The sequence below is a fragment of the Enhydra lutris genome, unplaced genomic scaffold (assembly GCF_002288905.1).
Source record: "Enhydra lutris kenyoni isolate GAN:26980312 unplaced genomic scaffold, ASM228890v2 scaffoldscaffold42, whole genome shotgun sequence".
Classification (NCBI taxonomy): Eukaryota; Metazoa; Chordata; class Mammalia; order Carnivora; family Mustelidae; genus Enhydra; species Enhydra lutris.
In genome coordinates this window covers 2,246,473-2,390,651 of record NW_019154126.1, presented here as the reverse complement: position 1 = coordinate 2,390,651, position 144,179 = coordinate 2,246,473, and the positions used below count along the sequence as shown (strand labels likewise).

General features: G+C 39.6%; 1 protein-coding gene across 1 annotated transcript; it reads left to right on the top strand.

Annotated features, from left to right (window-relative positions):
- Positions 1–25,265: 25,265 nt before the first annotated feature.
- On the top strand, positions 25,266–113,708 carry LOC111155576 (armadillo repeat containing 3). The gene is made up of 18 exons (XM_022515824.1): positions 25,266–25,311; positions 36,269–36,386; positions 43,743–43,868; positions 49,350–49,418; positions 49,657–49,832; positions 52,056–52,250; positions 54,796–54,979; positions 65,638–65,790; positions 65,892–65,997; positions 82,500–82,749; positions 86,634–86,770; positions 87,634–87,802; positions 90,486–90,583; positions 91,288–91,389; positions 91,826–91,921; positions 105,129–105,329; positions 107,397–107,559; positions 112,634–113,708. The coding sequence occupies exons 2-18, from the start codon at positions 36,317–36,319 to the stop codon at positions 112,841–112,843; spliced, it is 2,505 nt and encodes an 834-aa protein (XP_022371532.1). The 5' UTR covers positions 25,266–25,311; positions 36,269–36,316; the 3' UTR covers positions 112,844–113,708.
- Positions 113,709–144,179: the final 30,471 nt, after the last annotated feature.

Sequence of the window (144,179 nt, the reverse complement as noted above, 5' to 3'; positions counted from 1 at the left end):
ATTTTTTTTTAAGCCTATCAAAAAATGATTCCAGATACTTTATTTAAAAAAAAAAAACAAAAAAACTCCCAACTAACTGGGCCGGGCTGGTTCAGTCAGCAGATCATGTGACTCTTGATCTTTGGGTCATGAGTTCGAGCCCCATGTTGGATGCAGAGATTACGTAAGAAACAAAACAAAACAAAAGAAACCCCAACCTAATAAAGGATTCTGGTTCATGATAGCAGATTGGGCTCAGACCAAAGCCTTATTCTATACCTTCCAAACCCTAGAAATAAGAGAAAAATAAAAAAATAAACTGATAAAAAACTGGTGGTGGTGGTGAGGGGAAGTTGCAGAACAAAAACTATGAGATGCTTGTAAAATATGGAAAGCAGAGAAGTTCAAATTTTAAAAGTCATGGCTGGAAATGTAAGAGTAATTGCTGGAAGAGAATTTTTTAAAATTAATAGATATATTGCCATGTATCAGTTAGGGAAGTGGGGAAACGGGGCGAGTAGGGGTGTGTGTGTGTGTGTGTGTGTATCTCACACTATCCATAAACTATATACATATGTATATGTTTATATATACTGTGTAAGTACTACATATATATTGTATAAGTGGATATAAATATACCAGTAAGTGGGTAAGCCAATTTCCTGAACAAATCTCTTTGTACATAGGAATATATATAGGAACGTGTATATAATATAGAGGTATTATATATAGGGATTAGTTATAGGGATTATATATTTATATAATTATATTATATAATTATATTATATAAATAAATAAATATATTTATCCCTATATAATATATATAAATAACTATATTTATTATAAATATCCCTATATTCTATATGGATAAGTATATATATAATTGTATATCATATAATTAGTATCATATAATTATATATGATTATAATAATTAATAATAATTAATCACATATAATTAATATTTACTATATAAAATTAATATTTACTATATTAATTATATGTGACATTAATTATTATAATTATATAATTATATATTATATATTAATAATAATTTATCATATATAATTAATATCTACTATATTAATTAAATATATATATAATATATAATTATATAGAAATATATAATTAAATATATCTACTATATTAATTATATATGATTAATTATATTAATTATATGTTATTAATTATTAATTATTATTATTTTATATTATATATATTAATTATATATAATATATAGTAAATATTAATTATATATGATATATATATAATTAATCATATAATCATATATGATTATATATGATATATAATGAATATATATAAGTAACTGTGGGAGCTAAGGATTATATATATATATAGAATATCCTATATAATTGTAGAGGGATATATATTAGATCCCTATGTGATTGTGAGAGCTGGTTAAGCAGATTCTGTGAAACTGTTGTCTCTGCATTTGATACTGAAGCTTGAAATCCACAGGGCTAGCATTTAGCATGGAAAGATCATGAGCAGGATGGAGCCCACAAACACCAACTGGAACCCTTTGAGGAGAGACTGAAATCTGTGCCCATTCTTGTTAATTCTGACATTGGTGACAAAGGTATCTTGCAGAAGCCAGGCCTTGTGTCATGGAACTAAACATGCAAGCCTGGCTTGGGTGCCAGAGAAGTGGAAGGATGATCCAGAGGAAGGTAAAACAATTTCAAGTCTAGCTGCAATTCCTTCCTGCCTGTGGGACACATTAGGAGATCAGTAACAACGTGTGAGAGCAGTCTAACTGGAAACATAAAAGAAAGGGAACTCTGGGAAATGTAGTTCAGCCTAGCCAAGTTGGCACATTACGAAGTCATCATACTCAGAAAGAAGGAAAATATATTGGATCTGAGAATTTATACTTACAAATTTGAAAAATGGTTGCCATTATTTCCTCAAATATGTTTCTGCTCCCTATTCTTTTAGGATTCCAATTACACATATGTAATCTGTCTCATAGATAATTAAGACTCTTTCATTATTTTCCAGCCATTTTTCTCTCCATGTTTCATATTAGAGAGATTCTGTTTGCTGTGTTTTCAAGTTCACTGATCTTTTCTTCTGCAGAGTCCAACCAGCTGTTAAATCTATCTGGTAAATTTTCATTTCAGGTTTTGTATTTTGTAACACTAAAAGTTACTTTTATATGATTTAATTTCTCTCATTATGTTCATGTATTCCTTTAATTCCTTAGTATATTTTTAATAATGAGTTCATAGTCCTTTTCAGCTAACTTTATTATCATTATCATCCTGAGTCTATTTTATTTTTTATTATTTTTATTTTAAGTAAACTCCATGCCCACTGTGGGGTTTGAACTCACGACCCCAAGATCAAGAGTCATGTGCTCTACCATCTAACCCAGCCAGATGCCAGTGATCTATTTTTATTAACAGATTTCTTCTCCTGTATATTAGTTACAGTATTCTGCTTTTTTTTGCCTATCTAGTAATTTTTATTGGATGCTGGACATTGTGAATATTGCATCGTTGGGTGTCTGGATTTTATAAAAACTTCTTTCATTCTTTTATTTTTAAAGGTTTATTTCTTTATTTGAGAGACCGTGCAAGCATGAGTGGGGGGAGGGGCAGAGGGAGAGGGAATGGGAAAGAGGCAGACTCCTTGATGAGCATGAAGCCATCTCAGGACTCCATCTCATGACCTTGAGATCATGACCTGAGCTAAAACAAAGAGTTGGCATCCTACTCCATTGAACTACACAGGCATCCCTATGAAAACTTCTTTCAAAGAGTGCTGAAGTTTGTTATGACTGGAAGGCAAGTTATTTGTGGATCAGTTTGATCCTTTTGGTGCTTCTTTATAAACTTTGTTAAGGTGGGCGTACAGTAGCCTCAGCTTTGGACTACTCTAGCACTAAGTTGTTAAACTTCTGGGGTCTCCACTGGATGCTCTATGTTATCAGTATGGTTTCTCCTTTTTCACTAGTTCGAAAATCAAACATCTCCCAGCCCCATGTGAGCTCTGGGAATTTTTCAGCTTACAGCTCTTTTGCAAGACCTCATGGAGTTCTGCATTGCACATGGGCCATGAAGTATCCAGCAAAAAGCTAAACAGTCTTATGAAGATTTGCACATTTCTTGAACTCTTGTTCTGCACAGTTTCCATTTCCCCCAGCATTCTGCCCTGCAAATTCCATTCACCTAAGCTCCCCCAAACTCCAATCCCAGTCTCTTCAGTTCAGGGACAACACTGTGGTCTGCCTAGTTCCCCCTTATTGTGCTACAGTCTGGAAAATGCCTCTAGGCAGAAGCCAATAGTGATCATCAGTTTCACCTTATTTGTTTCATATCTTTCAAGTATCACAGTCCTGACTGTTTGACAATGTCTAAAAACTGTTGTTTCAGACATTTTGTCCAATTTTCTAGTTGTTTATGATTAGTTCAGTGCCAGTATTCTGTCATGGTTGAAAAAAGAAATCTACATTTTTCTCTTGGTAGTATCATTGAGCGAATGAATCACATGAAAAAGACTCTACCTCTGGACTTTTTAGAGGCATGAGCCAATGTTCCCATTTTATTGTAAGACAGTTTGAATTGGGTTTTTCTGCTTACCTACAACCAAAAGTTACATAGTAAGTGGAACACTATATAAAGACTTGGAGTCTCAGTCAAAAATTAAAATATTTATTTAATATTCTATTATTTCTCTTACATTTTTTCCCCAAATTGGCCTTTAGCAATGCAAGCATTGTTCTTATTTGGTTAAATTGCCATCTATACATTATATATGCCTTTTATACAATAATTTACTGAGATACATCTGTATACATTTACCCAACTATAATTCAGATGCTGTGCTAGACACTAAGAGTTTAAAGGTAAAGTTCCTGTTCTCAAGAAGCTAACAGTCTACTAAGGAAAATTTACATATAAGCAAATAAGGATAACGTAGTTTGTTGTGCATTGAATTACATCTCCCAAAAAGATATGTAGAAGTCCTAACCTCTGATACTTATGATGCCATTTTCTGTGGGAATAGGGTCTTTGCAGAGATAGTCAAGACAAAATAAGTCCATACTAGATTAAAGTGGGCTCTACTCCAATGACGAGTATCCTAATAAAAAAGGAGGAAATTTAGACAGAGCAGAGAGAAGGCCACATGAAGGCAGAAGCGCAGAGAAAAACAGGGGAGAAGTCCACACCAAGATGGAGGCAGAGATTGGAATGATGTATCTACAAGCCAAAGAATGTGAAGAATTGCCAGCAACCACCAGGAGCTAGGAAGCTGAAAAAAGAAGATTCTTCTCTAGAGCCTTCTAGAGAGCTTGGCTCTGCCTACATCTTGATTTTGGACTTCTAGCTTCCAAAACTGTGAACGAATAAATTTTTCTTGTTTTAAGCCACCCCGTTTGTGATACTTGGTTCCAGTAGTCCCAGGAAATTAATACTCAGTTTTATACACACAACAGTGGAAGTGCATGGCAAAGAAGTAGCACAAAGGAAGGAACGATGCATTTCTGGAACCCATATGCACTGTGATGTTATTTACTAGTAGTGACTAGAAGGACCTCTTAGTAGACACTGATCCAGATACTTGGTATCTGTCATAAGCCAGAGGGGGAAGGAGGAGCAAAAAATATTTGAAGAAAAAAAAGCCAACAATTTTCCAAAATAGATGAAAACTATGAATCCACATACCCAAGATCCTCACATTTCAGGAGCTGAAACCAACAAAGATTTCTCACGCACATGACATTCAACGTGTTTCTGGGAGACTCTGCAGGGTGTTTTTCATCCGGGTGATGGCTTAGCAGGATCTTCCTCAGCTTTCAACCAACATCACACAATTCTCGGGGTGGCTTCTAGTCAGTGATGAGCAAGGCAATGGATCAAAGGCTTAGTCATTTCTGCCCAAGGCGGAACTTCTCTGAAGGGCACTCTCTGATCCAGGGTCCTGCCTTTTGGGGGTGGATTCTGCCGGGTCTGCACTGTGGTCTTACAGCTTCCCCTGCCCAGTCTTTTTTCCTCCCCTTTCCCTTTGTAACTTGTGCTCCACAATCCAATGTCTGTACCCCGACTCCACCCCCACAGCTGCTTTCTGGAGGATCTAATCTGTGACCCTCCCCTTCTCCCTCCACCCCTCCAGCATGAGAGGAATTTGGAAATCAAAACAGATGGAGAAAGGTAGCTTTCTCTGTCTGATTCACTAAGAGATCTTTCCTGTAAAACGGAGAGCACTTTTTGTTGTTGTTGTTTGTTTTTGTTTTTTTTTAATGTTTTAATTTTTTAATTAACATATAATGTATTATTAGCCCCAGGGGTACAGGTCTGTGAATCGCCAGATTTACACACTTCACAGCACTCACCATAGCCCATATCCTCCCCAATGTCCATAACCCCACCACCCTCTCCCTCCCCCCTCCCCTGGCCACCCTCAGTTTGTTTTGTGAGATTAAGAGTCTCTTATGGTTTGTCTCCCTCCCGATCCTATCTTGTTTCATTTATTCTTTTCCTATCCCCCAACCCCCCCACATTGCATCTCAACTTCCTCATAACAGGGAGATTATACGATAGTTGTCTTTCTCCAATTGATTTATTTCACTAAGCATAATACCTTCTAGTTAGTACTTGGATGGGAGAGCACGTTTTAATGGAAACATACCCAAGTAGGAGGCAAATGTTCTTTCAGCAGAGTAAGCAGCATTTTTTTGTAAGATAGATGGACTCTGTCACTGTAACAGGAGGACTAGGCTGTCTGTGGTCTCAGAAGAATTCTAATTCCCAGCTGAGTCCGTGGAAGCCAGCTGCAGCCTATCCCTGCAAAGACAGAGAAGCCAAACTGTCTTGCCCAACACCCAAGGAGCCAGAGCCTCTTTTCGTTCTTTTACAACCAGGCCATAGCTGGGCAGACGAAAAGCCATCTACACCCAAGTGACATCTGTGTTGCAGATTTTGTGAGCCTGGAAGGAAGCTGGGGATGAGGTCCTTTATCCTCGGGGCGGGGCGGGGGGTGGGGTGGGGAGTGGTCACTAACTTTCCCCAAAACTGGTGCCGTAAAGGATCTTGGTCAGCGAAATCCCAGCCTGCAGTGGGCTCGTGCCATGCTGCCTGAGGATGTTTCCTGGAAAACTTGAGTAATGACCTTTTGATTTCTAATTTTTGCACAGTCTGCCTTTACTTCCAGGCCAGTTCAATGTGATTTTAATCTGGGAAAAGAGGCACAGCAAAGTTTAGGAAGGAGGGGTTTTCGATCACTTGGCAGGTCACTGTCTGAATTTTTGTACCATCAGGAAGGACAGCTAGTCAACCTAGATTTCTCTTAATGATCCCTCCCCAAAGAAGGTTGCAAGGGACATCCTGTGTGGGATGTTGTTAAAGACAGGTCAACATACTGTTTGTAAAGACATCTATCTGTGTGTAGAATTTCCTGGATACAAATCGGTCTATTTTAGTTTTATGAATCTCAGTAGTTGGTTTATACTATAAAGTGGTTTCCCAAAGTCTGCAGGATAAAACCCAAAATGTTTTATGTCAATGTCTTGGGTGCAAGGTCTCTTTCTACCTCCCAGTTTTACCTCCTGTCCCTTCCCACAGGCTCTGCCGACTCATGTCATGGTAACTTTCTTGCAGTCTGCAAAATGTATCCTGTTTATATTATTTCCTCTATCTGAAATGAGAGCCACCTATTGTCCCTCTGGTGAAAACATAATCATTTCTTGAAATTCAGCTTATATCACCCACTTTTTGGAGCTCTCCTGTATTTTTTCTTCCTTCTCTCCTGAACTTGTCAAATGAACATGTCTCTTGAACAATGTCATCTGTTGCTCTCCCCTGATACTTTTATATCTAATCATGGAGGCCAAGAACTGGGGAGTTACTGACAGCTTTTATAAAAGACAAAGATTTTGTAGTCATTAATTACCTTACCCTTTTTATAGGTATAGTGCAGCTATTTTTAACCTGTTCATGCAATTCAGATGAATCAAAGTAGAAAACATCTGTGTAACAACAATTGTTTTGTTTTGTTTTTGTACCAATGATCAGAATTTATTTAGCCTTACTGTCTAGTCAGGTAAATGGTGATTTTTAAAGAACAATTTGGGAAAAAAATGGAAGTACATACACACGATAGAAGATTCAAAAAGTACAAAAAATATACTGTAAAAACAAGTCTTCCTTTTGCCTCTAGTTCCCCAGTTCTCTCCCTGGAATCACTAATACTACAATTTATTGTGTATTTCTCCAGAGATATTCTAAATATATTTGCAGAAAAATAATTATATATCATAAATGGTAGAAAGAAACAATAATTTTTAAGTGAAAAACCTTATTAAAATAAAGCACTAGTATAAGTACTATAATTACTATATTCTTTACTATATGTTCCTGAGGAAGAGGGTCTTATATTTAGTAAATTAAATACACAATAAGCCAAATTCTGGAAAGAGGAGTGAGGCAGAAATTTAAGTAATCAAAGGTAATTTTTCAATAGATTCTTCTTGGTGTTATAGTTTTGCTTCTGAAACTAGTAGTCTAATTAAAGACTAATTTCCTAGTTCCAGAGATGGAGTATGAGTAAAACGCAAGTGAGTTTTGTTGCCTCTTCCCATCCTCCTGAGATGCAGAGAGAAAAACAAGAAAGATCTTCGTTGACTTGGGAGGTGGGCATTCGAGTTTCTTACCATTTCAGATATGGTGAGCGCTCGCTGTCAGAAGAGAGGTGGGGACAGATTTGTTTCCGAAATGCACGGGTTTCTAAGGAACTAAATTCTTTTTCCACTGTTCGGGGCAGGAGAACACTGGGTTTGGTGGTCTCAGCAACAGTGGAATGGGCTGGCTGTTCATCCTGTCACCTCAGACTGTCCCATAATTGAGGACCTTGAATTCTGGCTTACGGAGCCAACTGGGGGCACCTGGCTGGCTCAGTGGGTAGATCATGTGACTCTTGATCTCAAGGTTGTGAGTTCAAGACCCATGCTGGTTATAGGGATTACTTGAAAATAAAGTCTTAAAAAACAAAAAAGGAGCCAACTGGATACACCCATGGCTTTATAAGCCCGGTAGGGCATTCTGGGTAGGGCTGCCCAGATCCAAGTTTCTTCTTCCACCTCTCCTTCTTATTTTTGCTTTAATTCTCTATTTATAAATGATCTTTTTTATATTTAAATCAGCAATGTAATCCCATGTTACACAAAAGATATTGAATGTTATACCACTGAGAATAAGTCTCGTTCTGGCTCTCTAGCCATTCAGTTCTGCCCCAGATGTGACAATTATCAATAGCTTGTATGTCTTCCAGAGCTTTCTCTCTGCAAACAGTAGAATGATATTCACAGTGGTCTGCACCCTACTTAGTCACTTAATATCTTTTTGAGACTATTCCAAGTCAATACATATATGCTATTCTCTTTTTTTAGCAACTGCATATAATTTCATTGGTAAATAAACTCTCATTTATTGCACGAGTCCTTTCTTAAGGGACATTTATGTTGATTTCATCCCCTTGCAAGTAGTGCTAGAATGAATATTTTTTTCAGCTTTTTTGAATATAATTGACAAACAAGATTGTGATATATCAAGGGTATACAATGTTATTTGATATTTGTATTTATTGATATTTATTGAGATTTGATATTATTTGATATTTGTATACATAGTGTGTGGATTCTCACATCCACTGCCTCTCATATTTACCTTTGTGTGTCTGAGTGTGTGTGCGTGTGTGTGTGCACTGAAGTTCTACTCTCTCAGCAAATTTCAACTCTACAGTACAGTTGTATCAACTCTGGTTACCATGTTATACATTAAATCCTCAGACCTTACTCATCAGGAATTTTGTACCCTTTTATCAACTTTTCTTCCTCAATTTCTCTTTTTCTCTTCTCTTCTTTTATTGATTTTTATTTCTCCCAGCACCCAGCCCCAGGCAACTAGTTTTCTACCCTCTGTATCTATGATTTTTGACTTTTTATTTATTTTATTATTTATTTATTTTTATTTATTATTTTCAAATTATTATTTTTTAGTAATCTCTATACCCAATGTGGGGCTTGAATTCATGACCCTGAGATCAAAAGTCACATGCTCTTCCAACTGAGCCAGCCAGATGCCCCTATGAGTTTGACTGTTTAAAAACAATTCCACAATATAAATGATACCATGTAGTATTTGTCTTTTTCTATGTGGCTTATTTCACTTAGCATGGTGTTCTCCAGGTTCATTCATGGTGTGACAAATGGCAGGATTGTTGTGTTGTTGTTTTTTCTTAAGGCTGAATAATATTCCATTGTGTGTGTGTGTGTGTGTGTGTGTGTGTATCATATTTACTTTATCCATTCATCTGTAAACACTTAGTTTGTTTCCATGTCTTGGCTTTTGTGAATAATGCTGTAATGAACATGGGAATACAAATATCTTTTTGAGATTATGATTTCATTTCCTTTGGATAAATACCCAGAAGTTGGATTGCTAGGTCATATGGTAACTATATTTTTATTTTTTAATTTAAAAAAATTTTTTTAAAGATTTTATTTATTTATTTGACAGACGGAGATCACAAGTAGGCAGAGAAGTAGGTAGAGAGAGAGGAAGGGAAGCAGGCTCCCTGCTGAGCAGAGAGCCCGATGTGGGGCTCGATCCCAGGACCCCGAGATCATGACCTGAGCCGAAGGCAGAGGCTTTAACCCACTGAGCGACCCAGGCACCCCAAGTAACTGTATTTTTAATCTTTTGATGAACTCCCATACTGTTTCCCATAGTGGCTATACCAGTTTACATCCCACCAAGTGTACAAGAGTTCCCGTTTCTCCAAATCCTCTCCAGCATTTGTTATCTCTTGTTTTATTGATAATAGATGTCCTCTAACAGTATGAGGTGATATCTCATTGTGGTTTTGACTTGCATTTCCGTGATGATGAGTGATGTTGAGCATCTTTTTATGTACCTGTTGGTCATTTGTGTGTCTTCTTTAGAAAAATGTCTTTTCAGGTATTTTGCCCATTTTTATTGGGTTATTTTTATCAATTGACTGATCGCTATTGAGGTATATGAATTTCTTGTATATTTTGGATGTTAACCTCTTAATGGATATTTGATTTGCCAATATTTTCTCCCATTCTGTAGGTTGTTTTTCCAGTTTGTTCATGGTTTCTTTTGCTGTGCAGAAGCTTTTTAGTTTGATGTGGTTTTACTTTTTGCTTTTGTTATGTTTGCTTTTGGTGTCAAATCTAAGAAATCATTACCAAGACCAGTGTCAAGAAGCTTACTCCCTGTGTATTCTTCTGAGAATTTCAGGTCTTACATTCAAGTCTTAATCCATTTTGAATTGATTTTTGTGTATGGTGCATTGTATGTCTAGTTTCCCCAACACCATTTATTAAAGAGATTGTCCTTAACCCATTGTATATTCTTGGCACTGTTGTCAAATTTAATTGACTATATAGGTATGCATCTGTTTATTTCTGGGCTCTTCATTCTGTTTCATTAATCTACTTGTTTTTATGCCAATACAATATTGTTTTGATTACTGTAACTTAAAAATATAGTTCAAAGTCAGGAAGTGTGATACCTCCAGCTTTGTTCTTCATTCTCAAAATTGCTTTGGCTATTTGGGGTCTTTTGTAGATTGGTTATTCTATTTACGTGAAAAATGTCATTGGAATTTTAATAAGATTGCATTGACTCTGTGGATTGCTTTGGGTAGTATGGATACTTAAATAATATTAATTTTCCCAATTCATAAACATGGAATATCTTTCTATTTAGTTGTGTCTTTTTCAATTTCTTTCATCAGTGTTTTATAGTTTTCAGTGTACACATTTTTCACTTCCTTGATTAAATTTCTTTCTAAGGGGGCACCTGGGTGGCTCAGTGGGTTAAAGCCTCTGCCTTCGGCTCAGGTCATGATCCCAGGGTCCTGGGATCGAGCCCCGCATTGGGCTCTCTGCTCAGCGGAACCTGCTTCCTCCTCTCCCTCTCTCTCTGCCTGCCTCTGCCTACTTGTGATCTCTATCTGTCAAATAAATAAATAAAATCTTTAAAACCAAAATTTTTTCTAAGTATTTTATTCTTTTTGAAACTATTGTAAATGGGATTATTTTCTTAATTTCTCTTTTTGAAACTATTGTAAATGGGATTATTTTCTTAATTTCTCTTTCTGATGGTTCATTGTTAGTGTATAGAAACACACCTAATTTTTGTACCTAAAACTTTACTGAATTTGTTTGTTTTAATAGTTTTTAGTGGTGTCTTTAGAGTTTTCGATGTATGACACATTGTCTGTGAACAGAGATAATTTTACTTCCTCCTTTCTAATTTGTATGCTCTTTCCTTCTTTCTATCTTGGCTTAATTATTCTGTCTCATAATGTTGCTGGTACTGCACAATAGTGCTCTATAAAGTAGTTTTGGCCATCCAATAATTTTTTCTCAGTAGTCACAATACTGACAAATCCATATTCATAATTAAATATGTGCCTAATATTTGAATCGGTTACATATCCCCAAAACACTACACATTTTACTTATATCATAGGGCAAATTGTCATGGAAATAGAATCCAGTAGCCTTGCATTTAAGGCCAAAGTAACAATTATTTTAGGAGATATAGATTATTTTCTTGATTTTGGCTTTTAAGATGAGTTTTTTCTTGATTGAAGCCACTCCAAGGACAACCTTAGAACCTTCAAATCATAAAATGTAGTATTCAGAACTAGCGGAAGGTAGAACTTCTGGTATGATCTGCTATTTTTAATTCTGGTGAACCAATTAATTAAACATTTTATAGTAAGAGAATAGAAATTGCAAATATTTCTCATCACAAAAACTGTAACATTCTATAAAAACACTTTTGAATAAATATAAAGCATACTAACTTTAAAAAAATATTTATTTATTTGAGAGAGAGAGAGAGAGAGAGCAAGCGCATGGGGGGAGGGGCAGAGGGAGAGTGAGAGAAAGAATCCCAAGCAGACTCCCTGCCAAGGCCAGAGCCCAGTGCAGGGCTCAATCCCATGACCCTGAGATCATGACCTTAGCCAAACCCCAAGAGTCAGACCCTCAACCAGTTGAGCCACCCAGGCGCCCCAAGCATGGCAACTTTCTATTTGAACCAATTAATTTCCAATTAGTAATGCCAAACTTAGAAGGATATTTTTGGACTTCGATTGTATTTATAAAGATGTTCAAAAATGTAATGAGCATAATCCAAAATTGCAAGATCTACATGAAATATAATGTATGTGGTCAACATTAATGTATTAAAAGAAAAAAGTCACTAGTGTTTAATTCCTGTTATAATTTGAATGCTAAGTAAGAACAGTAGAGTAACACTAGTTTATGCTTAATTTCTCAAGTATAAGGACCAAGTAGTATGTTATGACTACAATGAAAACAAATTGCATAAGAAGTGGATTATATGTAGAACTACATTTTCTTTTCTGCAAGGTAGGAATGTGCTTACAAGAGTTAGAGACTAAATTTGAAATAAAGAATTTGTCCTATTTTGAAGGGAAGAAAAGTAAATCTCTTTATTTTGATATCATTTTCTTTTTGGATTTTTTCCTTCTTTTAATATATATCAGCTCCATGGTGAAAAATTAAATTAGACTAATGTGATAGAGAAAATCTCTTGTATTTACGAGTTTGTTTTGTTGCTTAATCTTTGTGTGAGCATGATCTCGGTCTTCCATTAAGTACAGATTTCAGAATATTTTATCCCTCTTTAAGTTTTTGATTCTTACAGAAGAGTCATATTTAAAATCAGTGCTATACTCCTGCAATCAACTGCTCAAAAAATCAGTAGCTCCTTCAGGGTTTTCTGAAGTTGGGGCTTTAGTCAAAATTAAAGATACATTTTAGATAATGCTGATTGATAATTTTGTCCTAAATTATGATTTTCTCAAATTTATAAAATTTCACTTATCATAGATTATACTCTGTTCGAAACTAATAATTATTTCTTTAAATATTTAATAATTAAGACGGTCACTGGTAGATATATCTATCCATTATAATTTTTTTAAATTTTAATTTTTTGCTTTTTATTAACATGTAATGTATTATTTGTTTCAGGAGCACAAGTCTGTGAATCATCAGTCTTACACAATTCACAGCACTTACCATAGCACATACCCTCCCAATGTCCATCACCCAGCCACCCTGCCCCTCCCACCCCTCTTTCCCCCTCTTCCAGCAACCCTCAGTTTGTTTCCTGACATTAAGAGTCTCTTATGGTTTGGCTCCCTCCCTGGTTCTATCTTGTTTCATTTTTCCCTCCCTTCCCCCTACAACTCCCTGCCTTGCCTCTCAAATTCCTCATATTAGAGAGATTGTATGATATCTGTCTTTCTCTGATTAACTTATTTCACTTAATTTTTAAAAACACAAACAAACAGTGGGAACCTTTCCTCTCTACTTATTTCAAAATATACTATAGTTGGTTATTATCATCTTTTGCTTATTGTTTCTATTGTTTGAGAAGTTAGGTCAAATTTTAATTAATTTTAAGTATGAATTTTCATTTTTAAAAAAATATTTCATTTATTTATTTATTTGTCAGAGAGAGAGAGAGCGAGCACAAGTCGGGGGGGCAGCAGGCAGAGGGAGAAGCCGGCTCCCTGCTGAGCAAGGAGCACAACGTGGGGCTCAATCCCAGGACCCTGGGATCATGACCTGAGCCAAACAAAGGCAGACACTTAACTGACTGAGCCACCCAAGTGTCCCAATTTTGTTTTTAAAGCTTATTTTACTTGGCATTTTTTGAAATAAATGATGGAAAATGAAATAATTTGGAAATGAAAGATTGATAATTTTGTCCTAAATTAGACACAACCCTCCAATAATTTGTAGAAACTAAACTAACTATACCTAAAATGATCTTGCCTTGGAACCAGATCCATGTGGGGTGGCCTAGCCCTTCAAATAAGGAGGGGCCAAAGGACCCTCCATAGTCAGGATCCAGGATGATAGTCAGCACCTGCTCCTGGAAAGGCTTGTGCTCAGACTCCTTTTCTGGCAATGATCACTTATCAGTCATGATCCAACCAAAATATTTGGCCCATTTTGGTTAAGAAAGCCAACGTGAGATCTGACCTAGCATCCTGGCCTACAATTTGCTATTGGATTACCTTACCACTCACCATAACAGGCAAAGAGAAGGGCTTGGAGAACCATTCTTTCTACCACCAACACACTGGTTTTCTTGGGGAGTCCCAGGTTATTCAATAGAGTTTATTTTGGTGCTTCTGATCTGGGTTGTATTTTTGATCAACCCACTTATTTTCAGTGCCAGGGGTCCTTAAGCTGAGATTGTTAAATAGACCGAGTTGTTCAGCTGCTGCTGCTGCTGTTTCTTCTTCTTCTTCTCCTTCTTCTTCTTCTTCTCCTTCTCCTTCTTCTTGCCCTTCTTCTTTCTTAAAGCACGCTGAATGCCAGAAGCCAAACTAAAAGAATCTTCATGTCAAGGGATTGCTGAGACCATAGTTTCTACTGTTCTTCCAAAAGCATAGGTTCACGTTTCATGTAGGTAGTTGGCTAGTGGGAGAAGAAGTCATTCTAAGTCTTCCTTCATGGCATGAGATGTCCTCGCAAAAGAATATATTGTCTGAGACACCTGTTATCAATCTTTTTCTTTAAGTGGAATACATCCTGTTTTCTCTTCAACCCCACACCCTCTAGCAAACAAGCTGGTATTTCCCAAATTACAGAAACTGGGTTCAGAGTCCAAGGAATGTAAAATCAAGTCTAAGAGCTAAATGAGTCCTACTTACGGACCCAGTCCACTAAGTTAGGCTGATTTTCAAGGCCTGGAGTCAAATAAACAATGAGTATTGCTTATTTGGAAACTCTTTCTCTCAGGCTTTTAAATGATCTTTTTTAGGATGTGGCTTCATTTCGTGTGAGGAGATCTCATTTTCACAGTGGGTACTCAGTGATGTTACCCTTTTGAAAAGCCAACGGGGCTCCCCACTGATACGTGGCCATTTGCAGAACATTGTCAGTCTCTGGGGCCCTTAATTTTTTTCTCCCCTGGTTCAATGAGACAAATGCACTGAAACTCTGCCAAGGTTTTGCTTCAACCATAGCATGAGATAAAGAGGATTTACAGGCAAAGAACTCTCTTGAACAGCAGCCAAAAAAGCAGATAACTTTTAAATAACACACTGTGGTAGAAGAAACTGCCTTGCGGCTATCTACTTTTGAGAAAAATAGCAACTATTTATAGTACATGTTGGCAAACATGTATGCTTAGGCTCTAGGAAAGGTGGAAGGTTACCATACTGTATGGTTTTTCTTACATGGCTAACACTGAATTGAATGTTACAGACAGAAGTTACATTTTTATTACTTATCTTCAATCAAGTTCAATTGATTTACAACAATCAGCCATATGACTAATTCAATTTGAATGGAAATGAGTTCAAAGAATACATTAAAAGAAACATACAATGATAAATTATCTAAATTATACAAAGGTACCCCCTCACTTTAACAAATTTAGATTTGTAAAGTAGATAAATAATAGATAATTGTTTTCTTTTATTGAAGGGCTCTTTTCTTTTTCAGTATAAGGTGATTCATCTCCAGATTTCCCTAAATAGTGAACTCTCTTAATGTTCTTAAAGTATAATTAGATTCCAAAACTCCTTTTCAAAAACATGTTTTCTGGAACACATCTACTGCATGTGAGCCGGGGAAGGGGCAGAGGGAGAGGGAGGAAACTCTCCCACGGAGTGCAAAGGCAGGACTCGATCCTAAGACCCTGAGATCATGACCTGAGCCGAAACCAAGAGTGGCTGCTTAACCAACTGAGCTACCCAGGCACCCCTTGTTGACACATTTTTTTTTTTTTTTGAACCAATAAACCAACCTTTATCTGCAAAGTAAGAATCATTTATACCCACAGTTATACTCACAATTTCATTTCCTCTTTTAGCTCAGAAACTCTTGAGAAAATTTTCTTTGGTCTTCCTCTTTGGTAGGAACTGGTAGTATATTTTTCTGATCTTAATTCTGTGCATAAACTTCTAAACAAGTATGACTCTAGTGGCTTAGATTCACCATTCTGAGAATATCATTTAATGTGGAAAACAGGTCCATGGTAAATTTTTACACCAACATTTCTCTGTAATTAACAGTGAGTTCATTCATCGATGGCATTTTGGAAACCAACTATTGATTTACGTCCTTTGACTTAGAATTAAAGTATCAGTGTACACATCTTAAGCATTTTACCTAATTTATATTATTTGTTTCAACATATTCATTTAGCACTTTAAATATCTTATCTCAAAAAGTTGGTTTTGGTACGTTTCTGCAGAACAAATAATGGTCTTTTTTGAAGCTTTTCTCTTTAGGTAGTCTAACTAGATTTATTAACTGGGTATACTTTGTATTGCCTACAGATTGATCAATGTTTGATTTCTAGATTAGGGCTATCTCTATGGCAACTCACATGCCGTAAATGCATCTACTTGTGATACTGCTCAAAAATTACATCTTTTCCATGCTCTTATCTTGCTCACTCCAAACATGGGCAATTTTAACATAGGCTGTTAAATTGAGTGATTCTATAATTATGTATGCGAGTTGGCTATTGCTATGAAATTAAACTTCATCTCATACAGGTGTAACTGGTTTCATAAAAAATTTATTCTTTTTAAAATTTTAAGCTCACAAATGCTTTAAGAAGTTCAAATCTTTTTGGAGGGGAGATTGCCTGATTTGCTAGGCACTGTTGCTTCACTTCATAACTTTTCCATGACAAAAAAAAAAAAAATGCTGAGGATTAAATGAATTACTGGAGAGCATACATGTGAATTTCAGGTAATCCTCATTATTCTGCATTATTTAAGGTTTCTGATTGCTTGGCTTTGTTGGTTGCCCACTTTTGCCCCTACATTTAAGATATATTGAGATATATTTATTTGTATATTTGTTATATATAAATATTTAAATACTGATATATATTTCTGTATTTATTAATATATATTAGTATATTTATTTTGCTCCCAGATTTATTGAGATGTAATTGATATACATTGTATAAGTTTAAGGTGTACAATGTGATGATTTAACACACATATATATTGTAAAATGACTACCACAATAAGGTTAGCTGACATATCCTTCACCTCACATAATTACTGTTTTATTGTGGTTGTGGTGGTGGTGAGAATATTAAAGCTTTACCTGCATAACAATTTTCAAGTATATAATACAGTTATTGTTAACTACAGTCACCATGCTCTATCTTAGATCTCTGGAGTTTATTCATCTAATAACAAATGTCTCTCCATTTTTCCCGACCTCTTGATTCCTGACAACGACGATTCTACTCTGTTTCTATGAGTTCAATGTTTTTAGATTCCAAACCTAAGTGCGATCATACAATATTTGTCTTTCTCTGTCAGACCTATCTCAGCAAAATGCTCTCAAGGTCCATCCATGTTGTCACAAATGGCAGAATTTCCTTCTTTATGGCTGAATAGTATTCCATTGTATATAGATACACATTTTCTTTATCCATTCATCTGTCAATGGACATTTAGTTTGTTTCCATATCTTGGCTATTGTGGATAATGCTTTGCAGTCCTGTTTTTGAAAATCATCTCTGAAAGTCTAGCATCTGTTCCTCTAGCCCTTGCAACAATGCTATAAATCTCGAATTCCCTGTCAACTAGAATAGATTTTGTTGTCTACAGTGGAACTTCAAATGATACAGTAATTGGTACCAGAAGTGGCTGCTGACCTTAGAAATCCAAAGATGTAAATCTGGAAGTGGTTGTTGAACATGAGTGAGTTTGAAATCAGTGAAGAGATAGATCTGTTTACTTTGAGAGGATTTCCGATGGGAGTCACCTGTGGTCTCCTAGAAGGAAGTACCTTTTGGAGAGAGTTTTGACAGGACCAAAGTGGCTATGCTGTAGCAGAGTGTAGTGAACAAAAGCACCATAATGGATGCAGACTGGGCAAATTACTTCTAATTATATTTAGTAGTTCTGAGACAGAAAATGACAGGCTTGAGTTTTAAGTTTAAGTGATTGCTAGAGAACCAGAGAGTTCCAATGACTGCCACGCAATACCTTGTCTCTTGTAATCACAGTCTGGATCTATAAATTTCTGATTTATAATGTGTGCTGAATTCGTAGCCTCACCAGGTTTCTGAGAAGACCTAGAAACAGTGACCAACCCAGTAGCAATGAGCAACCCACATGTTTAAATTATGCTCTCTAAATTTAATTTTCCACTATGATGAACCTGGGCAGAAAATATTTCCAAGTTATATACTACAAATGACTTGTATCCAGAATATATAGAGAATTATTATGAGGCAATAGTAATAAGGCAAACATCAGTTAAAAGTAGGACAAATATTTGAACAGATACTTCACAAAAGAAGATATAGACATGGTTAACAAAACGTAGAAAGAGCTGATCATTAGTCATGAAGAAAAAGCAAATTAAAACCAGAGGAGACACTACTACACACCAATAGAATGGCTAAAATTTGAAGGTCTGGTAATATCAAGTGTTGTAGAGCATAGGAAGCAACTGGATCAATCACTCATTGGTAGTGGGTATGCAAATATAGTATAGATCCTCTGGAAAAACAGTTTGGCAAGTTCTCATAACATCAAGCGTACACATGGCATAAGACCCAGAAATTCCATTTTTGGGTATTTTCCCAAGGAAGGGGAAACATATGTTCACACAAAAACCTGTGTATAAATGTTTAGAGCAGATTTATTTATAACAGTCCGAAATTGGAAAGCACCCAAATGTCCATCAACCAGTGATCGGATGTTGTATATCCATGTAGTGCAATACTACTCAGCAACAGAAAGAGACAAGCTATTGATACATGCAAATTATGAACAAATCTCAAAAGCATTATGCTAAATTAAGAAGCCAGACACAAGAGGCAGCATATTGCATGGTACAATTTATCAGATATTCTAAAAATCCAAAATTATAGAGAGAGAAAACAGATCAGTTTTCCTGGAGAAGAAGGCTGGAGGGAAAAGTCTGACTTCAAAGGGGCATGAAAGAAATTTGGAATGATGGAAATGCGCTACATCTTCATTGTAGTAATGGTTACACAACTGTAAACATTTGTCAAAAATTATCCAGTTCTATATGTTAAAATAAAAAGGACCCCAAAATAAAGACATGCGCAGTAAAGACTAAGAGCCTGGGGAAAACAATTAAGAGAGTAGCTTAAATTGCTTTATGAAAACTCTACAATTTGTCTCTACAACTTAACACTGTTAAGTGTATTTTCAGGATGGGCTAGTATGATGCATTGGTTCTGAACAAGGCTATAAAATTCAAGTTGACTTCAGTTCAAGTTCTGGCTCTGCCATTTATGAGTAGAGTGACCTTATACTAATTATTTCATTTCCACCTGAAAGGCTTATGGTGGGGATTTAATGATGCAATTAACTGCTTCATCACTGCTTGGCTCATATGGGCATTCAACAAATGTTAGTTATTTACGAACATTTAGAAAGAGCCTAAGGTGGGGAGACACACACATAAACAAATAAATTACAGTATCTTGTGAAAGGAGCAGAAATAGAGCAAGTGTAAGGCGCAGTGATGGCAAAAAATGAGAAATGTTTCACCATGTTTGGAGAAGCCAATGAAGACTTCGTGGAGGAAATCATGACTAAGATAAAATTTGAAAGACAAATAGATGGTTTTCATCCTGATTAGGAGAGTGAAGGGCATAAAATGTCATAGTGTACTTGGAGAATTATGCCTGCAGTTTGCCATTTCTTTCCTTTTCTTTCTTGAGTGATTAGAGAAGTTATTGCAGTATGAAGGAGTCAGCCAGAATAAGCTCTGGAATGCTAATTTAAGAATCTTGTTGTATCTCATCCTGCATGTGGTGGAGTGGTTGGGAGCCAGCAAAGAGGGAAACAAATTACAAGATTACTTTGGTCATCTTGGAGAAGGTGGATTGAAGCTAGGATGAAGCTAGAGGGAGATAGACCTGTCAGAAGTCTTGTTAGATGAAATCAGGTAAAGGATGGTGACATTCAGTGCTTTAGCTATGGGAATGGAAAGGTGAGAATAAATTCAACACAGTTTTAGGGGAATTCACATAACTGAATATGAAGGAAAATGGTTCCGAAATGACATTCACAATTCATGCTTGGGTATCTAGGTGGGTAGTGGTACCTCTTGATAAATAGAAAAAACCATATTCCTAAAGGGAAATAATGAGTCCAGGTGGGTAGTGTTGATATTTGAGATGCCTGTGGACATCCAGTTAGAGCTTTCCAGTAAGAAGAAGGATATGTGAACCTAGAGCTCAGTATTGAAGTCTGCTGGGAGCTATATATATGGCAGTTGAAGTCACAAAAATAAAGATCACCCTGGAAAAGTATATAGTATGGGAAGGGACCAGGGACCAGGGACAGGACCCTGGGAAATATCAACACTTAAGTCTATATAGAAAAGACCTTAAATGGTGGTCATAAAAGAAGGAAGATCAAGAACAAGTAGTATCAAGGAAACCAAGGAAGGTGTTTCAAGAATGAGGTATTATCAAGAGAGTTGTACGCAGCAGTGATGTCAGGGAGAATGAAAACTAAGAAACAGGCAAGGGATAGGAGTAGTTTTAGCAGTGGGATTAAACCAGATCACTGTGGTTTGAAGAATGAATGGAAGTTAATACATGTGGAAATATCAAATGTAGGCTACTGTTTTGGAAACTCATAGTCAAGAAGAGAAAGAGAAAAACGGAATGAAGGAAATACAGGTTGAAAGGAGGTTTTTGTTTTTTTCTGCTTTTTGTATGAGGCAAAGGAGAGACTTCACAGTATTTCTATATCGAAGGGGAAAAGGCTGAAGACCCAGGAGTGTATTTTTTAACGCCCAATTCCAACCAGGAGACAGAAATCACAAGTTAGTTGATAGAAAATTTAATATAAAAATTCTTAAATATGTATAAAGCTGTTTATCAGGTAATTTAAAAGGTGATATAAGGACCTAAAGGGATATGAAAGAAGCAACTATAAGAAACATCTAACACTCCTAGGGCTGGGGGACCAGCAGAGGCAGGCAATGGATGGAGTTTTAAAAAGTGTGATAGGAATTCAGGAGAGGGAGATATTTTTGTTTGTTTGTTGCTAAGGTCCAATCAAAGAGTATTTTATGAAGACGGCATTTGAGCTGGGCTTAACTAAATAGAAATGAAAGAATGTTCCAAGAATTACACAAGTTGCACATGACCTGGCAAATAGTAGATGCTTAATAAGTATTTTTGAATGAATACAAGGCAAAATGAAGAGGACCAGTTGCCTTAACTGCTGATTGGAGGGGAGGGTGGAAGACGAAGAAGGGAAACGTAGGTCTAGGCCATTGGGAAGAATGGCATAAAGAGGAAAGAAAGGCGGAAGGGGAGATTTTGAAGGGCCAAGATAAGTTCTGGGAGGGCAGACTAGACACCCTAATGCACGCAGGGGGTGTGGGCCCTGCAGGTCTGCGGCTTCGTGGAGTCCGGACAGAAAGTAGAGATTTGTAAGTCATCCCAGGATTCTTGCCAGCCCTGTCCTGGGGAGAAAGCGGTAGCATCTCCGAGTTTGTGAATCCAGAACCAGTCCGCAGGCGAGAAGCTGAGGCCGCATGCCTGCTGATTTACAGTTTGCACCTGCGCTCGCCGGCAACTACTAGGAAGTGGAGGATTCTCCCGTCTATCCTGCCTCAAAGCAGTGGACTCTGGGAGCAGAGGACGCCCGAGCTCCTTCCATACGGACCGCTTTCTTAAGGCGGGACAATGAGTTCCTCTGGCTGCCGAGCGCGAGCTTCCTGGGCGGAGGCGCGCGCTCGGCTGCGCGCGCAGCCGCGGCCCGGTGTCGCCTAGCAACCAAGAACAACAGTGGCCTAGGAGGCGCGCGCTAGCCGCGGCGGTTGCAGTTCTCCAGGTCCGAGGAGCCTCGGCTTTGAGGGATCTCCTGGCAGGTAAACGCAGGAGTGCGGCTGAGCAGCTACTCCCGCGGTTTGGAGAGGCCCAGGGCCAAGGTCCCAGCAGAACTTGGGCAAGGAGAAGGTGCCCCGCGGGTGGGGACATCTGCGCCACCTGTGGGAATGAACGGACACCTTGCGGCGGGGGGGGGGTTGTCGGTCCCTGCTCAATGCCCGCAGTATTAGACGGGGGTCGGGGTGGGCTTCCTAAGCATCCCGCTGTCTGCCATTTAACAGGTGACAAAACTGAGGCCCGGAGAGGGCATCTGAGGGTCTAAGATTCCGCTACTTGACTCTCAGCTAATCAAGAAGCGAGTCCCCATTTGTTCTAGCCTTCCTCCTTCCCGTAAGTTTTCTCAAAAAAAAAAAAATCTCCCCATAGGCTAAAATTTAAAGTCGTGTAGTCTGAAAGTTCACCAAGAAGTACAAATGATTGGTACATTTGCGGGGGGAAATGTGGCGCCTCTCTAATAATCGGGAAGATGCACATTTAAAGCAGATTTGTTTTCGTACCCAAGGCCGTGAAGTTCATGCCTTTTCATCCAGTTATTTTCCTTTATCTTAGAGAAACAGTTGCAGAATGTGGATGAACATTTTAGGTTTAAAGATGTTCATTGCAGACTTACCCATAATTTCAGGAAGTTGGAAACAAGTGCTCAGCAATAGGGGACTGTCCAGATAAATAGTGGACTTTACAGTATTATTTTAAATGACATGATATGCTGATTCATTGGAGATGATTGGAGCAATAAATGGAGAATGAACTCTCTTAAACTTGTCCATCAGTTTAATATAGTAGGAAAATGGTTCCATTTTCCTACTATATTAGGAAGTTGAGAATAAGGGCTAGAAATCCAGGTAGGCTGGTAAAATCACTGTAGAAAACACACGGAAAAAGGAACTATATTGAAATAGTGCTGATCTCCCTGAGTTTTTTCCTGAGTGATTTTTTTTTTTTAAATCCAAGTGCCCTTCCTTGTTTTCCAAATTTTCTGTAATGAAATGTATTACCTTTTAAAGTAGACAGTAGACACAGAGCTATACACTTAAACATGATTAAAATCGCAAATTTTATAGTATGTTTATTTTAGCACAATAAAAGTCATCAGTGGGCAGGTGGTAAAATAGTCAAGGAAAGCAGGTTTGCTTCAGTAGAAAGGATTTATTTTCTTAATTTGACATCTCTGAAGCTTTAAAGGAAAACAGATTTTTAAAGAATAAAATAATAGAAGGTAATTTGGTTGTAGCATGTTGATTTTAAGTGAAATGTTGAATTTACAAAGTTAAAAAAAAACACCTTAGGATTATCTTTGAGGCTTATTGCCTCTGGCTCTGTGTCAGTATACCTCCTCCTGCATTAACTGTTATGCTCAAGATGGCAATAAAAACACACACTAAATGCTTCCTACTTCATGGTATTGCGTAGGAACAGCTCCATTGCTATAATCCTGTGTTAAGGCCATTCCAACCTCTACACTCTTCAATATGCAATTATTCAAAGCCACTATCTTAAAATGGGAGAAAGACTTCCTGAGTGAAAAATCAGATGACCTACAGTAATTTTGCACAGGTGTAATTCAGTTCTCAAACATTATTCAGAAGCAGTTCTTATGTAAATCAAAGGCTGCTGTATCTTGGAATTGGTTGCAAAGAGCTGTGAAGTCTCTTTTTCCTAGAGATTAGTCGTAGGATAGATTTTCATTTGCCCAGAATAGTTTCTGTGCATCTGCTTGGAATAGTATAGACACAAAGCCTAGGGTCTTTGTGCTTGTTAAGCATCTATGAAAGATGTTTGAATTTTGAAAAAAAATATTGCCTCTAAAATCTGAAAAGAAAATTGAAAAACTAATGTTAAATTTTTTTATTAAGTTACATTTGAAAAGTTTTCTCATTTTGTAAGAATTTCCAGGTGCACAAACTGCTGAATAATTTCAAATGCTAATTTCAAAACTTTTTAAGACAAAAATTGTATTTAATGGAGAATGTGGGTGCATTTTAATGTTCAATATATTGGATATAATGTGAGGTAGTGCATCACAGCACAAACTTGCCCAGACCCTCAAAGATCTTGAAATTTATGTGACCTGAGCTTAGGGATGTCTTTCAGAAGTCCCTAGGAGTTTTTTTAGGAACACATGGCTTTTTAAAATATGTGATAAATTAGGGTCAGTGTCCCTAATGCTAGGAGTTGCAGTTGTATCTTGATAGACTATCTGAACTAACTCTGACATTGTAGATTCTCTCCAAGGATTTTTCACTTCCCAGAATTTCTCTGGAAACTATAGTAATTTCCTCAAGACTAGTTTATACCATCTGCGATTGCACAAATGCCAAGCATAACCCCACAAACTCTCATGGGAGAAGATTCAAAAGATTTCTGGGGTTATTCCGGCAGTCATCAACATCGGGAAAGTCCTCTGTACCCAAGTGGAGTTACTCCTCTGTGGTGTATCAACTGTGACTAACAATGCTCTTGACGTTTTTCCTGCACAGTCAAGGACATGCGAGGTGGAAAAGGGTCTTGCAAGCAGTAGTCCCAATTTCCCTAGTATACAACTCTTCACATTCTCAGTTACTTTTTTTATTGCACTATGGGTTATATTAGAGAAAACTTCTGGTTATCTGGGAAAATGACACCAATGTTAGTTTAGTATTGGTATGTCTTGGGTATCATACATAAAATCATACTCCCAGGAAAAACAGTTAATGATTTTTATAAATATCGAATGCCTCGTGTGCACCAGATACTCTCGGGATAGATCAGTGTGAGAAAGCAGACCAAAATCCATCCTTTTGTGGCGAAACATTCTTGCAGATCTCAAAAGTAACTTGGATTTAGTCTCCCAAGCCCTCTAAGTGAACTGTAAGCATGGTAAACTATTCCCAGTTATGTAAGTAAAAGTTATGTCTCTAATGAATTGTCTTCCTTACGACCTGGAAGCCAGGACTAATGCTCAAAAAATTCCAAAAACACTGAGAATTTGAAGTAAGAATGTAGGTAACATATTTGTCCATGTACAATAATTTCTACATATATTAGTAGAAATAACATATTAGCATAGTCTCTTTTCATGTACAGTTAAAATGAGGAAATAAATCTCTTTCTAAGGGCATAGGTGACATAGATTTGTACATTGTATAAACAATGTACAAATGACACTTTTTTTTTTAAAGCAGGCTCCACTCCCAGCCTAGAGCCCAACATGGGGCCTGAATTCACAACCCTGAGATCAAGACCTGAGCTGAGATCAAGAGTCAGATGCTTAATCAATTGACCCACCCAGGTGCTCCTATTTAACTATTTATGGCATCTTTTTTCCAGAATGGGTAAAAAGATAAAGAAGGAAGCAGAACCACCTCCTAAGGATGTGGTAAGTTTCTGATTTGAATATTATAGTAGCACATTAACAACCAGTTTTAAAAATAAATTATTCAAACAGTTTGGCACATACCAGTATATACATGAGTACACAGTGGCAGAAGTCCAAAGTCTGACTAATGATAAGATTAGTTAGAGAAATCTAACATTATATAAACAAACATTTATAATGTTGTCATTACATAATTAGTACAATTAGAGAGTAATTATTAGCTTTTCCAGTATGTGGATGGCATGTTTATAAGCCTAGTTAATGAGCAAATAGTTTTGGTTCGTTCTTTTAAATATTTTAAATTTATATTTGCCTGTCTCTCATTAATGTTAATCATCCAAGTGCGTTTTCAAAGATAACTAGAGTTTATGCTATAGCTATTAGATGGGGGTAGAAGGTTGTCTGAAGACCACCATTTGGACATCAGAAGTCTTGTGTTTTCCAGTTCTATGGAGAGAAAAGTGTGGGTTTATGCTCTTTTTCTATTCCCAATATTTGAGTAATGCATTTCCTACAACACGAAACCCTGTCTCTCTTTTTTAATTTTTTTTAAAGATTTCTATTTATTTATTTGACAGACAGAGATCACAAGTAGGCAGAGAGTCAGGCAGAGAGAGAGGAAGGGAAGCAGGCTTCCCACGGAGGAGAGAGCCCAATGTGGGGCTCAATCCCAGCATCCTGGGATCATGACCTGAGCCGAAGGCAGAGGCTTTAACCCACTGAGCCACCCAGGTGCCCCCCCCCGCCGTCTCTCTTTTAAAAGCATGGTTTTATCTTATTTCTTTAAGGTTTATCAATTACTGAAAGATTGTGTTAAAAATAGAAAATGAACTTGGACAGTTTTCAGTGTGGGAACTTCTTTTGAAACAGACATTTGGTATCATTTTCTTCAAATAAAATGCAAATAAAAAAGTGCTTATAGTCAGTCAGTAGACTCACAGGATTTTATAGTTTGAGGGAAGCTGAGCTTAGCGCAAGACCTTCCCAACAACACTGGAGTTTTGTGGTTACAAACGTGAGCTACATCCCAGCTCTGCCTCTCATGAGCTGTGTTATTTGGCACAGTTGCCAAATGCGGCTGAGTTATTTCAGCTTTTCAAAAAAAAATTTCTTCAGTGCGAATTATAATGTCCAATTCATTTTGGTTGTTGTAGGAATTAAAATGAAATAAAGCACATCAAATTTTCAGTACCTGGCACATAGTTAACACTAGTAAATAAGACCTGTTATTATGGGACTCCTTCAGACTCTGACACGGGCGCACACACACACACACACACACACACACACTCTATGTAACTCCTTATGGATGATCCTTCAGTACAGTTGGGAACAAAGACAGCAGAAGCATCTGTCTGCCCAGGTCTAGGAAAGCTTTGCAGAGATAGACGGTCATTGTGGTTCATGATACATTTTCATCATTCTAGTTGTTCTGCCTTTGGACATACTCCTAAAACATTCCAAATTCTCTTGTTTTTGCCTTACCACTTTTTATTGCAAGATAGCATTTTTTAAAAGATTTTATTTTATTTTTTTGAAAGATTTTGTTTATCTGTCTATCTAACTGAGGGGGGAGAGACAGAGAGAACACTCGGGGGGGGGCAGAAGGGGGAGGGAAAGAGGCTCACGCAGACTCCCTGCTAAGTGTTGGGCTCCACACCAGGACCTGAGATCATGACCTGAGCCTAAGTCAACAGTCAGATGCTTAACCGACTGAGCCACCCAGGTGCCCCAAGATTTTATTTTTAAGTGATCTCTACACCCAGTGTGGGGCTCAAGCTCACAATCCCAAGATCAAGAGTTGCATGCTTCACTGACTGAGCCAGTCAGGTGCCCCACAAAATAGCGTTATTGACATCTTATTACCGGAAAGTGGACTAATGAACACAGTAGTGTTCGAACACTGTTTGATTAAAATTGGAATTAAGAGACTATTAGACAATAGATATATTTGTCTAGTACACTTTCTATAATTTTGCAGTGTCTTTCCTCTGTATTGCAGTCCTTTCAGGACACAGTCAAGGACTTGAGAAACAGTTTTAATCCTAGCATTACCAGAAATCTAGCTCTTGTTTCCTCATGAGGTTCACAACAGCCTTAGGGACAGCCAAAGCGTGTGCAATGGCCAATGTCAAAGAAATTACTGCCTGTGTTTTCTTTGGGAGTTTTATGGTTTCAGGTCTCATATTTAAGTCTTTAATCCACTTGAGTTTATTTGTATGTGTGGTATAAGACAGTTGTCTGGTTTCATTCTTTTCCCTACACCATTTGTTGAAGAGACTGCCTTTTCCCCATTGTATATTCTTGCCTCCTATGATGAAGATTAATTGACCATATAAGCATGGGTTTATCTCTGGGCTCTGATTCTGTTCCATTGATCTATGTGTCTTATTTTTGTGCCAATACCTTGCTGTTTTGATGACTATAGCTTTTGTAGCACATCTTGAAATCTTGTATTGTTATAACTCCAGCTTTGTTCTTCTTTCTCAAGATTACTTTGGCTATTTGGGCTATTTTGTGGTTCCGTACACATTTTAGTATTATTTGTTCTAGTTCTGTGAAAAATATTGTTAGTATTTTTGATAGGAATTGCATCAAGTATCCCTTCATAGATGAATGGATAGAGAAGATATGAGATTATATATATATATATCATGTATATATACATACATACAATGGAATATTACTCAGCTATAAAAATAATGCAACAACATGGAAGGACCTAGAGGGTATAATGCTAAGTGAAGTAAATCAAAGACAGACAAATACCTAATGATTTCAGTCATACATGGAATTTAAGAAAAAACCAAATGAACAAATAAAACAAGAGACAAACGGAAAAAACAGACTTTAAATTCAGAGAACAAACTGGTGGTTGCCAGAGGGAAGGTAGGTGGGAGATGAATGAGATAAAGGGGATTTAAGAATACACTTATCTTGATGTGAACTGAGAAATGTACAGAATTTTTGAATCATATTGTACACCTGAAACTAATATAACATCCTATGTTAATTATACTTAAAAAAAAATAAGAGTGAGAACAACAACAACAAAAAAAGGCATGTTACAGTTACCAATGGTCCTTGACTATTGCCTTTCCTCAAGGTCCTTCCATCCTTCCCCTACTCTGACTTTATGTTAATAAAGCTAATAGATTAGTGTGAAAGTATGTAATCACTTTCTATCTTGAAAATTCAAATACTTCAAAACAGTATGCCATAGTTTAAGCTATCTGAACTTGGAATTTTTTCCGAGGTGTACTTCTTCAAAGTCTACAAATTTTTCTTGTACAAATTTTAAAGGAAAACCAAATTTAAAAGATAGATATATAGCTGCTTAAGAAAATAAACTTTCCTGTGTCAACAAATAACAACTTCCTTATAGAGTTCCTAAAAACATTATTTCCAAAGATTTGTATTTTTATTAGTCTTTCATCTACTATTTAAAATGGGCTATGGGGACAGAAAGAAGAATGTTCAGTTATATGGTTAAAACAAAAAGCTCCCTTTGCTTTTCTTATTTTCTCATTGTCAAAGCATACATCTAATATATGCCTGTATGGTTTATTGACCTCCATTCTTTTTCATGAAATTGACCACTACCTAAGAAGATGCTTGGATGTGGGGAAGATACAGCTTGAGTGAGCAGTGCAAGATTCTGCCTTCCCACATCATTTCCATGTCTAGCTGAAAGGTTGTTTGTGATGCTTTAAATAAAAGGCAAACTTCTTATAGAGTGATTGCATAAGAGAGTTACTAACAAAGGACCTTAGTAGGCAATATTTAATATAAGGCAAGATAATCAGTGACTGAGAACATAGGCTGCAGAGTTATACTGCCAGAACCTGAATCCTCACTCCATCATCCATCATTTGATCCGGGGCAAAGTTTCCAACCTCTGTCCACTCCAGTGAGGATGTAATGATAGCCACCTCATATCTACTCACAGCAACGAGACAACATAGATAAATAGAAGATGCTTAGAACAGTGCTTGGCACTAGATAAGAACTTAGTAAAAGTGGTTATTTTGAATCATGTAGTTGAGAGGGTACTCTTCATTACTCTCTAAAACTTTAGAGTTTTTATGAATTGTCTAAGGAGGCAGGGAGATCAGCTGTGGAAGACCTGCTGGCCACTGAAGTTCCCAGTGGCCTGGGTGTGGCCATTATGATTCATGGTCAGGTCTTCAAGTCTATGAGCATGGAACTTTCATTTGCTTAATACTTCAGAGGAAATCGAGTTTCAGTGGATAAATCCACAGCATCTAAACTCACAAGGGACGATGGTTCTGGAATCTCACTAAGTACCAAGTTAAAGAACGTTTATGTTCATGGGTCAGCACCTTTTCTCTATAGTTCAGTGCCATATGGGGGAGGAGTATTGAGTCAGAGCAACAGGCAATAACAGAACTTGCTCCCTCACCTGGGCAACCAAACCCAGTTCCTTGCAAGAGTGGGATGGCTCCAGGGTCCTTTTTCTCCAGGACGCTTTCATCAACCTCAGAATGCAACCCTTAATGCTCTGTCACCGATTGCCAAAATGGACTTATTTCAGAAATGAAGCTTCATGGGACTTTATTTTCCTGTCTTTTGCTCTCATCACAGATAAATAAAATGTCATAGTTTAGGGGTGCCTGGGTGGCTCAGTGGGTTAAAGCCTCTGCCTTCGGCTCAGGTCATGATCCCAGGATCCTGGGATCCAGCCCTGCATGGGGCTCTCTGCTCAGCAGGGAGCCTGCTTCCTCCTCTCTCTCTGCCTGCCTCTCTGCCTACTTGTGATCTCTGTCTGTCAAATAAATAAATAAAATAAATCTTTAAAAAGTCATAGCTTAATAAAAATTATTATAAATTAATAAACATATACAAAACTGTATTAAAAAAATATCAGCTTGCTTACCTAGCTCTAAACCTTTAATTTGGGTCCTAGAGAAAACCAGAGACCATTTTAGCTGTTTTCATTTTCATTTTTACACTTTTTAGCAGATTTTAACTGATGTTTAGATGTTCTTTACTAAAAGTTCATACTAGAGTGGTAGTCTGCTTCCTTCTGTTTATCTGTCTCTCTTTTTCTGCATAATTGGTTCCTCGTGACCTGAGACCACTGATGTAGTAAACACATTCCAGTCGACATCAAAAAAGCCTTTTATTTGCCCGTATTGGTACCATAAAAGTCACTAAACTGTCATGATGTATATACTTTCACTGAGTTCAACTTTATAATTTTGTATTCTTTTATACCTGTGCTCATGCAGTAGTCACTGGCCACATGTGGTTATTTAAATTTAAATTTACAATAATTAAAGTAAAATCAATCAAAATTAACAACTAAAACTTAAATGAAAAATTCAGTTCCTCCATCACATTACACTTCAAGTGCCCAAAAGCCCCACGTGGCTTGTGACTTCTCTATTGGACGATGAAGAATCAGAACATTCCCATCATTGAAATTCCACTGGGCAGCACCGTTCTAGACAATCTTGTTTCCTTACCAGAGATATAAAAATATCTCTATGAGTCTATGGCTTCTCTAATTAACTGAGCTTAAAATTTCAAGTTTAGCCAAAATGCTTCCCCTTTATTGCACTCTTTCTATAAATAACTTTTGTTCATCATTTATTTTGTACAGAGCGTGAAATTATAATTTCACAACCAGCTTGCTGGTGACTGACTGTGAGTTCCTCACAGGAAAGCAGATGGGATATGTAATTACAGCACAGTATTATTTATTTAGTTGTGTGGCATTCTGTTATAGCTAGCATTTTATTCTCAGCACCTATTTTAATAAAAAATTACTATAATGCTGTAGACTCTGTAGGAGAAACAAATGTCATGCCAAGTTTCTCCACTCTCTGCCAAATATTGGTATTTTTCCTCCTTTAATAGCCCTTTAGATTGTGGCTCTCACAGTTTGAATCTTCCCTTTAAGCTTCTTGTAACCCATATCACCTTTTTCTTAAGGATGACCAGAAGACATGGCAAAATACTAAAGTGTTTTCTCAACCATTAAAGAAGGATTAAAGATATTTATGATAGTTTTAGTTTAAATATATTTTCATGTACTCCTTTGACAATTGTAGTCATTGTGTCATGACATAGCCTTGTTTTAACATGGCATATTTATTCACATGCTTATAAAGTCAGCTTTAAAAATATTGAAATACCAGAATAGCAAATATTCTAGTTGGAGGAAACAGTCACTTAACAAATAATAATATAATTCAGACAGCAAAGATCAATGAGGAAAAACAAAGTAGTCTATAGGGATGGAGAGTGATCAGGCTACTTTAAATAAAATCCATGTCAGGACAAGCTTTCCCAGTGGGGTCACACTTAAGAAAGACCAATGGAATGAGGAAGTATGCTATGCAAATATCTGGGGAGAGCACCCCAGCCAGAGAATAATAACTAAGGCCTTACTTAGTATGTGCAGGAAATGCCAAGAAAGTTGGTATGACTGGAAATTACGAAGCAGGGAGTACAAGGTGGGTGCCAAAGGTGGTGGGATGGTGGTGATGATTGGTTTTTTTCCTAATGTGCAAAAAGGGGAATCCAGTGATAAGCTATAAGTAGAGGATTAGCAGCATCTCATTTATATTTAAAACAAAAAGCACAAGAGCATTCTAGCTCCACTGTGAAAGAAAAGTGAAAACTGGAAGACCGATTTGGAGGCTGTTAACAGTGGAGCCATAAACTATGCAGCTAGCTCCAGATGGTAACTGTGAAGGCAAGAAGTGGCCATAGTCAGGATCCATGTTGAGGGTAGAGTTGACAGAATTTGCTGATGGTTTGCATGTGTTGTGTGAGAAGAAGAGGAGTTGGGGGATGTTTCAAGGTTTGGCTTGAACAACTGAGCAAATGATGGTAAACTTACTGAAGAAGACGCATACACCAAAGAAACAATGCAATGTCTTGAGTGCTATTATAGAGAAGCTCAGAGGAATATAGCTGTGAAAAAAACAAAACAAAGCAACTCCCTCAAACAACAACAAAAACCAAGGATTTTCAATATCAAAAAAGCAAAAAACATTATCCAGAAAGATGGAGGCCTGGTAATTAAAGTCAGCCTTAAGCTTCTACAGTTTCAAGTATTGTTTATTATTTTAATTCTCTAGAAGTGAGATAAAAATGTCAAGTGATAGGTAACATGGTGATCACTGATGATGGTCTTAGTACTATTTTGGTGAACTGATGAAGATGAAAGTCAGTTTAGAGATGTTCAGCAGGAAGTGTGAGAAGGAGCAAATGGAGAAAAATCAATAGTTCATAAAATTTTTGACCAAAAGGGAAGGAGAGATAGGATAGCATCTGGAAGGTGATTAACATCTAGGAAAAGATTATTTTGGTTTTAAAATAAGAGAGTTTTGAGAAGCCAGAGTTTAGAGAGACTAAGATGGCTGGAATTTGCAGGGCCGAGTGCCAGAGAGGAGGGAAATACATAGAAAAATAGCTCCAGAAATTTGGTTAATGGTCCCCTTGATTCTTTGAAGTCTAAGCAGCACAGGGTGAAACTCATGCTCTTGACAAAGAACAGGCATGAACAACTATCAGGGAGATGTAAGCTGCATAATTTTTAGACTCATACAGGTCTGGAAGACATTCTGATTTTGACCCAAAAGATTGGAGAGATCTTATTGAACATCTGGGGTATTAAATGGAGCCCCCAGCAAGGTCGTGCCTTAGTAGCAGAATGGTTAATCCAGCCCTAGAGCAAACGCTTCCCCAGGCTTGCTGTAATAAGGCTTTAAAACAGACCTTAAATAGATCAAGCTGAACCATAAAAAAACAACTGTCAAGCAGAACAAAATTCAACATCCTTTAAGAGAACCCCCCCAAAAGAATCCAGACACTCAACAACGTAATTTTCACAATGTTTAGCTGCCAATAAAAATTATTATATATGCAAAGAAATATGTGATCTAGTCAGAAGAAACTCAGTTGTTAAGCCAATAGAAGAGATAAAATTGGATACTAAAAAAATTCAACTCTCCAAAAGAAGATAGGAAAAAAGGAACCAGGGACCAAATCAGAGAAAGAGAAAACAACTAACAGAATGGTCCATTAAAACCCAATTATATCTATAACTGTATTAAATGTAAATGATTTAATAATCCAATTAAAAGTGAGAGATTGTCACACTGAATAAAAAAACAAGATCCAAAATATAAGCTGTCTATAAGAAATCTCCTTTCAGTATAAAGATAATGGATAGGTTAAAAGTAAAAATAAGGAAAAAGATACACTGAATTAATCATAAGAGAGCTGGAGTGTCTATATTAATACTAGATAAATTATATTACAGGGCAAATAATATTACCAGAGAAAAAGAGATATATATCATCATAATGAAAAGGTTCATTTGGAAAAATGGTCCTAAATGTTGTTCACCTAATAACACTTGTTTAAAATACATGAAGAAAAAAATGATACCATTTGTCCTTAGCATCAAAAATAATGAAATATTTAGAGATAAGTTTAACAAAATAAATGTAATGCTTATATGCTGAAAAACTATAAAACATTGCTGAGACAAATTAAAGAAGACAAATAAGTGAAGAGATATACTTGTTGGATACAGATACATTGCTGGTGGGAACACAAGACAGTAAAACAATTTTGGAAAAAAAAATTATTATTATTATTTTTAATTTCTTTTTGTAAAACTAAACATGCAGTACCAGACAAGCCAGAAATTCTACTGCTAGGTATTTATTCAAGAGAAATGAAAGCATATTTCTACAAGAAGACTTATATGAAAATGCCCATTGCAGCTTTATTCATAATGGTCCCAAATGGAAACAACCCAAAGGTCCATCAGCTGAGTGGATAAATAAATAGTGTTGTATTCATACAATGAGATACCACTCATTGTTAAAAAGGAATGAATCACTGATACATGGAACAATCTGAATGAATCTCATAAGCATTCTGCCAAATGAAAGGAGCCATACATAAAAGGTACCTATGTAATAATTTTATATTAAATAGTCAAAATTAATCTATAGCAAAAGGAGGCAGATCAGTGGTTGCCTAGAGTGGATATGGGAAAGGGAGTCAACTGGAGAGAGAGGCAGGAGCAAGTATTTTAGGGTAATGGAAAGTTCCACATATCATTGGTTATACATATGAGTTTAATAAAACTCATCATACTTACACTTAGGTGGATTTTGTCAAATCTAAGCTGGCCCTCTGTAAAGTAGACTCAAACAAAGTAATGGGAATAATTTGTTAGGTGGAAGGTGATTACTCAAGAGAAAAGAAGGATGATTAATGTATGACATAACTGGGAATATGTATGTTCTATGAGAGTGGGGGAATTGGTTATCTTGTTTAATGTGTGCTCTTCTCAGTGAAATGCATTTATTTAGGGGTTGAACGAGTGTTTATTGAATGAATGAGTGAATTAAAGATGAATAGGTTAAAAATCCAAAACACACATTAGATATTGGGCTTAGGTAGTAGGAGAAGCATTTCCTTTAATATAATACAGGGATATGTGTAGAGGCTCTTGTGAATATGTGAGGCTGTTGTGAATTTGTTGATCATGAATTTATAGTAATACTGTTTTTCCCTATAGTTTAATATTCTCTAAGAATGCTCAGATGCTTGAGCACAAAGGCAAAGAGAGAAATTCTTACTGTCTGTTCATGGTTTGGATATTCTAAAATTGATTTGGTGAGAAGACAGAAGGACACAAAGGTTTATTTAGGGTGTGGCAGGAGTGTTATTAAAATAATAGATCTTTAAATCTAAGCAGGATAAGAAATAAAGTGCAATAAGAGTAAGACACTTAGAGTAAGACATACACAAACAACAGCTTTAATTTGGATGTTAGATGATGCTCTCCTGACATCCAACAGCCATTTCCCCTACAAGGGGGATTTTTATTCCAGCTGTGCCCTTTTAAGTCATTGCTTACTGCTGTCTTCTCTGCTCTCCCAACCTCACACAATTATGCTTCCTTACTCAGAGTAATCTGTCCCTCCATTCTTAGCTTGAAACTGAACATCAATTTTTGTTATATACCCAGACATAGTAAGATGTCCATTTAGGAAGGGCCAACACAAAGAGCCAGCTAAAACTTTGAAATTTATTTTTTTTCCCCTTTAACATAAACAGAACACCCTCCTTCTCCAGTCTCTGGAAATGGAAGAAAAATGGTGTGATAATTTGTTTTCACCTTGACTGAAGAAAACCCATAGGAGCCATGAATTTGTTATTGTGCATCATGGCTACCCATGAATTCTCAAGATCTCATAACACAATAGAGATTTTCCTAGAGCTCTATACTTTTTCTTTACACTGTATTACCATTTGCCCTGTTTCAGATTTTATCCAAATGGGTTTTACATTTTCTTATATGTGGTTATCTATTGCTTTTTAGTTATTTTTCATACGTGATTTCTGCTTTCTCATAAAGAGTAGTGATTAGAAGCAAGTACTGATTATTAGAACTGTCAGGGTATCTAATATATACCGGTACTCAAGGATTCTTGTGTATCAACTTAGAATTATGCTAGTATATGTTATTTAATGATCATCTATTATGTGCCAGACAATGTGCTAAGTGCTTTACATATATGATCTCTAATCTTCTCCTTGATCCTTCAGGGAGAATATGTATCATTATGCCCATTATACAGAAAAGGAAAACTGAAATTCTAGCAGCAGAAGTAACTTGCTTGATTCCACATAGCTAAGTTGAGAGACTAGATCCGTTAGATTCCAAAATGCTTTGCTCTTCCTGCGATTACTCCAGGAATTCCAAAGCCACCAATACTGGCACTATCTCTCTATCAGTGATGTTTTTTAAATGAAAACTTTATGGTGCACTTCGTGGTCAGTGACCACATCCTTTTTGTATGATTACATTCTCTTCAAGTTTCTAGACACCGTTCATTTTTTATGTGTTTTTTAAAGCTCATATATGAACCTGACATTTTTTCTCTCTACATTTCAGTTTGACCCCTTAACAATTGAAAGCAAAAAAGCAGCAACTGTGGTGTTAATGCTTAATTCTCCAGAAGAAGAAATTTTGGCTAAAGCATGTGAAGCCATTTATAGATTTGCTTTAAAAGGTTTGGTTTTTTTCAGTTTATTTTTCCATTTCATTAGTTTCTTAAAATATTTACTACATAATGGGCCCTTTCTTCCTAGTCTTTAATTCACTTCTTGTCAGATGAATTCTTTCAGACAACCAGAATATCATTTAATGCATTACCTGAAAGTAATATATCTCCCTAAGTGCCTATCTTAATCTTAAGGAGTAATTTAGTCACTGCATAGAATAGTCATCTTGAAGGTTTTATTGTAGTTTAAAAAATTGTAAGTCACAGGAGCTACAAGAACTCCCAGTGGTCAAAGCTGGAACAATTTGAGCAACAAAATAAAGTAGTATTGAATTATAACTCAAAGTATAAATAAGTATTTATGAGCCTGTACTGATAAAAATAAATAATTGAATAAGTAAATAAATGAGAGAGAAAATAAAAAACTCCCATGCAGAAGAATTCCAAATAATTTATGTACTCTGACCTCAAAGAGGCAGAATGTAACTTTTCACTCTGTGGGTGTGGGCTTTGCATAGGGACTTCTTTTCAAAGATTACAATATGGAAATAGGGAAAAAAGAGTAAGTTCATAGTGGAGAAACCTGACAAGCACTACTGAGTCAGGTGATCAAAATCAGCATCAATAGTGATAAGTCATAGTGATAATATGTGAACTTGACATGATGTAATGAAAAATGGCACTTCTGTTACTTTTCCCCAAAACTTATAACCCTGAAATCAGACAAGTTCCAAGTCAGGGACATTCTACAAATACGTCTAACCAGTACTCCTCAAAACTGTCATTGCTATCAAAAACAAGAAAAGTCTGAGAAACTCATAGCCAAGAGGAGTTGAGGATAGGATATATGACTAATGTCACAGGGGACCCTGGATAGGATCCTGGAACAGAGAAGGAACATTAGGCTAAAAGTAAAGAAATCTGAATAAACATACTTTAATTAATAGTAACATATTAATATTGGTTTATTAATTATAACAAATGTATCTACTAATACAAAATGTTAATAGTGGGAACATGGGTTTAGGATGTGTGGTAACTCTGTTCTATCCTAGCAATTTTTCTGTAAAACTAAAACCATTATAAAAATTAGAATTTATTAAAACACTATACATGTTACAAGTTAGGTTCTATCTCAAGGATTATTCATAGAGGGTTTATAATCATAAATGATAATTGTATTCTAATTCATTCCAAGTGATGATAAAAGTAGACTTTTATTATACTGTATAACATTTTAATTGAGAATACTGAAGAGTTTAGTATAACTTTGTATTTTTAACAAACCATTTAAACTAAGAAGGGAGCAATTTGAATTTTAAGGAAATGATACTTACATTTAAGGAAATGATACTAAACATTGTTTTGGGACTTGTATGAGAGAACAACAAATCACTCAAGTAGCAAATGGTGAAATACTCACCTTGCTATATTTCACTCTAGTTATTGGGAATCCAGATAAAAACCAGAATCATTGCTTCTGGCAGGTATGGATCATGAGTAATTGTGTAGAATTCTGGGCTGGATTTCAGGGAGACATTGGATCATGAAGTTAGGGCAACTTGAGTCTCACTCAGCCATACAGAATCATCAAATGCCATCTTTTTTTTATATGACATGAGGTAAAGAAATAGATATATATTTTATGTGAAATCAATACAGAAATTACTGTAAGTTTGGTGTTCTATACTAGCAGTATTTTCTGATTGTGTTTTTAAGATAAATGATAAGACATTACCTCCTGGCCATGATGGACCAAGGGGTCAAATTTACTTTCCTGATTGAAACAACTAAGAAAATAAGAATCTATGAAATAACAGTTGGCAAAACACTGGATATTAGGCAATGAATGACAGACCATTGAGAGATAGGAAATGAAAGAAATAAACTTTGATTACCTCACCTTATTGATTTCAGAGAATTTCCAGGACCACATCACAGGAAGGGGTATCCTATACAGAGCCTTGTAGACTCTGAGAAGACAGATCTAAGAGTTCAGGGAGACAAAGGCAGCAAGAGTTTTCAGTAACAGAGAGGAAAGAGAAGTCGGGAGATTGGCAAAGGGTCTGATTCAAGTGTTCAGCTGAGTACTGATAAGGAGGTATGTATGTGGGAACTACTTGAAGTCAGACAAAGCACTTAACAGGATCAGATTTAACAGCGCCTGGTGCTCACACAAGTTGTGCCTATTTCCATCAGCCAGACTAGAAAACTTCAAGATTCATGGAGAATTATATAGAATACACCGAAGGGTCTTGCTTCAAGAGTTAGAAATTATTAGCCCTAGATAGAACCTTGCTCTAGTACCACCTAATAAATATTTTAAAAAGCAAGACCTAAAGTGATCAAATTGTTTCTGGATAATTATTTCCCAAAACAAATTTGAAGAATACAAAAATTACCATTTACCAACTAGGTAAAATTTATAATGTCTGGCATCCAATAAAAAATTAACAGGCCTGAAAAGAAGCAGGAAAATATAACCCATAATGAGGATAAGTCATCAGTAAATAAAAACTGACACAATGTATGTGTAAGTGTAAAGAAGAGAAGAAGGACAAAAAAAAATGTTAGAAGAAATAATGGCTCTGAATTCCCCCAACATGACAAAAACTCTAAGCTTCTGGATCCAAGAAGATCATAAAAAACCAAGCACAATAAATATGAAGAAAACTACACCAAGGTTCAACAAAATCAAATTGCTTGAAAAGAGTGATAAAGAGAAAATCTTAAAAAGCAGCCAGGGGAGAAGCACATTACATTCAGAGGAACAAAAATAAGGATGACGGTAGATTTATCATCACAAATGATGCAAACAAGAAGTCAGTGGAGCAGCATCTTTCAAATACTGAAAGAAAATAAACTTTAATCCTAGAATTTTATTCCCAGCAAAAATATCTTTCAAAAAACACAAGTGAGGGCGCCTGGGTGGCTCAGTGGGTTAAAGCCTCTGCCTTCGGCTCAGGTCATGATCTCAGGGTCGGGCTCTCTGCTCAGCGGGGAGCCTGCTTCCCCCTCTCTCTCTGCCTGCTTGTGATCTCTCTCTCTGTCAAATAAATAAATAAAATCTTAAAAAAAAAAAAACAAACACACAAGTGAGATAATGTCTCAGACATTCAAAAGCTGAAGTAGTTTATTGCAAGCAGACCCACACTACTAATTGTAGTAAAGTAGGTCCTTCAGGAAGAAGGAAAATTGACACTAGATGGAAATGTGGATCTACACAAAATAATAAAGAGAGAACACTAGAAATGGTAACACACAAAGTTTTTTCTCATTATTTAGATCACTTAAAATTGGTAATTTTAAACAAAAAGAGTAACCATTTCCTGTGCAGAAACACTTATAAAAATAAGATAAATGACAACAACAGAACCAAGGTAGAAAGGGGAAAAATGGAAGTATACTACTGTAAGTTTCTTGCACTATATGTGAAGTGGTCTATCATGACTGGAAAGTAGACTGTGATAAGGATATTTACTACAGAATTTAATACAACCACTAAAATGACAAAGAATAATATCAAATAAGCCACAAAGGAAATGAAATGGAATCATCAAAATAATATTCAATTCATACAAAGAAGGCAAAGATGAAAAAAGGAAAACAAAGAATAATGAGATGCATAAAAAACAAATAACAAGATGGTAGGCTTAAACCTAATGATATCAACTATCAAACTAAATGTAAATGGTCTGAGTAGTCAATTAACAGGGAGATAGTGCTATAGTCTATAAAAAGCAAGGCCAAACTACATGCTACATCCAAGAAATGCACTTAGAATGTAATGACACAAATAACTTGAAAGTAAAAGGATAAAAAAAGGTATCCTATATCAATACTAATCAAAAGAAAGCTGGAGTGACTATATTAATATCAGAATAATAAAAGAGCAGTATCAGATAAAAAACATCATTTTATAATAATAAAAGAGTCAATTAATCAAAAATCTATGAAAAATAAAATAAGATGAAAACAGAGAGGGAGGCAAACCATAAGTGATTCGTAACTATAAGAAATGAACTTAGGATTGTTGGAGGGGAATTGGGTGGGGGAATGGGGTAGTTGGGTGATGGGCATTAAGGAGGACACTTGATGTAACGAGAACTGGGTATTATATGAAACTAATGAATCATGAATTCTACCCCTGAAACTAATATTACAGTTTGTGTTAACTACATTGAATTTAAATAAAGGAAAAAAAAGAAGCTATGAAAAAACCTAAACAATTATTAATGTCAGACCTTCAAAATACATGAAGTTAGAGATGCAGGGAGAAATAAACACCCACAATTACTGCTGAGGACTTTAATAACCTTCTATTAATAAATGAAAGAACAAATGGATAGCAAGTCTATAAGAATATAAAAGATTTGAACAGCAATATAAATGAATTTAACCTAATTGATATTTATAGAACACTCCAAGCAGAATAACATTCTTTTCAATGCATACAGGACATTTATCAAAATAGGTGATATTCTGAGCCATAATACAAGCCTTAATAAGTTTATTTTTAAGTCTTAATAAATGTAAAAGAATTATAATCATATAAAATATATGTCACACCACAATAGAATTAAATTGAAAATCACTTAACACAAAGGACTCTGGATAATCATTAAATAGTTTGAAAGTAAATTACACACTTCTAAATAATCTGTCAGTGAAAGAATGCAAAAGGAAAATCCAAACTGAAGATGAAAACATAACATATAAAAATAAAAATTTGTGGGATGCTACTAAAAGAGTATCTGGGTTAGCCAAAAGTTTCTTAGATATGACCCTAAAAACATAATCCGTAAGAGGACAATTGATTGGATTTTATCAAATTTACCCTAAACACACACATCACCAGAAAAGATACACAGATGGCAAATAAGCACATGAAAAGACATCATATGTTATCAGGAAATCGCAAAGTAAAGCAATAATGAAATATCACTACACATTGATTAGAATGGCTAGAATTCTAAAAACTGACAACATAAAATGCTGGTGAAGATGTGGAAACAACAGGGACTCTCATTCATTGCTGGTGGGAGTCCAAAATAGTACAGGCACTTCGGAAGATGATTTAGTAGTTTCTTAGAAAGCTAAACATGATCTTATACATTTCTCAAAACCTATAGAATTGGAAAACACGTACAGTGAACCGTAATATAGATTATCAACTCTACTTAATAGTTACATATCAATATTGGTTTATCAATTGTAACAAATGTACCACACTAATGCATGATTTTAATAATAAGAGAAATGGGGGAGGAAAGGGAGATGGAGTATATGAGAACTCTGTATTTTTTGTTCATTTAAAAAAAAAGATTTATTTGAGAGAGAGAGAGAGAGAGAGAGAGAACATGAGCAGAGGTGAGGGGGAAGGGCAGAGGGAGAGACCCCGGAGCCCAACACAGTACTCGATCCCAGAACCCTGAGATCATGACCTGAGCTGAAATTCAGAGTCAGCGGCTTAATCGACTGAGCCATCCAGGTGCCCGTGTTCATTTTTTAATAAATTTGAAACTGCTCAAAAAAGTCTAGTAATTTTTTAAAAAGATGTGCTATAGACAAGAAGAAAATTTTTGTTAATCGTATATCTAAAGAACTCTCAAAATTGAATAATAAGGGGCACCTGGGTGGCTCAGTTGTCAAGCATCTGCCTTCAGCTCAGGTCATGATCCCAGGATCCTGGGATCCAGCCCTGCATGGGGCTCCCTGCCCAGCAGGGAGCCTGCTTCTCCCTCTCCCTCTGCCTGCCACTCTGCCTACTTGTGCTCTATCTTTTGTCAAATAAATGAATAAAATCTTTTTTTAAAAAACCTCAATAATCAAACCAAATTTAAAAATACATACGAGCAAGAGATTTGAACAGACACTTAACCAAAGAAATATATGGATGGCAAAAATGTACCTTATGCTCACCATCATCAGTTGTGAGGGAAATGCAAATTAAAACCATGATGAGATAATACCTCACACCCTCTAATGACTATCATCAGAAATATGGACAGATGTGTTGGCTAGGATGGGGAAAAATTGGAACTTTCAGATTCACTTTAGAACAGTTTGTCAGTTTCTCAAAAATAATAGTATTTAAAATTTTTTTAAAATATGTTTTAATGAAATAATTCAAGTTATATAATAAAAGTCTCAGAATGAAAATTTAAAGAAGCCATTAACTTTTATAACAATCTGATATATAATACATGTTTTTATTTAAGCATAAGTATCTTAAAATTTATCTTAAGATCATTTAACAAAATGTTTTCATCTAAGAAATTAAGTTTGAAATTTCCATAAAATACAAATATTGGAAGATTTGAAAAAAAGTTTGTAAGAGTCAACGATGCATATTTCAACATATTCTTACCAGGCGACAGATTTGACCGTATAGATACGGGGCAATTCCATGAGCTCTAAGAACATATAGTCCATGTCTTACCAGAATGTGGACCTACAACTTAAAATATAAAATATTCTAATTTTATGAGAAAACTGAGGCAAGGAAAGTTGAAATGAATCTCAAATTAATTTTGAAAGTGAAATCTATATTTTCATTGCCTGTGAAATTGAAAAGCTGAAATTAATCAGGATGTAAACATTATTCCTGACTTTGTACAATGCTATCTCACTCATCAAGTTATAGACAGACAACTTCTACAGTTAAGCGAGAGTCTGGCCTTACCTGGCCTTCTGGTTCTGGGGCTTCTTGCCACAGCTAAGGAGTCCCCGGTGACCCTGGCTGCTCCCATCTACATGCATACCTCCATGTTAGCTGCGGGCACATCTTGCCTGACAAAATAGCTATAACCCCGTTGGGTGAAAAATGAACCCCCGGAACTCACCCACGACCCCACTTTAACTCAAAGTGGGGACTATAACTCAAAGTATGTTAAGGAAGTCTTGTGATTAATTCTGCCAATCCATGTCTGGCACTATGCTAGGCACTGAGGGATATGAGAGAGTAGAATGGGAAGGGTGTCTGTCCTCATGGAAATTAAGTTAGAGTGGAACAGGCAGACAAAGCAAGGAGATCGCCAAGTGGTATGAAGAAGGTAGACTAAAGAAGGATAAGAAAGGCTTGGATGTAGTGATAACATTAGATTAGGGGGTCAGGGGAGACCCCCTCAGAGCAGGTGCAGCGTGGGCTGACAAGAGGAAACCAACTTTGTCACCGTCAGGAGGAAGGAGAGCAGCTCATGTCTAGGCTACCTGTGCTCTAAAGTTTATTCCGAGAGAAATATATGTGGAAGCAAAGAGGAATATGGGAGGCAAATGGCAAATAAGAAATTAAAATGACATGAGGAAGAGTTTTGATGAGACTGATGATGTTCATGCATGATTTTATTTTACCTGTGACATCAGGTGAAGAAAATAAAGCTACACTCCTTGAACTTGGAGCCGTGGAGCCCTTAACCAAACTGCTCACCCATGAAGACAAAATTGTAAGAAGAAATGCTACTATGATATTTGGAATCCTGGCTTCTAACAGTAAGTGTTAACTTTTAAAAAATAATCTAATAGTCTCATATAATGCATTATCTTTTTTAAATTTAATTTTAAGGGATTTGTTTGAATTTTATTTGAACTGACTTTAATGTTAACAAAAAGTTAAGTATATATAAAAGTTTTATTTATTTATTTTAGAGAGAGAGTGCCAGCTGGTGTGGGGGGGAGAGGGGAGGGACAGAGGGAGAAGGAGAGAGAGGCAGAGAAGGAGACTCCCTGCTGAGCGCAGAGCCAGATGCAGGGCTTGATCCCAGGATCCCGAGATCATGACCTGAGCCAAGACCAAGAGTCAGAGGCCAACTGACTGAGCCACTCAGCCGCCCCAAGAGATATTTTTAAAATATGAAAATATGGGGGCGCTTGGGTGGCTCAGTGGGTTAAAGCCTCTGCCTTCGGCTCAGGTCATGATTCCAGGGTCCTGGGATCGAGCCCCACATCGGGCTCTCTGCTCGGCAGGGAGCCTGCTTCCCTTCCTCTCTCTCTGCCTGCCTCTCTGCCTACTTGTGATCTCTGTCTGTCAAATAAATAAATAAATAAAAGGAAAAAAAAAAAAAAGAAAATCTGTGCAAATATATCCATGCAAAATTTGTCAAAGGTGGTGATGTATGTTCCAGTCTAACAAGTCGAAGGCAATCATTGTCTCTTAAAATTAAAATGGTTTTTTTTCTTGCGTTAGCATAATGCAATTTGTCTGCCTATATGTAAGCTACACTTCATATGTATGTCACAGTGAAAGTAGCCCAGGCTAAAGAGGTTTGACACATTGGGTTTTTTTGAAACTATTAAATATATTTTGCCAAAAATAATTTTAGATGTGTATTTATTTCTTAAATCAGACTCATTACTTGCTTGAATATTTTCATATATTTAATATGGTGGAATAATAGCATTAGTCAAAACATGCTATTATGTCTGTTAAAATATCAGTTTGACCAAAACCATGGCAATAAAGGCAGCCCCTGACTAATGAACAGGATGTATTTTCCATTTGAAAGTCATTTTCATGTTATAATGATAGGTTTTTTGAGTTAGCCTGTGAAAGTCTTCTAACTTTATAATAAAAAATGACATTCTTGGTAGAGACTGAATTCTAACATGAAACTCAGGCAGCTAGGAATAAATATGTCTCTCTGTCTCTCATGGCATGTGGCTAAAATTACCATATTTTTCCTCTCACCAGTCTCAGCGAAAACACAAGCAGTTAGTTTCCTCCTTCAGCTTCCGGCCCCCCCACCTCACTTTCCTGAACGTGCAAGACAGGGCGGGGGCGGGGAATGGGGGCGCTCCTTATTCCATGGTGTCCGGTAGGGACCGTCGCATTAGTCAGAGACAGGAAGATGGGAAGAGAAGGGCAAGGAGCATTTTCTGTGGCATCTGTGCCATTTCAGCCCCAGCTGCAGAGACGGCATGGACAGCACCTGCAGTGGTGGCGGGCAGGGGGGGCTCCGTCGGGGCTGTGACTGAAAGGGATTTTGGCAGCATGAGTTCTAAAGGTGGCTGTTGGGTAAGGCACGGGCTCTGCAGATGGCTGTGAGATGAGGATGGCTGTGGGGGAAGGATGTTCCACCAGCCCAGATTATGGTAACAGCAGTCAACCTTCACACAGCATTTCCAGTGTGCCAGGTGCTGCTCTACGTGCTATTTGCGTATCGTCATTTAATGAGGTTGGTGCTATGATCGTGTCCTTTACATATAAGGCAACTGAGGCACAGCGCAGTTAAATGAGGTAGTAATCATTTATACTGTGGAGCCCTCATAAATGTAATCTCAGGGGCTCTGTATACTAATTCTGCCATATTGAATGAGCCTCACTGAATGTACTTAAAACCAAAAAAGGGAAGACTAAAAATTTTCTTATGTTTTATTCTGTTTACTCACCACAGAATTTGAGAACCAGTGGTGCTTTGTAACACGTCTTTTGCAATTCCTGCAAGTCCTCATCTTAAAAATAGGAATGGGCTCTGAAGGGATTAGGTTCCTGGCACAGTCATGCAGGTGCTTAGTAGAAGAGATGAGATCAGAGCTAGAATTAGAACGTACTCTCTGGCTCATAGTATAGTGGGCTTTCTGTTCCTTGGATCTTCTCTGATCCTTAACGTTAGTGCACATGCTAAGTCAGGTTCTCCTTCTAAGTGATTTTGTGGGGGGAGAATGCAGTTTGTTTGGAATGGAGAGTTATAATTGCCTGTGTGTACTTATATGTTCTAATTTAATGTCTAGGTTTCTGTGACTTCTTTCCTGTTTACTTTTGTTCTTAATTTCTATTACTCATTTTAGTTTGCTATTTCCAGCTTCCAATATGTGAGGAGTTTGTAACCTGTGAAGCCCTCCAAATGGCAAAATTTTCCTGGGCAGGATCTATATAGTGAATTCCATGAGTTTCTAAAGGAGCCTGTGACCCCACAATATTGAGAATGACTGTTGAGTCTGAGTGCTAAGTGCGGTGGCGCTCAGACCTCTAGGGCCCTGCTCTGATGGCTGCTGACTGGGCGGCCACCAGTGCTGGGCGAGTTCAGTCTGCAGCCACGAAGCCTAGCAATGGAAAGAGCTTTGCTGTATTTGCGATTTGAGTCTTACATATGATGAATGAACTTCCAAGAGCTTTCTTTTGATTTCATGAATTGGGTGGAAAAAAAATCAAACCATTATGGGAATGAACTCATTTTCTATTTGAACACATGGCGTCCTCAGCCGCTTGTGGAGTTCCTTTTATGTTACTACACCCAGCACATTAATGGCTGTTGCTTTACTCTGCATACATGTCCAAGTTGACATGGAATAAAATATGAGCTGCAGTCACGTGCTCTAAATCAAAAGACATATTTCCAGATGAATACATAAATAAATGCACCTCTGTGGCTCCATGGTCAAGCTGTCTTTGGGCTGTTTTAAAATAACTAATTTTACTTTAGCAATTTTTATCTTTACATGGCTTTTATGGACTCAATTGTATCACTACGTTCATATGGATGAACCAACAGAAGGTTCCACAAACAGATGCCAGGTCCTAAAAGGATTGCCATGAGAGCAAACAAATCTTACTTTTTCTTCCTTGTCTTTTTTTCTGAAGTGATTGAGTTACCTGCCCATGCCAAGCCTGGGTCCTTCAAGATAGGCACTTAAATTACTTTGTTAAACCTTTTTATCGAAATGGAGCCTCTGTCTCCTTTTACCTGCCAGTCTGTGTTTCGTTTGATGAAGCCATCTAACAGAGACTTATTTAATGGAGTCCGCTAAACAGAGAGTTCATTGCAATCCTCAAAGCTCAGACTTTCCATTACTTTTGGCAGTCTGAAGAGCTTGCCATCTTAAGATATGGTTGATGTAAAAGAATATATAAGGACAAAAGTAAATTTAGACGGTCAGTATTATGCAACCAAAACTTGTAAATAAGAATGCACTGAGGGACGCCTGGGTGGCTCAGTTGGTTAAGCAGCTGCCTTCGGCTCAGGTCATGATCCCGGCGTCCTGGGATCGAGTCCCACATCGGGCTCCTTGCTCGTCAGGGAACCTGCTTCTCCCTCTGCCTCTGCCTGCCATTCTGTCTGCCCGTGCTCGCTCTCTCTCCCTCTCTCTCTCTGACAAATAAATAAATAAAATCTTTAAAAAAAAAAAAAAAAAAAGAATGCACTGAAAACAGATCCTTGAAGGTACTCCAGGACGTGAAGGTGCTGACAGTTCTGGAACAACCTAAAATTGTAGGTGTCACACTGTTTAGCAAGAGTGGATTTATGTGGGCCAACCACAAGTCAGCTGCCATATAGGGGAGTCTGTTGAGAGAGAAGGGGACAGAGGGCAATATTGTTTTTAAAGTGATGAAAACAGCAGCTTCGCACTTATTTTTATTTTACTGATTTAACCTCAAGAAAAGGAAGATTGGGGCGGGGAAGGCAATTTAGTGTCAAAAAGCAGAATAACCAATTGATCAGCTATGCTTCCGATTTGTAAGACCAGTCGGTGAATCCCAATCATCCACTGAGCCAAGAGAAAATGGTTTAGTGGATAGATCTACCAGATCTATCAGATTTGGCTAAATTTATATCGAGAAGGGAATTTCACAGCAGAGAGAATCCTCTGACGAGAACTTTGGACTTGCTAGGGCAGACCAAGGGATGATGGCACATACGGAGGCAGCAAGCCAGCCTCTCCCTGCAGGAGAAGGTCCTTCCTGCAGAGAAGCAAGAGGAACAGAGAGCACACAGAGCCTGAACGTCCCCGACATGTTATTTTATATACCAAATAGGGAATGAGCTTGAAAATGTAAAGGCCAGAAATATTTAGTGTTAAGTATGCAAAAATAGACTGGTATGGCCTTCTCATTTTGAAAAATAGAGACTGCAGTCTTCACAATGAGAAGAGAATAGAAACAGCTCTTCCGGAGGGCACGCACCTATATAGCTCGCCAAAACACCCGGAAGGATCTGAGTATTATGCCTTAACTGAGTTAATTCCCTGTCAAGGTAATACCTTTGTTTTTTGAATGAATGTCGACTGAAAAATAATGCCCTTCACTTTGGGGCACTGTGCTTTCCAGACACTCTACTATTCTTTTGTACTTCAAGCTTGGGTTGACATAGCTATAGCTAGCTGTAAATTTGCTGGCCCTCTATAGCCATTTTGAACAGAAACAGAGCAGAAGTTTCGGTGGGTAGAAAAGCAGCCACATCCCGGAATCCTGCAGGAAAAGGCGTCCAGTGGAGGTCAAATATGCCCAGTGGTTAATGAGGAAAAATTCACCCAGAGACATCTGCCTTAGATGCTGCTGAGCGAAATTTTCCAAAATTCTGCTGATGCTAATTTTGGCTTACAAGCAAAGATAATTGACCAAGAAGAGAAACTACAAAAGCTAATTAGTACCTATGCCTTATTTCTCAGAAAACGGGGGCTAAAGATGGCAGGAGAGGAGCGGGGGCATACCTGCCTGGACTTAATTAGGCTCACATAAATAATACAAAAGTGAACTTAAAAAATCGGTATACTTATCTTTAATCAGTTTTGGCATCTCTGATAAGAAAATGGAATACAAACAAGATATATTCATTGAAAAGGCTGAGGATAATTCTCTTGTGCATTCTGTACAAGTTTTATTAAAATCAAAATTTAAGAATACACTTCCCAACAAAGCAACACAACAAAGAATTTCTACTATATAATAAACAAATGTAGGGCACAGTTACTCAAATGTACTGATTATGGTCCAGGCACATTTTGTATTTTTTTGGTGTTTTGGAAGGAAGTATATTTCAGTGATCAAGGAGCAGAAGCCAGAGTCTGTCTAGGGTCAGGCAGCCCTGGACAGGCCACCTGGTCCCACCACTCACTTGCTATCTGATTTTTGAGTCTCAATGTCTTTATCTGTAAAATTAGGTAATAATAAAGCCTTCTTCATAAGGGTCTATTTCAACAACATCACCATTATTAGTAGTAGTAATAAACATTAATATTCTGTGTCTCCTTTTGTAGATGACGTTAAAAAACTGTTAAGGGAGTTAGATGTCATGAGTTCCGTCATTGCTCAGCTTGCTCCAGAAGGTAACTTTCCATCGTGCATCTGTTTCAAAAGCAGGGCTGGTTTATTTTTCACATTGGGCTAAACTATTCATTGAAAATAGTTTACATAGTCTCAGCTGTGAATTGTCATTAAAATCTCTCAAACCAAGATGGACTCCAACCAAGTAAGATTTGCAAAGCTTTGGTTTTCAAAACGTATTTTAACATAATGCTTGAGTAAGCCTTTTGCATACTTGTGTTGTTTATCTCTGATGCACAGAAGAAGTGGTTATCCATGAGTTTGCCAGTCTTTGCCTGGCGAACATGTCTGCAGAGTGTACCAGCAAAGTGCAAATATTTGAGCATGGTGGGTTAGAGCCACTCATCAGACTGCTGGCCAGTCCAGACCCTGACGTGAAGAAGAACTCTATTGAGTGCATTTACAACTTGGTCCAGGTGAGGGTCATTTCTAAAAGTGTGTTTTGACCAAAGCTATTTCTAGAATTTATTTCAAGATTGCTCTGCTATTTAGGGTCTTTTATGGTTCCATACAAATTTTAGGATTGTTTGGTCTAGCTCTGTGAAAAATGCTGTTGGTATTCTGATAAGGATTGTATTAAATGTGTAGATTGCTTTGGGTAGTACAGACTTTGTTCTTCCAATCCATGAGCATGGGTTGTCTTTCCATTTCTTTATGTCCTCTTCAATTTCTTTCAATGTTTTATAGTTTTCAGAGTTCGGGTTTATGAAAGGGCATTTTAGGAGTGTATTTAAATTTTGAAAGAATAGAATGGCTTGCAAATTAAGACAGGATTATACTAGACAAATGTATTTCTTCTGAAACAGGATATCTAATATATTGAACTAAGTTTGACACAGGCAGTCATTTGTTGACCTAACCTTGGTGATCTAAGCACATTGGGTGCAATATATGCCTTATTCAGTGTACCAACATTTTGGATTAGGCTTATTTATTGGTGGAGATCCAGTAAGTTGAGTACACTGAACAGAACTCATTGTTCACAATTGCAAGATGCTATGTCACTGAACAGTTTTCCTTTGTTATGGAAAGAAACAGCCTCCATTGGCCTTTTCCACCTGTGCTGTTCTATGTCCCTACTCCTAGCTGCAGCCCCACAAGGCACACACACTCACACCCACAACAGGTCCCCTTCCTGACACTTTGGGTACCCTTCTCTGCTTCTTTCCTTGCTCAGGTTCCTGAACAATTCCCATACACCCTTGATAAGCTTTAGATCAACTGAAGATACAAAAACACCACCTTAAGTAGCCAGCAGTGGAGTATAAAAGGAAGAGGTAGTGAAGTGAAAATGAGGCCTCCATTTCATGGAGAGGCGATGAGCTCACGCCCAAAGACAGTAAAGCAGACCTACATTCCTGGCCTTAGAAGTCATTGCCACAGGGCTGGGCACTCATTGGCTTTACTCTTGCTCTTCCTGAGGGACACATTCTGAAGGAAGCTCAGCTGTTTACCTTCTCTCATTCCACAGGCCTAAATAAGCCAGTCAATGTATTAGTATCTTTTATCTTAAGACTCCTCATAGCTTTGATTTCCCTGTATTTTTTCTTTTTATCAAACACAAATGAAAAGCTTACCTTCACTATTCCTTAGAACAGAAATATACTAGTTAATAACGGTATATTAATTTCCTTGGTTTACAACTGCATCACTGCAATCTCTCCTCCTCCTTTTAAAGACACACTCTTAGGAGGACACCATTAAGTACCTACCCTACTCCACTATGACCTTATCTTAACTAATGACATCTGCAATGACCCTGTTTCCAAATAAGGGCACATTCTGAGAGTTAGGACTTCCAACTTATAGCTTGGGAGGGACATAATTCAACCTATAACAAATAGTTACCCATGATTTTTATATTTGTAGGAAGCATTCGTTGAAGAATGGATAGAGAAACCTAAGCTGTTAGTTAGTAGGGTTTTTCCACCTTTAATATTATTTTACATTTGTGATGCTTTGATTTTAAGTGTCATGATTTAGCAGTCAGAGTTTGGGGGCTCTTCATGACTTTTTGCTCTGTTTTCTCCGTTGCTGACCCCAACTAGCCCTGTCCCCACCACTCAACATACACAAAATTATAGACAAACTGCAGAGCAACTCATCTAGACTCTAATGACCCCTTGATATTGTAAACGTCTTAAATAAAGGTCATGTGTCTGAACTAAACCTGATAAAAATCTGTGTGCACAGGGCCTGCCAACAGCACTATGTGCATGTATACGTTTCATAAGCATTCCATTTGAATAAAGATAATAAGGAATTGATGCCATCATTTCATTTTATCAAATACAATTTGAAATAGTGTACAGTGTGTGAAAAGAATTTGATTATGTACAGATTTTATTGTAATGCTATTTGTAATAAAAGAAATTTGCTGGATAATAAACAATAGATACTGCAGAAGTCATAGATCGCATCTTCCTGTTATCGACAATGTCTGCAGAGTTAAAATGAATATTTAGATGTTGCTGGTTGAGGGTTTGCTTATATTTTGGGGGAGTTATTTTGGAAGGGAATCTGGAATAAAGATGGGAAACCTAGAATATCCTTCGTTAGAAGGTAGAGTTTTCCATTCTTGAGATTGACTGTATTTTGCTTTCGAAGTTACTTATTTGATCATTTGTATTTCATGGCAGGATTTTCAGTGTCGAGCTACAGTTCAAGAACTAAATGCAGTCCCCCCTATATTAGATCTCTTGAAGTCAGAATATCCAATTATTCAATTGTTGGCTCTCAAAACCTTAGGTGTTATCACAAATGATAAGGAGGCACGGGTGATGCTAAGGGACAATCAAGGAATGGACCACCTTATTAAAATCCTAGAAACTAAGGTATTTGTAACTTTCATTCAACTCTCTACAGGGAAATGTATCTCTTCTAAATGTTGTTATAAAATATGAACTGTAGAATTTTTAAAAATGAAATTTTAATATATTTAAGCATAGTACTAAGTACAATGGACTAATTTGCTTATTGCTACATTATCAGCATGATTAAATCAGATTAATGATAAAGGCCATTATAAAATAATTTTTTTAGTCTTCTGGTTTAGATATTTAAGGTTTTAAAATTCTTGTTTAGGACCTTCTTTATGATTTCCTGAAGTACCTAGAATTAGTCTTTTAAGCTTTATCGGCCATAGTTTTCTCTAAGGTAAAGTAAGAAGAGTTGTTTACTCCTCATTGTGGAGAGTAATCTGCTTTACTCAGTCTATTGACTTAAATATTATTATTTTTTAAAATTTTATTTATTTCTTTGACAGAGACAGATCACAAGTAGGCAGAGAGGCAGGCAGAGAGAGGAGGAAGCAGGCTCCCCGCTGAACAGAGAGCCCGATGCAGGGCTCGATCCCAGGACCCTGAGATCATGACCTGAGCTGAAGGCAGAGGCTTTAACCCACTGAGCCACCCAGGCACCCTTAAATATTATTTTCATCTAAAGAAATACTTTCACAGAAACATCTAGAATAACGTTTGACCAAATATTTGGATACCATGGCCTACCCAAGTTAATAATCATCATAAGTCCATCTCTTATAAATTTGGTACCCTTACCCATCTCCTTAAATCATACTCAATCTCCAAGTAAAGGCAATAGCAGGGTCCTACTTCTGCCTGGCATGATGTAACTATCCTGTGTACAACCAAAACATACTAACCCTTTTTCCAGAACAGGATGCAATGATGTTTACTCTTCTCCTTGATATCCTATAACGTAAATACTGTGATGTAAAACTAGTGCTAATTTTTTAAAGTTAGTACATCTTATGTTACCTAAGGGGATAAGAGAGGGGGAGAAAAACAAAGATATTTCATACATACACACATACACACTGATTTATAACAAAATAAGGAAAAAATACTCATGGCAATTGCAACCCTTTTGTCTATAGGTGGCCACATGGTGGTAGTTAGTATTTTTAACTACTTTCCTCCGATACACATTCCATGATCCCTTTGCCCTCAGCAAGTACTTCAGCTGGATGCAGTTCTTTGCCTGGTCGGGTGATCCATATCTTCATTCCTGAGGGTCTGGGCCATTAGTAGTCCTGCCTGGATTGCATAGTTACAGTTTTCCGTTGACCTTAATCGCAACGCATGGTAATACTAAGAGACACCACCCTGAGGACTTCCTATATTCTAGATACAGACTTCTTACCTCTACTGTGGAGTAACAGTCCAATATCCCCTTGGTAAATGGGATCAGTCACCCCAGCAGCATTGTAACTCCCTCCTTTGCCTGCTTTAGAGGCATGGGGAGGCCAAAGTGGCTGGGTGGCAGTTTTTAACTTCCAGTTCAGTGGAATCATTGTTGTGTCTCTTGGTGGAAGCATTCTCCCCTTTGGAACTAAGACCTCTGGGCCAGCAGAGCCTAAGGTCTGGGAGACAGGTAGCAAAAATGTTGCTCGTGGGTCCCTGGGGGTAATCATGACTGCTGCCACACCCATTTCCACCCCTTGATTCCTGGACCCACCATCACTGGCTATGGGAGAAGGGCACCTTATATCAGATGCTGATTCAGAACATAACCTTGTGGAGAACCTTGCCCAGCCCCTGCAAAGTACTGCCACTTTGCTGACATTGTAACTAAGTCTTCAGAAGGCCATTCTGTCAAGCCAGCTGCTTCAGGATGGTGGGGATCATGGTAAGACGGGGAATTCCATGAGCATCCTTCCTGTGTTCCTCTCACTCTAAGGATTCCCACTTTAAATGTCTTGCTGTTCAGGGAAGGCTGCAGTTTTCCACAGCGATGGGGATTCGGGAGATTCGTCAAGCAAGAAGGCCACAAACTTATAATACTTCGTCTACTAGTAGGAGATTTTAAGGAATATGCTTTCCTTCAGCTTCTGTCTGCTTTTTCAAAGAATATTATCTTTGGGGAGCCTGGCTGGCTCAGTGGGTTAAGCCTCTGCCTTCGGCTCAGGTCATGATCTCAGGGTCCTGCGATCAAGTCCTTCATCGGGCTCTCTGCTCAGCGGGGAGCCTGCTTCCTCCTCTCTCTCTGCCTGCCTCTCTGTCTACTTGTGATCTCTGTCTGCCAAATAAATAAATAAAATCTTAAAAAAAAAAGAATATTATCTTCAGATTTTAAAGGTGTTGGTGGTAGGAGGTTGTATGAGCAGCTTCACTTGGCTGCCATTACTGGAAATGTCTAGTAATTATCTTTTTTCTCCGGGGGAGGGGAAACAAGAAGAGATGGGCAAACTGTGAGGAAGAGCAATGTCATGATCATAAACAAAACTATTTCCTTGGGCATCTGTCACAACAAAGTTAACAGCATTGTGTTTTGACTGACCTTTGTCTTAACAGTAAAATTTAGGAAGTATCCACCTCTTTTAGTACAGTTTTCTAAAGTTACTCTTGCTTTTATTATTAGGAATTGAATGACCTTCATATAGAAGCACTTTCCGTGATCGCAAATTGCCTTGAAGATATGGATACTTTGGTGCTGATTCAGCAGATGGGGGGTCTTAAGAAGCTCCTGTCATTTGCAGAAAACTCTACAATTCCTGACATTCAGAAGAACGCAGCAAAAGCAATAACTAAAGCAGCTTATGATCGTATGTCTCATTTTATATAAACTAAGCACACATATTTCCTCTTTTATTCTTGATTTAGATTAGAATTAAGCACTAGAGTATTTGTCTGCTTTTATTTTTTTAAATTTTATTGTATTTTATATTTTTTCAGTGTTCCAAAATTCATTGTTTATGCACCACACCCAGTGCTCCATGCAATACGTGCCCTCCATAATACCCACCACCAGGCTCACCCATCCCCCCACCCCCTCCCCTCCAAAACCCTCAGTTTGTTTCTCAGAGTCCATGTCTCTCATGGTTCATCTCCCCTTCCAGTTTCCCCCAACTCACTTCTCCTCTCCTTCTCCCAAAGTCATCCATGTTATTCCTTATGCTCCACAAGTAAGTGAAGCCATATGATAATTGACTCTCTCTGCTTGGATTATTTCATTCAGCATAACCTCCTCCAGTCCCGTCCATGTTGATACAAAAGTTGGGTATTCATCTTTTCTAATGGAGGCATAATACTTCATTGTATATATGGGCCATATCTTCTTTATCCATTCGTCTGTTGAAGAGCATCTTGGTTCTTTCCACAGTTTAGTGACAGTGGTCATTGCTGCTATGAACATTGGGGTACAGGTGGCCCTTCTTTTCATTATATCTGTATCTTTGGGGTAAATACCCAGTAGTGCAATGGCAGGGTCATAGGGAAGCTCTATTTTTAATTTCTTAAGGAATCTCCACACTGTTTTCCAAAGTGGCTGCACCAACTTGCATTCCCACCAACAGTGTAAGAGGGTTCCCCTTTCTCCACATCCTCTCCAACACTTGGTCGTTTACTGTCTTGTTAATTTTGGCCATTCTAACTGGTGAAGGTGGTATCTCAATGTGGTTTTGATTTGAATTTCCCTGATGGCTAATGATGATGAACATTAAAAATAGTGTTATTTTTTCATGTGTCTGTTAGCCATTTGTATGTCTTCTTTGGAGAAGTGTCTGTTCATGTCTTCTACCCATTTTTTGACATGATTATCTGATTTGTGTGTGTTGAGTTTGAGGAGTTTTTTATAGATCTTGGATATCAGCCCTTTGTTTGTAGTGTCTTTTGCGAATATCTTCTCCCATTCCGTGAGTTGCCTCTTTGTTTCCTTTGCTGTGCAGCAGCTTTTGATCTTGATGAAGTCCCTAAAGTTCATTTTCGCTTTTGTTTCCTTTGCCTCTGGAGACATGTCTTGAAAGAAGTTGCTGTGACCGATGTCAAAGAGGTTACGCCTATGTTCTCCTCTAGGATTTTGATAGATTCCCGCCTCACATTGAGGTCTTTTATCCATTTCGAGTTTATCTTTGTGTAAGGTGTAAGAGAATGGTCGAGTTTCATTCCTCTTCACATAGCTGTCCAATTTTCCCATCACCATTTATTTAAAAGACTGTCTTTTTTCTACTGTATATTTTTTCCTGCTTTGTTGAAGATTATTTGACTGTAGAGTTGAGAGTCCATTATCTGGGCTCTCTACTCTGTTTCACCGGGCTATGTGTCTGTTTTTGTGCCGATACCATGCTATCTTGGTGATCACAGCTTTGTAGTAAAGCTTGAAATCAGGCAACATGATGCCCCCAGTTTTGTTTTTCTTTTTCAACATTTCCTTAGCAATTTGAGGTCTCTTCTGGTTCCATATAAATTTTAGGATTGTTTGTTTCAGCTCTTTGAAAAATGCCGGTGGAATTTTGATCAGGATGACATTGAAAGTATAGATGACTCTAGGCAGTATAGACATTTTAACAATGTTTATTCTTCCATTCCATGAGCATGGAATGCTCTTCCATCTTTTTGTGTTTTCTTCTAAATAGTCATTTGAGAATAGGTGCCATATTTACTATCTGGCAGCAAAATTCATCCTAATGCCAATGAGTAAAAGGAGAGATTGCTTTGTCAGGGATATAATAAACTCTTTGATTTAATTATGAGTCTTTTTTTTATTAGGCAATTCATTCCTAAATTGTTTTTAAGTCTGTATTTCTCTTGATTTTGAAATTCTACAGAATCTGTGCATTGTTTGTGATCCTAAAACATTGTTTCAGTATATCCACATTTGGAAAGGTATCTATATAGTAATTTCAATGTCAGCTGGAGACAAGCAGTGCCATGTGATATAGCTGAGAAAAATAATATGCTCATACTATATACATAATACAATTTTCATTTCAGTGGCAAGCTATGTTGACATAAATCTGTAAAATATGAGGGATAAATTATATCACAGGTACTGAAGATGAAATTATAGTTTTAATTTATGTATATTTGGAGTCTTTTATTTAATCAAAGAAGTGATTTTATTTTCCCCCTTCCACATCACTCCTCTTATAAACGATGACAGTTCTGACTAGTTTAAGTGATTTATATTCTAAACATATATACTCACATCTGTATATTTGTCTATGTGTATATTATGGGAAACATTTCCTTCTCAATCCATACTGATTTCTTGAAGGCAGAATTTTATTGCAGTAAGCCGAGTTTCACCATCCAGTGCATAGTTAACATAGAGGGGACTTGGCAAATCTAGACAGGCTGTGAAATTAAAGTTTTTAATACTGGCATAAGTTGCTTGATTCAGTATTCTGTCAAATAGAGTTTAGACCTTATCAATCCTGATCAGTTCTGTTTTCCAACTTTCTCAGGACTTCTTAGCTATTTGAGACCAAAAGCCATGGACAATATCAGACCTAAAATTTTTACAATTTCTCTTATTTCAAGATGGTCGCAGCCCCTCTTGGGTTAGTGAGTTTCATGAATTTATTACTCATCATGTGATGTAGCATTGGGAAGAGCACTGGATGGAGAGTCCCTGGTGGTCCAGTTGTTCTGCTAGTCCCACTACTGGCACTGCGATGACCTAGGTTGTGACTATGAGGGAATCACAGCCTCTCTGGACCTATTTATTAATGATTTATTGAGCCCCCACTCTGTGTCAATAAACCCAGAATAGGCAAGGAAACAGGTGATCACACTGTAGTGTTAAATGGGCTTGATGATGGAAGAACAGGATTGGGGGGGCAGGGTAACTAATTGTCAGCTTGGATCAGATAGATCTTCCTGACATATGAGATTTATAAGCTAGGACCTAAAATAAATAATAGAAATTGGCTGGGCAAAGAGGGTCATGGTGAGATGGGGAAGGATCACCAGTGCTCTAAAGGGAAAGAACAGTATATAAAGGCCAGAGGAGAGACTGAGCATGGTAAATTCCAGAACTGAAAGTTTTCAGTGAATAGAATACAGTAGAAAACTAAAAGTGAAGGCTGTAGAAAGAGGAACCAGATGCTAATGGGTGATAGAGGCCAAGTTAAGGACTTTGGACCTTATTTTGCTAGCAACAAAGAGCCACTGAAGTGGCTTAGAGAGCTGAGGGACCATTACAGATAGTCACTTTTTTTTTTTTTTTAAAGATTTTATTTATTCATTTGACAGACAGAGATCACAAGTAGGCAGAGAGGCAAGCAGAGAGAGAGAGAGGAGGAAGCAGGCTCCCTGCTGAGCAGAGAGCCCAATGTGGGGCTCGATCCCAGGACGCTGAGATCATGACCTGAGCTGAAGGCAGAGGCTTTAAACCACTGAGCCACCCAGGTGCCCCCAGATAGTCACTTTTTAAAGAAAGCACCCTCTTGCTGCAAGGTGGAGGAGAGGTTAGAAATGTGCAGGACCAGACCCAAAAAAGACCAGGAAGGGGATTGCTGTGGTTATCGAGGTAGAAGATGAGAGTATCCTGAAACAGACATTTGCAAGGAGGACCACCAGCACAGTGCTTGGCACATTGGGAGGGTCCATAAGTGTTTGTTGATTGACTACCTGGGTGGGAGGAGGAAGAAGGCAATGTCAAGAATAAGACCAGGTTTCTGGCTGGGATGGCTAGAAGCAGGATGGTGCCATTCATAGAAATGATTTTTTGATGAAAAGAAAGGAAATGAATTTTATTCTTCTTTTAAAAATGGTTGTAAGACGGGGCACCTGGGTGGCTCAGTGGTTAGGCCTCTGCCTTCAGCTCAGGTCATGATCTCAGGGTCCTGGGATCGAGTCCCACATCGGGCTCTCTGCTCTGCGGGGAGCCTGCTTCCTCTTCTCTCTCTCTCTCTCTCTCTCCCCTTGCCTCTCTGACCACTTGTGATCTCTCTCTGTCAAATAAATAAAATCTTAAAAAAAAAAAAATGGTTGTAAGAGGGGTGCCTGGCTGGCTCAGTTAGTGGAGCATTGCGACTTTTGATCCCAGGGTCATGAGTTTGAGCCCCATGTTTGGTGTAGAGATTATAAAGAAATAAACTTTAAAATAAATAAATAAATAGATAAATTGGCAAAATACACATAATACGCAAAATACACATAATATTAAGTTTATTTATAATATTGAGTTTATTTATAATAAACTTAATATTAAGACAATAAACTTAATATTATAAATAAACTTAATATTAAGTTTATTGTCTTAACCAATTTTAAGCTCAATGGCATGAAGTCCATTCACATTTTTGTGCTGCCATCACCAACATCCGTCTCCAGAACTCTTTTACATCTTGCCAAAGAGACAGCCTGTATCTATGGAACAGTGAACTCCCCACTTCTTCCTTCTTGCAGTTCCTGATAACCACCATCCTTGCTGTCTCTATGGTTTTGACTATTTTAAGTGCTTATGTAAGTGGAACCATATAATATTTGTCCTTTTGTGATTGGCTTATTTCACTTTGCACGACTTATCCTCAGGTTCATCCATATTCTAGCATACGTCAGAATTTCCTTCCTTTTTAAGCCTGGCTAGTGTTCCATTGGATGTAAATATCACATTTTGTTGATCTATTTGTCTATTTTTTTTAAAATATTTTTTACTATCTATTTATTTGACAGAGAGACAGAGAGCACAAGTAGGCAGAGGGGCAAGGAGAGGGAGAGGGAGAAGCAGGCTCTCCGCTGAGCGGGGAGCACGATGCAGAACTTAATCCCAGGACCCTGGGATCATGACCTGAGCTGAAGGCAGACGCTTAACTGACTGAGCCACCCAGGCACCCGATCTATTTGTCTGTTAATGGACACTTGGGTTGCTTCCACTTTTTGGCTACTGTGAATAATGCTGTTATGAACATGTATACACAAATAGCTTTTCAAGTCCCTGTTTTTGGTTCTTTGGGGTATACTCATGACTGGAATTGTTGGATCATATGGTAATTCTGCATTAAATCTGTTGAGGAGCTGATGTGCTCTTTTCTATAACAACAACTGCACCATTTCACATTCCCATCAACAGGACACAAGAGTTCCAGTTTCTCTACATTCTCACCAATACTTGTTATGTTATTTATTTATTTATTCAGTTAGTTAGTTAGCTAGTTAGTAGCCATGCTAATGCCTATGAGGTGGTATTTCATTGCGTTTTGGTTTGTATTTCTCTAATGATTGTGTTGTTGAGTGTTCTTTCCATGTGCTTATTGGCCATTTGTTTCTTTGGAAAAAATACCTGTTTAAATCCTTTGTCCATTTTTTTCACCAGGTTGTGTTTTTTGTTTTGTTTTGTTTTTTGTTGTTGTTTTATTGAGTTGTAGGAGTGCTTTATATATTCTGGATAGTAACTCCTTATCAGATGGATGATGTGTGAATATTCTCTCCCATTCCATGGGTTGCCTTTTCACTCCGCTGATTGTGTCCTTTGATGCACAGTTTCTAATTCTGATGTAATCCAATTTATTTTTTGTTTCTTGTACTTTTTGGTGTTATATCCAAAAAATCATTAATAAATCTGATGTCAGGAAAATTTTCCCCTGCTTTCTTCTTAGAATTTTATTGTTTTATCTCTAATGTTTAGGTCTTTGATCCATTTGAGTGGTTTTTACATATGGTATAAGGTAAGGATCCAACTTCACTCTTTTGCGAGTGGGAATCCAGTTCCCTAGCACCATTTGTTGAAATCCATTCTTTATTTGTAATACAAGGAAACTCAACAGAGAGTCTTTAAATCCCATCTGGCACTTTATGTTTTATGAATCTACTTCCTTATGTTAGTTCTAAAATGACTATATTCCAGTTCCAAATTGTGTCTCCTCACTCTTTATTTTAGAATCAAATGACTAAATCTGTATTTATTACATCGATGTCATTTGTGATTTTTTCATGTTCCCTTTAGCCACCATTTTTCCAGACTGAAGAATCTATATTTTACTTAGTCTTTCCCTATATATCATGTCTGTAGGCTATCCTGTAATCATCCTCTTACTTTTTCTGGACTTTCTCTTGTTCACCATGTCTCTCTCAAGTGAGGTGATATGTATTATAAACAGCATTTTAAAAATATGCACGATGATTTTATGTAATATAAAGATTTGGTTATCTTATGATTATTTTCAGTTTCAGTTTTATGAAGCAAGTGTTTTAATCAGCCTTTTGACCATGTCAGCAAACTGAGCCAACACTTTGAGGGAAAAACCTACAGTGAACCCCAGATCCCCATTTTGAACCCAGAATTCAAAGACTTCCATTTTAAAGTCTAACATTTTTTAAATTTGTAGTTTAAAAATGTAAATTTTGCCTTGGAAATAATAATGCATTTTCACTGAGGTCTAGGAAATAATCAGTGTATATAGGTCTTCTATGAAATCTTGAAAAGGTATGCTCTTTTCTTATTACCTAACAAATATTTATTCTATGCATGCTATATGCAAGGAATTATTCTAGAAGGTAAAGGTAAACAATGAATAAAATAAGTGGACAAATATTTGTTGAATAGAAAAAAGATGTATTTTCAGTGGAATGTAGAGTTTGATATTTACCTTTTAGTTCAACTTTATAAATTACATTGTACAGTTTTTGTCCTCTTTATTTTTGTCTATTCTTTGATATCACAGAGGAAGAGTGGTATGTTAGAAGTTTCTCACTATGTTATTTCTGTTGATTTTCTCTTGTAATTTTATTTTAACTGACTTTGCTTTATTTAGTGTTATTTTATATCCACTATTGATTTTTTTTTAAATCTCACTTAACTGATTTTTAGCTTTAAATTATAATTTGATATTAAGATTGCCACTTTATCACCCAAATATGGTCTTGGCAAAAACCAGTCTGTAAACTCCAGATGGTTTAAATAAGGAGACGAATGAAGGGACCCCTTTCCAAAGTATATTTAGGGTTAAGGGAACAAACAACGGATGGTGATGTCCCCACAGATTAGCAATATCTTATCTCCATCCCTTAACCTTAAGCATGTGACTTCTTCTTCTACCACTCTGCCAAAACAGTCCTTGTAGAATTTGACATTGACTTCCCAACTTCTAAATCTTACAGACGTGTCATTTAGCTGATTATTCTCTTCTTCTGTTTATTTACATCCTTATGCTGTTTACAATAACCACCTCCTCTTCCCTGCTTCCATTCTATTCTGTGCCTTTTTTTTTTTTTTTTTGGTCAAACACTACCTATATTTCTTATCTACCCCTTTTTATAACTGTTGCCTGCCTTGACTTCTCTCTGCCAGACCTAGCCTGATCTAGCATACTTTCTTTTATATTAATTAGTAACAATGATAAACTCTAAAAACTTAACAAGGATTAACAAAATTACCCCCTAGTATTTCTGTATTGAAGATAAATAATTGTGAAGTTTCAAAATAATTTTCCAGAGTTAGAAAATCCTAGAAGAGAGCACAGGCAGTAATTTCTCTGACATCAGCCGTAGCAACATTTTTCTAGATATGTCTCCTGAGGCAAGGGAAACAAAAGCAAAAATAAACTATTGGGACTACATCAAAATAGAAAGCTTCTGCGCAGCAAAGGAAACCATCAGCAAGATTAAAAGACAGCCTACCAAATGAGAGGAGCTGTTTGCACAGTTAGAAAACTCCATTCATAAGCAGGTTTTAACAAATATTGCTCTTTATCCTGTTGTTAAGAATAATGTAACCATCAGTATTCTTTTATAACATTTTTTTTTTCTTACTTTCCATTATCATCAAACATGTTTTTAGGTTAGGTAATGCATTATCATTGCATGTCAAAAACACAGTTGAAATACACAAACACACTAACGCACAACCTTGAAGTTTTGTTTGTTGAATACTTTTTAACACGGGTCCCCACCATAGAAAGCCCAGCTCAATATGCCTTTGACCTGGCACCAGGAGGGGGAAGGTGTTAATTACCACGTTGCCACGAGGTTTATGAACTGGCATTAACATCTCAGCAGGAGCAAAGGTGGCACAACAGCAGCTTCCAAGAATGGGTGAAGAAAGCATCATCACGTGAAATTTATTTCCAGTTACAAAACCTCGTGCTTTTTATTTTAGTGATACTGCACAAATGTTATTTTTAAAGCACATTACTCTATTAGTCACATAATTACCTTCCCATCTTTATTATCTCTGTAATTAAAACATAAATACTTTACTTCTTGGCGTAGCAATTCAATGAAGGTGCTTGGTTAATACATTAATTCATCTTTTAAATCTATTATAGCCACACTGCAGTCAGCACTTTTGAGGTTTGGTGAACACAGCTGGATTTCGAGAACACTCCCAGCAGGGCTGAGAAACTAATTGCCTGCGGTATTTAGACTATTTTGAAAAATCTTTCCAATAATTGCATATATACTGTTTTTTGAATGCAACAACAGCATACTCCAAAGTTAGTCTTTACAAATTAATTTGTTTGGCTGATTTCCCTGGTAGAAATTTACTCTCAGACTGTTCTGTTTAGTAAAGTTGATTTAGAGCTTTAAATTCAGGGAAGTCTTAATTATAAATCTAAACAATTTAGGTCAGAGATTCTAGAAAACTTTCAGATCTTGTTTATTCAGGGATTACCAATCAGGACTACATATATGTTAAAACTGCAGAAGCCACATAGTTGAGATTTAACTATTAATCACAACATTTTTATAAATCAGTTCTGACCTGATTGAATTCTAATTTTAAAGGAAAGGAGCAAGGGATTAAAATGATAGGATTACTGGACATGGTTTGTAATTGGTTTAAGACAAATGACCAGAAGTGTTAGTAATTTAGCTGATGCCTGTTACGCCCAGATTGCGGGGTATCAGACGAACAAGGGCCAAAAATGCTTGCAAAAATGGTGGCATCCGAATGTGACTCTGTTTCTGTGAAGGGGGCAATTTTAAAAATTTATTGTTGGAAGAAGATAGAAGTCTTATATTAACTTTAAAGTGGAAAACCAGTTTCGATAACTTCTGAGAATATTCCTGGAAAAACAAGTTAATTACAGTATATGTACATAATGAATTACTTCCACATGCAGATGTTATATATGACCTAAATTAGTATCAGCTGTTTTTACAGAGATTTTTATTTTAACAGAATAGTATTCTCCGATGTATATCAACATCCTAAGACATGTATCACACATTCTTCTGTTTTAACCAAGTAAACTGAGTTTATGAAAGTCGGTTAATGGAGAATCAACCCTATGACAAAGTATCTTGAAGGAACTGTGAATAAATGAGCAAAAAATTATTTGTAAGCTGTTGCTTTTCAAACTAGTCTCTGGCACCTCTTACGGCATTAAAATTGAGTTTGGTTTAATATACCTTTTTTTGAGTACATGTCTTTAATAAATAGTAACTTATTTAGAATTAACTATAGAACACAGACCAAAAAATTAGGTTTTAATGTTCTAATTTAGTTTAATGTAATGTTTGCTTAGTATAATAATGAGGTTGTCATTTATTTAAAAAATGAAACAAAATCTGGAGAAAAACATTAGGGAAAAAAGAACATTAAAAATACTTTGGTTTTTCATTTAGTGTTCTATAATGGGGTAAATATCATGCTATGTACTTAGAGTCATAATTTTATTTGTTTTCAAATAAAGAAAAACATACTAATGTGTGTTTAGATTATATTGATGGTAATTTAACAATTAAATATTTCATTTTTGCTACAACAGTATGTATTGTAATGAGATAAAAATGATTATGAGATTTTGATAGAGGATTATAAATCCTTGAGACTTGGAATCATACTCTATTACTCGTTTTTACTTTCTCCTCTTCTCTCTTTTTCTCTCAAACATGTAGCATGACAGTTTGTACACCTTAGGCACCCTTCAAATACTGAGTTTTGTATTTAAAATGAAGATCGAATAAACAGGGCTTTGTCCTTAGTGTGAAGACAGCATCATGCCAGGCACATGAATGACGTTAAATAAATTCTCTCTAAATCTGAAACTTGCCTTTTTATTATTATGGAATTTTCCTTCTTTTTTTTTAAGATTTATTTATTTATTTTAGAGAGAGAGAGGGAGAAACCATGAGCAGGAGGAACAGAGGGAGAGAGATTCTCAAGCTGACTCTGTATTGAGCACACAGCCTGATATGGGGCTCGATCTCACAACCCTGAGATCATGACCTGAGCTAAAACCAAGAGTTGGAGGATTAATTGACTACGCCACCCAGGAAGTCCTAGAATTTTCTTTGCTGTGTTATTGATATCATATTAGGGAACAGGAAAAAATTCCAATAACCATAAGTCATTTTGCATAATCACTGTGTTCTAAAGGTTAAGCAGGTGTATATTTTGTTTAGTTTAGAGTCTTTGTGACTGAAGCTAAGAAATAGTTTGAACTCTTGTCATATTTTCAATGAGGAAGTAGTTACGCTTGCGTGGTTTTTGCAGCAACATTCTGAATTTTTTTTTCCTTTTGGTTTATGCAAGCCGAAAATAGAAAACTCTTTCACGAACAAGAGGTCGAGAAATGCCTTGTAGCCCTTTTGGGTTCTGAAAATGACGGAACGAAAATTGCTGCCTCCCAGGCTATTTCGGTGATGTGTGAGAATTCAGGCAGCAAAGACTTTTTCAATAATCAGGGTAAGCAAACCAGACAGACCCATTTTGAACATTTTTAGGCCACCAAACTGTTGTTTTTTTGGATGTTTATAGACTCACATCTCCCCTTTCTGCTTCTGCAGGGATTCCACAGTTAATTCATTCGCTCAGGAGTGACAATGAAGAAGTGAGGGAAGCCGCGGCCCTTGCCCTGGCTAATCTGACCACATGCAACACGGCAAATGCAAAGTGAGTACCACACAACTCCACACCGCCTCTTCTGGGGACATCCAATAGTCCAGTATGTTCTGATTGTAATATTTTGGCTTTCAAGCCATTGTACATATTCTGTCAGCTGTTCTATCTTGGATTATTCCTCAGGAACCCTCTCTTGTGGAAGATTCCAGAACAAACAGAACTGGATAGTGCTGGAAATATTAAAGACAATGCTATATAAACCTTTGATAAAACTAGAAAAAATTTAAAAGATCTGTTTTAAAATGACATGAACATTAGGCAAATCTAGAAACATTTTAGAAAGTCAGTCCAAAACAACATATTATGGGTAAATACTATGAGGAAAGATTGGAAAGGAATGTCCGCTGCATGCCAAGCACTGTGGTACATGATCTATATTCATTACAAATTTTAATTATCAAGATAATCTGTTAACAAATGAGAAAACCGAGGCTCTGCAATTTACCTAATTTTCCTGGGTATACAAATTTATTAAAATAGCTGATCTGGAAATTAAACCCAGGTCTCCTGGCCTCCAGAATCTATGTTCTTTTCTCTGCAGTAGTCCACCTTATAAAAGAGTGAAAATTTATTTTTTTTTCTTCTTAAAGATTTTATTCCTTTATTTGACAGAGAGAGAGAGATCACAAGTAGGCAGGCAGAGAGAAGAGAGGAGGGTAGCAGGCTCCCCACTTAGCAGAGCTCAGTACGGGGCTCAATCACAGGACCCTGAGATCATGACCTGAGCCCAAGGCAGAGGCTTAACCCATTGAGCCACCCAGGTGCCCCTAAAAGAGTGAGAATTTCTTGAAGGCAATTTTCATAAATAATTATTTACCCTCCCTATATCACATTTGGTATGTTTATTAGTCAGGATTCTCTAGGGAAACATAACCGATAGGACATAATATACATAGACGAGGAGGTTTATTATAGGAATTGGCTTATGTGATTCTAAAGGCCAAGAAGTTTCATGATCTGCCATCTGCAAACCTTGGAACCAGGAAAGATGGTGGTATAATTTAGTCATAGTCTGAAGCCCTGAGAGCCAGGGGAGCCAGTGTCCCAGGGCAGGAAAAGATGAATGTCTCAGCTTAGGCAGAGACCTTTCCATTTCTCTTGTTCTATTTGGACCCTCAATGGATTAGGTGAGGCCCACCCACTTTGGCGAGAGCAAACTTTACTCTGTGTACTGATTCAAATGCTAACCTCTTCCATAAAGACCTGCACAGACACACTCAAAAACAATGTTTTACCAACTACCTGCATGTTGTTTAGCCCAGTCAGGTTGACACATAAAACCCACCTTCACAATACACAAGTTATTAATTTTTGTATATTATTCCTTTGTGATATTGTGGCTAAAATCACTCTTTCTAAATTTGAAATAAATCTTCCTCCACCTCCCTCATATACTTAATCTATTTCTTACACTTTCTTTCCCTTTCTCTCCTCCCACACAAATGTTTTACAAGGCCTTATTCAATGACTAAAAAATCTAACAATGCCTGATTAAAATACAGCCAAAATGTATAAGCATCAGAATAAAATTGTTCTCCTTAAATAGCTGTAATCGTTGACATGGTAATTTCCAAAATTCAGGCTCATCATCATCTACGTGAACCACACGAATTTCTAGAATACTGAGTCATAGTAAGTGGCAATTTGAAAATAACATATTTAGTGATTGTTCCAGTATCAATGTGCTGGTGCAGAAGTCTTATCAGTGACATTAAAACACTTCTGTCTTAGGTACATTTAGATTATATAGTATCTAAAATACTTTAGTAGGCCCCCAGAGTATACAGACATTGCAATTTGATATAAGTTTGCCTGGCTTCTATCATCTCACAGTTTTATATAAAATCAGAGAAAATTAGGATGTTAAGTAGCTTCTAAAAGAGGCTGCCCCCAGTTTTTCTCTTGCAATTTAATCATCTGTTTCACAGAATTGTGTCATCTGACTATAGTTCCGTTTTGTCAACACAGAAAGGTCAGTTAACACTAAATGATGCCACACCCCTCTTTATTTTTGTAATTTATTTTTATTTTTATAAATTTCCAATTGCAGTTATTTCTTTAACCTATTATATACGGTCCATTCTGATTTTTTTGTTTTTCAATTTGTGTTTGGTTTGGGACTTGGGACATGAATGAAAGTGGTTTTATGGATATCTTTCGAGGCCTACATAGTTTTTACTTTGGACTTGCTGGGCTAAAAGATATTGAAAATAAATGTTTCTGAGAAGGAAATGGAGTAAGATTTGACATGTTTGTGTCAAATGTTAAAGACTAGAGTTGACAAAGATTCTATAGTCCACCAAAAGGAATGAAAACAAATAAGCCACATTGTCTATCTTTTTAGCAAACCTCTTATAGTAGTAATTAGAACCACAACAGAAGAGACAGCAACCATGATTGATTTTTGTTAATAAGAAGCATTTTGTACTCAGATCATCTTTAAAAACATATTAATTTAAACTCAGCATTGGTAAGTATTTCTAGCATCACATTTTAGAAGCAGGGCCTTAGATCATCTTTCCTAGCTGTGGGATAGAGGTTGGTGGGCTGAGTCATGGCTCTGCTGCTGGGGTGGTAGGACTAGGGGATGGAAAGAATGTTGCTTTTCTGCCACACCTAAGTGATAAAAGAAGGCAAAAAACCAGAGCTAATGGCTTCCAGGTGTACTGCATAGCTGTTTAGATACCTGATAATTGCTAGCCTAATTAAAAAGAAAAATTGCAGTTAAGCACTGTGAATACTAATTTTGTTTGTTAAGACAACTCTTCTCTAACATTCATATCTCTATGTGCCTATAATTCTTAAAGCCAGGGTAACTTCTGGAGTTGGAGGCCCATTTCATGAATTGAGTTTTCTCTGGTGTGTTATGATTTCATCTAATGCTGATATAATTTCCTTAATGTAACAACGGATTTTTGCCTGGAAAGTTGTGGGTAAATAAAAATTTTCTAAGTTAAAGGAAAAAAAAAAATCAACCAGAGGAAAGAAAAATATACTTTGTGTTGACTCTTTTTGTAAAATTGATAAATGCTTTTAAAAAATAAAATATTTTCACAGTCTAAAAATAGAATTTTTAGCTTTGCGCAGTGGCAGTATCGTAGCCAATGAGGTTTATCCAAGGCGCGATTATTGCTAATTAAAAATAGAATTTTATACAAATTTATAATCTAAAATACCTGTAGTCAGATTTTCACTCATCTTGCTTTCTTAAGAAAGAAAACACCCATATGCTAGAGAATGGTAAGACGATGAGTAATTTTGCTAGCAATGACCAATAAATAGCCACATCATCCATACCCCTTTCTACTTTAATTATAAATAATTAAATTTATTGGTGCCAAAAGATTTTGCCTCATTGGTATATTCTCTGTGAATGAGGATTCTTAGATGCTCAAGTTTTCCATATATTTGAAAATTCTTTATAATCACAACTTTTTTAAAAAATTCATAATGCATTTGAATTAAAATCTGAAATCCTTCCCTCCAATTTTTGAAACGGATCATACTGTTTTTAGACTTTTGCAGGGGAGGGTTATGGTTGCCATTTTGAGCTGATGGCCCTCATGTGCTCCAAGGTGGTGGTGTAGGGAGGGTAGATGCTTGCCTCACTCCGAGTGTGGCCTTCTGGTGGGTGTGTGACCTTTTGGGTGTTGATGCGTTTTGTTGACTCCTAATTGGCAGCCTGTCAGTATGAATTTTCACTACTGTCTATAGATCTGATTGGCAGGACTGATCCTGCCAAAATTCTCCTCAAATCCCTCCTTTCAGTCAGTTGAAAGCTTGGATACCAGGTAACTGAGCTTTATCAAATTTTATATAACAGCCACAAGTAAGGACCTGAGACCTCTTCTCCAAGTGGTGTTTTGGTCCTCAGTGACCATTTCTTCCTTTCTTTTTCCCTCCTTCCCTCCCTTCTTTCCTTTTCTTTCTTTCTTTCTGATAGTGCTCATGTATATTCTGAATATATGAAGTTTCCAGGTATTTGAGTTATATAGACAATTGAGACTGTACTTAAAAAACAATAATAATCTAATAGACACAAATCCCTTTGCTCACAAATAAGCCAGTATTGGGGAGTAAAATAATGAAAGGTGAAGTAGGTCATAAAAACTTTTCTGGAAATACGTACAACTTCCAGGAGTATTTTGCGTCAGGCCTTATGGATGGACTGGTCTCAGTGCAAGGAATATTCTTGGCCCCAGAATGCCCATGGCTCTCTCCTCCTTCAAGTCTGCTCAAATGTCACCTTCTTAAAGAGACCCACCACGACCACAGTGTTTACAGTTGTACCCAGACACACTTTTTTTCAAACCTTCCCTGCTGCCCCTTTTCCGTAGCACTTATGATTTTCTAATACACTATGCGACTCACTCATTATGTTTGTTATTTATTTTTTGTCCCCAACCCTTCTCTGACCAGCACCCATGAAGGAAGTGCCTTTGTCTGTTTAATTCACGGATACTTCTCAAGCATCTAGAATAGTGCCCATGGCAGAGTAGGCATTTGGGGGAAGTGGACCTACCACAAATATAATGGAAAGCAACAGGACAGCGAAAAAACAGTTCTGACATCAACCAATGCCCATAACCTCCAACAGAAAGTGATCATTTTACGTGCTCATTTTTACATAATTTGAATCACAAAAGCAACAGTGGAAACTCACCTCTAAGAGTTTCCTAGTCATATTTTTCATTCTTTATTATCTTCGGGGTAAAAATCACTTAAAGTGGATAAAAACACAAAGGCCACGAACACAAATAAAAACAATAGTTTGGAGGTGTAGGAAAAAAAGGACAAGAACAGCGAGATTCACTTAAAGTGATAGGGGAAAAGAAAAAGTAAAATTATTTTTTTAAGTGAATAAATAAAAAGCAAAAAGGCTGAGACAAGCCCATAGGAAGAAGTAGGTGAAAATAGAAACCAGAGAGCAATAATGAATTTTTATATAAAAATGTAACCCATTGGGGTGGCTGGTGATTCCATCAATTAAGCATCTGAGTTTCAGCTCAGGTCATGATTTCAGGGTCTTGAGATCAAACCCTGCATCAGTCTCTGCTCTCAGCAGGGAGCATCGTTGAAGATTCTCTCCCTTTCCCCCTGCTCCTCCTCACCAGCCCCCCAACCCCTGGCTCACATACATGCGCTCTCTCTCTCTCTCTCAAAATAAACAAATCTTTTTTAAAAATGTAACCCATTTAGTTACTCTGGACACTGTTATCCTTTCTTGGTTCACTGCTAATCTTTCTGACAATTCTCAATTTATAATACTTTTTGGAAAGGATAAAGTTGTTGATTTTTGATGTAGGAAATACCATTTCAGCGAAATTTCATGTGATATTTACCTTGTACTCTTCTATCCAGTTATTCATATCAAAGCTGTACATTATTTATGCAGATATCTAGAGAATTATTGTTGGTTGACATTCTTCTGGGGGGCAGACTCTACATTTTACAAGAGTATTTTAAACTGTTAATTTATAACATCACTGCCATCTGTTGGACCTGATCAGAATTAGTTTTTGAGTTATCCTAAGAATAAAAAGAGTTCGATGTTTTTCGTTTTCCTTGCCAACACTCAGTAAATTTTGGCTATTAGTAAACTATGAAAAGATTAGAAAATAGTAGGGTTGGTGACTAGATCTCAAAAGATATAGTTATTTTAGGAAATAAGACAATGAATAAAATGGAAACATAAAGGGCGCCTGGGTGGCTCAGTGGGTTAAGCCTCTGCCTTCGGCTCAGGTCATGATCCCAGGGTCCTGGGATCGAGCCCCGCATCAGGCTCCAGAGAGCCTGCTTCCCCTTCTCTCTCTACCTGCCTCTCTGCCTACTTGTGATCTTTCTCTCTGTCAAATAAATAAATAAAATCTTTAAAAAAAAAATGGAAACATAAAAAGTAATAATACAATGAATACCCATAGATAAGTAAGTACAAATTGTGGTTTTGCTGTAGAAAATACATAATCCAGTCTCTGTTGTTTATTCATAGATCATACAACTCCCGCTTTTTCATACTCCTTACTTCCATGTTCTCTCCATGAAGAACTGAGTGATTTCACTCAGGCTGAGAGACCTTCTTATCTCCATTTCTTTATTTTTTGATTTCTTATACCCCTTCTTGGCTTTCCACAACAGTGACTTAAGTAAGTTAATTCTAAATGACAGCGCATATAGTGGTTACTTAAACAAACATAAAGTTGATTGATGGCTGGGCCACTGCAGGCCTCCACAATATGAGAGACAGAGCCCACCTCTCCCCCACTTCCCCTCCTCTTCCTCCTCCTCCTTCTCTTTTTAAAGATTTTATTCATTTACTTGAGAGAAAGAGATAACAAGAGAGAACACAAGCAAGTGGAGAGAAGGAGAAGCAGGATCTCTGGTGAGCAGGGAGCCCAAAGCAGGGCTCGATCCCAGGACCCCAGGATCATGACCTGAGCTCAGGGCTCAGGTCACTTAACTGACTGAGCAACCATGGGGCCTCTAGAGACAAAGCTCTTCTGTAAGGACCCATCTGCTTTTGTGTGACCTACGGTGAGGACCACAGCAAAGGAAATGAGGAGATGAGTAAGGAGTACACCTCAAAGGGATTCCAGAAAGAGACAAAATGTCCCCAAATTATATGGATGTGTATTTGAGTACTTCGGGAACTTTTGAATGTTCTTTATTATCTATGGATAACCTGTCATTTTGTATTATCAGTATTAATATTTCTCTTCACTAATTTAGAAATAAAGCATTGACAGAATGGTAGAATTATTCCTGGCGCACCATGCCTAAGGAAACCATGTAAGGTGTAGAGAAACCATTTAGAAGGTATGCCACGTACAGAACTTTATACAGCCCTTCCAGAAAAGGCAGAACTTCATCCATTCACCATGACCCAACTCCCTGTCAGTCACTGGGCATGGTCAGGGGAAAGCCTGACTCTAAGTCATTTCTTGGAAAGTTAAATCTCCCTAGTATGTATAGAAAGCACTTTTCAAAGCTTTTTTTTTTCTCCCTTTCTCACCCCATTAAATAGAGTTGGTGGAAAGTAATATATTTGTATATTTATTTTTACAAATATTTCTTTTGATTTGTAAACTTAAGTATATAAACTAATGCTATATCTTAGAATTGGTTATATTGTGCTCTCAAGGCTAATGTGCACTGAATGAGGACAGGCACTTTGAAGGAGAAAGAAAGTCTCCCCTAAAGTTGGCAAAACACCACAAGCTTCACTTCCAGCTCTGTTCCTCTATAGGAGAGATGGAATGTACAGCTCTGAGATGGCTAGAGTGGTGTTTTCTTACTCTTTGAAAATAAATTCTACTATCTGTTCTAGAGCATACTTCTTTTTAAAAAAATTTTTTTTAAATTTTTTGAGATTTTATTTATTTGAGAGAGAGAGAGAACAAGAGGGCAGAGAGTCAGAGGGAGAAGCAGACTCCCCACTGAGCAGGGATCCTGATGCAGGACTCAATCCTGAGACTCCAGAATCATGGCCTGAGCCAAAGGCAGATGCTTAACCAACTAAGCCACCCACCTGCCTTTAGAACATGCTTCTTGGCCAAAGCACACAGATACACTTAGAGTAAACCATCTCGTCACTTTGAATACTTTGCTATTAAAGAAACATCCACTGTAGAACTAATCCACTGTGATTTACAAAATTAAAATTCAGTCTTGTGAAAAATGCAAACTCATGTTATAGACTTCATGTCTCGGCTGTGTTTATATATAGCCAAAGCTATACAGTTACTGTCTTTGTTGCCTAAGGGTTTTTCACCAGTAAAATGTTTCCAGAGCTCCGGTTTCCCTGTGAACCGTGAAGGGAACTATGTCTTCATACTGACCCCTAGTGGTCATTGAGGAGGAAGTTGGGGGGATGGGCAAAAAAGGCAACGGAAAGAGCTTTGTATTGTCTTGAAAGGCACACTAATTTAATTTGAAACGCTCTCTGATGCGTCTAAAATAATATTTTAAAACATTAAAATATTGTCTCATAAGCATTTCATTTTGTTGCTTTTGAGGAGAGAATATTCTACTGCTAAATGTGTGTTAATAGACGCTTGCGTTTGTCTTTGGTCCGTTTTAAGGTGCAGGCACTTTAAAATGTTTTGACACGTGCCTTGCTTGGGTGACTGAATAGCTGCGGTGCTGTATAACCATATAGATTAATAGATTTGCTTGGGGGGCGCCTGGGTGGCTCAGTGGGTTAAAGCCTCTGCCTTCGGCTCAGGTCATGGTCTCAGGGTCCTGGGATTGAGCCCCGCATCGGGCTCTCTGCTCAGCGGGAGCCTGCTTCCTCCTCTCTCTCTCTGCCTGCCTCTCTGCCTACTTGTGATCTCTGTCTGTCAAATAAATAAATAAAATCTTTAAAAATAAAATAGGTATGCTTGTGCAGCATAGTTAATCACATTGCTATTGTAGTCTCTCTAGAGCTGATTTTTTGCTCTTGACTTTATATAATAGAAAAGATTGTTTTGTTTTGAAATTCTCATTAGTATCACTTTGTTGTAAGATGCTACCTCCTTTGGGGCACCTGGGTGGCTCACTGGGTTAAGCCTCTGCCTTCGGCTTAAGTCATGATCTCAGGGTCCTGGGATAGAGCCCTGCTCAGTGGGAAGTCTGCTTCTCCCTCTCTCTCTGCCTGCCTCTTTGCCTACTTGTGATCTCTGTCTGTCAAATAAAAAAAAAAAAAAGAGATGCTACCTCCTTTGAATTAGAATGCTCACAATATGAGCATCCTACTAGATAACTGAGTTAGTTTCATAAGCTTTTAGAAAATTCAGTTTTGTATAAGGATATTTTAAACTTTTGTATTAAGGATGATATCTCAAAGAACTTAAAGTGTTTATTTACTATTTTAAAAGGTTGCTGAAGTTAATAGATCAAATAAATGGGAAGAGTCTTTGTAGTAAATTTATTCTTGTATATTTATTCTTGTATTATTTCCATTCAAGTTTACTGAATGGATACTTTTCCTTTCTACCTGTTAGCACCTTGATAGGGGAGTTCGAGGGAGTTGAAACTCCTAGTCTCCACTCCAGCAACTTTTCTCTCTCTGCCTCCTGCTCAGTACCTGAGTCTGAACTTCTCCAGATCTTCACCAAAATGCTGTTCTTTGCTTTCCTGATGTCTTTGAGTTCTAGACTGGACCAGCCAGGCCCCTCTGGAGGGGTGAGTCTTCATTTCCTCCTTTCCTTCCTACACTCCCTCCACTTCTCCCAGTTTCCTTTCCATTATCCTTCCTCTCCTTCCCTCTTCTTCTGTAAAGAGAATAAGGAAAACTGAAAAAAATATATCCAGTGGTTAGTAAGAATTCCCGACTATGCTACATATCAAAATGGCTTGCCTCATTTCTCATTCCCCGGCTGCTTCTTCTTCTTCTTTTTTTTTTTTTTTTTTCTAGAAAACCTCATACTTTTTAAAGCTTCAGAGATGGATGATTGTAAAAGAGGTTATAGACTAAACGTCAGACCACCAGACTTTTAATCCTGTGTTGGTTGACCGACTTGCCTCACGAGCAAATCTTAATCTCTCTATATGTTGTCTTTCTTAACTGTAAGACAAAGAAAAGCAAGCCTAGACTATCTGTTGTATTTTGGGCATCTACTAATGACCCTCTATCCAGCATCATAAGGAGTCTTGAGCGCAACTTCCACTAGGAACTAGTTGGAATCATCCTTTACCACTTTTATCATTTTATCACAGAGGTGAAGGAAGTTACAAGTTTAACTTTCTTTTGTAACTTTCACCGTTACTTGGGGGTTCTTATGTCTAGGCGCTGTTCGAGGCTGCAGGGAAACTGTAGGGAGCACATGGAAGGTTCCATCAGACTGCTGTCATGAAACCTACACTTCACACAGTCAGGCCATAGGGAGTAACTTTAAGAAGGTAATTTCAGAAGTGATAACAGTATCAATTAAATACAGCAGCACAATGTCCTAGAGAGGAGCATGCATGACACTGGGTTTGTGAAAAGGGTCAGGGCCGATGACATAAAGCTCGTCCAAGACAGCCTCTCCGAAGAAGTGCCATTAGAGCTTCTGAGAGAATAAGGCAGCTCGGCAAGTGCCTTGGGTTCTTCTGTGCTGTCTCATGAAAGCAGGTGGCGTCCTTGTTATTTAGTGAAGAAAATCAACATGGTACCCCTAATTACCTAGGGATTGCGTCACTTGTCTCATACAGATGCATAAATAGACCGATTTCCGGGTTAACAGAAACATTCGGTAGCTGCAGAAGCCATTTATTATGAGTATTCCAACACCTTGACCATTATTCCTGTTGTATCAGGAAACAAGTCAGCCTTGTGAAATGAAGACGGTGGTTCTTTCCTGATGGCAGCTAGTTCATTATTGGCAGGCAGTCCAGCTTTTGAAACAGAAGGTGGCGTGTACGGAAGAGAAGTATTGCGATTGAACGGAGAGGTCAATAAGGATTCCACGTCACTTGTAAGAAAATTACATTTGATTTCCCTAGACTTTGATTGACTGCCTTATAACTGGTAACAAAAACCTGCACGCTGCTTGTGGAAGTGCTCGGTTAGCCTCTTTGCAACTGCCGCTCTCTCTTTAGAAACCATGATGTCACAGCCAGCTAGAGAACAGCACGCTCCAAAACTCTCAAAATAATGCCACAGAGATACATCAATATGAGAGAAACGATTAGGTCACATACTTTAAAAAAAAAAAATTATTATTTTTTTTTTTTTTGCGTTTTCCCTATTTTGCTATAGGATGTAAAACTGCTTGCATTTGTTTTTGTGGCTGGGTTTTACTTTAATAATTGCATGCTACTTTAAAAAAAATCCTTCATTTTAAGCATTCACCTACAATTAATTGTGATCCTCTTCCTTAACTACTGATAAGTTTCTTTAAATAAGATTTCTTTAAAAGGAGAAAATTCTCTTGGCTACTTTTGTCAGTCCTGGAGTTCAGCCAGAGTTGGGGACAAACATCCCATTCTCCCGCCACCGTGGGGCTGCGCCGGGGTCAGAGTTGTTTCGGATGTACTCAGAAATTGATCAATTTAACGAACACACTTGACTTTTTGGATCATTTCTTTTGTTGAAAAATTGGCTGGAACGAGAGTCAGGAATCCTGCTCCCAGCATTCCAAATCTGGCTGTGATAACCAGGAGACCCGTTTATCATCCCTGCCAGCGTCCCGTCCCCACGCACCTGTGTAGACTCAGGGGGAGCCGGCAAGGCTCAAACATGCCCCACCCTCACCCCGAGTCTGCTGCCTAAGTACCTCTCCTGACCACTTGCACCAGGTCTGTCGCCAACACGCCTTCCTCGGTGTGACAAACCTCGCCGAGACATATGAAAAGTCAGGCTGGTGGGAATGGTTGTAATTACTGTTAACAAACAATGTTCTGATTGCCAATATTACCATCTGTTTCATCGGGTTCCACAGATTACCCTGTATGTGGGCTCTGTTAAACAGATTTCGGTCCTGCCCAAGGTCACCCTTGATTCATGTAACCAGCCTTTGCCGATGGGTTAAATGGGATCTCCACACCGCAGCCAGGATTTTCTGAGAACTACCGAAGAGGGTCACCTGGTGACACCACCCAGATGAATGGAGCCGCCCACGTCTGCAAAGACAAAACGGGGACATCCTTTGGTTTATAAATGGACATATCCCTAAGACGTGTTCTAAAGTGTAAGATGTTATTACCTAAACTCCATATAAAAATTCCTTCATTAAATTAGGGAAGAGTTGGGGTTGGGGAGAGCTGCTGTAAGTGCTCCAAGCAGAGATCTCAATTCTTTGGGGTCCTGTGCCTTCTTCTTCTTCTTTTTTTTTTTTTGGTCCTGTGCCTTCTTGAAACCGTAAAGCGGAACTGGGTATTTTCCCCTCACCCTCCCTCGACTCCTCCTGAGGTTTTCTTCATCGCTCCCCTTGAGTGGAGTCAAGTCACTTTATATATATTGATCTTCTCAGCACTGGGGATATAAATAAGACTCAAGACGTGGGGACTGGGGGTAGATATAGCAAGAGGAAGGAGTGAGTAACAAGGAGAGGTGGGGATGGACAAGAATGACCGCAGCGGAAGGGGCAGCTGAGTGGGTTCTGAAGGGCGAACTACGGTTCCCCTGGGAAAGGGATGTGGACAGGTAGGACCAGGCCTTTCGGGCAGAGAAACCATGAATGCAAAGACACACAGACACGAAATCGTATAGTATTTTCAGTGAGCCGTAAACAGACACTATGTGTGTACAGTCATTGTATTTTTCCTTAACCATATTCTTAGTGCCCCTCCTCTAAGTGCTTTTTCACTGTGGGGCTCAGGGATTCAACCAAAAAGCCTTGTGGTCAGTCCTTTACACAACAAGCTTCTGTAACAGAATATTTCAAGATCGTTGCCATTCTGTGGGACCCTTTGTGCCAAAACAGCATTTTTTTAAAAATGTATATATGTTTCGCAAACAAATAATCTTGAGCTCGTGGGGAAAAGAGACCTGGTATCTAGTTTGGGGCTCAAGATATGCTAACTTGGGGATGAGGCACTTGTGCTGAGCTTGGCAAGGTGATTGGGAATTATCAGGAGGAAGAGTTCATCGGGAAGTTAAGAACGGCGGGTGTATGAGAATACCCAGGGATAAGCCAGAGCCTGGCGTGTTGCGGGTTGCCAGAGAGGCCCTGAGCACAAAGCCATGGGGACAGGTGAGGGGGGTGTGGGCCGGCAGGGGAGGCAGGTGGGCTCATGTAGGGCCTCAGAAGCCATGTGGGAAATTTAGGGCTTCATCCTGAGCAATGAGAAACCAGAAACATTTTATTTTTTTTCAAAGATTTTATTTATTTATTTGACAGACAGAGATCACAAGTAGGCAGAGAGGCAGGCAGAGAGAGAGAGGAGGAAGCAGGCTCCCCGCTGAGCAGAGAGCCCGATGCGGGGCTTGATCCCAGGACCCTGGGACCATGACCTAAGCCAAAGGCAGAAGCTTTAACCCACTGAGCCACCCAGGTGCCCCCAGAAATATTTTAAAGAGGGGAGAAATCTGATGATGTATATAATTATAATCATCTGGTAATTATTTTAAAAGATTCTTTTGGCTGTAAGCTGGAGAAAGGATCGGGGGGGGTGGGGGGAGGAGAGACCTGTTAGAAGAGCACATCAATTCACAAGGGGTTGATGGAATGGATTCGATCGAAGAGACGGAGCTGGAGAGAAGAGAGAGATTCGAGAAATAGGGAGGTGGAAAAGAGTCAGGACTTGGTAATAAATTGGTTACACACGACATGCCGAATTTCACTTCTGTTTACATACATCAACTGATATAAACAGATGTTTTTATACTTTTCCATATTTGGGTTTTAGTTCATTTTTTTTGAAATGTACATTTTAAACTCTTACTTGATGAAACTCCAACTGATGGAGGTTCACGATAGTAAGAATCAAAATATTTTCAGATTATCATGATGACATATGGCCCTATAATTCTGGATTTTGTAACAAAGCAGTTTGACTTCTGTCCCGTTTATCTGGATAATGCCATACTATCTAGGAAACAGAAATGTGTTTTTAAAATATGACAGGCTCCAGCCTGTGTACATTATCAGACACAGAGAAAAATAAAACAGAATGTCTTGGGTTTAAAACACAGAATTAATGCGATTCTTTAAAAAAAAAAAAAAAGGAAATTCTGTGCTCTATTTCTATAATGAAATGAGGTTTTTTTTTTTTTTGTAAGAATAATAGCTTGATTTTTTTTTCACCATAATAACTTAATTTCGCTTATGCTTTTTACACCTAACCAGACGGCACACAGCACATTACGGGCAGGTTTGTATACACAGTGCAGCTCGTTCTCCCAGCTGCATGTGTGCGATCTGTCTTTCGGTGCTGGAAGTTATGTTCAATTTAGTAAAAGCTATATTCCACTGTGTACTAGAATCTCCCGTTTCTTAAACAGCTAGGGTTTTGTGTACTTCTCCTTATTGGCTCATAAAGAGCACAGAAAAGAGCAGAAGGTAGAGATAAAAATGAACCAAGGCAAAATACGTCTTTGTCCAGGAGAGAGGAGGAAGCAAACACAAGCACAAAGGCAGTGAGCAGAGATGCATCTGGTAAATATTCTGGGAGCTTGCAGCCTGTTTTTTGTTTTGTTTTGTTTTGTTTTTTAATAAATAAGAGAAATCAAACAACAAAGTGTGATCCTATGTATTCACTTAAATTTTCCAGAAAACCCGTGAAGCATACAAAAGACACAGCCCTGGAGAACGTACTGGTAGGCGCTTTCCTACAATACTTGCAGCTTCTAACATGGTTGCAATGAAACACCTCCACTGTATGCTCCTCCCTGATTCTCCAGGACGCTTTAAAAAGTGAACATTGTCAAGGGAAAAATCACTAAGTGACAGAGGAATCGTGCCTTCTAACTGAGGCATGTTTCCAGTGGTTACGAAGTACAAAGTATTTTGGTTGAAGGGACTGATTGCATTCAGTACATGAAAAATAAGTCAAAGAAATTAAACAATTTTTAATAGGTTTATGTCTATATTAATTAGAAAATATGCATAACTTAAAATTCTTGCTGGCAGTTTTAAAAAATTCAATATTTAAGCTCTAAGTACAAAATATGAGAAGTTTCTGAGAAACTAATGTACTAGTGCCTCCAAATTTTTCCTTATTCATACAATCAAATGACCCCTGTTTGATTAATAGTAGGAGAGAGCATGGAAAGTAAAATTATCTTGAGTGTTTATTTTGTCCCCTAGGAAAGGAGGGCAAATGCTGGCCCTCAAGCTGTCATAGTGAGATACAGGCAGGCCCTTCCTATATTTTTATAGAAACAAACTTTGGTTACAGGTCATCTAACCAATTTTTAAAGAGATGCCTTCCCCGGAAAGAATGGGAGACCCCACAGGAAGGATTAAATATGTACCAAGGACTATGGGAAGAAATGGAAACAAACTCTGACTTTGCCTTCATAGCAATCTAGTGTGTTTTCTGGATGGATGTAGTCAAACCAGGGGTGGGAGCTGCCTTCAGGGTTAACACCAACAGAGCCCAGCATTCCCCAGAGTGGCCGCCTTCATTGGTCATTTCATCCCGGCCCAGTAGCTGCTGTTCGGTCCACTTCAGAGCTGGTCTGAGTGCCAATCACAGCTTCCTTTCTCCCTGGCGGCTCTTCATTTACATTGTGCCCTCTCTCAGACAGTTGTGATAACCTCTAATCTCGAGATTGTCACTTCTCCTTCACAATCAGCAAATGTGACTACCGAATTAAATTTAATTATCAGAATATTCATCATAATACAGGGTGATGGGCTGAATCCTATAGCCTCACTTGTTTTCAGATTTCATTCTTAATATGATCTTAAGTGGAAAAAAATTGTCAGATATAAAACGTAAAGGGATGTTCATGTTATTGGAGTCTCAGGTATGTTTTTATTGTCTTGATTACTTCTATTCCCATGACGATGTAAATGGGTTTTTAACACAGAATTTGGGGTCTTCCTTTGAAAGTGGGATGTTCTGTATATCTTATGGCTTGGAACATCTCTTATTTGAAAGAATTCCAAATATTAAAGAACATAATTAAATCATCTACCTCTTCTTAAAATGATCCCCTTTTTAATTTTTACTACTTTATGAACTTTTTAAGTGATTAGAAAGCAAGGACTATAGAGAGTAGGGCCTTCTTAAAAAGAGGCTTATTACTTGCGAGACTATTAATGTATTTGATGGATAATCGTGGTCTTTTTATAGCAGAAATAGGAAATTAAGCAACTGAATATGCCTACATTACTCAAACTAGTTATGTCAATATTATGACTTTGATCTTTGATATTTACTTTGTAAATCAGCTTTCACCTCCAAAATGTTTTGCTGGCTTCAAATGTGTTAACCCCTGCCTACAATTAACAACCTCATTTAAAGGGGGAGGATGAGCTAAAAGAGTTTTAACTCAAACCAGGAGCATCTCCCACTCAATCATTCCCCCTATTTAAAGGCTTAGTTTTCTAGGGACACTTGGGTGGCTCAGTTGGTTAAGTGCCTGACATTTGATCTTGGCTCAGGCCCTGATCTCAGGGCTGTGAGATTGAAGCCCAGATTAAGATTAAGATTAAGGTTCTTCCTCTCTAAGGGAAAAAAAAAAAAAAAAAGAATAAAAAATATATAATTTTGCTTTCCTACTGGTTGAGAATATCTTAATTGACTTTCTTTGAATAAAATTTCTTGGTCTTATAAGTATCATTGAGTTAAAAAAAAAAACAGCTGTAGGAGGGTTTCTAAGAAGTAGTCATGCATTTTTCTATAATGACAAGCTGTAGAAGTAGGAAAAGGATAATTTAAATTCACTCTTAACTGACATTTTCCCAGACTCCACTTAAATCACTGGCACCTCAAGTCTGGGTTCATTGCATTGGACGTTAATTTTTTTTTTTCTAAAACTGTATTTATGTACTCATTTGTTTAATAAGCTCCATTGTACCTTCCAAGGACCGTTTCTTGAACTCAGATGAATGACGTGCATTTCTCTTCCATGTACCCAGTGCTGCTGCTGAAGCCGATGCAATGGATCCACTGATAAGCATCCTGTCGAGTAAACGAGACGGAGCCATCGCCAGCGCCGCTACAGTATTAGCGAACATGGCGATGCAGGAGCCCCTGCGGGTGAACATGCAGAACCACGACGTCATGCACGCGCTCATCGGCCCGCTCCGCTCCTCCAACACGGTGGTGCAGAGCAAGGCGGCTCTCCTGGTGGCCGCAACCGCGTGCGACGTGGAGGCCCGGACAGAGGTGAGAGCTTGTCTGTCCGCTCATTTTTCGGGTCTGTGCCTATGCGTGGATTAATTTGAAACATTTTCAAGGGTTTGAACCTACCCATCATTTAGACCCTTCAAAATTGGTGCGGCCCTTCAGCCACGGGCACGGGGTGATAATAACGTGTCAGTGTACTTTCATTAGTTGTAACAAATGTACCAGTCCGACAGGGGATGTTTTTGATGATGGGGAAGCTGCTCCTGCCTGGGCGCAGGGGAGTGTGGGAAAACTCTGCACCTGCTGCTCAATGTTGCTGTGAACCTACAACTACTCTAAAAAGGTAAAATTATTTAATTGGTGTGACCCTTTGGAAAGCAAATTGGCTTTATCTAGCAAAGAAGAGCAAATCCTCTAATCCAGTATAATTTGGCAGTTCTGTTTCTAAATTCTACCTAGGACAGTCTCTTGCCTCTTTGCACCAGGATGCATTGTTTCTAATATCTAAGCAACTGGAAACACACCAATTGTCTAATTTTTTAAGAGAATGGGTAAATAAATTTGTAATATATTCATAAAATGGAACTTCACATCGGTGAAAATGAACTATAGCTACAGACATCAACGGAGCATAATGCTGAGCAAAATCAAGTTGCAGTAGAATACAACTTAGGATTCTATTTATGTAGCATTCAGAAATATACACATCTAAGCAAGATATTGTTTAGGTAAACATACATGTGAGTTGCAACTGTAAAGGCAAAGGTCAATGATTTGGCCTTGATTAACCGCAAAGTCAAGAAATCCTCTTGGGGAATCAAGGGAGTGGATGTAATTGAGAGGAACAAACAGGGGTTCAAGGTCATCTAAATGTGTCATTTCTTAAACTGATCAGTAGACAAACAGGTGTGCCTTTACTATGATGTGTCACATTATACGGGTGGGTTCCACATACTCTCGTGTTTCTTGTATATTTCAAAGTTTTAAAACCTAGAATTGTATTTTTTTTTACAAGTGTATCATATAAAAGTGTGTTTTGTTCTATTCATAAAAATAATGCAAACCTACAAACATCCTTTTTTTTTTCTCTTTCTTTTCTCCTATTTACTTGTCACAGGGCACTCATTCAAACATCTTAGGGCTTTGTTCCTCTCCCGCCAATATAAGTAACAGTAGCTAACACTTACTGAGCACTTACTAGGCAGTGGGCACTATGCTAAGCTCTCTACAAGCATTTAAGCCTCACTTGTGATGGGCATGTTTGTAATCCCCGTTTTACAGATGAGGAAAACGAGGCTTAAAGACACATTGTGCTCCCAGCAGAGTTGGTAAATTGGGAGATCAGGGATGCCATCCAGAGCCCAAGCTGTTGCACTGGGTTCTCTGCTCAGACAACTAAAAAATCTTTTCTGTCCCCTAGGGCAGAATAGACAGTCCCTTTCTATTCTATCCCCTTCTTTGTTCCCACTGACTCCAGTTCATTTGTATTCATCCATTAAGGCACTAAGACTACCAAATTTTTTAAAATATTTATTTATTTAGAGAGAGAATATGTGCACACACAAGAGTGGGGGGGTGGGCAGAGGGAGAGAATTCCTAAACGGACTCCCTGCTCAGTGAGGAGCCCAACAGGGGGCTTGATTCCACCACTCAAGAGATCATGAAAACCTGAGCTCAAACCAGGAGCTGGACACCCAACGGACTGAGCCGCCCAGGCACCCCAAGACTACCAAATATTTATTTGCCCTCTATTCTATGTCAGGCGCTATGCTAGTCTTCAGCAACACGGCGATCAAAGCGCTTTGGTTCTGCGTCCATGCAGTCTGCAGAACAGTCCATCTCCTTCCAGGAATATCGCAGCTAAGTCTCCTGCTCTCCCTACGCCTGCCACCTCCTGCTTCCCACACTGTCCCCAGACTGATCTTTCAAATATATGATCATCATCACATCATTGATGTGGCCATTGGTGCACCATCACCCCAGAGGAAAAGTTCAGCAGCTTAGCATGGTGGACGAGGACGCCCAGTGGCCTGCACCTACCCACCTTGCTTGAAGCCTCTTACCAGGCTTAACTCCATAGTCCAGAAATCCCATGCTATTTGTAATTCTGTCCATATGCTCTGTTCTCTTATTTATATGTCTTTGATTTCTTCACTTGGAGAAATATTCTCACTTTTGTCCACCTGATAAAATCACACTTCTCCTTCAAAATTCATGTCAAGCCATCCTGTCTTCTATGACGCCTTTCTTCAGTCTTCAAGCTGGTAACTGCCCTCCTCTATGCTTCCCTTACGCTCTATGCATGCTTCCCGTGTCCTCTGCTTTGCGTATATGGTTCTTGTATGAAAGACTATAAGCTCCTTGAGGCTTTAGAGAAGGGACCTGGGAGTTTTTCTTCCCTGTGTCCATGCCATTAATAGATATCTGGCACAGAGGGCATGCTTAATGAACAGTCATTAAATGAATGGGGAAATGAATTAATCAATGAATTAGATCTTTGCCACAAGAACACATGAAGAGTTAGACTATCTTCTCGTATACTCAGAAATAAAGAGGTTCAGAAATTTGAGTTGCTAAGCTTAAGATGCTTCCAGTAAACTTTTTGAAGCTATAATGTTCCATGTACTAAAGTGTGATCCCTGAGAAGAAAATGTCTCCGGACATTGATGGAAAATGACTGACTATAGATCAAATGGATCATACCCCATAATGGCCCTTGTCTTTAGATACTACACATAGAAACTGGTAGAATGTTCTTTTTTTGTCCTGTAGGTTCAGATGATAGAGTGTTGCATTTCAGACAGTGAGAAAAGAGCTCTGTCAAATCTTTTTTCTTCCCCTGATTAGAATAATTTTATCCATGAATAATTGCCTTTATTACCTGAATTTCCTTTAACAGTGTAATTAATGTAGTTCTGTCCAATTCTCTTATTATTATTTTTATCTCTTCCTCATTCCTGGGAGAAATGAAGAGAAGACACTATGCAGCATTAACAAAAATCGGTCTTTTTCTAGGGCATTGCTATGGTAATTCTTTGGCCACACTGATGATTTGGTGGCGGTGGCCAGTGACATGGGTCCCCTGGTGTCACTGTTTCGGTTCCTCCTGCGCAGCCTTGGGGACTGGATTCCTTCCCTATTACTGCTGTAACAAATGACCACAACATCATGGCTTAAAGTAATGGAAATCTATTATCGTATAGTATAGGATGTCAGAAGTCTGAACACAGGTATTAGGGGTTGAAATCAAGGTGTTGGCAGAGCTATGTTCCTTTGGGAGACTTTAAGGGAAAGTCTGTCCTTTCTAGATTTTACCATCCACCCCCATCCCTTGGCTGTGGCCCCTCCCTCCAACTTCAGAGGGTACCACTCCAATCTCTGTGTCTATACGGCTCCGTTCTTGGCTCCAGGCACCCATCTCTCCATCTTACAAGGACTCTTGCGATTAAATTGGGCTCACCTGATTATCCGAAACAATCTCCCCATCTCGAAATTGTTAACTTGTCACATCTGCAAAATCCCTTCCAGGGAAAAGGACACCTTTGGGGGACCATCATTCTGTCTACCACAGGGCCAAATGAGCATTCAGTGTTGATGAGCAGAATCAATGAACACAGGGGAACAGGAGGACAGGCTCTCTGTCTCCCTCCCACGCAAAAAAAATCACAGTGACCTCCCTCGATTATTTGACTGTGGCCTCCTCTTGACCTTGAACAGAAATCTGGGCTCCTGTCTCTAAGGTTTTGTAATAAATTGTTTCCTGGATGTAATCAATTCTAAAAATCTGGATGTAATCAATTCTAAAAATCCTAAAATGTTCTTACATGGTTAAAATCATTTAACAATCCAATGAGATTTGAAAAAAAAAATCAGTGTTTATATTCTGTACTTCCGATGCATAAACTTTCGGTTTCCACGTCCAGTTAAGAAATTCAGGTGGCCTGGGGCCGCTGGTGGAGCTCCTGCGCTCCAAGAATGATGAAGTGAGAAGGCACGCCAGCTGGGCCGTGATGGTCTGCGCCAACGATGAGCTGATGGCTGTTGAATTGTGCAAGCTTGGGTGAGTGGAGCAGCCTCAAGTTTTGGGCTCAGATTAAGGGCAGAAGATGAAGGAGCACATTATTCGGGCCCAAGGAAGGTCAGGCAGAGTCCACACTCCCGCTCGCGTGAGGCCAAGCCCTCGAGAGCTGGGACCGTGCAGTGGATCTTCCCTGGGAAGGGGCGGCCTGGCGGTGGCGGGGGGTGGGGTGCCTCTCCATTCTTTCCAACTGGAGGTCTTCCCAGCACGCTTACAAAACCATCTTCACCATTTCCCTGTCCACCTCTTCACCCTGATCAATCCCTCTCTTTTCTTTCCTCCTGCTATTGCTAACCTGCAATTCTGCATCGCCACTTTTGAAGTGAAAATGAAAGGTGAGCCATGACTGCGTCTCCTTTTCTCTCCCTCCTCTACCCAGACCTCTCCATCAGAATTAGGCATTCACCAGCCTCACCAGAATAGTTTCTCCAGCCGCAGCAGGTGAGCGAGTTGCCTTAGCACACCGGCAAATAGGGTTTTCAGGTTCCACGGATGGGGTCACCCTACTTCTAACCATCTCTGTGTTTGTGGATGTTGCCTGGTTAGCTGGAAAACTTGGAGCCCAATACTACTTCAGCTTTAAATGAAGAACATCCCCCCCCCCACCGCCCCGCTCATCCTTTTCAGCTGTTTGAATATGAGTCACTAGGTGGCATATATATTCTCAAAAGGACTGATTTGTCTTCATAATTCTGTCAGTCTTGCTTTATCTAATAGGGTGAGATAACTTTAACCTTTCCATCTCAATTCTTCATTCAGGGTCTTGGCCGGTTATATAAATGAGAACTTAATGTTGGATTGCTTGTTTAAAGCAAATAATGCTTTTTTTCCCCTCTTATTGACAGGGCTTTAGAGATCCTTGAAGAAGTTAATCTATCAGTAAGTCGGAAAAATAAATTCAGTGAGGCAGCTTATAACAAATTGCTCAACAACTACCTGTCTCTGAAATACAGCCTGACTGGCTATTTGTCATCAAGTAACATAATTGGTGATGGATTCTATGACTACGGTCGGGTGAGTGACAGCAGTAATTCGTATTTTAGTATGTACAATCATTTCTTCTTTAATCACGGTGCCCTTACGTTGCAATTTTATAACCACCTTACAGAATGTATATTTTTATCGGCAGAAACTTGGGAATCAGAGCTTTATTCTTAACTTTGGCTGTAAGATTTTGCATTTGTGGACAGTTTTAACTAGAATCTGGTTACTTGTAGTAGAATCAGCTTGCTGAGGCTACTCTCAAGTTTCAGAGAAGACATAAAAGAAGGAGCATTTTCTGTTCTAATATTTCTAGGGTTCATGAACCATGTTAGTGATAAGGATAGAAGTATAAGTGTTTCATTCTATTATAATCTAACTGAAATTAAGCAGACTGTAATACCAAATTTTAAAATGTAATATAAAAGAACATTATTTAAGCTGCATTTCTATGATTTTAAAAACAATATACAGGGTAATTCAAGGTTAATGTCAAGAGAAATGGGAAGCTAAAAATTAGAATCTTAAGGACTTTTCAGCATTGCTGCTTAAGCCAGCATTTTCCTTTATTCTGGAAACCAAGAGCAATTAGGAGAATGGAAAAAATTTTTTAAATATACAAATGCCACTTTCGGCAAAACTAGGAAACAGATATGATCCACAGACTTCATTAAAAAAAAATGTAGAAGTTACTGAAAATCCCTGAGTTCAGACAAAAGGAGTGCAGGAGGAGGAGTGAAAAGGGGGAAGAAATAAGCCCAGAGAGGGGCAAGGCAGCTAGTGGTAGCAGGTCTCGGAAAACACCATCCCCGTCTCAGCTGAGGGGAGAGCTCAGAAGTGCAAAAGCCAAATGCTCTGTTTGCCAGGCAGGTGCAGGACCAGAGACCTGGGATGAGCAAGACTGGCACCAAAAGCCAGTTTGGACCAGTTTGGTCCAAAAAGGCAGAGAAGACAGGGCCATGAAAGAATCACATAGCTGACTGTGTTTGAAGGAAACACTATCGTGGTAATAGAATTGGAGACATTTTAAAATTGTATTATTTTTTAAGTAATCTTCACTATGTGGGGCTCAAACTCACCACCCTGAGATCAAGTGTCATATGCTCTACCGACAGAGCCAGCAAGGAGCCCCAGAGACATTTTTTAAAAGGTTTTATTTATTTGTCAGAGAGAGAGAGAGCACAAGCAGAGTGAGCAGCAGGTAGAGGGAGAAGCAGGCTCCCTGCTGAGCAGAAAGCCCGATGCGGGACTTGATCCCAGGACCCTGGGATCATGACCGGAGCCAAAGGCAGAGGCTGAACAGACACAGCCACCCAGGCATCCTGAGACATTCTGAATAATGAAAAATGGCTAGCCTAAAACTTGACTCCTGCTGTTCCTTCTGCATTCCCTGGCTGCTGCCACTACCCGACCTAACATAACACACACACACACACACACACACACACACACACACACAGGCCACTGAGAAATCAGTGCTCTCAGAAAGCCCATCTCATTCAGTGATGCATCGTTCAAAAAAGAACAAGCACAGCATTATTAGTACAAAGATGCTCTGAGAGAGATGAGGAAAAGAGCAGAAAAACCAACAAAGAACAAGTTCTCAGAAAAATGTTGCCATAAATCAGATAAAACTGTGACAAATGTATTTGTTCATACAGTTTTTTAAAAATTTAATGAAACAATATCTTTATAAAGGAGAACTCTGATTCCTTCATTCAGTAAATATTAAGTTTCTAGTATTATAGGTTGAAGATGTCAGTAAATTCTACTTTCATGACACCAGTGAGAAGAAACAGACAATAAGCAGTAAACATGACAAAGAGATAAATAACGTTTATCACATGATCAAAATGATCAGAGCTTGGGGGGGCAGTAGAACAGAGGCAGGATAAGGGGGCTCTATAGTGCTGGGTGGGGACTGGGGTTGATGTTCACCGTAATTTTGGAAATTGTGGTCAGGAAGGCAAAAACTAAAAAGTTGAGGGACTTAGCTGTGGGAACGGCTGGGGGAAGAGCTTTCCAAGCAGAGGAATATGTGTGCCTGGCGTAGTTAAGAAACAGCAGTCAGTGTAGCTGTAGCTGAGTGACCCAAGAAGCCGACTAGTAAGGACTAACCCAGAGAGGTAGAGCCCAGACCATGTAAGTCTTGTAGACGACGGGAAGGAGTTTCGCCTTTATTCTGAATGAAGTAGGAAAACTTGGCAGAGTTGTGGGCAGAAAAATGACATGCTCTGTCTGATTTTTAAAGGATCTTGTAAAGTATCTTGGATGAGACAGGGATCTCAGTATAATACAATTGGGGAAAGACCCTAGAAGGTGATGCGGTCTAACTCACCTCAGCAGGCTGGTAAATTTGCTAATACAGGACCTGGAGAAGCCTGTTTTTGCATATCCTCACAACATTGTCAGTCATCTGTTTAGTAATTAGTTACTCCACAGACAAATTCTCTCTTATATATACAGTACATACATCAAAAACTCAACTATTTTCAGGGGCCGAACTGATAATGATGGTGCGAAACAGCTGAGAGTATAAAACAATACAGATTGTGGGGAACCGGAGGCGAGCTGCCCACAAGTTCAAGTTCCTCTTTCTGAGTGTGCCTTTGTGTGTGTGAAATTACATTACTTCAAACAGTCGAGAACATCAGTATTCACTTAAAACAATATAACCCATGTGGATATTACTTTTTTGTTCTTAAATTACCTACAGATTAATCCCGGCACCAAACTTTTGCCTTTGAAGGACCTCTGCTTACAAGAACCCAGTGATCTACGTGCTGTACTCTTAGTTAACAGTAAATCCGACATGTGAGTGTCGTGGGGGAGGAGAGATGCAGGGAAACACGTAAGGCTTTTTGTCTGTCCATCATCACATGAATATATAAGATTTCCAGGACGGTATCCTTTTGCCCCCCTGGCATTACCCCAAAAACAAACACCAATCCATAAACTCATAGCTTGCCATAGTAAAGACCATGAAATCACCACCAGCGTGGTTTTTCCTCTGACTCCCTTTTACCACTCAATTCCAGATGTATTTCTGTATTCCATGCTTCTTACCCTGCTGGTAACATGAAGTAATTGAAGAAAGTGTAAGTAGATAGGAGCAAACCAAAACGAATTATGTTTATAGGGCTCCACAACTGTATGCGGGACTCTAACTTCAGCCCAGAGGTTTTCTGTGTTGTCGTTTTTTTTAATATAAAATAAGAAATAAATAGTAAAGCTAAAAATTAAAGCTTTAAAATGCTTCCTTAAAATGTTCATGTATATCTATATATCTGTCATAATTTATTTCATGTGATGTATTTTATAAAAATATTTCCAGTTCTAGTTCATGAACAGTAATCTTTTTGTCCTACCTTCACCTCTCCTTTATGCTTTCATTCTGTCACTGTTAAAAGTCAGCTCCCATTATGATTTTCCGGAAAAAAAAAAAATCTGTTTTGTAGGACAAATCTGGTATTGAAACATAAAGCATTTTAACTTGTATATAATTTCAAAAATTTTAGTTCTCCACCTCCATCTATGGAAGATAAGTCATCAGATATCGGTTACGGACGGAGTATTTCTTCCTCATCATCTTTAAGAAGAGCAAGCAAAGAAAAGGCAAAGTAAGAAAAGGGTATCTCTTCTGTACTCAAATAATTCTCCCCTCAGTCTGGGAGTAAGAACGAATTTAGAGTGTAGATTTGGGCCAGTTAATTCTTTTCATGCTTCTAGTACAATCATTTCATAATTGCCCCTTTAAATTGCTGTGGAAAAGATCTCTGGGACAAGTAGGCTTTGGGTGCCGTGTGCTGGGAACTTCCAGTGAGCCCTGAAGCACAGGACATAGGAGCTGTGAGCTGGCTTTGTTTGATTATCTTTGCTGGAGTCATGCCTGGTGCTCGGCCTCATGAAGGGAAAGGGAGCCCGGGCATGTCATGGCAAAGAAACATGTCTTCCAAATGACAAAATGCCCAGCAAATGTAATGTTTTATTATTTTTCATGATGGAAATCAATGATGAGTTTTATCTTGTCCTAAGAACAAATAGTTTTCATTTTAGTGCCGGATTTGGATCCCCTACGGAAGACAGATCAGAACCGACTTCTGGACGAAATACGGCTCTTAGCAAATTTGCCATTAAAGAGAAAGGATCAAGGTAGGAAATGGGGGACTGTCTTCTTTTCCAAATGATAATCATGGGAGGTTTTGATTCCCCACCGAAGCTGGTGAACCAAAGGGGCGGCCTTTAAAATAGGAAGCTTTTCTTGTGGAATCAGGATGTTGTGCGAGGCAAGACTCATGAAATGTAATTAAAAAGTAACTTCGTTTTTGTCTCTTGGAATCTCTTGGAAGTTTTGTCTCTTGGAATCTCCCACCCAGAGGGAATTTGTTCTCCTGTCTCTGGGTGAGAACTCGGGTCACTTTGATCAACTGTACTGTCCTACAGACATGTGTATTTGAAAACAGCAACAGCAGTCTCTACCCAGTCATTTAAAAGTCCAGCCCTGGGGCGCCTGGGTGGCTCAGTGGGTTAAAGCCTCTGCCTTCGGCTCGGGTCATGGTCCCGGGATCCTGGGATGGAGCCCCATATCGGGCTCTCTGCTCGGCAGGGAGCCTGCTTCCTCCTCTCTCTCTGCCTGCCTCTCTGCCTACTTGTGACCTCTATCTGTCAAATAAATAAATAAAATCTTCAAAAATAAAAAAATAAAAAATAAAAGTCCAGCCCTGTGTTGTGATCAATGTAAAATGACCCTCTGCCCTCCCCCCCACCCCCACACCCCGCTGCCTTTGCAGGTGGTGAGCCCTACACACCGGAGTGCGGTCCCCTCTCTCTCTACCTTGTGCTTCTATCACCCCCCCCCCCCCCCCCCCCCGCCCCCCCCCCCCCCCCCCGCCCCCGGCATCCTGCTCACCCAGAGAAACCTCTGACCCTTCAGGAGGCAGGGAGAGGGAGGAAAGGGAAATAGGACCCAGTTCTGCCTTGATGGAACAATTAGAATGTGGTTTCATGCTTTTTAGGCCTGGCATGTTTCAAACATGCTTTCTATATGTTTACGTATTTTTAAACCTATTATTTCTCTAATGAGCACTTTCCTGGATTCCTCAAAAACCCACTTGGACCTCTCGCCACACTCCGTGACCCTTTAATTATTGTTGACTTAAGCCCTTCAGAACCACTGTGGTATTGGAGGCTGTTGGCAAGCATTTCGAGCATCCGCTTTCTAAACTGAGACGGCCCTCTACGGTCTCCCGAGGTCTGGGCAATGGTTTGCTCTCCTCAGACCTCAGAGCTGTTTCTCGTCTATTTCTGATCTCATTCTCTATTGTCAGTCTCCTTTGCTTCTTATCTGCTCCTCTTGTTCCAGGACTGATACTTTCTGCCCTTCCCTCCCCTCCCTTCCTTTCCACCACCCCCCTTCCTGCCTCTCCCCTCCCTTCCTTATCCTGCCCCTGCCCCCCCACCTTCTCTTCCTGTCTTTCCTTTCCTCCCTGGGCTTCTCTGTGCTTCATTCTACTTGCATGGAGACCTCCTTGAGGACAAGACCATGTTCTGACTTGAGTGATTTCTCTTTCCATCCCTAGTGCTTAGCCCAGGGATTGGTGGGCATACAGAGGCATTCATGTTTCTTCAAGAGGATAGAAATCTGAACGTCTGCAGGAAAAGATTATTTCTGACAAGGTCCACCGTGATAAACCGTGTGTCTTGAGCAAGTTATTTACCTTCTCTTTGCCTGAGCCCCCTCCTCAGTACAATGGACATAACATAGGGTGTTCTGAGGCTTAAATAAATTAGCGAAGCGTATAGAGCAGTGCCTGGCACAGAGGAGACACTCAGTGAATGTCAGTACAGTTGTAGGAGACAGCTGCAGGGAGTCCAAGTCCACTCAGCCCTTGGAGGGATGCGGAGAAGACTCCAGAGTCCGATGTGGGAAATGCAGCCATCCCCTCAAGGACGCGAGCTGGGAGGAAGTCAATAGAGTCTCTGTCTCTCTCCCTCTCTTTTTCTCTCTCCATGTGTGTGGCATCTTCTTTACAGATGCTTTGTTATCCTCCTTGACTTTCTTTTGGTTACTGCCTCACCCGTAACCGTAGCTTTTATGTGACCTTGGTTTGCCATGGGGACAGATCTGGCTCCAGTTCCAAGCAAACTTTCAGTTCTAAAGCCCAACAACTATCCAGTGCATACTTGTCAGAGAGACCATCTTCCCCTTCATAGGCCACACAAAGTATGGGCTGGCTTTGAGGCAGGTGTCTCCCTTTGGTCTACCCAGCCATGGCCCTGGGGAAGAACTGGCCTTCTGCCTTCTTGATAAGGGAAGGGTAGGCACTTGTCTGATGGGAGACCATTGCACATATATTGTACTTAACATCATCAGTCAAAGTGTACTTTTCCCTCTGGTGCCTCTGATAGTGTATCAGCTTTAATCTTTGGTGATTCTGCTATTCTTGGCAGAATATCGTCTTGTTTTTCTTATAGCTTAGTCTGGTTCTTAATCCTAAATCTTTTGGGAGAGAATGGACAGTCCTACTGGTTTGAAAGTTATTTTGTGTACTTTAAATATCAAAATGTTGGTCTTCAGGGAGGCAGAAAAAGAGAGGGGGAAACAAATTATGAGAGACAAGATCTTAACTATAGAGAACAAATTGGGGGTTAATGGAGGGAGATGGGTCGGGGATGGGCAAGATGGGTGATTAGGGTTAAGGAGGGCCCTTGTGATGATGAGACCTGCGTGTTTTATGTAAATGATGAACCACTGAACTCTACTTCTGAAACCAATATTGAACTCTATGTCAACTAACTAGAATTTAAATGAATTTTTAAAAGTGCTGATCTTCAGATAGCCATGGGTTCTTAATTATACTATTTGATAGTTTGATTTTTCTGTACTACTCACATCTTTATCTCATTTGATCCCTACCTTCTTGTTTGATGGTAAGTCTACTCTTTTCTGGCCCTTTTTGTTATATCCTCATCTACCCATCACAACTACCTTATATACTGACATGCTCCAGAATTCTTCATTTACTCCCATTCTCCAGGATTCTTCATGTACTCCCACTCTCACTCTCCATGGTTTTAGCTACTGCTGACATGTATATACCCCTCTCCTGAGTCTAGCCTTCTCTCTCCTGCTGCCCTGTAAACAATGTGTTCCTGATGAAACTAATTGTTCCCCCAACTGCCAAACTTCCTCCTCCTCTCTTCCCTAGGCTGGTGAATGTTACCATCTTCCCATGCAGTTGCTCAAGCCTAGGAATCATCTTAAAGTCCTTCTTCTCCTTTCCCCTCCTACACTGACTCTCAGTCCCATGCCTTCTTAAGTCATGGTTTCCCTCCATTTTCACCTTTACGTCCCCAGTGCAGGCCTTTGTATTACATCTCAAGCCACTAACCTCCTTTTTGTAAGATTCTTCTGCCTTTTGTATAGCCCTCCACAAACCCATCCTCCATGCTACCCCCCTGAATTACCTTCCCTGAAATGAAAGGCTGATGATGTTACTCTGCCTAAAGCAATGATTCCCTGTCATCCTCCAGATGAAGTCCAAACAGCCACCATGGCACCCTTTCTGATTGTCTTACATGTCTCCTGTGCATGGCAAATTCTTCTTTTTCTTCTTCTTCTTTTTTTTTTTTTTTTTTTTTGCATGGCAAATTCTGACTCATTATATATTTTGTTTTTGTGAGGCCTTCCCTGGTGACCCCACGTTAGGTATTTTCTTTGTGTTCACTCCTTCATGAATGCAAATGGTCTCATATGTAACCTGAACTTCTCGCTTTTGATCTATTTGTCTTTCTTACTCAGCAATGGACAACTTGAGACCTGGGACCAGGCCTTTTTCATTTTTATAGTCGTAGAGCCTAGAATAATATTATGAACACCGGGGACAGTCAAGAAATATTTATAGATTAAATATTCATAAATAATTTCAAATATTGAGTGTTGGTTATTGAAGGGAATAGAGGTTTGACTCCCTCCCAATATGCCCCAGGAGAATAAGTAAACAAATGAAGATAATTATTTCTTCTCATGCCATTTCCATTCTCCTCCTTGTCCCTGAATCTTTTCCCCACTTGAAGATAAACCCTGATGTACTCCCAACATTCAAACAGATTGTTAGCATGAAGGAGAACACGCATTTTACGTTCAGACAAAACTGGTCCTTTGTTTTCTTATCTCTAAAACAGAAAAGATCCTTTCCTCATAGAGGTTCTGTGACAGTAAGTGAAACTATGTTTGTCCACTGCCTAAACCATTGCCTGGCACACTTAAGTGATCAGTGTATATCCAGACCTTTACCCCCTCCTTATTCCTGGGTCCACTGGGGAGATAGGTTGGTCATAATCTTGTTGTCTTGTTGTCTGTCTTTTGGTCAGTCCTTCTTGTCTTGTAACTATTAGTCCTTTGGATCGTGGAGATTGAATAAAACATTTTAACTCTATTCATCTGAGAATGTTTAATGTTACCACGAAGTTACTGAGAGATACTGACAAAGAATGATGAGCCATCTAGGACCACAAAGTGGCTAACTTCTTGAAAGGAAGAGGAGAGAAGGGATGGGAAACAAGCAAATCAATTATGTGTGTGGGGTAGCCTAATATGGATAAGGAAGGAATGATTTTTCTCTTTCTCCTCATGAATATCGTCACCATATTCTATGTAAATTAAAATCTGGAAGCAACATGGTCTCACTGGGTAACCAGCAACCAGATTATTTTTGCATGTGAAGGTTTCAGTCGTGCTGTCCTTCATGGGAAAACACTCATGGGAGAGGTGATTAGTTCCTCTTTATCCTTGATACTTTCCTAGGCTTCACCAGAGCCAACAAATCTAATATGCCCTCTGAAGCTTTTCTTTATGAAGACCATTCTCCTTACAATAAATATTTACTATACCTATTTGTAAATGTATTATAAGTTCTATCTGTGCTGTATTTTTGTACTCAGACCAATTTTCATAAGTATTTAAGTTGACTGTGTGTGAGTTTATTATACACACTTAAAAGTTTATTGCTTTCCTGTCTCTATTTTGTTTCCTTCCGTTCTGTTTATCTCTGGAGTCTTCTAGAAATTTACCACATGTACTTAAACATTTCTGCTGTTCTATCTTGATCTTCATCATCATGACTTCCTAAAACATTTTTATTTTTAAAATAATTTCCCTCAAGCCCTTCTTTTTAACCTTAGCTTAGCCATTTTTCCCTTCCCCCCCAAATCTGGACTGACTACAAAAGTCTTTCAGAAATAGATACTGTCTCTTAATCACCCTTAACATCTTAATCACATTTAAATACCTTCTCACCTTCTTTTCTTGATATTATTCATTCATTCAGCAAATATTTACTGTACTAGGTGCTAGGAGTTGTTCTAGTGTTAGAGATACAGCAGTGAACAAAAACCTCTGTTTTCAAAGAGCTTACACCCTACTGGGACATTGACAAATAACAAAATAAACTACACACACACACACACACACACACGCACGCACACATGCATCCTTCTAAGCCCAGAATACATTGTGTGTCCACTTTGTACAATACTCTCTTTGGAACAGAGTAGGTAGAATAGGACGCCCAGTTGGGATAGATTTCTAGAACATCTTGAGTTTCGTATTTTTGTCACTCATGTGGAATTTATCGAACACTACCAGGCATGATAGTTATTTTTCATATACGAAAATCTTCCTGCCTAAATTGAAACCCCATGTGGGCCAGATTCATGACTTACAGTTCTCCCAGCAGCCTTGCCTTCTAATTTATTTGTTCAAATAGTTGATGATGTCAAAAAGGAGTGAGTGATTAAACTTTGAAAATGTCAATGCACAATTTGGAGCCAGACAAATCTCTCTCTCGACTTAGCTGCCTGCCTTCTCATCCACCTATGAACACAGAAACGATCCTTGTTGTTCTGGATCCCCACAGTAAATCTCTGTTTTCTGAGGTAGTTTGGCTCAAGCCTCTGTAAGAAAGTTAAAAGTCCTGCTATCTTTAATCACAAATTGATGTTCTTTCTGAGGATTAATTTTACGAGAGTTAATTTTGTTATTTCTGAGCACTTGTTTCCATATTTATTTAGAAATGAAATTCCTTTAAGTATTAAAGCCCTTATTAACACAACTGGGCAGACTTCATGGGAAAGAAGTCCAAATGAAATACTTCCATATAGAGCTGTGGGAAACTACAATTCAAGAGCTCCATTAAATTATCCCTTTTTAATCGCTCAATAAGCTTGCCCTCCATGATGTTCTTAGCCCTGTGTGCTGGCTGACATCTTCTACAAGCCAAATGATTCTTCCTTTCTCCTGGAGGCACACTCAGTGAGAAATACAACCTGCTTTGTTTTATAGGTGGCTCTGAGTCAAATTGTCCAATATTACAAAGCTACCCTGTAACTGGGTTTACCCTGAACAGATAAACCTAAATATGCTTCCCACCATTCTGATTGACCTTCCAGTGGTCGTTTGCTTTTTTCTAAAGTCTTCCTATGGGTGTGAAGATGTTCCATTTACAAAAAAACAAAGGAAGTTGTTTAGATTGTAGAGCTGGAAAAATACTAATTTTTGCTTAAAGATTTTACCATAATATGTGGTGAGTGCATTTCATACATGATTAGGCTCAGCCCTTTACTCAGCTACAGTCAATAGAATATTGAATTAGAAAATATAAAACTTGGGGCACCTGGGAGGCTCGGTCAGTTAAGCATCTGCCTTTGGCTCAGGTCATGGTCCTGGGGTCCTAAGATCAGGCCCTGCTCAGCAGGGTCCTGCTTCTCCCTCTGTCTCTCTCCAATAAATAATAAATTTAAAAAAGAAAATATAAAACTTTTAGTATTTGTTATGATCACAGAGTTTTGTGTAATTCTCCAAAAGCATTTCATAAAATTATTTTTGTATTTTTACATCAAAATAAAGAGAAAATTCACATGGCCTTTAGCTGATCCCCCCTCCCTTCACCTTGTGCTTCAGGAAATACTTAAAGATAATTCCTGCCAATGTACTGCTTGTGGAACAGAATGCTCAATAGTTGCAAGGACATAATTTAGGAAATTCACCTGACCTAGCCCCATTTTCTTGGCTAGCTGGGGTTATATTATATTTATATTTATATTTATATTTATATTTATATATAGTTATGGCTGAGATTTATTATAGCAAAAGATATAATATAGGAGCTGCAGGAAAAAGACACACTTAAGCAAAGGCTATAGAAATCACACAGAGGTTTCCTTGTCCTCCCTCCCTTTCTGTTAGCATAGCATAGGATGCAATTTTCTTGTGGGAGATAGCTCCACCCAAGGAAGTCCACTTGAGTCATGGAATCCAAAATTCATAAAACATGCTTCAGTTTCCTATAGGGAAACTCCAGCTTGAATGACAGTACATTTCTCTCAGGCTAAAAGGAAATGGCATAACACTTCTCAACTGCTGAAGAAATCAACCATGTCTTCTGTCTCTGCGGAAACTATCCTTTAGCAACGAAGAGGGGGAAGTAAAGACATTTCCAAGCAAAGGAAAACAAAGAATTTATTCCCGATAGTTCTACCTTTACATACTGACTAGTTACTAGAAGTTCTTCAAACAAGAAGAAAATGTTGAAAGAAACTGGAAGCATCAAGGAAGAAAGAAGGAATAGCAAAAAGAATTGGATTATGGGTATACACAATAGCCTGTCTATTTCCTCGTGAGTTTTATAAACCATATTTGATGATTGAAACAAAAATGAAGAAAGGTAAAGAGACCTCCATGGATGTGAGGTTCCCACGCTTCCCTCAAAGTGGTAAAATGTGGATACCAGCAGACTGTGATAAACCACATATGTGTACTAAAATCTTACAGTAACCACTACAAATCAATACAAAGAGATACAGTCAAAAATGGTGCAAATAAATCAGAGTGGAAAACTAAAAAATATTCAGGTAACCAACAAAAAGTCAAAAAAGTTAAAAACAGAGGAGTAAGAACCAATCAAAAGGCAGAGATTGGCAGAGTGGATTAAAAAGTTATGATGGAGGGGCACCTGGCTGCCTCAGTTGGTAGAGAGTGTGACTCTTGATCTCAGGGTTGTAAGTTTGGGCCCCATTTGGGTGTAAAGACTACTTAATAAAATCTTTTAAAAAAAAGTTATGTGGAACTATATGCTGTTTAAAGACACTCACTTCAAATTCATTGGTATAGGTAGGTTGAAAGTGAGAAGATGGAAAAAGATACCATGTAAACATTAATTTTTTAAAAAGCAGGAGTGGCCTTTTAATATGTAATAAAGTAGACTTCAGAACAAAGAAAATTTCTAGAGACAAAGAGGAACATTACATATGACAAAATGGGTTAATCTGTGAGGAAGACATAATGGTCAAATAATGTTAGCACCAAACAGCAGATCCTCAAATACATGAAGCAAAAACTGATAGAGCAGAAAGTAGAAATAGACAAGTCCAAAATTATGGCTGAGGATTTCAACACTCTCCTCTGAGCAACTGACAGAACTACTTGACCTGAAATCAGCAAAGATATAAAAGATTTGAACAACACCAGCAATAAATAGGATCTAATCAATATATTATAGAACACTCCACCACTAACAACAGAAGACGTATTTTTTCAACTTCATGTGGAACATTTACAAATACCCAGGGTCATAAAACAAAGCTAAGCAACTTTGAAATAATTGAAATCATAGAGGGTATGATCTCTGACCATTATAGAAACAAACTAGAAATTAACAACAGTAAGACAACAAGAAAATCTCTAGATGGGCAGAAATTGATGACACGTTTTTAAATAAACTATGGGACAACAGTCTCAAAGGAAGTTTAAAACTACAAAGAACTGAATGAAGGTGAAGATATAGCATATCAAAATTTGTGGGATAAAAGCAAAGCAGTGCTTAGAGGGAAATTTATTTTACTAAATGTATTAAAATGAAAGGAAGGTCTTGAGTCAGTAAGCTAAGCTCTTACCTCAAACTAGAAAAAAAACAAAGAAAACCCAATACAAGGAGAAGGAAGAAAATAAAAAGGGCCAGAAATCAATGGAATTGAAAACAGAAAAACTGCAGAGAAAGCAAATGAAATCAAAAGCTTATTCTTTAAAAACATCAATAACATTGAAAAACTTTTAGCAAGACTGACAAAACATAAAAAAGAAAATATGTAAATTATCAATATTAAGAAATGAAAGAAGGAATTAACATCACAAACCCTACACACATTGAAGGATAATGCTATGAGCACTTTAATTCAGCCACTTAGAGGAAATGAGCAAATTCATCAAAAACTGCAAACTACTAAAACTCACCAAGAATGAAATGGATGACTAAATAATCCAGAACTATGAAAGAAACTGAATTCATAAAACCATTCCTAAAAAGAATCTACTGACCTTGATGTTTAATTTGTAAATTCTGCTAAATATTTCAAGAACTAATAACGACTCTAAATAGTCTTTTCCAAGAAATAAGGGAAAATGTTTCCCAATGTATTATCCTAATGCCAATATCAGAAAAGGTGGTTATACAAAAAATTATGGGGATGCCTGGGTTGCTCAGTGGGTTAAGCCACTGCCTTTGGCTCGAGTCATGATCCCGGGGTCCTGGGATCAAGTCCCCCATCAGACTCCTTGCTCAGCGGAGAGCCTGCTTCTCTCTCTGCCTCTGCCTGCTTGTGCGCTCGCTCGCTCGCTCTCTCTGACAAATAAATAAATAAATAAAATCTTTAAAAAAGAAAAAGAAAATTACTGCTGAGTAACCATCATGAATACAGATGTAAAAGTCCTCCATGAAATATTAGCAAATCAAATCCAGCAATACATAAAAAGAATAATTCATCCAAGAGGAGTTTATCCCAAGAATGTAAGGCTGGTTCAGCATTTGAAAATCAATGTAATCTACCATATTGACAGTATAAAGAAAAAAACCTACATGATCATATTAATTGATGCAGAAAAATTATTTGACAAAATTCAACATTATTTATGATAAAAAATACAACTGTCAGCAAAATAGGAATATAAGGGAACTTTCTCTATCTGATGAAAGGCATCCACGGAGGGGTGAAGAAAAATACTGATTATATCTTACTTAATGGTGAAAGACTGGATGCTTTTCTGACAAGATCATGAACAAAACAAGGATAACTATTCTTATCACTCCTATTCAACATTGTATTGGAAGGCCTACACATTGCAATAAGGCAGTTTTTAGAAGTATGAAGATTGGAAAGTGAGGGGGGGGGAAAATAGTTCCTATTTGCAGACAACAAGATAGTCTAAATAGAAAATCCTTAAAGAGGGGTGCCTGGGTGGCTCAGTGGGTTGAGCCTCTGCCTTTGGCTCAAGTCATGATCCCCGGGTGCTGGGATTGAGCCCTGCATTGGGCTCTCTGCTCTGTGGGGAGCCTGCTTCCTCCTCTCTCTCTGCCTGCCCCTCTGCCTACTTGTGATCTTTGTCAAATAAATAAATAAAATCTTTTAAAAAGAAAAGAAAATCCTTAAAGAATCTACTTTTTTGTTGTTGTTGTTGTTAAAGATTTTACTTATTTATTTGACAGAGAGAGATATCACAAATAGACGGAGAGGCAGGCAGAGAGAGAGAGGAGGAAGCAGGCTCCCGGCTGAGCAAAGAGCCCAATGCGGGGCTCAATCCCAGGACCCTGGGACCATGAGGCGAGCTGAAGGCAGAGGCTTTAACCCACTGAGCCCCCCAGGCGCCCCAAGAATCTACTTTTTAAAAAACCTCATAGGACTAATAGGTGAGTTTAGCAATAGATCAGGATATCAGGTCAATACACAGAAATCATATTTCTATATACTGACAATAAAAAATTGAAACCCCAAAATTTGCTGACTATCATTTTTAATAGATTTCAAAATGAAATATGAAACAAAAATGAAAGTGAAACAAAACTTATACATTGAGAACCATCAAATACAAAGGAAATCAAAGAGTCACTGAATGAGTGAAGAGATATACCATGTTCATGTGTTGGAAAATTCAACATAGTAAAAATGTCGGATTTCTCCCAAATTGATCTATAAATTTGGTATAATTCCATCAAAATTCCAGTAGGATTTTCTGTAGATACAGACATGCTAATTCTAAAAACTTTATGGGAAGGTATGTAAAATAATTTTGAAAAAGAAGAATAAAGTTGAATGTCTCTGATTTAATGATTTGTGATAAAAATACAGTAATCAAGATATTAGTGAATGAGTTTTATTTTTATATGCCTTCAAAGAAAAATGTCTTTTTTGTGTGTCTGTTTTAGCCAGTAGTTGACCCAGTTGATTTCTTCTTCTTCTTCTTCTTTTTTTAAGTTGTATTTTATTTAAGTAATCTCTACACCCAGCGTGGGGGCTCAAACTCACGACCCCAAGATCAAGAGTCACACACTCTTCCAACTGAGACAGTCAGGCACTCAGACCCAGCTGCTTCCAATCTTAAGCAAGTTTCAGCCAGTGTTTCGTGGGTTGTCATTTCCACGGTCAGTCTGGTTTCCAAAAGCTTGGCAGTGCTATTTGGAGCAGTCCTGACTGTGTGTCCAGCTTAGGATTTGGGTGGTGGTCAGTCCCATTGTTCCATCCTCAAAATCTGTGATGTACTGTTTAGGGTCAGAACCATGTATACACAGCTTGGGGGGCGGGGGCGGTAAGCCTAAGAATTCATAAATAACTTGATTTTTTTTTTTTCCTGAGTTTTTCCCTCTTCGTGATCTCCCTTGTCTTTGTTGGTTCCTTGGAGGTTTCTTTTTGGTCCTCAAGCCAGAAAACTTCATTTATCCTGCCCTGCTGTACTCTTACCATGACTGGCCCTATATCTCCAGCCAAGCAACATGAGGACTGAGCAAGTATAAAGTAATTTTAGGTTCTTATGAAATGCTGATGTCACCATGTCACCACTGCCACCACTGTCACAGGATTCCTTAGGGGCTGGGGCACAAAAGAATGGAGGGGAAAAAAAAAGAACACAACAAAACACAGCTTTTCTCCACCCTGTGTCTTTTCTGTTTCTCAAGAGGGCTCCTCCTTGAGCTCTGTCTGTGCTAATGACTACTTCCAGATTTTGAGCTGTGTCTGGTTTGGAAAATACTGGAGAAAAAAATAAACTCACCATCTGTTCAGTAATAATTCAAAAGATTTTCTCAGCTCTTCCTGCTACCATTTGCTTTTCAGAGTCTTCAAGTAGTGGTCGAATCCCGTCTGGGTTTGATGGACTGTATTCAGTAGGAGGAACAGGATTAAATGTGCCTACTCCATGTTACCTGGAATGAGAACACATGTCATTACTTTTGCCCAACTCATAAGTTAATGAGGGAACCAGTAAGATGTTAGTATTAGTCCAAAGGACATTTGGTCCAAAGGACATTTGAGGATCTAGGTATTTATATCCAGTTTAATTAAGGAATGTTAGGAAAAGATCACTGAGTTACATAAAAAACAACAACAACTAGTTAGTATCCTACAGGACAATAAACTATAGCCTCTGGCAAGATCTTCTCAATCCACAGAAATAGTTTGCATCTCTACTAAACAAACACATGTTAGCTAGCAAATTCTCTAAGTTTGAAGCAATTAATTCACAGAATGTTTTAATTAAACAGTATCTTTACAACTAAGTACATTCCAGTTTTCCTAAGTACAGAATTAAGTGCATTTCACTAGATAAACTTTAGGTAAGGGATGCCTGGGTGGCTCAGTCGGTCAAGGCACTGCCTTTGGCTCAGGTCATGATTTCAGGGCCCTGGGATCAAGTCTCGCATCGGGCTCCTTACTCAGCGCGGAGCCTACTACTCTCTCTCCCTCTGCCTGCCACTCTGCCTGCTTGTGCTGTCTCTCTCTGTCAAATAAATAAAATCTTTAAAAAAAAAAAAAAAAGATAAACTTAAGTAAGTCTTCACTCCTGCGTGACATGGATGCCAGCCTTGTTTTGTTTTGCTTTTTTTCCATGTTTTGGATCATTCTTTTTTTAAAACACAGTGATTCAGACTCTTCCTGCAGAAGGTCTCAACCGAAGCAAGAAAGGATGTAAGACCGGCTTAGACTCCCTGAGGAGGCAACCTATTTTTTTCCCAATTCAATAAATGTTTATTACGTACCTACTACGCACCAGACATCCAGCTAGGCAATCGTAGGCAAGACCAGTGTACGATTTTCATAATACGTATCAGTCATGTCATATTATCTTGAAAGCTAATTTCTCTTACGTAATATAGAGACTATAAAATGCTATCATTGTCATCAAAAATTTGAAAGCTGCATATGATACGGTCGTTAAGGTATAAACTATATTTCTGGGGCGCTCTTCAGATGAACTCGGAGCGCAGTTACTGCCTGTTCATTTCATGACTCTGATTGCTGCCATTTCCTCTCAAAGGAAAGGCCGAGGGAAAAAAGAAGAGGAAAAAGTGAAGGAGGAAGAAGAGGTTGCAGCAGTCCCCAAACTGATCGGAGAAGGGAGCCCCGATAAAGAATGGTACCCTCCCTCCGACCTGGACTTCTGTGTTTATGTATATGAAGTGACCAAGTCAATATTCCCCATAACGAATATCAAGGAGCAGATTGAGGCTCTCGCCAAGTAAGTTGTGTCTATCTACATAGGCATTTTAAGTTTCTGAAGTAAAGTTTTTGATTTTAGTGGTTTGCATTTCTTAGCCCATTTTCAGCTAACGACACCATAATTACTGCCCCCTACTCCTGACCCTGAAGCAGAAACACAATAAATTGAAAAAATGCCCAATTTCTATTTTAGGTCCCATTTCCGCCAAGAATCAGAGCTAGGAGCTGGAAATTGCTTAAAGAAAAATGCTTCTGTCATTTTCTCCAGCTAAACCATTAAAGGCATCGTTCAATGTGATCCTGAAGAAGTTAGGAATGAATCAAAGTTTGAAAATTAAATTACTCCAAAAATAAAAAAAAAAAAGAAAGAAAAAATTAAATTACTCCTTAGGTACATGGGGTGCTCATGATTTAAAGGAATCCTGTTGTGAATTCTTTGCAAACTCACAAATTATTTTCTTTTTTTGATTTTTTTAAATTGAAGTTCAGTGGATTAACATGTGGTGTATTATTCGTTTCAGAGGTAGAGTTCAGTGATTCATCGGTCTTCTATGACACCCAGTGCTCATTGCATCACATGCCCTCCTTAATGCCCATCACCAGGTTACCCCAGCCCCACAAATTCTTTTCTGATACAAATAGCTATCACTGATTTTTTGATCAGATAGATGTCTGGTATTTCGCATTTCGCATTGCTCTCAAGTGAGGGTGTGCGCTCTCTAAGGGGTGGCTGTTCGGGCAGGCTCCACGCTCTGCGGACGCCAGGTGACGTTGCCTTCCTCATTAGAGCATTTAATGTGAGTCCACTAAGAGAAATCTGAGAACTGGACTTGGTAGCTGTAAGGGATTAGGAATCACAGGAAGCGGAGGGTGGCCTCCGTAGCTGGCACCAACAACCCGTAAGTGAGCTACTGGATCCTACAGCAGCTGTAGTCTCCACGAGAGCCTGGATCTACTCCAAGTAGACGTGCCTTGCACTCATCAAACCGGGGTGTGATAACTGCAAGAAACACAGCCGCCAGATCATTGACTTCTCGGCAGCCAGAACTGGAAGAGAACATTTTTGGCGACAGAAGTTTTCCTGATGTCCTTGAGAAGTGATGACGTGCGCAGAACTCTGAGCTCATTTCAGCATTTGCCAGATGTCCCATGCTCTGTTCCTATCAGGAACACTTTTCATCATTCCCAAATAATTGGGGTTTTTTTGTTTTTGTTTTTGTTTTTTTAACCTGAGCCCTTTATGCGGCGAGATCCAGAGTTTTGTCCCTGTGCCTTTGGTTCCCGACATTAATTATAGGACATCTGGCGGAGTCCACGCGGCAGCTCTCTCCCCGCCCCTTTCTGGTTTTCGCCATTGTTCTTCTTTGCTTGATCCTATGGACAGCAAGAGGAAATTCTTTCTTAAAATTTGCAATTCTGCCTCTACTCCAAGATGTAGGAGCCTTCAACAGAGGATTTTTGGAGGTGTGTGTACTAACTTCTGTAGGAGAGCTTCCAATAAGGAGGAAACCCCCAGGCAAAGCACACCACCCAACTTAATTAGTTTTCCTTCTGCCCCCTTCCTCTCTCCTCTCATTTCAGTGTTACATAAATGCCTCTAAAAAAAAAAAAAAAAAGACAATTTAAAAGGAAAACACTTATAGGACTTGAAAATATTTGGGAATCCAATGGGAAAATTTCCAGTGTGTTTTTATTATCCCTGTGTTCAAATTCCTTAAAAGAAGGACCATATGTTAGTATAATGCCTTGGATTTCAGATTGAAACGTTTGAAAATATTCTTCAAGAGCAAGATAGAACTTTAAGACTGCTCTGATACAAATTTAGTATGATATTGATTTATATCTTGTTGTAAATATTGAAATTAGCATTTATTTCTTCCTTTGTGTTGAATGAAATAGAATTTCAGTTTACACATGGTAGTTTGAAGACAATAGGCATAATGTTAACACACTTATAGTAAGTTTAAAAAATAAAGCCAATAATAAAAGTCAGAGGAAATATAGTTTTTGCACATACAGTTATACTCAAAGCATCCAAAGTGAGATATTAAACTTGATTAATTTGATCTCAATGTAATTGAAACAGGTATGTGGCAGAAAAAATGGGTGGTAAAGTTTCAAAAGAGAAACTACATGATTTCAGCTGGGAACTTCATATAAGTGAACTAAAATTTCAACTTAAATCCAATGTTGTACCAATTGGACTGATCAAACAAGGAATCTTCTACCATCGAGCTTTGCTTTTCAAGGTACTTAAGATGTTTTGCTTCATTTGCCAGTAGGTAAAACTGTTGGTCTTTATCATGATGGTGTGAGCCAGTGGCTAACATTTAACTGGCTAATATTAACCCTATCGTTTAGAGTTACTTCTACTTGAGATATATATGTATGTGTATATTTGCTAGACTATCAGAAGCATATTCATTCAACGGTTATCATACATCTACTATAGGCCAAGGGCTCTTCTAAGATCTGGGAATATAGAGATATGAAATTGGTAGCCCTTACACCAGCTACCTAAGGAGACTTGTGGGTTCTAAGGAGATGTCAGGGAAGGTTTCAGGGGAGGAAGTGATATGCAGCCTGAATATTAGAGGCTACATAGAAATTCAGCAGGTAAAGAAGGAAGACAAGAGCATTCTAAACAAAGCAAACATTTTATACAAAGTAACAGGAATGAGAGTCCCTGGTCCATTGGAGGAATGCAGAGTAGTTTGTCTGGATGCAGGAAAGAGGAGGGGTTGGGTGAGGCTAACGGGCAGATCACAGAGCACCGTGGGAGTTTGCACTTGACCCTAAAATCTGTGAGAGCCACTGAATGTGGTTAAGGGGAAAGCAGTAACATGATTTTGAAACACCATTCAGACAACAGAATGGGGAATCGATTAGGCAGGGGCAGGACTGGAGACAGAAAGACCAACTGGAAGATCACTGGAGCAAGAACTACAGATGACCTTTACTACAGCCATAGCTGTGAGGGCGTGAAAGAAGGTGTGAGTGTACAGGGAGATTTAAGAGATACAACTGAAAACAGTTGGTGTCTGCCTAGTGGTATGAGGGATTGCATGAGAAGAACAAAGTGATTCAGGTCCTGGGTGGGGCAACTGGTAATGACGGCATTAGTCACTGAGATGAGGACACTCAAAAAGGATCAGATTCAAGAAAGAAGTAGGTGGTTTTTTCCTCCATTGTCTCAAGTATCTGGACTATAATAGGAGCTGCAAAAATGGTTTTTGAACTATAGACTAAATGTAAAGATTCCTACCTCCTCCCAAATACCTACAAACCTCTTTACATCCATGTGTATCTTGTTTCCAGTTCTAAGCTAATTTGATCTCTAATCCAAATGCCAGCCTTCCCTATTTTCTTGGATTTCTTGCTTTATCGAATTTTCTCCTATCTTCAATCTTTCTCTCTATTAGCTGTTTTTCCTTGAAAATCTAAAGTTAAGTCTATACTACTTAAAGAGGAAATAGAAATCTTTTCTCATCATAGCTACAACTACTCCCAAAGCTCCTATTACCATGACCACCATCATTTTGAACTACGCGTCAAGCACTTGATAAATGCAATTGTGAAAGTCTCAGAAATGCCAAAGGTTGAAATTACTACCCTTATTTGAAAGACAAGAAAACTGAACTCAAAGAGGGAACTTACCCAAGGTCAACCAGAAGCCCAGCTGGAGCCTGAACCCATGCCTATCTGAATCAAACCTACCACATTGCTTCTATCTGTAGATAATTCTCATTCTGGGTCAAAATTCAGAGTCATCTCAGCACCTTGTCCTTCCTCTGCTTCCTTAGTTTTTCTCCTCAGCCCACCGAAGCCTGGCCTTGGTTTCCTCTCAGAACGGACCCCAGGAATCTATCATCTGTCTTACTTGATATGTCAAAGAATTTGTCACTGGTTCTTCTTGTCCCTTGACACCACTCTCTTTAGTCTTTTGAACTCTCTTTCCCCCTCATCTCAGTCACCTTTGGTGACCTCTTTTCCTCGACCCCTCTTCAATGTGGGGGTCCCTCACGGTTCCACCCCAGACCTTCTCTTTTCTCACTTTATGTATTTCCTACAGTGCGGTCCTCCGGTCACATGGCCTTAAATATGAACTGCCAAAGGCACCCAGATTCTTTCCTCTGTCCCACAAACCTCTCCTGATTCCTGATCTGTATGTCTGCGCACAGTGGGCTGCACCCTAGTGTCTCACAGGCACTGTATTACTGTGCTCGTGCTACCCTCACAAAATCCCATACTCTGGGGGGTTTAATCAGTAAACACTTTTTTCTCACAATTGCTGAGGCTGGGAAGTCGAAGATTAGGCTGCCAGCGGAGTCAGCATCGGGTGAGGACCCTCTTCCTGGTTGGCAATGGCCACTTTCTGCCTGTGTCCTCACATCCCAGACAGACAGGAGGCTCTGATCTCTTCCTCCTCTTACAAGAGCATTAATCCTGCAGTGGGGGCTCCATGTTCATGACCTCCTCTGAACCTGACTTCCTAAAGGATCCATCTCCCAATACCACCCAACTGGGGAATCAAGGTTTCAGCATATGTGTTTGGGGTGGAGAAGGGCACGAATATTCAGTCCATCTCATCATGCCAGAGTGAACCTATTACCCTCACACCTGCGTGGAGTCACACAATTCAATAGCCGGGTCTTGCCCACCCCTGACATTCTGACCTCCAATACCAATGATGAAATCGTATCCTTCCGCCCTCCTGCATCATTCACTCCTGTGAATACTCTTCATCCTCCTATTTTCTTCCAGTTTGCTGCCTCCTTTTTGGCTTTGCTTTTCCCCCTTGGCAGCCTAGATGAATTATCCTTGGACCTTATAACTGACGCACTAACTTCCCTCACTTTCTTGACCCTATCTGTCCTCCCCACTACCTTGCCAGTCCCCCCAGGCCCAGTCGGATTGCTTGCCCTTTCCACCGTGATGCTCAGGCTTTGGAACTTGACAGTGGGGAATGCCACAGCCAAGTCAGCATCCCCAACTCACATGGACAGTCATGTAGCCTGGCCACTCTTTTCCAGCTCCTGGTCACAAGCTTTCCCTTTTCTCCTCAGCAGCTCTGCCCTACACCTGCCCGTCCTTCTACTAACACTTTCATCTCTGCCTCTTTCTTGGAGCAGACGACCTTGTTTCCCACTTCACAGAGAAGATGGAGACTTTCAGCTGGGAATTCATTCCACTTAGTGGGAGGCAGGATCACCCTGAGCTTAGGAGCTCAGACTCCCGGGGACAGATTCCCTGGCTTCCACATCAGGTCGCCACTTATGGTGACCTTCCTCGGGAAATTGATCTGGCCTCAGTTTTACTCTCCATAAAATGAGAAATGCTATCTAAAATGGGAAATCATTATCTATTTTATAGAATTATTTTGATGATTTAAAGGGCCTTGACATGGAGTTAAGAGAGTAATAAATATTATTTCAGAAAACATGTTTGTTTTCAACTCTCTACCCCACTAGACAATGAGTGTAAGTGGATCCAAGTACCAGTTCCAATGAGGGGAGGGGTGGCAGGCCCGGGGGTAGGGGGGCAGTTTTATACACCCAGCCAGTCCTCCGACATCAGCTAGCTCAATGCAACTCAATTTCGACACTACCCGCCTAGAGACAGTGTCAGACCCCACAGGTTATGGGCTCGGTCCTGCAACATTGTCCCATCCCTGCCACACACACTTCAGCCAACCAGCCCCAAGCCCCAGTTGTCATCTGTGCTTCTGTAGATTGGAGGTTCCCAAGAACACAGCCCCCTCAGGGCTGATTAATTTGCTAGAGGGACTCACAGGACTCAGAAACATTTGGATGACTAAATCACCAGTTTATCATAAAAGTATAACTCGGGAATAGCCAAATGGAAGAGATGCATGGATAAAGGTATGGGGAGAAGGCTTGGAGCCTTGGTGCCCCTCTCCAGGTGCGCCACTCTCCCTGCATCTCCACATGGTCACCAGCCCGGAAGATGTCCAAACCCTTGCCTTTTGGGTTTTCAGGGAAGCTTCATTTCATAGGCAGAATTGATGAAATCATTGCCACAGGTGGCTAATTCAACCTGCAATCCCTCTCCCCTCCCCAGAGGTGGATGGGACTGAATGTTGTAACCCTCCAATTAAGATTGGTTCCCCTGCCAAACAACCCCCATCCTTAAGTGCGGTCCAGAAGTCACCTCATAAACATAAAGACACTTTTATGGTTCTCATCGCTTAGGAGATCCCAAGGATTTAGGAGTTCCATGCCAGAAATGGGACAAAGACCAAATGTGTATTTCTTATTATAAATGACGATACCACAGAACGCCATCCATTTGGATACTGTTTTATTGGAGTTGACTATCAGGCAGGCTCAGACTAGATAGGACGGAAGGCTCTAAGAGGGAAAACCATGTCTTAATCGTCTTGGTCCACCCAAAAAAGCCTACCTGGTAGTCAATACATTGTAAATAATCAATAAATCACATTACTATATACATGGATTATTAAAACCACACAATTCTTGCCTTCTACTACTGGGAACCCTTGTTGAGTCCCCACTCTGTGCAGCATTCATAACTCTAAGCACTTGTCACGCATTCGTCTCCTTCATCTCCGCAAACACCCTGCTAGGAAGGAGGCTCTTCTGTTGTTCTCATCTCTCAGATGAAGAAATGGAAGCACAGGGAGGCTGTCATTTGCCCGAATTGACAATAACTAGAAAGTGGCTAAGACGCTACAATGTGGCTAAGAAGTTTTCAGATTATTTTAAAGACACTTTTTAAAATAACCTCAAAATCAGGGCAAACTGAAGAGAGCACTTCCAAGGGACATAAGCCACTGCAGAGGAAGTGGCAGCAGACAGCCCAAGAAGGACCGACCCACAGCGCACGACACAGTCCCCATCACACAGAATAATCAGCAAGGAAAAGGTCCCCACCAATTTGATCCTTCCATTCAATCCCACTGCATATCACACCCACAGAGCCGCCTAGAAACATAGAAAGATTGATAGGTGCGGTAGCGCTGAAAGCCCATGGAATAGCTTTTCTCCAATGACATTATCAATCTTGTGCTGATACAATGCAGTGTAACTGCCTGAAAAATGTCACTTCCCAGCAGGACCTACACAGAGATTTTGAGTCTACAGGATCTCTGGGAACAAGGGAACTTATCATACTGTATTCGCTCCTATCACAACATTCCACATTTTTTTTCAGCCTCCTTTCTAAGCCCTTTTTTGCAAGAGTTGTACGTTTCACCTTCAACAAGGTGGGTTTTCTGGCTAAGGATTTTTCCCTGTCCCTCTCCCTCCCCACTTTTGGTTGCTCTTGTGTTTTCTCCCACAGGCGCTGGCTGATAAAATTGGCATCGGCTGTTCTCTGGTTCGTGGGGAGTATGGCAGAGCTTGGAATGAAATTAAGTTGATGAATGAAACTCATAAGGGACTGATTGGGGCTCTCCCTCCCCCTGAGGTGTATATCGTTGACCTCATGTTCCATCCAGGTGGGTTGATGAAGTTAAAAAGTAAAGAAGCGGATCTTTACAGATATCTCTAAACTACCAAAAGAACAAAAAGGGGTTCACACAAGAAATGTATTATATACACTTCCTATGAAGTTCACCGATTGATTTTATTTCTTTAAATAAAAGTATTAGAAATGTTCTCTCTGTGTAGAAACGAGGACACTTGGATTGAACTTGGTGGTGGATCTGATTTCAGGCTCTTGGCGAGAGTTCAGTCTGGTTAGATCCTATTACGCACACTGACCCTCATGTAAAGTTTATTATTGTCAAAATTAATCCCTCCCACTATTTCCTGAGGAGCCTCTGCCCTTTGGGGACCATGTGGTAAAACACCCAGCTGCTGACCGCTGTTCCTGGGACAATACCATGGCCTCATGCCTGTCATGTCCAGAAGCTTCAGGAACACTAGGTTAAATAAATTCAATAGTATTTTATGTCTTCAGTCACTAAGACTGACTAAGTGACTAAGTCACTAAGACTATGTCTCGTCTCACTAAGTGAGAGTACTGATAGTTTGAATACCTATAGATCGATTTTAGTATTACAAATTCTAAAAATTTTTTGTTCCCACTATAAAAAAAAGTATTATTAAGAAAATCACTTAATATACGTCACTGAACTAAAAATCTTTCTAAAACCTATTCCCATAAACTGTGTTTGTCTTTTGTCTTGTCTGTGTTTTACTTAAATATATACCTCCAGTTAAAAACAATTCTGATTTGCTTTTACACATTTTCATGCTGGGCCATGAAATGAGTTGTTTGCATTTGTGTAGGCTAAAAATCCTTTTTTGGAAAATTTTAGATAAGGAAAGAGAGTAAATCTTTGTAAGAAATTGCATTCTGAGTATGGAGAGCAAAACAGGGAACAAACACACATTTAAAAAGATAAATAAAAACTAGTAATATGATGACTGTCATGAAGTACATATATCCTAGCCTGACTTTAAGTCTAAAGTTTACTGTAATCATTTTACTAGGAGGTTTTTAAAAGTCAGCTTGGCTTTAGAAATGAAGGCTGAGATGATTCTGTATGAACCGATGTATAACTTCAAAGAATTTGTATTTCCTTATTTCAAAATAAAGTTCTTTATATCAAATGGTGTGGTAATTATATTTATCATGCAATTTCGTGAACTGGGGCATGGATTATAGGATGCAAACCCGTCTAAGCATTTTCAAGTCTGTTTTGATCCAGAACACATTTAAAGTGGATTACAAAGATATGTAAGATGTAACAAGATAAAAATAAATGAAAAACAGGCGTAAGTGTTGGAAAGCAAGTTCAACAAGGCCAGGAATAAGCTTAGAATTCAAATGCATCCATGAAAATCCCATGCATTTGTTAGCAGTGGGTGAAAATTTGACGCTAAGCTCTCTAGCAGACAAGGCAGTGGGAAATGCTATCAGTTACATGATTTATAATAGGGTCCGCTGGCTAAAAGCACAAAGCAGTTTCTCAGGAGGAACAAAGACCAGGGGAATTCCTCTTTGGGAGCTTCATACAGATGACAAATGTAATATAGAAAATAACATCGTTGAAAAACAACCTCCTAGTAAGTCCTGAAAAGGGTTTTTGTAGGCAATGGCCTAACGGCAAGATGGAATGAAGCAAAAGTTCCCTTCGGAGCCACTGTGCTGTGGTCCGGGTAGACAATATATTTTTCAGCCTGGTACAGGCCAAGGGCCATCCTCCTCCCCTTTTCTCATCTAAGAAACATTTGTGTATAATGTCTCTCTCAGCTGGCTTCTAGGAAATTATTGTGCAGGTTTGAGTTTAAATTCTATTTTGAGACAGTTCTATGAAGTTCATCTCTTTTGTGTTACCAAAAGACAACATGTTCACGATAGCAACAGAAAGTATAACGTACCTAGAAATAGATTTAATAAGGAAAACTATTTCATGAGATCTGAATAAATGAAGATACACATCATTTTCCTTGATGGAAACTCAGCAATATAAAGATTTCAGTGCTCCCCGTATTAATATATACATTTAGTATCTCATTTAGAATCCCAGCACATTGCCTTTTCTGAAACCTGACAGATAGGAAACTTTATCTGAAAGAATGAATGCATGTGCATGCCAATAATATTTGCAATAAATGAAGAGGAACTGGGTCCATCATATATCAGAACATATATTAAAAAGTGGTAAGAAATTAGTATGGAATGGGCATAAAAATAGAACAATATCAAGAGTACAGACACAGATACATATTTTATATGTACATATAAAATATGGCTCAGTGGGTTAAGTGTCTGCCTTCAGCTCAGATCACAATCCCAGGGTCCTGGGATCAAGCCCCATGTCTGGCTCCTTGCTCAGTGGGGAGCCTGCTTCTCCCTCTCCTCCTGCCTGCCACTCCCCCTGCTTGGGCACATTCTGTCTCTCTCTCTCTCTCTCGCTCTGTCAAATGAATAAATAAAAAATATTTTAAAAAATGAAATCTTTATATATATACAGATTTATTATTGATAAATAATTCTAATTCTAATTCTAATTCTAATTCCCTGCCAGGAGCAGGGCACAATGATAGCCTATTTAGTAAATGACTATGAGAAAATTTTTATCTTAGCAAAGGAACATCCTCTATTTCTGACAGATAAAGTAGAAGCCATAGAAGAAAATATCTGACACATTTAGCCCTATAAAACTTTAAATTTCTGTTCAGAAAAATACCACATAAGCAAAAATATTTCTGTTTGGCAAAAAAAAAAAAAAAGGAAGCAAAACCATAGGGAGGAAAACATTTGCAGCATACATTAACAGACACCATGTCAATATCCTTAACAAACAAAGAGTTTCTATAAACCAATGAGGAAAAGACAACGCACTTGGAGAATAGCCAAAGACAACAGTATTTAAATAAGACATCTATACAGTGGCAACAAACAATTCCCAGATCTCAGGAGCTTGTCTTTTATCACATTACATGTCAAACAGAGGTCGGTAGAAGGGGCTCTGCTTCACACAGTCACCCAAGGACCCAGGCCAATAGCAGCCTGGAATATAGGACCTTCTAAGCCACTGCAGGGGGAGGAGAAAAGGCCGAGGATCTTCTTCAGAAATTACCTGCATCGGAAGGCAGCTGTGCCAACCACTACACCACCAGCGCAGGAATCACCTGCTCTGTGCTGACATACCATGTAATTTGGTCAGAACTAGACCCAGGAAATATTGGGTAATGTCTGGAACCAAGAAGATCTGAGTTAGAATCCTACCCTGTCACCTCAGAAGTGTGCAGCCATAGTGGCTGTGAAGTTTCCAAACAATCTAAAGTAGCTTTTGTTGTTATTCTGTCAGAAGCAAAAGCCACAGTTTCTCTTCTGGAGATCAAACCATTTCATTAAAATTAATATCTGACTTTTATTTTCTTTAGAGGGTGGGGGGAGGAAGAGAGGGAGAGGGAGAGAGAGAATCTTCAGCAGGCTCCACACCCAGCACAGAGCCCAAAGTGGTGTCCGATCCCATGACCTTGAGATCATAACCTGAGCCGAAATCAAGAGTCGGATGTTTACCCAACTGAGCCACCCAGGCGCCCCTAAAATTAATATCTAACTTTTTAAAGCAGCTATGCATGGAGAAATGGACAGTTCAGTAAAATCCTTTCCCCAGGCCTCCAACTTTGGGGCAGGTGTCATAACGCGGATTCAAGTCTACACTGCACTTTGAGTAGCACACATCAGACGGCAAATGCATTGTTTCCTTGTCAAAGAAGCGGTACTGTCATCAATGAGAAATACTTTTCTAGATGCTCAAAATAATATGTAAAATCGAATGAGTACTGACCTTTTCTTTTTATTGACACAGAATTCTTTAAATATACTAACTTGTTTCACAGCAAGATATTACCAGACTATTCCTCTGCCCGAGGAGTATCTGGGGATACAGCTTAAGGGGTTTGGGGAGATGGTACATTTTCCTTTAGAACTCTTCACAGATAGCCTGGAATATACATACTGGTGGTGATCGTTGCTTTCTTCCCCCCTCTAACTCAGCCCTGCTCAGGGTAGGATCAAGGGACTCTATGAGAATTATATGGAAAATATCACTGTTTGGGGGTTGATTCTTAAAACAATGCAATAGTAACAAATCACTTATCTACAGTTTAGTATTTAAAAGCACTATTCTCTCATTAAAATTACCTGAATATTGTTATATAGGTAACTGGCAAAAGCTTTGCTTAGACTTATACTCTTAAAACCATGAATGTTATTATTTTAATAATAAAAATGGACTTGACTTCAAAGGATAACCATCAAAGCATCAGGTGGGAATATATTAACATAATGAATTCAAATAAGGCTCTTGCAGAACCCAGACAGGACAAAAGATCTGTAGGATCCGCCAATAAACAACCCACAAGTCACAATTTTAAAAAAATAATAAGTATTGTTGGAAAGGGTAAATTCTATTGTGATTTTATGTATGAATTCTATAGGCCTTTAATATTGAGAGGCAATATAATAGCAGTAATAAGGTCCAGATTTTAGAGCCAGAGCAGAAATTAAGTTGTGCATCTACCTTTTCCTACCTACGTGACCTTAACAAAAACACCCAACCTCTCTGTCCCTCAGTTTCCTCTACTGGAAAATGGGATACACAATAACAAATATTTTATGCCTTTGTGTGATCCTTCCATGGACCCTGTGATGTGTAGGAATTTCACAAGTAACAAGACCGAGGCTCAGAGAAGTTAAGTGACTTATCAAAAAATCCCTCAGCTAATAAGTAGCAAAGTTTTAAATTTGGTTCTGCTATTGTCCCTCACAAACCACTACCAATAATGCCTAGACAATAAAAATTTACTTACTGAAAAAGGTATGGGCCAGATTTGGCTCATGGGCCAGTCTGTCAACCCTTGCTTTCAGTGATGAGCATTTTGAGAGTATGGACATGGGAATAGTAGTACTCTACTTAGCCTTGTCTCTGAGCACCTGGCTAACATTCAGGGGCACCCCCCACCTACTGCCTTTTTGTCTTCCTTTATTTCTTTAGGCTCTAAGATGGACCTACTTGTTATTAATCTAACAGATGCCAAAGCACATGCCTTATTTTTCTATAAGGATGAGGACAAATTTGACCTCTCTAGAAAAGAAATTTTCCTGTCTTCTGAAGTGTGAAGGGCCTGAGATTTTACCCCAGTGGCAAGTTAACTGCCACGGTTTCATGGTTGCTGGCGTAAGACATGAGACTCCTGGATTAGAGACAAAGGACTTTGTTACTCAGAGCACAGCAAGCTCTGTGAACCAAGGCAGTGGGTTAATTCTCCTTGCTCCCAAGTGTCATGGGGACAACCCGGATAGACCCGGAAGGATGCCTATAAGTGCAGTGGATTGGATTTCAGGAGGGGGACCCTGGGCTTAGAGAGCCTAGTCTTTTATAATGGGCAGTAAGCCTACCTGCCCTTTCACCAGAGGGAGACACCATATCTTTCCAGGCTGTGTGCCAATATCCTTGAAAAGATAAGCTGGAACAAAGGGAAGTTAGGAAGCCTCTGTTTATAAGACACACAGAAACAAAGGACACTCATGGAGATTTGTCTCCCAGAAGCCTGGTCAATTCTTATAGTATCAAAGGCTTTATGGAATTTCTCATCTATAAAATAGAGATAATTAACACATGGATATGAAAACCTACCCTAGCCATTGTCTCTATAATTTTCATATATATATATATTTTATAAAATACACATTTTTATAAAATGTTGTGTAAATACATTATATATCAGTTCAATGACTTGTGTATCAGCTCAATGACTCATGTGCCCAAATTTTCTTTCTTGTCAAAGAAGTGAGGGTGAGAAAGTATGGTAGTTATCCTCAATATCATCCACTAATCTTTTGTCTGCAAGTTCAAACCCAAATTCAGATAAGCCTCACTATCTCCCCTAAGCTTCCCCATGCCTTTCACTCTTCTGATGACCTCTACAACCCCATCTTCAGCACACTTTCTGGCTTCTCCCCATATTTTTCCTGCCCGGCACTGCCATTTTCCTAACACATGTAACTATCAGGTTGAGAGCACACTTGGCCCTTGGAGTTGGAGAAACTTGGGTTTGTGTCCTCCATCTGCCATTCTTAGCTGTGGGATGCTGAGCAAATGTTTTGATTTTCTTGTCTTTAAAATGAGGATGTAATAATAGTAGTGACTTCATAAAGGTGCTCTGAGGAATAGATAAGACAGCGCATGTAATGTGCTCAGTACGGAGCTAACCCTTGTAAGCAGCTAACAATCGTTAGCTCTTATGCTTTGATCTCCTCCAACGAGACGGAAAGCTATTTCAGGTCTGGCAAACCCCTTACTGGCAGAGAGTTGCTGGCACAAGGCTAACCTGAGCAATATTTGTTGACTGTCTTGATGCCTTGATGCCTAACTGACTTTAAAGACTGAAAGGGGATTTTCATTTTCACTTGGGTGCTTATGAGAGCAGCAGTGGGGTCAAGAAGAACACTGCCATCTCCAATTAGGTACTGGTTTCCTTCTACCTTTCAGTGTAGAAGAGATGATGACTGCACCGCCACTTTTGAATTTGTGCAATGGGGAGTGAAAAGTCAGAACCGCTCCCTCTCTTTGGAGATTTTGTCTGAAGTCATCCTCATTGCCTCTGTGCGTTCCCACGTAACCAATACCTTGCCTACCTACAGGATGCAACCTGTCGTGATTGCTTCATTGGGAAAGAGTGGAGCATTGCTTCCGTGGTTTAATGATTTTGTACTGCTGCTTGGCCCAGCTTGCCTGTGATTTTGAATGATTCTTCTTGCATATTTACCTTTTCAAGTTATCTGTGTCGTGAAGACTTCTCAGGTCGTTGTTAACTTGCTAACAGCGCACAAATGCTCCATATTGGCTGAGATCTCGCCATCACCCAAATTCTGCAAAGGAGCAGGCCCTTGTAATGAGCATCTGCTTTGAGTATATTTCAGTCACAAGTGTCTGGGTCTGACCTCAGGATGATGAGCTGAGAGCCATCAATTTCCTTTTCCAGTTCATAGGTATCAGCTCCCAAATCCTGCAGACAGTCCGACTCTGATTATCTTGAGAAAGTCCCAGTTTGTTTTACACAAGAACAGCTGGCATACAAATGGAATCAAGCACTTTTAAGTAGTCATTAATCATACTGATGAGAACAGCTGAAACAAAGTGTTCTCTCTAAGTACTTACATATCTGACATACAAATCAAGTGATAGTCCAATTAGTTATTTATAGGTTCCTTTCTTTGAAAAATCGTAGTGCCTATCTTTCCTCTTTGATTCTATAGTCTTTACTTTTAGGAAAAAAAAACTTTTGAAAACCCCAGATGAGTGCATTTATATTTATGCTATCAAGTCATTTATCTGCTAAATCACTGAAAGTCAATCCTACATACACAATTTTCTGTGTGATTTCGTTTATTTGTTTTCGGGAAAAATTTTTTAATCTCTTTTAACTTTATTAATACATATAAGAGAGAAATGCAGAAAGAGAGATCAATAGGATAGAGGCTTCCAGAATAAAAAGTGCAATTACAGAAAAAAAATGCAATTATTTATTCCTTTAAGGATTAGGATGAGAGAGAAAACTTAATTGTTTGATGAGATGAGATTTTCATTATGCAGTTATTTTCTCTAGCCAAACAAAACAATAATAAAATAAAAAATAAAAAGGAAGCTAAGAATTGCCAGAGATGGACGTCACTGCCCCCACTCAGAAGTAATAATATGGAAATCACCCTAGCTGGCTTTAAGGATCAGCACAAAATTTAGCAAAAGGAAAGCCCTCTCCATGCTGGGAGCCACGATTACTAGCTACACAGACATTATTGGAGAGTTAAAACATTTATAGGATAACTCAAATGCTCCCTTCTTGCTCATGTTCTTTACTAAATGAGTACCCTGGGACTCAGGATTGCCATGTGCCACTGCTACACCAACACATTCAGAGAATATGCTCACGAATATGAAATCCCATAGAAAGCCAATGAAGAAATGAGGAAGCCTTTGGTTTCTCTCTTAAATACCTACCATCTGATTCCTTTTATGCTTAGTTTTAGCTTCACCATTACATTATTGGCATAGTCCCGAAGGCTGGGCTAGATTGGGAATGATGTCTGGCTGGGAATCTAGTCCAGAGCTATAAAGTAAATCACTCCAGGAAAGAAAGCAAGTCTTGCCTTCGGCCTGTCACTGGCCGAGCTTCAGAGCCTGGGAGAGGATGCTCAGAGAGTAGCTTCCCCGGGGACATGTTCTATTATCATTTTTCATGTACAGTTGGCATCTCTGTCAAAGACACCATGTAGAAAGAACACAACAACCTACAGAGGTCAGCTATGAACTAGAAATTTCCACAGGCAAGGTCAGAGTGGGTCATTAGCAAGTGTTCCAAAGTGTTCTTTTAGCTCAGGTTTCAATGTCAAAGGTTAAGTGTGGATGTTAAGACATTAATCCAAGCAGAGATTTGCAAGTAACTGTTCTTCAAAGTTTTTTGAAAAAAAGAACCAAACATTTTTTTTTTTTTTTAAGTAGGCTTTACAGCCAACATGGGGCTTGAGCTCACAACCCCAAGATCATGAGTTGCATGGTCTGCCAACTGTGCCAGCCCAGCTTCCCCCACCCCCAATTTTTTTTTTAATGAGTGTATTCATTCCTATAAAAAGACAATTTAAAAATATATGAAATAAGTTGTCTAAGAAACTTGAGATGCATGTTGCTCTGAATGCCTTGGTTGCAAGATGCCATTGGCTTTAAAATTTTGTTACTCCAGTTCCGTTGGATGATGACAGGGTTCACACACTATTCCAAAATCTGGCAACTTGACAAAATTTTTAGCTGAAGGAATTTGAGAAATGCCAGGTACAGGAAGATCTCCCTGACTTTCCCTGCATCCCCCAAAACAGGTCATGAGATCCTCATGTGAGAGGCGCCCTCTCTATGCCCAGAGGAAAGAAACAGCCCAACTCTGAGATTGAAGGGCTCTGAGAGGAATTTGAACGAGGAGGATTTGCTAAGTTTCCTCCAACATTACAACAATTAACTCATATCTTTGTCCTCATGTGTTGTCCATGACTTTCACTTTTCATCAAACCTAGTATACAAACACACAGGTTTCACCTTTCTGGGGGATCTTCATTTTCTTCTGAAGGCTCCTGTGTCATGTAAAACTTATATTAAGTAAATTTGCATGCTTTTCTCTTGTTATGAGAATTTTGTCCATTCAATCTATAGAACTCCAGCCAGAGAACCTAAGAAGGTAGATAGAAAAAGACCTTCTCTCCTCCCCTGCACTGAAGAGGACAGGCTTGAACTGGTTGGCCCAACTCGTCTTTTTAGATTCATACCATTGAGATACTCAATCATTAAAATCCTTGGGCCTTGAGAATATACAGACGATGAGTTCCTATTGGGCGCCAGTACCTGCTGGTATGCTAGTTCTATTCTTGGGACTTGGGTATGTGGTTTCCATAGAGAGTATATTTGTACTCTCCCTTTCCAAGCAATGGAATCACGCAGTCCCCAGTCTCCTAATTACGCATGTAAATTGTGAGCACACTGTAATTAGCATAATGCCTAGAAAGGTACCTCATTATAATCTTTAAAACTTTTATGCACAGCTGTAAGCAAAATTTGAAATGACCATGGGCAAACACCATGGTGGGAGACTTGAGTCTGCTTATCCGGTGAAGGCCAGGTTCATAGCCTGCGTCAGCTACTCACTGAATGCAAGGTCTTGGGTGAGTGACTCTGGCTCTCGCTTTCTTCACCCAGAAAATGGCAGTGACAATGCTCCCTTCTCATCGGGTTATTATGAGACTCGAACTGATGAATCAACGCAAAGCTGTTATAGATGGTGCCTGGCACAGAGAACGAATCCAGCAAATGTTCACTTTCCTAAGCCCATTCACACCACGTCCCGAGCCCCAGATTTTCAGTCATGATCCACATAAAGGGGAATCTGGGGGTTGAAATAAACCCATAGCCTCTTTCCATTTGATGAGGGTCGCACTGGATGTAAGAACAGTGGCGCCAGCCACCTCCCTGACCACACCAGAAACCCTCTCTCCTCTCCCCGTGGTTTGGAAGAGTGAGTTGGGGTGAAGACAGCTCAGCCCTCCCACGTTTGCATCTAAAAACACAAGACCAGGAAAATCTGCCCAAATGGTTGCTGACAGCCCTAGAAGGATGATAAAAGGCTTCTTTTTTCTTAAAAGAAAAATCACTTTTAATCACTCAGTGTCAGGAGTCAGGACTTTTTGCTGTGAAACTTCCAGAGCTCCAGCTTCCTTTGCTCCCCCGGCAGAGCCAGGCGGGAGGCGGCAAGGGCATCCGGGCCAAGCCCTTGAAACTCAAGGGCAGGGAGGACTGGGGAAGTCCAGTGTTTCCTGATCTCCAGGGCTCCAGACAACAGCTGGGCTTTCCAGGAATTCGGTGCTGCAAAGCGGGGCGCGTCGTCATGTCTGTGCTTGAGACTCCCAGCGTGCTGTGTCGGCAGGTGCGCCCCGGCAAACCCTGTGGTGGCCAAGCCTGGCTTCCCAGCCCACTTTCCATCCTCTTTTCCCAACACACCCCACCCCCACCAACCCCCACACACCCTCAAGCTCTTCAGAGCCCACTCTCCGGTGGCCTATCAATTCCAAAGACTTCTTTCTAGAATGATGAACTCTTGCAAATCTGCCATTTTAAAGATATAAACAACGGGAAGTTGAATTCATTAGTTTGTTTGTAGGAAATACATGCTTATTGCCGACAGTACAGAAAATAAGGCAAAGAAGTTTTCCAGGAATCACAGAGTACTTGTGTTTTGATCGATTTCTTTCCAGCCTCTCCATATGTACTTTTTTTTTTAAGATTTTATTTATTTATTTGACAGAGAGAGATCACAAGTAGACGGAGAGGCAGGCAGAGAGAGAAAGGGAAGCAGGCTCTCCACTGAGCAGAGAGCCCGATGCGGGTCTCGATCCCAGGACCCTGAGATCATGACCTGAGCCGAAGGCAGAGGCTTAATCCAGTGAGCCACCCAGGCGCCCCTCCATATGTACTTTTTTAAAAAACTTAATGACCTGCTAAGAAGCAGATTTTGTTCCTATCCAATGTGGATCACATTTATTTAGGAAGGATGCTGGGGGGTGAAGGGCTGGAACAAGAGAGATCTTCCTGGAGTCCGGAAGTCATGCGACAGTCAGCAGCTCCCCTCTCTGGACACGTGCCACCGTCCCTCCCCTCGCTCAAGGGAAAGCCCAGCAGTAAGCCAAGTGGGGAGAAAAGAACTTGGCCGTGGTACATTTCCTACCTCCTCTTCCTGGGCTTGGAGTCCCTGGACCTTTCTCAAAGGCCTTGGCTTTGTGGAATAGCAGCCACAACCCGTGACTAGCCGGGTGATAAATAGGATATTGATGGGCAATTACCTGACACCAAATAGCTCCATAAATCAACGTGCTAGAAGCTGGTACCACAGTCAAGGGCAGCTCTCAGCAAATGCAGGCCCCGCAGCCCTGCAAGGTGAGGACGGGGAGCAGAGGCGGCCCCTCGGAGCATCATCAGAGAATAGGAGTTCTCCTAAGTGGGGAGCCACGCTGTGGCCGCCACAGTCCGGGTTCGTGGAGCCTCAGGAGGAGATGTAGCCCAAACGAGGTTGGTCTCTGGCTTTGATGCCTTCCTGTTATTATCAGCTCCGTGACACCTTGTGACCTCCTCCTGCATGGCGGGTGGGTGGGTTAAAATAGTGCTTTAGGATTCTGTAGGTAATACAACCTCATTGTAGAGAGTTTTTTAAATGTTACGCAAACATATAAAGAGGCAGCTCTCACTCACAGTCCCCAAACCAGAGGTGACTAACCACTGTTAACATTTTGTCCCCTTTCTGGTGTAAAAAAAGGGCATACCCATAATCCCCGGTGCGGAAAAAGCAGTGTGTTTTCATCCTCTGCCCCCATCATCACCCATTCAAGGACAGAGCTACCCTGCTCTCCACACCACCACTGGGGGGCCAGTTCGTCTTCCCCTCATTCAAAAGACAGGGAGCTCAAATGATGGGCAACTGCTTACTTGTCAAAAGATGGTTCCAGAAGCTTCGAGCTGCCCTGATGCCTTACATGCCAAATCCTCCCTGCTCAGTCTGAATTCACACGCTACAAAGAGGTGTCCTACCATCCACAAAATCTCAACCCAGACAGGAAAAATATCCCACTACAAAAACAAAAAACAAAAAACAAAACAAAACAAAACAAAACAAAAAAGCAATAAGGAAAACAAAACAAAAAAACTTGGAAATCTGGTACACATTTTCGACCTCCAAGCAGAACCATTTGCCCAAGAGCATGGCTACCATCGTCCTGAATGTCACCAGGGAAAACCTTCACAGACTTCTCTCCAGTGGGGCTACTATCTGGGAGGGAAGACCGAACAAAGGCTTGATTCCCTCACTCCTATGGGAGTCATTCTTAGAAATAATAAATGAAGTCAGATTGCAAGACTTAATAAAGTCCTCTAATACAGTTATTTTGCAGATAATGACTGAAGCTTTCTTTAAAGCCCCTTTGCAACATTTTAAATTCATACAAAGCAGGAATTGTTTTAAACAAACAGTCCTTGATTCCTCGTCCTCCAGCCAGCAGATGCAGCCCAGGACAGGGCGCAGATACTGTTTTTTTTTTACTTGCTGTGGGGATATAGCTCATCTCTCATAAGGCTCCTTATCAATTACGTCCTACATGGAATTTGCCAGAAGCGTGTCTAAATGAAAAACACACCTTCTAGGGCCCTCTAACAAAATCAGTTCCTCAGCAGGAGAGTGAAAGCTTGTCTAGATCTTGCATTGAAATGCACATTTGCATGCTAATTACCCAGAAAGCTCCTCTAATTCGCTGAGGTGTTATGGAAATGCTAAATCAGAATTCTAGGAGCCCAGCAAGTGAGTGGCTTAGATGGAAACAACTGGAATACAATTTATGTTTAAAGTCATTTCTAGAATCCACTTGAGCTGGGTTAGCCGTGTCCAGATTAACCAGAGAATGCTTTCTTGAAGTCCCTCGGACTGTGGATGGGAGCAAACGGATCGCTTTTTTTTTTTTTTTTTTTTTTCTGTGCCATTTACAGCTGAAGGATGCCTTTTCACACAGGTTCGAAAGTGTGTGCCTGAATAGAGAAAATACAAGCATCACAACTCCCAGACTCAATCTCAGCTCCCAAAGTTCCTAAAATGCGTTGTTTGCAAATAGGGTTATAATTGAAAAGAATTATTTCCCGATTGAATAAAATGAGGCTGCATCTATTCAGCAAAATCAGTCTGCGAATACAATTTGAAAACTGCTTTCTGCCACTGGAAACAACAAAGTATTCATACATATAATGAAAAGCAAAAAGCTTTTTGGCTTTCTTAATGCTCTCCACTCTCCTTGGCTGCGGTACGTGGGAAACATTTTTCCCTTTCCCTTTGCAGAAAGATGCTCTGTTTCTTCTAGTTGGCCATTTTTCTCTTCTGCTTCTGAAAGGGTTTGAAACCCCAAGAATGCCATGTAGAAATGGACATTTTTCTGAGTCTCCACTGTTCTAAGTCTTCGGTGGTGGTTTATGCTCAGGTTTCTTTTCCCACTTGCGCTGACCTTTCTCCTGAGTGTTCTCTAACATACCAGTGGTCAGTGGTTCTGTGCACCTCCGACCAGCTTTCCCCCATTACCAAAAACTCCTGAAGGGCAGGACCATTGTGTCTGCCTTCTTATCCCCATTGAGTCCAGACCAGCCCTATCCCAGCCCCTCGAGCAGCCTGGATGTTGTCCTCTTAGTTCAAAATCACTCTCTCAAAACTGTTTGCATTTTTAAATCTTGGATTAAAATAGACCCAGAAGACTTGTTCTCCTTTTTGAACTGTTCTACAGACAGTAGCATTGAACCCCCAGAACCAAGGATCCTGAGTGTTCAGTGGGGACGGAGATGTAACGAAGAGGGAGGGGCTAGAAGCATGCGTTGCAGACAATGTGATAGGTGTCTATGCTGAGAAATTTACTTAGCACATTCCGAACACTAGTCAATAGTACCCAGGGTTATTAAAACTTCTTTCTGTGCAAAATGACGGGATTGTGAAAAATCCAAGAAATATTCCAGCAGAACTCTTTTCCTGGGAAACATCATGTAATGGCAGCTCTTTTCACGGAGACATAGATGGTGGACTCAGAAGTAGTTTCTCCCCATCTCATGTAATCCAAGATACCGAACTCCACTGCAAATCCTACATGATCCTCCCCTCCTCTATCATTTAATTTATTTGTAAAGTCACTATGAAGAACCCATTATCTGATAATTGTACTAAAAAATCACCTAAAAGGACTTTCACTATCCTAGATAATGGATTATTTATTTGTTCCCACTGACCAAGATTCTCTCCTTGACCAAACTTTACACAGTCTCCCCTGAGGTTCCTTTTCAACTAGGTCTCATCCTCGGACCTTGTCGTGGACCTGCCTCGTCCAGTTGTAGCAGAAATCCTGCCAAGTCAGTTTGGTAAGAATTCCCCCACCTTTACTATCTTGCCTCCAACGAGCATCCTGTTGTATGAGTTTAGCAAGAATCTCTTGTTAAAAACAAGACAACAGGTCCAAAATGGAGTTGCTTGTGCTAAGACCCAGGTCATCAAACCAAGACTTAACTACAGTTTTGGCTTTCCTGGAAATGGAATCTGAAACCAATCAGGAATTTCCTGACCAGCCTCAGTTTGGCAATCTGCCTGATAGATCCTTGTCATCCCCTGTAAGGAAAGTGACCTTGCAGTAACCACGTGATTTTTTGCCTGGAACAACTTCCTTGTTCCTGCTCCCGTCTCCTTGGAGCTTCTTTCTGTCTGCTAGATTGGATGCTAGGTGATTCATGAATCATTGTGTAAAGCCAAAAAGACCCTTAAAATGTACTCAGTTGAATTTTGCTTTTTACCAACCCCCACCGTTGATGTCTCCACTTAGTGATTTTTTCATTGACCCTCCACTCTGCTCCTGGGCTATAAATTCCTAGCTGTCTTCTTCTTCTTCTTCCTCTTCTTCTTCTTCCTCTTCTTCTTCTTCTTCTTCTTCTTCTTCTTCTTCTTCTTCTTCTTCTTCTTCTTTTTAAGATTGATTTATTTTAGAGAGAGAGAAAGCATGAGCAGGAAGGGCAGAGGGAGAGGAGAGAGAAACTCAGGAGACTCTGACCTAACTGTGGAGCCTGACATGGGGCTCGATCTCATGACCCTGAGATCAGGACCTGAGCCAAAACCAAGAGTTGGGCTCTTAACTGACTGTGCCACCCAGGAGTCCCAATCCCTAGCTGTCTTTATTGCATTTGGAATTAAGCCTGATTTCTCTCCCCTACAGCAACAGGCAATACAGCAATGCCTATTGCAATAGTCCTCAATACAGCCTTCCTTATCCTTCTAACAGATGTCAGAATATTTTTTTCCTGGCACCCCAAAAAACCCACTACTTAAAACTTATTTAGAGCTTACCTATATGAATTGTCCACTGATTATTTTGTTTTTACTTTTTCTTTCTTTTTTTAAAAAAAAGATTTTATTTAATCATTTGAGAGAAAGAGAATGCAGGCAGTGGAGGGAGAAGGAGAAGCAGGCTCTCTACTGAGCAGGGAGCCCGACATGGGACTCAATCCCAAGACCCTGGGATAGCAGCCTGAGCCCAAGGCAGACACTGAACCAACTGAGCCACCGAGGCATCCCTGTTTTCACTTTTTCTGAAAGAACTTTTGTGTATTATCTTCCCTTTGCACAAATACCACCATTAAAGATGGAAAAGACAAGTCATAGCGTGTTTAAGGTAGCCAAAGCATCCCAGAGAAAATGTGTATTTCAAATCTACAGTTAATAAAACAAAAGCGGCTGCCCTAGACTCAGTAATATTCTCAAAATAGTGATTTAAAGCTTAAAGAATTCCTAGAGACCCTCTTGTTCAACCTTCTTATTTTACAGCAGGGAAAAACTGAGACCCAGAGAAACCAAGTGATTGGCTCAGGGTTCTTAATCAGTTCCTGGCAACACTAGTTCTGAATACAGATCTCTGTACTCCCAGGGAATTTGTCTTTCCACTCCAGAAGGAGGTATAAAATGGGACCAACTCGATCCTCAAAAGCAAAGAAAGTGACTTTTTTTCCCGTGGCCTCCACTAGAGCCTGTCTCCACCTCCCTAGACCCCTCCCCCAAGAGTTAGCACAGCCCTGGGTGCCAAGGGAGTGTGGAATGCATCGTGAGTACAGGGGTGAGTGCTGGGGCCAAGTGCAAGGGTGAGGTTCTGGGTTAAGCGTGATAGAGGATAAAAGGGCTGGACAGGACCGGGGCTTTCTGGTTGATCAGCACTGCCACACGGGGGGCCACGGGATGGCCACAGAGACCTGGGGGACAGCAGGTGCTGCTTATGCCCACACACACCCAGGAGAAGCCATGTTGGGGAGGCTGTCACCTGCCCTGTTTTTAGGTAATCACTGATGCCAGGAGCACACCAAGAATCTAGAGGCAGCCCCGAACTCCAAACCACTTGCTCCTTCCTCTGTCCCATGCCTCTGCCACTCGTGGTAATTCCAAACAGATGGTAGAGGACGAAGGGCAGGGCAAGGAGGAAGAGAGGAAGAAAAGGAAGTCAGATTTTTGGCTCTGTGCATACATACACATTTCTACATCTTTTTTCTAGGACGATTCATGGCAAACCCTCTTTATTTCATCACAGGTACAGTTAAAAAAAATAATTCCTAGTGATCATAGACTCCTGGTATTATGTTCACATTATAGATTTTCCCAAAGAGGTCAAATAATCCAGAAATCATGGCAGCCGACTCTTGGCCCTCAGCAGTAACCCCAGCACCCGACCTCGTCCTGGGACCCCTCCTCTTCTTTGCAACTTTGTGGGAATTCTCCCACAGTCTGGCCAAATCAGACACTGGCTAAGGAGCTCTCCTGACGTGGGGAGAGAGAGCAATTCCTCTCGGCCTGGAGTGTGTAAAACATGAACAACGTAGCATAGAGCAGCTCTTAAATCATTTATATTTTCCCTTTTTATGAAGCCATTGCAAATTAGCTATTTTTTGCATTTGTAATTAGAGGCTGGAGCAGATGGGGAGGCCGTAGTTCAGGGAGATAAATTTGCAGGCGTGCCGTGGCTGCTCAGTGTCCCTCGCTGTAAGTCATCCAAATGCCTCCCGGGAAGCCAAGGCACCAGGACCGAGGCCTTGTTCACACCCCCACCTCCAGCAACCTTTTACCCATTTGGGAAGACTCCTGCTTGCCATTTAAAACTCTTTCCTAATTACCGAGGGGGGAGGGAAGCCTCAAGAGTAGAAACTACATTTCCCACAAATCCCTTCGGCCCTCAACGCTCTTGGGAACAAATCGCGAGAACTCTACCCAAGACACTTGAACCCTGGGCTTTGGTTTGAAAGTCACAAAACTCTACGTTTTCAAACTAAATCTGATCCTAAGTCCAGCAGCACTGCGTATGCAGGGAAGTAAGGAGTTCTGCTAATCATCAAACATCTCATTTTGCCTGCAAAACTATTTCCGAAGAAATAACTGACAAATGGGTCGTGAGCTCCCAGCAGGATGTCCACCACTTGCTTAACAAATACTTGGGGAAGGTGCCTGACTGGGGAGAATAAAATATACAGGAGCTGAGAAGTCATTTGGTTGTATGAGGCTCTTCCTGAAGAATCCAACCAGCCCCGGGATTCTTCCCCCTCGGGCGGAGCCTCTGGGCCCTGCAGGCGGCTGAGCTGGGACACGGAGGCAGGGCACGCTGTGCCTGGAAGGTTCCAGGTCTTGTTGCCCCAGCCAGCCTGTATGATGGACACCCTCCACTTTCCCAGAGCATCTCCACTGTTCTGAGAGCACACCCAGCTGCAACCAAGACGTTGGAAGGCCTCAAAAAAAAGAAAAAGAAAAAAAGGAAAAAAAAAAAAAAAAGGAAAGAAAGAAAGATAAACTTGCCAAAGGGCTCAGCTCCTTTTTCAACCCTCAGGAAGAGGTTTACGGGTGGGGGGTATTGGATAGCAGTTGGGGCCCAGTTAGCACATCACTACGGCCACAAATCACCCCGTTGCCTTCTCAGATGACATTGGCCCAATAAACTCTGCGAGGCGCTGCTCTTTTGCTGAAATGTAAAACGAGGTGAGGAAACTGGATCCAGGACCTGCGCATGAGAATCGGGAACGGCTCTGAAATCCGCTCGAGGCCTGCTTCTGTTTTCTCTGCCGTGAAAATACAGTTTCGGTTACATAACATCTGGATAATTCCGTGCGGCCCTCCCTTACAATTGTTCCTGTCCAACTTAACCCAGCCCGCAAAGAGCTGCTGACAGGCAACAGCTGAAGGAAGACATTTGAACTGGTCCTGGCCAGCAGATGTTGGTGTGCTGACGTCTCAGATGGGTCGTGGCATTTGAGGAGCTCTTTGTAAACGAAAACCTTAACATTTGTTACCATTTGAGAAAACAACATGATAAAGAATGAGGTTCTAAGGAAGAGCAAACCACGCTCAGGAACGGGTTTAAACTTCGCAAGAGCACTGGCCGTAATACCCAGAGTGGCGAGGGAACCCCTTAGATGAGCCACTTGCCATTTGATGCTGCTTTGGGGGGAAGGGGGGAGGTGACCCAGCATCTTTCAGGTGGATGCTTGATGTGGCAGGTTTTCCTTGCGCAGCGCCTCCCACCCCATTCCTCCCTGCGATGATGTCTGGGTGGGCAGAGGTCTGCAGAGCCCCACTGGGTCAGATAGACCATGGACGGAGAACCGCTGGTCCCTGACCTGGCTTTCAGGGAGGAGGGACCATTATGCTGACACCAAAGCCCCAGCCCTTTGTCTCTGGCCACAAATTCCACCTGTTCTCTGGCTTCTCTTTTCTAACACCGGGCTTCTGTCAGGCCATTGACCCCTTTAAGCCTCTTTCCTGGAGCACACAGTAATTTCTAGATCCCCCACAAATGCTCTAAAGACTGGGGAAAGCCAGAAGCACTGAGTGCCATGACCACCAGCCCAGACACCTGTCCAACCTCTACGATCGCTCCCCCGCACAGTGTTAAGCAAAATGTAGGCATCTTGTGGAGGCTCGCAGCCTCCCCCATGCTAACCCAGGAAAATGGGCCACTGGTTCCCGAAGTTCTCAGATTTTCCAAAATCGATAGAATGTCTCTTGCCTTCCCCAGGCAATATACTCAAGAACAAAGAAAGAACAAGAAGGTTGGCACCTGACCTTCTCAGCTTACTTCTTTTCTGACTCTCCACATTCCACCAGTAGAGGGAAAGGGCTTTTCTCTTACTATCACATCCGCCTTCTTCCTTACTCCAGCCAGATGATGAGCTGGTGTATGACTTAGCTATTGCTGTGTAACAAACAACTATAAATCCTAGTGCCATATAACTTTTAGCATTTATTTAGCTTACATGTTTGTGGGTATGCTAGAGATTGGCTGATCTAGGTGGGGCTTCACTGGGATGGTTCTGCTGCTTGTCTCTCATCCCCCTTCTCAGATCAGAGAATCTGCCTAAGCCTGTTCTTCTCAGGGGAATGGCTAAAATCTCAAGAGCAGAGGTGAAAACCCACTAGTCCCCTCAAGACCTGGGTTCAGAACTTGCACACTCACTTATAGCCTGTTCTTTTGGCCACAACAAGTCATGTGGCCAAGCACAAGGTCAAAGGGTTGGAAAATATACTCTGCCCCTTTGGTGGGAAAAACTGCAAAGTCACAAGGAAAGAGGAGTGAATATAGAAAGGAGGAAAGATCTGGGGACAACGATATGCTCAATCACAGTATGTGTGCAGGGAGAGAGAGATTGGCTTGTTAATATAGAATATTTGGGAATTCACTAAAAAATAGTAGATCTATTATGTTCGTCCCTATCCTGGTGCCAAAAGGCATGGTTACTTGCTCTAGAAGGTAGACGAATGGACCCTTGGGAAACCTGTTTGCTCTTTCCTCATCTTACGGGCAGGTAATGAGCAGGAATCTTCAGCAGCCTGCCAAGGGGTACGGATCGTTTATGGAAGGTGCTCCTACTCCCCTGGCATCATCCCTACTGAATGAACACCTTACAAAGAAGACAGCTTCTTTGTACAGTAGAGACCTCCTGCCCTCTGCTGCTTGCACTCCACAATTAGATGATTTCCAGCCTCCAGATTTTGAAGAAAGCTGCTCAGAGAGCTATGGGCCAGATCAAGCTCCGCTAACTTGTCCATTTAATGCGCAATGCATTCAGTGCCACCCAACTGCCAACCTCTTTCCTTTACCCAGAGATGATATATTATACTCTCACGGACATGTAACAGATTAACAGTAGGAAGTTTTCTCTACCCAACCTGAGAATCCACAACACCTACATCTTTATCAGAATCTCTTGGTGTGGGAAGAAAACCACAAAATATAATAGATAGAATAGAAATCATGATTTTCTGAGATTGAACTATACCAGGATGGATGTTATCTCTGTCTCCAGAATTACCTGATTATTTAAGATTACACATGACAACATACAATAGATACTAAAGCCAAAGGGAACATATGATTGAATAAGGGATATAAACGGTACAAAAGAGTCATTCTAAATGGTAAGCATAATAACATTGAATACTTACTTTTCAGGTACTATTCAAAGTCTTTGCACACCTTACTCATTTAATTATCTCTAATCCTTTGAAGGTACAATTATTATTTTCCCTTTGAGAGATGAAACCTGAAGCTGGGAATTTGGATGACTTGCCTGAGCCCAGGGTTCCTTGGATAATGAATGCTAGGGCCTTGATTCCATCTAGAAATATGTGGTCAAGAGTCCCTCCCTTTCCCCTTCAGGTCTGGGCTCAACTTTGAGGTATCCCACCCTGATTTTGTAGGAATTTTTAAACTGCTACAATTTAAGGTTACTGTTTTAGTTTCTGGAAGGCACAATGTCTGGCGGATATAGTCTTTCTAGCAGGCTAGAACAATGTATAAAAATACTCACAGTGCTTCTCTCTTAGGTGGTGGGTTTGCAGGTGGTTTTTGTTAGTTTGTTTTTAGGGAGAGGCGGAGTGCATGTGTGAGCTGTGGAGAGGGGCAGGGGGAGAGAGAGAATCTTAAGCAGGCTCCATGCTGAGCATGGAGCTCAATGTGGGACTCGATCTCACGACCCTGAGATCATGACCAGAGCTGAAATCAAGAGTCGGACACTTAACTGACTGAGCCCCCCCAGGTGCCCCTAAGGTGACTTTTGTTTTTTCTTTTCATCACGCTTTTCTGTATCAAATAATATCACATTTACATTGAGCAGAAAATTGAAACCTCTTCTCCTCATTAATTTTTTTCTTATTTTGGAAAGTAGTTCTTTTTCATAAAAATGTATTGCTTGTTAACCTGGAATGGGTTTACTGCTGTGATTTTTAATGAATTAATAGATATTTAAATTTCTCAGTTTTCATTTCTAATACAGTCAATCATAATAGATGTGCCCTACAAAAGCAATTCTCTTCAGGGTCTTCAATAAGGGGTCCTGAGTCAGAAGCATTTGAGAACAATGATGTAAGGCACACAATAGGATTTGAAGGTGGAGGTTCTGAATTCGAGTCCCAGTTTTGTCACTTAACTGAATTTTATTTTAGGAAGGACAATTAAGTGCAGTACAAGTCAGGCTGTCTGGGGCCACGATGTGGCCCCACTGTGTGCTGGTCGCGTGACTTTGGCTGAGTCATTTTACCTTGCTAAACAGAGACAACTAAAATATTCCTTCATCAGTGGCTGTGAGGATTAAACAGCTCAGGTCCTTTCTAAGTGTTTACACCTGTTCCTCAAGCATAGCAAGAGCCCCAAACTATTTTTAGCCTGAAACATTTTGCAAGAGGACAAGCTCCTTCCTGTTTCATTATCTCCCAGTTCAAAATCGTCTGTCACAGCCACCTAGGAATTCTAAAAGGCCGGAAGCCATTACAAAACTGGCCTTCTCCGTCTTTGCCTCCTGTTTCCATTAGGCAGGTCCTGAAGTTAAAATGGATCATTGCTGTTTTCCAGAAAGAGGATGTGAGGAAGACGCGGGACTCTAAAGCAAGAGAAAAAATCATGGAGGTTGTGGTTGACACAGGGGACTGGGGGGACTTGAAAGACCCAGACAGCCAGGCCCACAGGACGCCCACGACCTTCTGTGCCTGGAGACATTCTTCTCCCCCAATCAAGGCCAAACCAGGCTCCTTCCCTAACCCCACTACTGCCCCTCCATTTGCTCCGCAAAAACACCATATCCCAATGTCTCTGGAGCTCCCCAATCCCACAAAAGCAGCCTCTCTTCCCTCTCCCTCCTGTCCTGCAACCCCCACCAGCTCACCAGTTACCACTTCTTTCTCCCTGGTCCCCCTCCTCACCCTCCCGTCCGGGGGCTGGCTGTGCTCTTCTCTGTCAAACCCATTAACCGACAGATGAAGGTCTTCCAGGAACAGTTCCAGAGCCTCCGGGAGTCGGAGGCATCCCAAGACCAGGGCTGGCCGCCTGCCCTCTGTGTGCCGAAAGGTGAGCTATTCCGAGGCGCCGGGCGCCCCCTAGTGGCCCTTCCTCGCGCGCACAGCACAGACACCGTCCCCTCCTCATCCCCAGCGGGAAATGCCTGTTCCTCGGGAGGACGCCGGTTAGGAGGGTAATGAATGATTCTGTTCTAATGATACCGCAGCACCGTGGAGACCTTCTCAGCTCCCTCACTCTCCAAAAACGGCTTCCTAAGAAGACAGAAGGAGGAAAGAGAAAGCCGTGAAGCCAAGAGCTGCTGCACTCTGCAGCGATGTTTCCTGCGGCCCGAGCTCCCAGGGAGACCCTCCAACAGGAAAACAGAGCGAAACGCTGGGGGTAACCAGGGATGCAGAGATGCGGCTGGAAGAAGCCAAGGGCTGGAGACATGTGGGTCCGGCAGTGGCTGAGGCTCGACCCGCAGGCACTTGGAGCCTGCTGGTTTCCACCCGAACGTAAGTGAAGTTCACGGGCTTGAATGCCCTTTGGGGCGACCTGCAAACAAGATGGGGCGTGTTGGCTCGGTCTCCCGCTTCCATCCCCGCGGTTGCCCTCCGCAGCAGGCAGGAAGCGAGCCCCCCCACCTCCACTAATAGAGCACATTCTCCTGTTCTGAGCTTCACAGGGGTCCTTGGAAGAAGCACACTGTGCCAGGCTACTACCCGACTACCTCAGGAGGCCCTGAAGGACTCCCCCAGGCACAGATTCTGCTCCCTCCGGTGCCCAGACCCCATTCTCTTTCAAGAGCAGATGGTTCCAACTGAAAAATCTCTCCTGTACACTTAGCCCAGGATGACAGCAGATGGCTCTAACTTGTAACTTTTCAAGTCAGATTGTCCTCACCTAGAACTCTGGGAAACATCATGGTGAAATCACAGAGCTTGTGTTTATCCAAGGGAGAGGTTCTTGTATCCATCATTTGTGCAGCCCCATGCAAAGACAACTTTAACAGATGTTAGTTCATCTATAAGAAGGGAGAACGTCTCCATTCATAACTGTCTGCTTGTTCAGGAAGATTGGAGAGACCTTTCCTCAGCTACAGGCTCAAGTTCACGTTAGGCTGGGAATGGTATTTCCATTTAGGCATTTTTAGGGTAACGTTAGTAGAGACTTGGAAGTTCCTGACAAATGGCAGGACATAAATATATGGCCGGGGTGACTGTTTTTTTTTTTTTTTTTTTTTTTTTAACAGGGTTCATGCAGGCTGTGATTACTCCTCGGTCTTAAATTTGAGACGTGCTAATTCCTACCTTGTTCAAACGGATTTGATTTGAGGCCCCTGGGTCTCATAGTGATACCTTAGGGAAGCCAAGAGGAATAGTTCTTTCCTGAGAAAGAACAATTCCCACTCGTGTCCCAGAGGAAGAACAGGACATGGTGGGGGTACGGTGGTGGCGGCTGCTTGAGGCAAGGAGAAACCGAGGACGCGTGGGCAGGGACTACTATATTCTGGCCCCAATAATTTCCTTTGCAGTTGCCTATCTCATTAATCGCAGGAAGCTCGAAGAAAGGGAAAGACTTTTTCTCTCTCAGGCTGAGTATACATTCTCTCTTGGCTATTCCTGGAGGTTAAGGTCCAGAAAGATCTATCAGGAATGCCAATGCCAGCAGTTCTCTTTTTAATTGTACACTCTGATATAAAGTTCTTGTCACAGTTTTATGGAAACCGTTGTAAAACGCAGAACTGGACATATATTTAAAACGAGGGCCATAGAAAAAAGGACATGGAAAAATAGAGAGGAGACAAGGATCAGTGATTCAAGGGCTAAAACACTTCTGTCTGCGGTATCCGTTCATTGCCATTCAAGAAATAATGCACCCTGCAAAATCTGGTCGTTTCTCTCCGATATACCCTTGGTCAAGGTTGGGTAATCAGCTGTGGGCTGTGCCCAAGATCAAGCGTATCTCCAGAAGATTGGAAGCTAACTACCCAATTTGTTGACATCATTGTCTAATTGTAAACAGTTAGGTAATTACACCATTAACTGAGGCTAAGGAGTTACAACCCCAAAGCCACAAGCCACTTTAAAAGAGAAGCTGTCCTTTTATGTTCCCTTCATTAACTCCTACGTTGCATTAGCTAAAGCAGGGTATACACTCTGATACAAGAAGCTGAAGTGTGTTCACTGCTCTCAGAGTGAGATTCTATTCAAGGGTTTGTTCTCACGCTAGATTGAGAGAGCAGTGGTCTCAAACTCCAGTGGGCATCAGAATCTCTTGTATTCTGCTCAGTACTGGGCACCACTCTCAGAGGTCCCAATTCAGGAAGTCTGGGGTGAGACCTGAGAATCCGCATGTGCAGCAAGCTCCCGGATTATTCTGACTCTGCTGGTCTGGGGCTACCCTTTGAGAACCACTGACCTAAAATCTGAAGAAATCTCCACTTAGGCTAGCTGTCCTTTCCCAATGTTTGTGTACCAAGAAACATGGCAGATATGACTCCTTCCTGAAGAGGTAACCACCATCTTGGTTTATAACCAAAGGACATGGGCAGTTTTGAGAATTTCTAAAGTCTCTTCATTAATAAACTATGAAATTTCCATTTTAGCCTTCTTCATGCGCTAGAGAGGTTATCACTAGAAGTAAGGAAAGCACTACATTCAGAAATGGGTCAACCTCCAATAACAGCTGTCACCACCTTGAGGGTCTTTGGGCCCAAAAAAGTTATACTCGACTGTTTTTTTCTCTTACTGTGTACACTGAATATATTGCAAGTCAGCAGAATCTCTAAGATGTCTGGGACAAAGAATGAAAAGCAAAGAGTTAAGATCTAAATGCAATAATTCAAAAGCAAGGAAGGAGATTGCCCACCTGATAGCACAGGATTTTTAAATTGGGAAAGAGAGAGCAAATTCCACTGTATCTTTATCAAAATGACTCGCCATTGACTCACTGGCCCCAACCCCCGTAGGTTGATAATACAAATGAGCTAATGTGTAATTATATGTGTAATTCATGTGTAATTATGTGCTCAGAGTACAGTTTTGGCTAAATCCTTTGTGCCAGAAAGATGCCCTCCGCCATGAACATCACAGTCTTGAAGATTTGACATCCTCAGCAAAGAGCTTGGCCCCAGTCCATGTTCATTCAGGGATTATTTTCCCTTGTCATAGTTCATGACGGTGATGAGAAAACAAGGACCAGCTCTATAACTGCCTGAGTAGGACTCTCAGTGATGACACTGGTGAAAAAAAAAAAATGACAGAATAAACACATCCAAATTCCATGGTAGGCTTGTAAATTTTCAGTTGTAAATTTCGGTGTCTTTTAAAAGTTGTGTCATGTGGTTTCTCAAGTAAACTTTACATGGTTCAGCATATTTAATTACATCATGTGCTTTATTTTCATTTTTTTATTTTTTGAGAGAGAGAGTGTGTGAGCAGGGAGGGATAGAGAGAGAGGGAGAGGGAGAATCTTGAGGCTCCATGACCAGTGCAGAGGGTGGCTTAGAACTCGATCTCACAACCCTAAGATCAGGGGCTGAGCCGAAATCAAGAGTTGGACACCCGGGTGCCCCCATGAGCTTTATTTATATGTGATGGTGAGACTGGGGTTTTACAGAGTGATGGCCACGTTTTCCTTGAGTTTCAAGACTGTATGTGTCCTGGTCTAATGAGATTACAAAGTACGGGTGCAGCTCTTCCGCACAGAGAGCAGGAAGAAGAAAGAAGGAATTTTAGGATTCCAGGAAGGAGGAGGAGAAGGGAGCTCTGCGCTGCGCGTTCTCACTGAGCACAGACTGGGCGGGACCTGTGACCTGGGGCGGAACTGGGGGCAGAAGAATGGCCAGGCAAGGCAATCAGCAGACAAAGCAGCTGTAGGACCACGGGGCTTCCTTCCCCAAATAGGTTGGTTATTTGGCAAGTCCAAACTTACGCCTCTTCCGGTTGGGAATTTCCTCGGTATTAAAGACAAAGACACATGCTTCCCATGGGAACGTGAAGAACTTGAACCATCTCTTGGCAGCCCACGTACGGCAGCCCTGTGCTCACGGCCCACCATAAAAAAAAAAAACAGTTGTTATAATGAAATGTTTGTCAGGAACTCTTGCTTGAATGCTTTGCAACGTCCCTATGTATACAGCTGGTTATTCACCCAAGCAGAGGTAGAAAGACAGATCTAGTTAGGCGTTGTTGTGTAGAATGATGGTTCTGCCTCTGGAACCAGAAAGCCGTCGGATGTCACATACTTGCTTTTTTTGGTTTATATATTTATATCCCACCTTGTCCTACAAATAATTTGAAAAAGCTTATAATATATATGCCACTTTAAAATAAGGAAATGTGAGTTATAAGTCAGGGTGAGGAATTACATGGGGGGAATGGGAAAATAGGACCAGAAGTTCTCATGCAATTTCCAAAATTGGAGACCAGGCCAGAAATTGGGGCCTGGGCTTTTCAGCAGCCAAAGGAAAATAAGAGAAACACAAAATTCATGTTGTCTAGCAAAGGAAAATATAGCAAGTCATCAAAAGAAAGGCTTTCCTCGATTTTTAGGTTGAAAGAATTTTCCTGCACATCAGTTCCTATGGGAGATGGCCTGGCCATGTTGGATTCACTTCCACTTGAGCCCATCAGGAAAAGAATCCTGGAGTTGGAGTCACAAGACCTGTGTTTGAATGGTGGTTCCGGTTAGATGATCTTGGGCTAGTCACTTGCTTATGAAAAGTAACAAAACAGGGGTGCCTGGGTGGCTAAGTCTGTTAAGCATCTGACTCCGGGTTTTGGTTCAGGTCATGATCTCATGGTCATGAGATCGAGCCCTGTGTCAGGTTCTCGGCTCAGGATGGAATCTGCTTAAGATTCTCTCTCTCTCCCTCTGCCCCTCCCCCTGCTCTCGTCCTCTCTCTCTTTCTCTCTCTAAAAATAAATAAATAAAATCTTTTTTTTAAAAAGTAGCAAAACGTATTCCATAGCTGGCTTGAAAATTAAGATGAGAGAAACAAAGACTGCGAAGCGTTGTTCAAAGGTAGGGCATTTTAAAATCATGTTTTCTTTATTATTGCTTTAGCCCTCCTTCCCAGAAAGGTCATGCATGCCCTCCCACATGTCCTCCTGAATCTGTGGGTCCACAGGGGCACTCAACATCTCATGTTCAAAACCAGCCTATGTCCTGGAGTGCTGATTGACCTCAGGATCTGACTCTCAGTTATCAGTAATTGTGAACAGTCCCCAATTTATTCCAGGCTTTCTCCGGGCTTGATCAGCAAACAGAGATTAATCTGAAAAGCCCATTCATGTGTTCATCTGTCCCAATTTCTACTTCTTGCCCCGCTCACTCCAGCGTCCTTCCTCTCCACCCCTTCTCTATGCACAACCCAACATAAAACCCAGGAAGGCTTTGCACACCCAGCAAAGCCTAAGGAGGAGCTCTGGCAATGAATGTAATTTTATTTTGTATACTCATTTTTTAAAAAGTCATCATATTTCATTCCTAACGCCACGCAGAGAGGATATCAAGTGCTTATCTTAAAAGGTTCTGTATAATAAAAGAGTGTTTCTAATACCAAATACTAAAAAGTGTCACAAAGCCAAAGTGAAAATTTTAGCAAATGACCATCAAAAACAGAGGCACAGATTTGTATTCTACATGTTAACATGACAGGAATTTGTCGATTTTCACTCTGGTCTTGGTGGTGGGGACGGGGCTGCTTACATAGATCTTGTAATGAAAACAAAGGAACTCATACAAAACAAAAGAAGAATGGGTTATCCGTCTCTTGTTCTGTAATTTTTTTTTCTTTTTAAGTAGGCTCCACAATGTGGTGTTTGAACTCATGTCCCTGAGATGGAGACATGAGCTGAGATCAAGAGTTGGACGCTGAGCCAACCAGGCACCCCTTTTGTCCTGTAGTTTTTCACTAGCTCTACTTCCTACTCTTGTGACACATGGGGACAAGTCTTCCAGGTGAGAGGTCTTCCTGGCTCAAGTTTGCTAGATATGTGAGTGCATTTCATTCTGAGGTCTCCATCTGGAAAAACTGCTATTCCAGTTAAGAATATAAGTGATATTGGGGCGCCTGGGTCGCTGAGTGGGTTGAAGCCTCTGCCTTCAGCTCAGGTCATGATCCCAGGGTCCTGGGATCGAGCCCCACATCGGGCTCTCTGCTCAGCAGGGAGCCTTCTTCCCCCGTCTCTCTGCCTGCCTCTCTGCCTGCTTGTGATCTCTGTCTGTCAAATAAATAAATAAAATCTTAAAAAAAAAAGAATATAAGTGATATCTTCTTCATACTCAAAGAGATAAGATGTCTTCTATTTAAAGAATTCCTTCCACTAATGACAATATCCATCTCTGATTACAGTAATTTCCCTCCATTTTTTAAGACAATGGATGAAATAGGAAGTATACTAACACTTTATATATAATCTGAAAAAAAAACCTAGCAACTCGTAAACTAATTTTCTAGATAGCTTGCTTCTTTAAACTCTCAAACTTAGAAATAAAAACCCAGCCACCTTGGATGGCAATCTTTCTACAATGAACCAAATAGGTAACTGCTTTACCAAAGAATTTCAATTCTTTAAGAATATAGATATTATTTTCCCCCAACCACAGCTTTCGGTGAGTCCCTTCTCCTAATGATAGCTCAGGCAGAATCCATAATTTCTGGTTACTTTCAATTATTAAAACATGGTTAACTCAATTCAAAGTTCCTTCTGTCCCTGATACAGGCTAAGTTTGGGGGCCAAGGGCTTGGAGTGGGGTCTGGGTCATGGTTTGCACGTCCATTCTTTCTCCCATCCCAGCATGTTGGGTTTGGCTGGGGGCTGGAGAGAGCTGCGGTCCCCACTCTGCTGGAGCTCTGCTCTCTGCTGGGAATGGAGGGGAAGGATAGGCAAGTACCATTGTGGGGTTGTGCTTGGAGTACTGTGCTCACAGTACTTCCTATGTAGCCATTGTTATGATAATGAAATGCTTTCCAGGAACCGCTCTGACTGTCTTGCAGTAACTCTGTATGCCACTGGATGTTCAAGTGCAAGGGAACAGATGAATTTGACACACTGTTTCATAGAGCTCAGAATGACAGCTCTCCGGCTTGCCTTGGGTGTGGTCTAATAGTGAGCGACCTGGGGGGGCAGGGGGGTAGACTCCACGTAGGTGCTATGTTCCCTTTGGTTGGGTGGTGTCTGGCTTCATCCCAGCCTCCTCTGTCACCAGAGTCCCCTCAGAGCGATAATCTCATCTGTCCTCTCCGGCAGCCCACACTTCCAGCCTTCTTCCAGAATGGAGCACCCCGTCATTTGGCTTGGTGACCTCCTCGGAAGCCCCCCAGCTCTTACCCTTTCTCTAGGCTCCATTCTCCTTTATGTGGAGCCATCGGAATGATTAGATTACTTTTCCCAACTCTTGAGGAGTGCAGGGAAGTTTGTTGGGGTGGGACTGTACCCCATGTCTTCCCAGGCTACTCTCATGGTTCAAGACTCGCCAGTACAGAGCACCTGGCTGGACACCAGGCCAAAAATTGGCAACATCCCCCAGGGTCTTGCATGCCCCCAGTTGCAGACAATGCATGTTATGTGTTGCTAAGAAGTCTGTCACTGCTCTTTGTTCCTACTTGTTAAGACTCCCGTGAGGGGATCAGAGAGAAATCTTCTACAGGCATGGCAATTTCTATGAGTGATTATCTTAGAAAAAAAAGGAGAAAATTAAGGTAAAGAAAATTGGGGGGGGCAGAATTTGCTTATGTCCAATTCTGGAAACTCAGCAAGAAGTGGAGTAGAACAAAAGCCCTCAGGGAAAGAACTAGTGGTGTTGTTTCACTTCTCTCAGAGTTAACTCCTAAAAAGTTCACTCGGAAGAAGAAAAGGAGACCCACTGGTACGGGGAACCTTCCAGATTTCCATTGTTTATGAGGGTGTAAGTGCTGTGGTTTTCTCTTTCATTGTTTGGGAACCTTGCTATCTCTTAGCTTATAAAAGAGAATTCCTTATGCATCGTGTCTTACAACACAGGAAAATATTACTTCATGGTTCAAAGAGAACTTTCAACCAGCTTGACTTGTCAGGTATTAGTATGTTAAGATTGATGGAGTGTTCCTCGGGGAGAAATTAATGAATATGCATGCATGACTAGAGCTTTTCATTAATGCTCCCTCTCCCTCTCTCTCCCTCTCTCTCTGTCTCTCTCTCTCTCTCTCTGTGGTGAGTTAAAAACTTTGACTTACATAGTTTGGTCAATGACTGAAGTCTAGTTAGAAAATTAAATAACAGAAATTTCCATTGGAGAGATAGCCTGCATCAGAATTAATGCAAACATTTTCCATCAACTATTAAATGTAAATATTGGTTTAAGCACCGTGTGGCGCCCAGAAAATGTTACTGACTTATTATTCATCCCACGGATACTCTTATGGGGTACCCTTTCCAATAGAAAAAGTCTCCTTACTCTTGCCTATAATAAGTACTAGGAATATTTTGGTTCTATGAGTAAATATCCACAATTTTGAAGGATTAAAGCATTAACCAATCTGTTGTTGTTCAGAGACTAATTAAATACTGGTTTCTATGGTGATATTATGTGTTGAGAGTCTCATTATCCTCAGATACCCCTCTGAATGTTCAGAGTTAACACACACGCACACACACACACACACACGACACATCTACAAAACATAGGTAGACATTCAGATGGCATCGCATCTCAGGGTTCACTTTTTACCATAATAGGATAAAGCTGAACAGCAGAGTCCTTTTAAAGGCAAATCAGACTTGGGCGGCAAGGCGTTCTGACATTTCAGCAGAAATTATTTTCAGCACCTATTATCCGAGATGTAAATCTGTACATGAAACTAGAAATGTAATGCCAGCCAAAGTACTTGTCACACAGCAGGTGACACCCCGGGACTCGGTGCGTGTTTTCCTTCAGACCTCTAACGCCCGTCACTCCTTCTGGTTGACTTCCTGAAAAC

Excerpts from the sequence above, each read along its gene's own strand:
- LOC111155576 (XM_022515824.1), top strand. The coding sequence starts at position 36,317 with ATGCTTAATTCTCCAGAAGAAGAAATTTTGGCTAAAGCATGTGAAGCC. Across the intron at positions 86,771-87,633 it reads GTTGAATTGTGCAAGCTTGG|GGCTTTAGAGATCCTTGAAG; the intron begins GTGAGTGGAGCA and ends TCTTATTGACAG. Across the intron at positions 91,390-91,825 it reads GCAAGCAAAGAAAAGGCAAA|TGCCGGATTTGGATCCCCTA; the intron begins GTAAGAAAAGGG and ends TTTTCATTTTAG.